This window comes from Meles meles, chromosome 18 (genome assembly GCF_922984935.1).
Source record: "Meles meles chromosome 18, mMelMel3.1 paternal haplotype, whole genome shotgun sequence".
Taxonomy (NCBI): domain Eukaryota; kingdom Metazoa; phylum Chordata; class Mammalia; order Carnivora; family Mustelidae; genus Meles; species Meles meles.
This window is the reverse complement of record NC_060083.1, coordinates 42,374,259-42,494,779: the sequence shown is the minus strand read 5'-3', so window position 1 is coordinate 42,494,779 and position 120,521 is coordinate 42,374,259. Positions and strand designations below refer to the sequence as shown.

At 53.2% G+C, this 120,521-nt stretch overlaps 6 protein-coding genes, 1 long non-coding RNA gene and 1 other non-coding gene across 14 annotated transcripts; 4 read left to right on the top strand and 4 right to left on the bottom strand.

The window, feature by feature from the left end:
* Positions 1–14,850: 14,850 nt before the first annotated feature.
* On the top strand, positions 14,851–24,742 carry NR1D1 (nuclear receptor subfamily 1 group D member 1). The gene is made up of 8 exons (XM_045985742.1): positions 14,851–15,477; positions 18,210–18,545; positions 18,741–18,829; positions 18,933–19,077; positions 19,446–20,089; positions 20,400–20,585; positions 21,150–21,360; positions 22,068–24,742. The coding sequence occupies exons 1-8, from the start codon at positions 15,447–15,449 to the stop codon at positions 22,265–22,267; spliced, it is 1,842 nt and encodes a 613-aa protein (XP_045841698.1). The 5' UTR covers positions 14,851–15,446; the 3' UTR covers positions 22,268–24,742.
* A 464-nt stretch (positions 24,743–25,206) lies between these two features.
* On the bottom strand, positions 25,207–46,151 carry THRA (thyroid hormone receptor alpha). The gene is made up of 9 exons (XM_045985743.1): positions 45,945–46,151; positions 35,024–35,386; positions 32,551–32,618; positions 31,846–31,946; positions 29,615–29,762; positions 28,764–28,969; positions 27,646–27,792; positions 26,788–27,046; positions 25,207–26,174 (listed from the first exon to the last, which is right to left on the bottom strand). The coding sequence occupies exons 2-9, from the start codon at positions 35,074–35,076 to the stop codon at positions 25,924–25,926; spliced, it is 1,233 nt and encodes a 410-aa protein (XP_045841699.1). The 5' UTR covers positions 35,077–35,386; positions 45,945–46,151; the 3' UTR covers positions 25,207–25,923.
* Positions 45,596–76,107, top strand: MED24 (mediator complex subunit 24). Of its 7 annotated transcripts, none has more exons than XM_045985737.1 (27): positions 45,596–45,762; positions 54,215–54,380; positions 54,469–54,551; positions 62,140–62,178; positions 62,519–62,592; positions 62,948–63,180; positions 63,326–63,382; positions 64,820–64,931; positions 65,089–65,239; positions 65,551–65,664; positions 66,210–66,257; positions 66,657–66,739; positions 67,005–67,091; positions 67,543–67,654; positions 68,138–68,280; positions 68,965–69,002; positions 69,442–69,524; positions 69,858–70,048; positions 70,153–70,252; positions 70,570–70,745; positions 72,639–72,903; positions 73,149–73,330; positions 73,487–73,577; positions 73,906–74,005; positions 74,894–74,974; positions 75,307–75,455; positions 75,603–76,107. In XM_045985737.1, exons 2-27 carry the CDS (start codon positions 54,251–54,253, stop codon positions 75,717–75,719), a joined length of 3,039 nt encoding a protein of 1,012 aa, XP_045841693.1. In that variant the 5' UTR covers positions 45,596–45,762; positions 54,215–54,250; the 3' UTR covers positions 75,720–76,107. The 7 variants fall into 7 exon arrangements, with proteins under 7 accessions (XP_045841693.1, XP_045841691.1, XP_045841695.1 ...); XM_045985735.1 differs by having other exon boundaries at positions 54,195–54,380; XM_045985739.1 differs by having other exon boundaries at positions 45,597–45,762; positions 54,195–54,380; positions 69,858–70,036.
* LOC123930381 lies at positions 69,261–69,364 on the top strand. The gene has a single exon (XR_006816092.1). It is a non-coding gene; the product is annotated as a small nucleolar RNA SNORD124 (small nucleolar RNA).
* Positions 76,108–78,362: 2,255 nt separating the features above from the next.
* Positions 78,363–79,910, bottom strand: CSF3 (colony stimulating factor 3). Its single transcript, XM_045986633.1, has 5 exons — positions 79,886–79,910; positions 79,625–79,779; positions 79,136–79,243; positions 78,863–79,009; positions 78,363–78,527 (listed from the first exon to the last, which is right to left on the bottom strand). Exons 1-5 carry the CDS (start codon positions 79,896–79,898, stop codon positions 78,363–78,365), a joined length of 588 nt encoding a protein of 195 aa, XP_045842589.1. The 5' UTR covers positions 79,899–79,910.
* Positions 79,911–85,090: 5,180 nt separating this feature from the next.
* On the bottom strand, positions 85,091–98,227 carry PSMD3 (proteasome 26S subunit, non-ATPase 3). The gene is made up of 12 exons (XM_045986157.1): positions 97,833–98,227; positions 94,743–94,933; positions 93,354–93,491; positions 91,455–91,591; positions 90,574–90,764; positions 90,310–90,413; positions 87,700–87,814; positions 87,476–87,595; positions 87,244–87,347; positions 86,829–86,984; positions 85,755–85,805; positions 85,091–85,549 (listed from the first exon to the last, which is right to left on the bottom strand). Exons 1-12 carry the CDS (start codon positions 98,056–98,058, stop codon positions 85,472–85,474), a joined length of 1,611 nt encoding a protein of 536 aa, XP_045842113.1. The 5' UTR covers positions 98,059–98,227; the 3' UTR covers positions 85,091–85,471.
* A 366-nt stretch (positions 98,228–98,593) lies between these two features.
* Positions 98,594–104,084, top strand: LOC123929674. Its single transcript, XR_006815948.1, has 3 exons — positions 98,594–98,732; positions 99,813–99,948; positions 103,729–104,084. It is a non-coding gene; the product is annotated as an uncharacterized LOC123929674 (long non-coding RNA).
* On the bottom strand, positions 100,904–112,575 carry GSDMA (gasdermin A). Its single transcript, XM_045985623.1, has 11 exons — positions 112,362–112,575; positions 112,001–112,181; positions 107,500–107,665; positions 106,555–106,651; positions 106,009–106,056; positions 105,580–105,603; positions 104,830–104,853; positions 104,078–104,232; positions 103,492–103,606; positions 102,172–102,245; positions 100,904–101,488 (listed from the first exon to the last, which is right to left on the bottom strand). Exons 1-11 carry the CDS (start codon positions 112,573–112,575, stop codon positions 101,246–101,248), a joined length of 1,341 nt encoding a protein of 446 aa, XP_045841579.1. The 3' UTR covers positions 100,904–101,245.
* Between the last annotated feature and the right edge of the window lie 7,946 nt (positions 112,576–120,521).

The following is a 120,521-nucleotide window of genomic DNA, read 5'->3' as shown; positions in this document are numbered from 1 at the left end:
AGAGTTGGACACTCAAACCAACTGTGCCACGAAGTGCCCCTTGACTTTTTTTTTTTTTTAAAGTAATCTCTGGGGGCACCTGGGTGGCTCAGTGTGTTAAGCCACTGCCTTCGGCTCAGGTCATGATCTCAGGGTCCTGGGATCGAGCCCCACATTGGGTTCTCTACTCAGCGGGGAGCCTGCATCCCCCTCTCTCTCTGCCTGCCTCTCTACTTGTGATCTCTCTCTCTCTCTCTGTCAAATAAATAAATAAAAAAAACAAAAACAAAAACAAAACAAAACAAAAAACCTTAAAGTAATCTCTGCACCCAACATGGAACTTGAACTCATAACCCTGAGAGGTCAAGAGTTGCTTACTCCACCTACTGGGCTAGCCAGGTGCCCCTTGGCCAATCTATTCTTAAAGGGCCAGACAGTAAATACTTTAGGCTTTGACAGCCATAGTGTCTCTTGCACTATTCAACTCTGCTATTGTAGTGCAAGACAAAATATAAATGAAAGTGGCTTATGATGAGTGTTTCGTTTTTTAAGTAGCCTCCATGCTGGCCATAGAGCCCAACTTGGGGCTTGAACTCATGATCCTGAGATCAAGACCTGAGCTGAGAGCAAGAATCAGGTGCTTACTGACTAAGCCACCCAGGTGTTCCATGATGAGTGTTAATCTAAGATGCCAGGGCTGTGCAGCTATAGAGGGAAAGACTGGGAGACTCACTGGTTACAAACAAAGGCTCTGGCATGAGATTGCAAGCAACAATCATAGTTCCACCATTCCAAAGAATTTTATTTAGGGACACTGAAATTTGAATTTCACAAAATTTTCATGTGTCATGATATGTTTTAGATTTTTCAAATATTTAAATATTCTTTTTTTTTAAAGATTTTATTTATTTATTTGACAGAGAGAGAGATCACAAGTAGGCAGAGAGGCAAGCAGAGAAAGAGAGGGAAGCAGGGGGCGCCTGGGTGGCTCAGCGGGTTAAAGCCTCTGCATTCGGCTCAGGTCATGATCCCAGGGTCCTGGGATCAAGCCCCGCATCGGGCTCTCTGCTTGGCTGGGAGCCTGCTTCCTCCTCTCTCTCTCTCTCTGCCTGCCTCTCTGCCTACTTGTAATCTCTATCTTTCAAAAAGTAAATCTTTAGAAAGAAAAAAAAAAAAGGGAAGCAGACTCCCCGCTCAAGCAGAGAGCCCAATGCGGGGCTCAATCCCAGGACCCTGAGATCATGACCTGAGCCGAAGGCAGAGGCTTAACCCACTGAGCCACCCAGGCGCCCCTATTTAAATATTCTTACCTTAGGGGCACCTGGCTAACTCAGTCAGTAGAGCATGTGACTCTTGGTCTTGGGGTCATGAGTTCAAACCCTGCAGTAGACGTAGAGCTTACTTTAAAAGATAACAATTTTTTTTAAAAATCTAGCTTATTCTTGTGGCAAATACAAAAAAAAAAAAAAAAAGGCATTGGGCTGGATTTGGCACTAATTTTTGGTCTAGAGACCAACAGACCAAACTAGAACCAATCTACAACAACAAAGAACACTATATGGGACCCATGTAAATCAATACAGGATGGCTTAGAACAGTTATTTTTTTTTTAAGATTTTATTTATTTGGCAGACAGAGACCATAAGTAGGCAGAGAGGCAGGCAGAGAGAGAGGGGGAAGCAGGCTCCCTGCTGAGCAGAGAACAGCAGGCGGGGCTGGATTCCAGGACCCTGAGACCATGACCTGAGCCTAAGGCAGAGGCTTAACCCACTGAGTCACCCAGGCACCCTTAGAACAGTTATTTATTCTGAGATTACATGATCCCTATATTGTGTGTGTTAAAATTTACTTTCTTTTGGGAAATGAGGGTGATAGTAAAATAGCAATTGGTGGTAGTAGTTTTTTAATGTCCTTACTTGGCAGTATAGAACGCTGGCAATTCTACATCAGTCCCCACATTTTTTTTTTTTCTGGAAATTTTACAGCTCTGAAATCCAAAGTCTAAGATTTCAGTACTCCAGACTAAGTAAACATGCTTTTCTCCCCCAAAGCCAAAAGGCTGGAATTTTTGGATATGAAGGTCTGATCTTCTTGATTTCAAGCCACAGGATAAGATAGATAACCTACCAGAAAACTGAGCCCTGGGAAAAGAAGCTCTTCTAAGAAGGGAAGAGAATTTGTGCTTCCAAACCATTAGGTTTTTAAACTGTGGTAATCCCTGAACTAAGGCACGTAAGGATATCAAAGAGTAAAGACATAGAGGGAGAAAGTGAAGCTGCTGCCTGTGAAGGCACCTAGGAAAACCTTAGGGCCCATAAAGCAAGTACCTAAATAGTCCTCTGCCTATTTTATCTTTAATGGGATAATGACCATTCCCTTTTGCCCTCTGGCTAAGGGTATGGATGGAGTTAAAGCCAACACTATCACTACTCCATGATTTAGGAGGGCTAGGATGGTGAGAATTCCCCTTCTATGACCTACGTTCTTTGAAGAGAGTGCCTGTGGTGTGCTAAGAGCAAGCCCCTTTACCTGTCTGGGTCTTGATTTTCCTAGACCAAAAAGAAAATTGAAGAGCATCTCTAAGGCCCCTTCCATCTTAAAGACTGTATGAACCTGTGTTTTCCTGCTAACTGTGGGGCAGAGGTGGTAAAAGAGGCTTGTTTTGGCTTCTCCCCAAGGAGAGAGGATTCATCTGGGCGGCTTCCTGAGGCTCTTGGAAAGGTAAATAAAGACTGGGATTGTGTGGCTGGCATTAGCCCAGCCCCACATGGCCCCGAAATGAGACCAAGGAAGAAAGGCCACCTTTCCTTTCTCCGGGAGTATGGGGAATGGGGAACCAGCATGGAGCCACGGAGGTTTCCGGCTCCGACGCCAGATACAGCTCAGAGCTCTTTCTGGCAGAAACCCTGCCCTGCGTTCCTGGCCTCCGCGAGCAAGAAGTTCGTGTGCTGCTCCTCTTTTCCCCACCGCAGGGGCCTCTCCGAGGGCAGGACACACCCGCTCTGCCTCTTTTTTTTTTTTTTTTTTTTTTTTTTTTTGCTTAATAAAATCACAACTCAAATTTGGGCATTTCTCTCCTATTGCCAGCCCCGCCAAAACTTTCAGCGGACTCCGCCCACTCCACGTGGACCTCCCTTCCCTGTCCCAGCAACCCCCGCGAGAACCGCCCCCCAAAAAACACGTGACCAATTGTTGTGTTTCCTTCCTGGGGCTCCCTTTTCTCTGGCACCAACGACTGAACAAAAGTGCCCCCTTCAGGGTGAATGTGGGGCAGCAGGCTGGGAGAAGAGGAAAGTTGATTGAGGTGTGCAGTGCAATATGGGAACGTGGATGTGTCTACTTAAAATGATTTCACGCCTTATAGCTCCCTGGCTAATAACATTAAGGATCCCACAAAATAAAAGATGAGGCTAATTCCAGAGAAGGGACATCGTCAAAGAAAACGACTTTGGGGGTGGAGTTGGGTGCCGTTTCAATCCCTCACTGCACAGTTGGTTACCTCTACTCCAACTCCCATTTCCCCTAGAGTTCTTCATTGTTGTTGGCAGAGCTCTCTGAAATCCTCAGATACCAGACAAGCACCAAGGGTATTTGAATTACCGTCTGGATAATGGGAATATGGCCTCTCCTAGAGTTGCTTCGTGGCTCCTTCATCACGTTCCCTTCCCCAACAACACTGGAAGCAGTTCTCCCTCAATGGGCTGGTATTCCTCGACAGCTGACATAAATTATTTCCAAAGCGGAGTTTCTTCTTTCAGCGTTAAGGACATCTGTCCTGGATGAGAAGAGCACAGCGGATTATGTTGGAGGGAAAGGTGGGCAGGACAGCAAAATTAGTCCAGTGGGAAGTCTTGATGCAGGAACAAGAGGACTAACCTGGAAAAGCTAGAAATACAGGTCAAATGAAACCAAACAGGAAACCGGTTTTCCTCGGAAAAAATTCTGACCTAGCTTTGTCCATTCCTCCCCACTCCTTTCCCACACATGAGTTGTGAGGTTGAGAGATTGGATAGGGAATTGGGGTGATGGAAGGCATATGGTTGGGAAATGACTAGGGTGAAGGGTTACACCAGGCAGTGTTTAGAGAAGGGTAGGGAAGGGTAAATTTAAAACCAGAATTATCACAGAGCCATTTGTCCCTCAAAGGCATAGAGGTCATGAATAGGAGTCCAAGAACTACAGGTCCTGGGGCCCAAAGAGGGGGACCTTATGGTAGCCACGTAGCTGGTTCTCCTGGGGGCATGTTAAGCAATGTATAGGAGGGAATGGGAGGAGTCCGTGGGCACGTATTTTCAAGGGAAACATCCGAGAAGCGAGTAAGCTAGAACGTTAGAGACTAGGGACACTTGCTCTCCTATAACTCAGCATCTGTCAGCGCTCCCATTACCAGGTGCTATTTCTAGAGTCCTGGGCCTAGTGGAGGAAAAGGGAGGGGCCCTGGTAGAAAGACAGTGGGAGACCCGTTGGGCTCCTCCCCCAGCCTAGCTGCAGTTCCAGAGTTTCGCCACTCCGGGGCTCCCGAGCTCAACCACAGCCCCATTAGAGTAACGGAGGAAGAGAGAATCTCCTGATGGTGTGCGACGTCAGTGACAACCCTGAGCAGAGAGGTGACCTGGAGGTCATCTTCTCTGAAGCTGCAGACCCTTCACATGGCCTTTGGGAAGGCATCCAGCCACGACCCTCCTGTCTAAAAGGGACCTGTGGCACTGGGAGCCAGCTCCCCATCTCTCACCCTCACCCTCCTCTCTGTGGTCATTTCCTCCCCCGCATGTTTCCTTCCCCTGTCCCCAAACACGGGGTGGGAGCACCACCACCACTCCCCCCACCCAGCCCCCAGCCTGTCAGAGTCCTGAGGAATGTTCTCACCCTGGATGGGTGCCAGGCTGTAGACTTCCTGGGCTTTGGGGGTGGGGCTTGGCGGAGGGGAAGCCCTTTGGAGAGGAAAGCTATCCAGTCCTGCACTGCCTGCATGCTCTCCCCGTCGTGAGCTCGCTCGCTCGCGCTCTCTCTCTCCCCTAAGTAAAAGGCTCATCTATCATTCTCTGTCACCACCACCTAATTTCCTCACCCTACAATAGCATTTCCTTGCCAGGGCAAAACATCCCCAATCTGGAGACAGTGAACATCCTAAATACTGTGGTTTATAGTGAGAGAGAGGGAAAACACCTATTTCAGAACCTACCTTCCTGTTTCAGAAGCCTGTAGCTGCAAGGAGAGGTTCAGCTGCCAGGGTCCTGAGGTAAGGGGTAATTCGGTTGCAGGGCTTCTTCTGGATCCTCCTCAGAACCTCAGGTGTAAGGAAGTACGTGGGTCTCCATATTGTAAAGCTTGGGAGTGGATTTCAACATATCTGACCACCTCTACTCAGCCTTCCTATCCCTGAAATAAATCAGCTGAAATCTGAATTCACTGGTCCACATCAAACCCAGGAAATCTTTCCAGCCCCTGCAGACTGGGGTGGGTTCAGCAAGAATGGGGAGAAGGCAGAAACCACCACCAAATCTAGTAGAGAGAGACCAGGCCTGTCAGAGACCTCTGGCTCCCATCCAAGGGGTCACTGCTCAGAAATGTTTTTTTGTATTTGAGGTTTGAACTGTCTTTTGATATTGTCCACAAATGACAAAGTGAAAACTCAGTCCGGCAGTACCCCCTGCCTGTGGTCCCTCCGTGCCACTTTTGCAGCCTCTCTCCCTGACGTCATCTGCAGACCTGTGCCAGATTCCCAAGTTCCTATCTTGAAACCTCAGCCCCCACACCCAGGGCCTAGGGGAGAGCCGATGTAGGTCACTGCGGCTGAGCCTGCAGGGCTGTCTGCTCCTTGAGCCCAGAGCCTTTCAGGCACAGAGAGGAACCCTTGCAGAGAGAAGTGAGAGAAAAGGCTCTGGGCTCTGCCCAGAGGAAAGCATATTCCTCAAAAAAATGAAGCAGGGAGAGGCCAGGAGTCAACTGGTCACAAGTGAGACAATAATGGCATCTCTGCTCCTGAGAGCCTACGTGTGATGGAAGAGAAAAGGCCAGAGGAGAGGGGCTGAGCATGGCTACCATCTCTGCTCCCCCATCCCACCCCCATGCCTCACGCTTGTTCTGTTGGCCTGTGAAAGGCCAGCATCCAGCATCCATTCCCCTAGTGGCTTTGCTTTCCAGGCTCAGGTTTCATTCTCAGGAGCCTTTGTGATTTGCCTTAGAGACCCTCTGCTTCCTCTGGTCACAGTTTCTGGGGCTCAGGAAGCTAGAATAGGCCAGAGTTGCTCCCACCCTCCCCCATTGAAAGTCTTTTCCTGCTTGTTATCTGTTAAACTCATTTTGCCTGGGGTACTTCCAACCCTCTGGGACCTCATTTCTTTTCTTGGCTCTCCCTACCCATCTCTGGGATCCCCAGGAGGGTGTGTGCGCGTGTGCACATATGTACGTGGTGCTCATATTCTCTTAGTTATGCACAGGGAGTCAGGGACCTACGGCTCTAACTAGCTTGGGGTTCTCATGGTCACCAAAAATAGACAAGGGACCAGTTTCTACCTCCAGCCTCAGAACAATGTAAGCCACAATCAACTGTCTTTTTTTTTTTTCTTCAAAGTTTGGGTTTTGTTTTTGTTTTTGTTTTTGAGAGAGAGTGCACAAGCCAGGAGGAGAGGGAGAAGCAGACTCCCCACTGAGCAGGGAGCCCAATGCAGAGCTCAATCCCAGGACCATGGGATCATGACCTGAGCTGAAGGCAGATGCTCAACTGACTGAGCCAACCAGGCACCCCGCCTCCCCCCGCCCAATCAACTGTTCTAGTAAGAGTCTCAGTTACAGAACGAAAAGTAGGTATGACGGAGAAAGGATAAATAATAACGACCCTAACCTTCACTTCCTTTATTCTTCCCCAATACCTTCCCCTCCCCTTTCAGATCTCCCTCATCCTCCCACTATTTATTTGCTCTCACTTCCAGAATCCTTGCATATGGTAGGCACCCAATAAATGCTTTCTACACTGAGTCAAACTGAATCTGTTAGTGCTCTCAGGCTAAACCTAGCTGAAGAAGCACGAAAGAGGAAACATGGACATTCTCCTGATCTGGGGCTAGACCCTGCAGGACCGACAGCTAGGGAACAAAAGCTCGGACCAGCGTGCTCCCCTCAGCATGCATCTGAATCACGGGCTGGGCTCCACTGCCGGAGCTCCTGATTCATTAGGCCTGGTCAGGGACCTGAAAATTTGTCTTTCTCATAGGTGCCCAGGTGATGCTGACCACCCTCCTAACCCCCGGGCCACCAGTGGATCCTGAGAACCACTGTGGTAGGGAAGCACAGCCCCCTACCCCAGTGCTCGCCATGGGGACCTAGCTGCTTCCAATATTATACCATGTAAGAGGAAGAAACAGGTGAGAATTGGAAGCGTGACCCCGTGCACAGCCCTCCACCCCAACGTGGATAGGGATCTAAGAAAGATAGGGCAAGGGCAGCAGAAGTCGGGGCTGGACTGATGATCTCTTCCATGTCATTTAAAATAGCCCACGGACTCCATCCTTGTTGAAAGTCACTTCCCAAAAACATGTTTTGCAGCAGCAGCAAAGGAGCACTAGGAATTTCCTGTGGCGAGGCAGCGCCAGCATCGGGAGGGGGGAGGCAGTGCGGAGCTGAGCGGAGAGCCTTCCCTTGGCTCGGGCAGGGCCACGTGCCCCACCCCCTCGCTTGCACATGTCTCCGCCACCACCGCCGCAGCAGCCCGGCTGTTTATGAGCGAGTTGTTGTGGTAGAAATGGAGCAGGCTGCACATGCCCAGGCCATGTGACCCGGGCAGCCCGCGTGAGCCTCGGCCGGCACAAACACACTGGGCCCTGTCCTCTCAGGGCCAAAGAAACTGGGGGGAAGATGGGGAAAGAGCAAAAGGGCACTAGGCTTACTTCTCCCGATCTCCAGGGTCTTTATCCTCCTTCAGTCTCCTTTTGTCTCTCCTGAACCTCGGGGAGAACAAATACCCAGGAAAGAAACATGGTTTCCGCAGGCATAGTCTCCCCCCAGGCAACCCAGTGGCGTTCACACGGCCCACAGCCCCAGGCTCACAGCCCCAGGCTCCGTAGGAACAAAGGGCCTTCCCAAGCCAAGAGCAGAGTGGCCGCCCCTAGCCCTGGACTGGAGTTGATGAGCCAACATCAGCCCGGAGCCAAGACTTGGTTTCCCTGCAGCCTGGGCTCCCCAGATCAGGCTGCCTCGTCCCCTCTTTCTAGGAAGGAGGATGCCACACAGAGAGGCAGCAAGTGCCCATTCCAGGATTAGAACAAGGAGAGTTCAGGGATTTGTGGGGTCAGGGACAAGAAACCACGGTTCTTTCTGCAGCAGTGGACAGGAAAAGGAAAGTCCCTCTGCCAGTTGGGGATAGGGAGGAGCTGAGGGCAGGGTGGGGGTGGGGGGTGGGGGGATCTGGAGGAACTTCACACTAGTACCCCGGTCCAGCTGGAGAACAAACGCTAGTGTGAAAGACAAGCTTAGGCTCTATCCCGCATGAAAGTGTCCCCTCCCATCCACCTGGCCCTCCCAGCCCCAGAAGAGTCTATCTCTCAGCACCCTAACCCCAGACCCCCACTGCAGCCCTCTGCTCTGGCCACCCCGCCACCACCCCGCCCATGACCCTGTTTCTGAGCAACAGTGCCTCTTGCTGGGATGTGAGACCGTACTGGAGTCAGGCGGACAGTAGGTTAGCAGGAACAAGCAAACAAAATGAGCACGACCCACATTTCCTCATCGCACCAAAACTTCGCAGATCCTGCATTGCAGAGCTAGCGTTTTTTTCTTTCTTTCTTTTTTTTTTTTTTAATCTCTGCTGGTCCCCTACACACGTCTGCATTTTTGCAACCAGCACAGATTTTTTTTTTTCAGGGTGCAAACTGTGCATTCTAATGAGCCAAAGCTCCTTCCTGTGGCATTGAAAATCTCTTTGGCAAATTACTTCTCCCCCCCATCTTACCCCCCCCAGTTTAGAAGAAGGGGGGGATCCCAAATTTGTGAAGTCGCATCCTCTCTCTCTCTCCTTCTCCTACCCCCCTCCCCCAAGATACTGCAGTCTTTCCGGCCCAACTCACAGCTGCAGACCAGGGGAGAGGGATGGGAGGAGGGAAAAAATGAGCTTCTTTCCTTCTTTCCATGCAGGCTGAGCTGGAGGGGTGGGGGCTGCTTTTTTTTTTTTTTTTTTTTTTCCTGGGCAGCCCACTGCACCCCTCCTTTCCCTCCTCATCCCAGCCAGTGTTTATGTAAGCCTCCCAGAAGCTCCACACAGTCCCTAACGTCTGCCCAGGCCATGGCTCCTCCGAGGTCCGTCCTGCTCACAAGGACTGTCATGAGCCCCCAGCCTCCCCAGGCAGCTACAGGGACATCTGCAGAGGCCCAAGGAATGGGGATAAGGAGAAGGTTTGACCTAGAGCTTGTGGTAAGAAGTTGGGAACAGAGACAGGCACACAGGTACCCCTTCACTCCCCACACAAATTCCCCTGCATCTCAGTCCTACAGAGGCTCAAGGACAGAAAACAGGCCTCTGCCAGACCTGGAAGACAAAACCATCAGTAGGCTCCAGCAGCAGCACAGCAAAGGTTGAACAGGATGGCCTTGGTATAGTATGTACTGGATGCCACCCCCCACCCAAGCTGGGGAGGAACCCCACGCCAAAAAGAGGGTGATCTGAGACTTAGTCTTCCACTACCAAGGACAGTCCATGCACCTCCTGGATCTGTGATGTGAATGGGATCCTGGGCTCTGAAAAAGGGACCCTCCTTCCAGTTCCCCAAAGCATCTGCTGAAGAAGCATTGACCAAGGATGGTGGATGGCTTTAGAAGGGCTGTACTTAGAGGTGCACATTGCTGAAGCAGGTACGTGGGGGCAGTGGGATGTTGTTTCCTTAGGGCTCTGAGCACAACTTTGGAGGCCTTCCCAATCTCATTGAACGAATCCATTCTTTTTCATTTTTTAAATTAAACATTTTTATTTTATTTATTTATTTTTTTTACAACATAGTGATTCAACATTTATGTATGTTACAAAAAAATCACCACAGGCACCTGGATGGCTCAGTTGGTTAAGCGACTGCCTTGTGCTCAGGTCATGATCCTGGAGTCCCAGGATCGAGTCCCAGCAGTCCGGGCAGAGCAGGGTGTCTGCTTCTCCCTCTGACCCACCCCCCTCTCAAGCTGTCTCTCTCTCTCTCACTGGTTCTCAAATAAATAAATAAAAATCTTTAAAACAAAAACAACAACAAAAAATACTCACCACGATAAGCATAGCTCCCATCTGTCACCATGTGAAGTTATATGAAACAATCTGTTCTTATTACACCTCCTGAAGGAAGCACCATGGTGCTTTAAAGGGTCCTGACCTACCTGCCCCTTCCCCTTCTTACCAGCTGTGGATCCCCAAGTCAGAGGGAGAAGAGGGTTCAGATACCTGCTTCTATGACTCACCTCTGCAGTAGTCTCTGTGAATATGTGTTTGCTGTTTGTCCCACCCTCTCCTGGCTCCCCCCCATCTCCCTTTACAACCTCATAAGGAGAATGTGTGTGGCGGGGAGGATAAGGGAAGAGAAAACGTAGGCCTGGGAAGGTGAGGTTCTTGTGGGGACAGAGGGTGCTTTAGGCCTCTCTTTTTGCTGACGTGCCACCCGTCCAAGCAGCATTATTGCTTAGGAAACACCAGGACAAGCTGGCTACTCAGACGTTTCGGTGTTTCAATCGAAGTGATCATTTTCTCCAGGACAGACAGTCTTGCTAGTGGAAATTGTTGTACCCTCAGACCTGGGGTCAGATTCCTAGCGCTGCTGTTTTCACTGTGACGCCGACAGTGGTCACTGGGGAGATAGATGGGGAAGCTTTAGCCCGTCCAAAAATCTCCTCAGATACCATCACTTTTTGAGGTGACGTCTTCTCAATCTTTAGTGCTTCACTTCAAGAATGGCTTCAAGACAAATTGACTAGCTTCTTGCCGCATCTCCGGCAAGCCAACAAACATCTCAAAGCCTCAGGTTCCCTATCTCTAAAAGAAGAATGAGGCCTGCAGCATAGTGTTGTTATGGATATTAAATGAGCTAATATATGTAAACCACTTAGCCCAGAGCCTGGCATACAGCTGGTACTTAATACATGCTTCTTAGTTCCTTTCCTCAGAGACAGGAGTAGTGAGGTGAGGATAGAATTGAAGGCAAAAGGGACTCCTGGGTGGCTCAGTTGGTTAAGTGGCTGCCTTCGGCTCAGGTCCTGATCCTAGCGTCCTGGGATCGAGTCCCATATCGGGCTCCTTGCTCGGCAGGGAGCCTGCTTCTCCCTCTGCCTCTGCCTACCTCTCTGCCTACTTGTGATCTTACTCTCTCTGTCTCTCTCTCTCTGACAAATATATAAATAAAATCTTAAAAAAAAAAAAAAAGAATTGAAGGCGAAAGCACATCCGTAGAACTTAGCCCTGGACCATGCCTCACCCTCTCTTTCTCTATCGCCCCTAAAGAACAAATCAGCTTAGACTTGGGTCCTCCTGTGGCATGTTCCTGAAATTCTCCCCAAGACATCAGTGCTTTGGGTGGATGAAGGAAAGCCAGCTGGCCCTTTAGAGAATAGAAAAAGAATCTAGAAGGGCAAGGCATGAGTCTCTCCTGGGGGAGGGGTTCCCTGATTCTGGGGCATCCCCGGGGTTTCTGACCCAGGTTTGTATCACCTGGGCAGGGAGGTTACTCCCCTGGGCAATGGTTTGCTTGGTGAGAAAGGAGGGGGAAGGGAAGGCACCTACTGAAGCCTGACCTGGTTTCCAGCAAGGACCCACCCTCAGTCAGTCAGCCAGCCCAAGATTTAGGCCACCCAGGATGTGCCCAGGGCGTTGCCCTGTTACCCAGAACAACACACAGGCAAGGAGCATAGATCCTGGACTGAACACACACATCTATGCACACTCATACCATTCACACATACTCACGCATGCAGCCTCTCACTCACACGATTGTATGTATACCCTGACTAGAATTTAGAACTCTTGTCCCGTTCCTTCCCCTGCTTTATCTGTGCTGTCCAAAGAAATCCAGGAGAATTTGAAGACATATTTAGAAACACACACACACACACACACACGATCCAACCCTGCCCTACAAGAGTGAGGTCAGTCCCCAGAATCCCAGCCTCTGAGGAATCTGAGCGTGTGTAACATGGAGCCCAGGCTGTGCCAGCTCTTGCTTTTGCAACAGCTCTTTGCTCTTTGCTCTTGGCTTTGCATCCATTCCACACGGTTCTAATCTGAGCACTGTTTATGAAGAGTCCAGTTTCTTCTTGGGCTGAAATTAGCTATAGGAGGAACGGGGTGTGTGTGTTTGTGTTTGTGTGTGTGTGTGTGTGTGTGTAGAATTGAACTGGAATGTCTAGCTGGCAGGAGAGGTGGGATGCTGTGTTGAATTGCACCTGTTGTCTTAAGGTCAAGGTTGAGGTCAAAGAGAGGCCAAAGCTAGATTCTAGCCAGGTCCCCAAAGGCCAGACTTCTCAGCCTCTTCTCCATCCTTTTGGTGGCTCTGGGTCCCATAGATCTCTGTCCTTCTGCCAGTAGCTGCTGGCAGTAGAAGGAACAGGGTGGAGAGACTAGAAGATTCTGGAACCAAAGAAGAGTCCTGCCTCTTCATTCTTCTGTATCCTTCCCTCCAATTGTAGAAAGAAGATCCCAGAGCTACCTCTTTGTCAAGAAAGAAAAAGGGGGCCCCTCAAGAAGTGCTGCAGAGGAAGGAGGGAGTAGAGGTAACCCCTCTCCCCTTCTTTGGTTCCTCCCTCCCAGCCTCCGCTTTCATACCTCACTCAGACTGCAAAACAACCCAGCTCCTTGCCAAGAATTAGGCTGACTGAATTTCGGCTCTCCCTGCCTCTGCTTCCTCTTTCCTCTCCCTGGCTGCAAACTCAGGGAGAGATTGTGGACCCTGGGCCCTTTCCCTATAGGGAAAAAGAGCAACAAGTAGAACAGGGTGGACAGAATCATGAGCAAAGAACAGAGCTGTGGGCCTCAGAGAGAGAGAGTCCAGGACAACTAAGGGAAGTGTGCTGGTGTGGGTGCTGGGGTTGATGGGGCACTAGAGGTCATGCCAAGGGCCCTGATTTTGAATCCAGCCCTGGCAGATACCTGAACCCTGGCCCTGGCTGCAAGGAAGAGCCAGGAAGAGCACAGACAGCAGGCAGTACTGGACAGAGCCACTCACCTCCCAGCATTCCCTCCAGAGCCCAGCGGGAGGGGGAGGGGAGAAGGCTGAGGTCAGAACCAAGTTTTCCTGAAAAGTCTCTTTCCTTGTTTGTCCTAGCCCCTCCCAGGTCCTCCCACGCTCTCTGGGCTACAGCTTCCCAGCTCTGGGCCAGAGGACCAGGGCAGGCCAGGGAAGAGCCCACTGTCTTCTCTCTCCTACTTTTCCTTGGGGGCGGGGGGATAAAGCTTAAGCCCAGGCTATTCTATGGAGCCCATTTTAAGGCGCACATCTCCCCGGAGTCTGAGGGTCAGTGGTCAAGCCAGCTACTCAGTAACCTTCCCCCCAGTCAACCTCACTGTCCTCTCTCAGTTTGCGTGTTACCTCACTACCCAAGTTCATCCTTCCTTGGTGCCCACATTCCTCCTTTTTCTACCTCTCTGGTGACTGTCATGTCTGGGGGCATAACCCTAGTGCTGCCCTAGGAGTTGTCTGTGAACAAGTGCGGAAGGGCTTCCTGTGCAGGAAAAACAACAACAACAAGAACAACAAAAACCCTCCAGAGAAGCACACTGGGACTGAAGAGGAGGGAAGCAGCAGCTCAGGCTCACTTGAAGAAGAGGCCCCATCTCTCCCCACGGTCCAAGTCCTCGAGCAGGAGAGACCCATTTTCACCAGGACTCTGAAGGGAGATGCTGCTATTTCTAACCCCTAGTCAGTGTTTCCCTTGCATGTCTGCCCATCTCCCTGCTGTTTAGAGTGGACATTACGGAACTAAGAATGAATGTCTCACCATGAGCCACCCACTTCTTCTAGGCCTCATTTTCCTCTTACCAAGGAAAGGATAGTGAGGAAAAGGGGCAGGGGTTAAGATGATCTGCAAGTTCCCTTCTGTGCTGATCTACCTACGTGCTGCATTCCAGCACTGGTGGTTTGGGGGATGGGGTGTCACTCTGCTCCCAGACCCCTGCCTCACCTTTGGCCCCATTACTTTAGAACCTCAAAGCACTTTCACCATAAAGTTCCCCTCCCTGGTCTTTTTAATTTCCCAGACAAAGGGAAATGACTCATCCCAATGTCACCTCGAATGAGTGGGGTGGTGTCATACAAGCAAACAGGGACTCCCTAGGGACAACCTCACCCCCATGGCAACAACTCCTTTCTCTAGGGGTGTTCTCCCTAAGGAGAGTAGAAGAGAAAAAGGGTCACGTTTCGTTTGGTCTCAGGACTTGGCCCTGCAGCAGAAATTCAGCTTAAGTTCCTGACTCTGGGGATATCTCCCTCCCCTACTTGTCATCTCTCCCTGTGTCACCAGTAACCTCAAGGCGAGGTCAGTCCTACAATCACGTGAAGCCCTCACGTTTGCAAGGTTTGCGGAAAGAGCCTGTGAGCTTTTATCTCCCAGGAAGCAGCCAAGCTTGCCAGTCCCTCCCCAGGAATTCACATGCCTCTGCCATACAGGCTTTCCAAACACGCCACCCTGACTTTTCAGTGCACCCCACCCCATTCGGCTCTTAGCTCCTCCCCGGCCCCAGCAACGGCTTTTGCAAAGCAGAAAGGAGGAAATAAACGCAATCCGCCCACTTTGCCAGTGGACTACGAATCCCGAAAGGCTTAGCGTTACGCAGGCGCAGGGAGCTCAACGTGCCTGCTGCTGGAAAAGTGTGTCACTGGGGCACGAGGCGCTCCCTGGGATCACATGGTACCTGCTCCAGTGCCGCGTGCGGCCCGGGAACCCTGGGTTGCTGGCGCCTGCGCAGAGCCCTCTGTCCCAGGGAAAAAGGCTGGGGCAAAAGGCGGCTGAGATTGGCAGAGTGAAATATTGCTGCCGAGGGAACGTAGCAGGGCACACGTCTCGCTTCTTTGCGCCTGGGTGCCCCGTTTCTCCCCATCACCTACTTACTTCCTGACTGCATCCTCTCTCCCTCTGGGACTTTTGCACCGGGAGCTCCAGATTCGCTACCCTGCAGCGCTGTGAAGCCGTCAGGCAGTGGCACCCCGTGCACTGCAGAGACCCGACCCTCCTTGCTACCTTCCAGCCAGAACTACAGCAGGCTGATTTCCCCCCTCCCCCACACTCTGCTCTTCCCATGCAAAGCAGACCTCCGTTGCCTCTGCGTCCTACCCTTCTGCAGGGCTGCAGTCCGGCCACCCCAAGACCTTGCTGCAGGGTGCCTCGGATCCTGCTTGTGATCCGCGGGGTCCATTCCCCGCCCTCAGTCACTGCCCAGGGGGCGACAGCGGCAATTGCAACCTCCAGTCTGTATCAAGGTCCAGTTTGAATGACCGCTCTCAGCTGGTGAAGACATGACGACCCTGGACTCCAACAATAACACAGGTACCGGGATCCCTTTACTATCATCGTCCTTTGTCACGGTCTCCTCACTTCCATATATACCCTAGAATAAGAGGAACTTTGTAAGGGACTGGGACTCCCTCGGCCTGGGGATTTGCTAGCATAATGGGGACCATAGGCTGGGATTTCCAAAGCGAGTTGTTCGTCCTGGGAATGCGCCCGGAAGCGCCGTACCACTTCTCAGAGTCCCAAAGCTCCTTTTACCCTGAAGGACTCGTATCCCGGGCAGGAAGTAAAGGAGAGCGGGTACGTGTGGTAAGATGCACAGTTTTGAGGGACTGGGAGCTTTGGAGCAGAGCACCAAACGCCCCTATCTTCCCCTCCCCCCTCGCCTGCAGCTGTGGCATGCCTGGTCTTCTCGGAAAGAGGACCCCCCTTCTTCCTCTTCCCCTAGTTCCTGCAGGCTCAAGGGAACCTGAGAAGCAGTGGGGCGATAGGGGCTGCAGGCGGGAGGGGCTGGGCGAATGGGTCGGATCTCACTGGGGAATCCTCAGTGACAGTAGGGAGCGGCACTTGAGGAGCCGGCTGAGTGGTGCCCTGCCCCGGGGAGGACACCCACAGCGCCCGGGAGGCCGGGAGGACTCACATGGCTGCGGAGTCGGGCCCACGTGCTGCGTTTGTTTTCATTCAGCAGAAGCCGTGGCCGCCACCCCATTGGTCGTTGCCTTCCGGCCCCGTTACATAATGAGCTCCGCCCCCCCTGGTCGCCCCGGCAACGCGTGTTCCCATCTCTCCTCCCCTCAGTTGCCCCGGCCGGGCTGGCGTTTGGGGCCCAGCCCAGGACCCAGAGGCCCAGGAGGGGCGGGGCGGGGGCGGGGCTGCTGCTCTCGATTGACGGGAAGCGGAGAGGGCGGAGCCTCGAGTTCCGGGGTTCCTCGTTGGGGAGCCACGTGCAGGAGGCACACGTGGAGTGGGGACGTGAGGCCGGCTGAGGGCCCGGCTCCCGCCCCGCCCCGCCAAGATCTGGGTGAAGCTGGGCTGACTCACCGCCCCCGCGCCTGCCTCCTTTTCCTGTCCGCCTGCCTGGGGCCCCCTTCTCCCCATCCCCGAAGCAGAGTAAGATGGAGCCATCCCTGACCTCTCGTGGCCTCAAGTTTACACTCCTCAATGGTACCTCACATCTAGCCACCCTTCTCGTTCCTTCCTCTTTATTCTGTTTGCACCTACTTCACTTTACTGCCTTTGGACTCAGCTTCTCCACGTTCTAAATTCTTACTTACTGTTCCTGGAGTATCTTTCCTTAGTCCTGCAGACACTGTCTTACTCCCCACCCCCACCAAGCAAGCAGCAGTTTGTCACAAGGACTTCCCCAGAATGGCTACATCTCAGAATCATAAGTGAAGCTTTCATCTTTTTTTTTTTTTTTTTTCCACAGAAAGGAAAACGGAGACCCAGAGAGGGGAGTTCATTTCCTCTAGGTCACAAATCAAGTTGCTTGTGATAGATCTAAACCTAGAACTGGACACTTTTAGGCATGTCCCTCACTTCCAGGTTAGGATTATCTTTGGATGAAGGTCTTACTCCCCTTTGGGGGATGGGTGAACTAGGTCATGTTCATTTACCACCAGATAATATCCCATCCCCATCCCCCACCTCAACCCTGAAACTGTAGGAGCTGATCTGTTGTGCAACTATTTTACTGGGAACTGGGTTCACCCTGACCAACCTTGAGCTATTTTAAGGTTGCCCTGCCCAGCTCAGTGTGTGTCAGTGGGTGAGCAAGACATGTGCCTCTGGATACCCGGTGACATGGCTTGTGTCAGCTCACACGTGTCCTAGGATCCTCCCTTCTTCCACCCCGCCTGTGGCAGGCCAATCTCAGTGCTTGGTATAGGAGTGGCGGGCAGGTCACCTTTTCTCCTGCTTTTACCATGGGAACACAGCCACCTGGCTGGCAATGTAACCAGAGGGCCAAAGTCCCTGAATGGCCAGAGAGCCAAGGTCATTGTCACCAGGCTGAGAGATCTAGAAGGGGATTTCCAAAGTCCTAGGCTGGACAATTTGTTTTTCGTGTCCACCTCCTGTAATGTGCACTGCTAAGTCTTTCCTGGACTCAGGAGGGAGAATCTGTTCTGCTCTTGCTCTTGGAGGCCAGGGGAACCAGCCTGGGCAGGTTCAATACCTTATCTTCGGAGAATATGTCTTCCAGTTTTGGGGGGGATGTAACTGGTTTACTCTTGTAAGAACGCTACTCTCCTCAGTGTTGGCTCGCTGGCCCTCCATAGCCTCATCCCTGGAATGGTCTTGGTGTTAACATTGGCAGCGGGTTTTTTTTGTGGGGGAGGGAAAACTGGGCATTCTGAATGGGTCTCAACAGCTCATCCCATCCTCTGGTCTGCCGCTGACGACTAAATCATTAGCTGCTGTCAGTATTCCCAGGGAAGGCATTTGAGGCCAGGCGTGGGGAGCGGTGCATATGTGACATGCCTGCAGAGGTCCTGCCTCTAGGGAGAGTCCTCACACCCAAGGCAGAAACTGAACGTACCCTGCAAAGGGGCTTGGGATGTTGGTGGGCCATGTCATGTCTGGTGTGTGTTGGGAAGTTGCTCAGTGCGGCTCTTCCTGGGACTCCCAAGATTCAGGGTTCCACATGGTTAACTTCTGAGCATCCAGCAGTGTCCGGGGGAGGCAGGTGGGGGGAATGAGCGGAGTGGTGCCCTGGGACCAAAGGTGTATGGCGGCTGACACCCTCTTCCCTCATGTTCTCCTGCCAGGTGGTGTCATCACCTACATTGGCTCCAGCGGCTCCTCCCCAAGCCGCACCAGCCCTGAGTCTCTCTACAGTGACAGCTCCAATGGCAGCTTCCAGTCCCTGGCGCAAGGCTGCCCTGCCTACTTCCCACCGTCACCCACGGGCTCCCTCACCCAGGACCCAGCTCGCTCCTTTGGGAGCGTTCCACCCAGCCTGAGTGATGACAGCTCCCCTTCTTCATCTTCCTCCTCATCGTCCTCCTCTTCCTTCTATAATGGGAGCCCCCCCGGGGGTCTACAAGTGGCCCTGGAAGATAGCAGCCGCGTGTCCCCCAGCAAGAGCACCAGCAACATCACCAGTGCGTAAATTGCCAGCTGATTCGGGGAAAGGCGGCCAGGCCTAGGTGGGGCCTTGGGGCCCCCATGACACGGTTCTTCCCAGGGCCTTCCCTGGCCTCAGGGATTTCTCCTAGAGTCGCACCAACTGCCGTCCTGCCCATCTGGGGCTGCTCAGATGGCCCTGCCACTCACCCACCGCCTCTCTCTTCCCGCAGAGCTGAACGGCATGGTGCTCCTGTGTAAAGTGTGTGGGGACGTCGCCTCGGGCTTCCACTATGGTGTGCATGCCTGTGAGGGCTGCAAGGTGAGGCAGGGGGTCAGGGCGGAGGCGGGGTGACCTCAGTCCTCTGGACACAGACGCCTGGCCTGGATGGACGTGCTCTCTATAGCTGCCCCTGTCCTTCCAGGGCTTCTTCCGTCGGAGCATCCAGCAGAACATCCAGTACAAAAGGTGTCTGAAGAATGAAAACTGCTCCATTGTCCGCATCAATCGCAACCGCTGCCAGCAGTGTCGTTTCAAGAAGTGTCTCTCTGTGGGCATGTCTCGAGATGGTAAGACAGCGCCACAGGCATCCCCGCCACACGCCCCCCTCCCTTCCTTCCACCCAAGTTTCTGAGCGAATCCTTCCCTTTAAAAAAAAAAGTCCCAACGGAGACACGTCATCTTGTGTCTCCTTTGCGTAGGGGACGCCTGTCTTTTTTGTCCTCTTGGATAAACACGCTTCTTTCCTATTAGCTCCTCTGGCCACCTCCTAGGGCAATCCCTACTTGGAAAACCCCCCTCAGCGGGCATGGCCTCAGTTCTGGTTTTGAGGTGGAACCCCAGGCCTTCAGGGCCTTGCCCTTTGGGGAGGAAGGAAGGAAGAGAAGCTCGTGAGTGTGTCTGAGAACTTCCTGACGCTGCTCTCATCCTGTCACAGCTGTGCGTTTTGGGCGCATCCCCAAACGAGAGAAGCAGCGGATGCTTGCCGAGATGCAGAGCGCCATGAACTTGGCCAACAACCAGTTGAGCAGCCAGGGCCCGTTGGAAACCTCACCCGCCCAGCATCCGACCCCGGGCCCCCTGGGCCCCTCACCGCCTCCCGCTCCGGCCCCCTCACCCTTGGTGGGCTTCTCCCAGTTCCCACAACAGCTGACGCCTCCCCGGTCCCCAAGTCCTGAGCCCACAGTGGAGGATGTGATATCCCAGGTGGCCCGGGCCCACCGAGAAATCTTCACCTATGCCCATGACAAGCTGGGCACCTCACCAGGCAACTTCAATGCCAACCATGCATCAGGCAGCCCTCCGGCCACCACCCCACACTGCTGGGATAGTCAGGGCTGCCCCCCTGTCCCCACTGACAACAATATCATGGCTGCTCAGCGTCATAACGAGGCCCTGAACAGTTTACGCCAGGCTTCCTCCTCCTACCCTCCCGCCTGGCCCCCTGGCCCTGCCCACCACAGCTGCCAGCAGCCCAACAGCAACGGGCACCGTCTCTGCCCCACCCATGTGTACCCAGCCCCAGAAGGCGAAGCACCTGCCAACAGTCCACGGCAGGGCAACTCCAAGAACGTTCTGCTGGTGAGGGCACTGGGGGTGAGGTGGGCAGGGGGCCTGGGAGACTGGATTTAGCGGAAGGCAGCTGGGTGTGCCTGGACGCTAATGCGGGAATATCTTCATGCCAAGGGAGGATGCTCAGCCCCGCAGTAAGGGCTCTGCCTGCCAATCCCTGATCACCTGACACCTGATTGCTACTTTACCTCAAATACCCATCATTCGGGACCACAGCCCCTAACCCAGGCCAAAACTGGGGTCCAGCCCTGCTGGCGGGGGGAGCCCATCTGAGTCAGCCTGGTTGATATTCGCCTCCCCACATCCCTTCCTTCTCCAGGCATGTCCCATGAACATGTACCCACACGGACGCAGTGGGAGAACCGTGCAAGAGATCTGGGAGGATTTCTCCATGAGCTTCACACCTGCTGTGCGGGAGGTGGTAGAGTTTGCCAAGCACATCCCTGGCTTCCGTGATCTTTCTCAGCACGACCAGGTCACCTTGCTTAAGGCTGGCACCTTTGAGGTGAGTGACCCTTTATACTCTCTGCTCTTGACCTTGGGAAGGATCCAGCAGAAGGACTTGGTGTCTGGGATGGGCAGCGGCTCTGAAAGGCTTTGGAACCCCGCTATCTCTGTCCTGGCAGACTCTGACTGCCGGAGGGGGCAGAATCCCTCCCCATCCTGCCTTGGGATGGCTGGGTCTCCTGTCATCTCAGCTGGGGTCTAAGCACATCCCATTACCTTAAAAGAACACCTCAGGGCACACTGCTAACCCCTACCCCCCTTCCAGGCATGAGCAAATTCACTTTGGTGAACTTTTGTGACCTTGCCCGAGGTCATGGGGAGTGACAAAGCTAAGACTCAGATCCAGGCCTGCTGGATTCCAAAGCCGGGGTGATGTTCCCCATCCCTCCATCTCTCCCCCACCCCCACCCCACTGCGCATTCAGAAACCACGCTCGCTTTTTCCTGAGTGAGCTAAGGCAGCACCAGTTAAACCCTCTGGAAAACTTCAGGGGCAATTTGGCAGGTGATCCCCACCCCACCCCACCCGAGGATGACTGTCCCCTGTCCCCCCTCACTTCTAGGTGTTGATGGTGCGCTTTGCATCACTGTTCAACGTGAAGGACCAGACAGTGATGTTCCTCAGCCGCACCACCTATAGCCTGCAGGAACTCGGAGCCATGGGCATGGGCGACCTGCTCAGTGCCATGTTTGACTTCAGCGAGAAACTCAACTCCCTGGCGCTTACCGAGGAGGAGCTGGGCCTCTTCACCGCGGTGGTGCTCGTCTCTGCGGGTAGGTCAAGCTCTCGCCTGAGCCTGACCCCGGGGAGGAGGCGGACGCAGTTCAATTCAACACACCTTTTATGGAGTACCTACGCTATGCCAGGCCCTGCACCGGGCACTGGGGATACAGACATGATTCAGACACAGTCTAGCTGGGGAGACAGACTCATGCCCGACTAATTATAAAACAGTGAGATAAGTGTCACAGTAGAAGCATGAACCAAGGGCTTTGGAAGCACAGACAACTATTTCTGCCTGGGGGAGCTGGGGAAGGAGGTGACACTTGAGTGGGGCCTCACAGGACAAGTAAGATATCGCCAGGCAGAGAGGGGGAAGGGCAGCCCAGGCAGAGGGAACTACAGAGCGAAAAGCAAGGGAGCCTGGACGCCGTGTGGCCTGTTCAGGGAAGGAGAGTGGCCTTGTGGGATGGGAGGTGACCAGCCCTGCTGAGCCCACACTCCCAAGCTTTCAGCCACCTCCTGCTCTTGGGGGCAGAGGCCTGGGAGGAGGAGTTGCGCTCCCCTCCTCCTCCTTCCCCGTGGGCCCTCTGAGGGGCTTCAGGGAGAGGCTGCACCGGCAGCGGCACCGGCAGCGGCCGCGTCCTCCTCCTTCTCCTCCTCCTCGGAGACCTCCTCGGAGACCTCCTCGCAGGCCTCCTCCGGTTCCTCCTCAGAGGAGCTCAGGGAGCCCGCCTCACTGCTGTCGTCTTCCCCACAGACCGCTCGGGCATGGAGAATTCCGCTTCGGTGGAGCAGCTCCAGGAGACGCTGCTGCGGGCTCTTCGGGCTCTGGTGCTGAAGAACCGGCCCTCGGAGACTTCCCGCTTCACCAAGCTGCTGCTCAAGCTGCCGGACCTGCGGACCCTGAACAACATGCATTCCGAGAAGCTGCTGTCCTTCCGGGTGGACGCCCAGTGACCCGCCCGGCCGGCCTTCTGCCGCTGCCCCCTTGTACAGAATCGAACTCTGCACTTCTCTCTCCTTTACGAGACGAAAAGGAAAAGCAAACCAGAATCTTATTTATATTGTTATAAAATATTCCAAGATGAGCCTCTGGCCCCCCGAGCCTTCTTGTAAATAACTGCCTCCCTCCCCCATCACTGACCCTCCCATCCTCCCCTATTTAAATCACTCTCCCACCCCTCCCTTATTCTCTAGCCCCCCCATTTGTTCTATTCCTGTCTCAAATCCAATAGTTCACAGCTGAGCTGGCTTCTGTGATGTGTGCTCGTTTGGGGCGGGGTGGGGGGGTGGAGTGGAAATATTGCCAAGGCTGGGGCACACCTCTCCATCTGGTCAGTTTGTGGGGTGGGTACTCTGCCAGCAGATGGGAGGATACAGGGAAACAGCACACAAGTCTAGGGGGGGTGCCCAAGGGGGTTATTTTCATCATATATTTATTACATAAATATATAGTAAAATAGACGAGCAACAATTACCATAAAAATATCTTTCTTTAAAATCCTGACCCAAAACACAACGGGGTGAAAAATCGCACGTAACAGACATACTGATTGTCAACGTGGGGCAGGAGTAGGAGCCCCCCAAGTCACCCCTACCGGTCTCCCCCCCTCCTCCCTGGGGAAGGGGACCTACCTCCTTCCCTGTTTCTGGCCACAACCCCCCTCCCCCCACCCCAGCACCAGCTTCTCATACATTCAGTAGCGCCTCCAGGGACGTGCCCCCTCCCCCCACCCAGGAGTTCCTGGGGCAGGAATTACTGTCCCCCTTATGGACGGTGTCTGTGTCACACGCCCTGCCCTCTCCCAGCCCTGTAGACCCGCCACCAGGGGAAGGGGTAGGGGCTCCTCCACCCCCACCCTCCCCAAGGCTGAGCAGGGAGGAGGCTGGATGAGGTATGTGTGTTCTGAGTGATGGGGGGGATACTGAGATGGAGAGGTGGGTGGTGGGCACGGGGGAGTGGTCATGGCTCTGGCACCCCCTTGTCCTGGCCTGGCCCATTCCCAGCAGTCCCTCCTCCCACCAATACTGCACCTGCTGCCCCACCCCGCCTGCCCTAGTGCCCTGGGCCAATACTGGGGGAGGCATGCTGAGCACCCACATCAAGGCCATCCCCCTCATTAGCACCAATGGCCCCCAGGAGAGGGCCCTGTCCCCCACTTCCAAAGCAGGGACTGGGACAGCTGCCTCTCTAGAGCAGGTGCGTGGCGCTCCTGAGTCCCCTGGCTCCTGCCCCACCACGTGTACTTGCTCACACATTCACGCAGAGAAACACACACATACGCCCCACGTCACCTAGAGTGAGGGGGGAGGGGTCAGAGATGGGGGGAGGAGTAGGGGATCACAGCTCATATGATTGGGGCCGGGGGAGGGAGGGATTCCCAAGTGCCAGGAAGAGGCCAAGCCCCTTCAAGGCCTTTTCTCCACCATGTCCATGGCTGAGAATGCGGATGGGGGGGGCAGGGTGGAGGTGGGGATGGAAGGATGGGGAGACAGCAGACAGGTCAGGAATTCCACTGGGCCCCTAGGGGTGATGTACCCCCAGAGAAGGGCACAAGAGGGCTTACCCATGGGACTGGAGTAATACAGGAATCAGTACCCCAGGAGAGAGAGAGGATAGAGACAGACAAAGACAGCAGGGGCAGCCCACGAGCCCAAGGAGGGGCAGGGCAGGCACATGCACAGGTGACAGCAGATACCCTTCCAGGCCCTCCACCCCCGTCAGAACACCTGGACAGCAGGGGCAGGACACGCCCTGATGGGCAGCGTAGCATTGCCTTCCCGTGTGTGTGTGTGTGTGTGTGTGTGTGTGTGTGTGTGTGTAGGGGGCTGTGGCAGGCTGAGGGTCAGGGTGGGGTGGCAGGTTCCCCACTGCTTAAGACATTTTTGCCCCAATAGTGCAAAGCGCAGGAAGCCCTGGCACCCTCCCCCCTGCCCCTGCCCCATTCCCCATGGCTTCCGGGGGCATCTGTGTCCACCCATCCATCCCTGCCGACATGCAGCCCTGAGCCCAGGGCCCTCTGGTCTGCTCTGTCCCTCCCCGCCCTCCTCCCCCCACCCATGGAAGGGCTACCTCCTCCCTCCCTCTCTCTCCTGTGGAGTGGGCAGTGGGCAATCGCCAAAAGGAAGAGGAGGAGGGCAGCTCACCCAAGTGCAGACCAACAGAGCACTCCTCCCCAGGAGGGTGGGAGGTGGCTCAAGCCAAAGTCCCTGAATTAGAGAAAAGAAGAGGGGAAAGGGGTCCTAGGGGCAGAGGGGCGGCTGGCCTAAAGAGCTTCAAAGAAAAAAGGAGGAGCACCAACCGCCCCCTCCCCTGGGGCCCCAACTAAGTGCCATTTGTCTAGGCACCCCCATTCTGGTGCCTGCCTGCCCAGAGTCTGGGTTAGTGCATTGAGTGGGAGTGGGGAAGGAAGAGGGCAGAGGTTAGAGAGAGCCCAGAAGACAGATGGGGACAGGGTCCTAAGGGGGTGGAGGCTCTGGGAGAAGCTCACGCACACGCCCCCCACCGCCCCCCCAGGGCAGCAGCATCTGGATTGTAGCTAATACTGCAGGTATGAGGAGGGCAGGAGGGGAGCCACAGTTCTTCCTGTGTGGGTGCCAAGGTGTGGAAGGGGTGGGGGGGCAGGGACAGGCCCCTGGGACTGGGCACTTGAAAGGGGAGCTGTGTGGGCAGCAGGGCAGGCTGGTGAGGGGCCGGCTGGCATCCAGCATGAGAGGTAGATGGAACTCAGCGGGCACGAGTGGCAGAGAGCAGAGGGGGGACTGGGCAGGGGGTGCCAAAGGGGCACAGAGGGAGGGGCAAGGCAAGGAGGGATGGCCAGGACCCTGTTGTGTTAACTCACAGCTCTGATCGGCAGCCCTACCCTCGGGGACCTGGTATGGGGGGCAGTTCTCTCTGATTTGGGGGGGAGGAGGGGCAGCTCTCAAAGTGCTTAGGGGTGGGAGGGGGCCAGCCTTGGTTAATAACTTAATATCATCTCTCTCTCTCTCTATCAGTCGCTCACTCTTTTTTTTTTCTTTTTCTCTCTGTCTAGTTTTTCTTCATTTATCTTCTCCCCTTGCCTGGTTTCCAAAGTGCAGTTAGAATGACTAATTTTTAACCTCCAGTGGGGGAGGAGCCAAGCCAAGCCTTTCTTTGCACCCAGGCGTCTGGGGAAGCAGAGAGGCCCTTAGCCTGGAGGGGGAACCTCGGTCAAGGAACTGGGCAGGGGGGTGGGGGGGCTCTCTCTTGTGTGTGTGTAGGGGCTGAGTTGAGGGACATCTTCCCCCACCCCACATTCCTCCATCCCCTACGGTCAAGATGGCTTGTCCCCTCTTAGTTCTCCCTCCCTTCCCCTACCTTCTTAGAGGACGGGGTCCTGGGAACTGTAGGATACGGTCCCCCGGCCTCCCACACTGTCCTTTTCATAGCAAGTTCATGTATTTGCCCTGTCCCAGGGCTGGAGGTTCTGAGGAGGGATGGGCAGTGCGGGGGTGTGTGTGGGAGCTGAATCTATCCAAGGATGAGAGGAAGGAGAGAAGAGGGGTGGGGGGCCTCCCTCAGCCCCCAGCTCTGCCCCTTCTCTCCAGGCTCCTCCCCACCAGCTCCGCACACCCTCTGGCCGCCTGAGGCTTTAGACTTCCTGATCCTCAAAGACCTCCAGGAAGAGTGGGGGGAACAGTTCGGTGGGGCACTCGACTTTCATGTGGAGGAAGCGGCTGGCGTGGCAGGCCCCGATCATGCGGAGGTCAGTCACCTTCATCAGCAGCTTGGGCCAGAAGTGCGGAATGTTGTGTTTGCGGTGGTTGACGTAGTGCTCGAACGCCAGCAGGTACGCCTCCTGACTCTTCTCGATCTTGTCCACACACAGCAGGCCCGAGCGGTCTGCAGGAGAGGAGGCGCGTGAGGGTGAGCGAGCGAAGGGAGGCAGAGGCAGAGGGGCTCGGGCGGGGAAAGCAAGGGGAACACAGCGCAATGCAGGCACAGGAGCAAGGGCAGGGCAGGAGACTGGGGTGCTGGGGGTTTGGAGAGGTAAAGGGACTGAGAGGGGGAAGAGCGGGGGAAACCTGGAGACAGGGCACGACTAGGGGGGCAAAGAGAAGGTTTGGTGGGAAGAGAGGAAGAGGGGCTGAGAGAGGGGACGGAGGACAGAGGAGGGATGGGGGACAGAAGCTACCTGGCAGGTAGGGGAACAAAGGCAAATGTGGGCAACAGAGAGCAGATGGGGGGTGGTGAGAGAAAGAATGGGGTGAAGATGGGACAAGGAGCAGAGGGGGCATGGGGACGCAACAGATGGGCCTGGACATCAGAACCAAGGAGGGGATGGGTGACAGAGCAGGGGTTAGGGGGGGCAGAGAATGGGCCTGGTGACGGAGGTAAGCATGGAGGACAGAGAAAGACTGTAGGATTCAGGGAAGAGGAGAGTGACAGGCCCAGGGCCCAGCCAAGCTCTGGGCCCCTGGAAGCTTCTGAGCCCTCCCGGCCAGAAGGCAGGTACCTGTTGACATTAGCAGCACAGCCTGCAGCAGAGCCACTTCCGTATCATCCAGGTTAAAGGCAGAGAGTGACTTGCCCAGTTCAAAGATGGCGTCAGAGACCACGCCCAGGCCGCCATTCTTGAGCTGCTCCCGCTTGACGGCCATCTCCCCGCTCAGCGTCAGGGTGTCGCTCTCGGGGTCATAGCGGACAGCCGCCCGCAGGGACATGATCTCCATGCAGCACCCCTTCAGGAGGATGATCTGGTCTTCGCAAGGCAGCTGCGGAGCGGCAGGGCCACAGGAACACTCAGCATGCCCCCCACCCCCAGCATCTCTTGTTGAGTGTCCTCTGGGAGCTGTGAGGTCACCACTGGCCTCAGCCAGGACAGTGTACTCCAAACAGCTAACCCTGCTCTGGGCCACGGGCATGCCCCATGTCATTAAACCTCACAATTATGCCTCTGAGTTAGCTCCCATCATTATGTCCAGCCCCACTGCAGAGGGGGAAAGTGAGGTGTGCAGTTAGGTAGCATGGCCAAGGTCACAGCCAGGAGGACAGCCGGGGCCCAGAGTTAGTGCTCTTTGAAATGAGAACGTTCAAGCTGCTGGAGCCAGAGTGGCTATGTAGGTGTGGGGTGGGGAGAAGGGCAGGAAGGGGTTGGGGAGACTGGGCACTTGGAACCCCTTAGTTCCTTAGGCATTGGTCAGCCGTGTGTGTGTGCGCCCGTGTGCCGGATGTGTGTTCACTGTGTGTTGACCAGGAATTGTTCCCTGTCCAGGGAACCTCAGATGAGCATGTGCAGACACCGGGGGATCCAGGGAGCAGCCCCAGGTTCCCCTCCAGTGTGGCACCATGCCTCTTCCCATCTGCCACTCACCTCGGAGAACATGGGCAGTTTTTTGGCAAAGTCCACCACACGGGTGATGGCCGGGGTGATGATCTTGGTAAACTCGCTGAAGGCCTCTAGGTCCACCTTGTCTCCATCCGGCATGGAGACGATGGGTGACTGGCCGATGTCATCCGGCTGAAGGATGAGACAGGGGTCAGCTGGGGCTGCAGCCCCCTTTCAACCTCTCGCTGAGGCTCCCTGCCCACCAGGGGGAGCTCCAAGGCAGGTTGGGGAAGTGGGGCTACTAGTACTCTGGACGGCTGTGTCCTGGGCCTAAGGCTTCTCCTTCACCTTGGGGCAGAGAACAGATCAGAGCCAGAGCTCCAAGCTGGCTAATAATAACAATGATCATAACAGTAGTAGAAGTAATATCATAATAATAGAAGCTATGGTTATTGAATATTTAATAGCTAGGCACAAGGCGACTTGTTTTATATATCTCATTTAACCTTACGAGGAGGATGTTCTACTTACCACCATTTGACAGATGAGGAAACTGAGGCATAGGGCAGCTAAGTAATAAGCCCAATGTCACACAACTAGTAAGTGATAGAACCAGGATCAGAACCTAGGCAGTCTGACTCCTGACCATTATATACACACATGTGCTTGGTCTTGGAGCCTGTGCTCTTGCCAGTCTACTGTTCCACCCACTGGCACACTCCCCCAGGAAGCAGACACCAGTTCTCTGCCTTCACTTGCCATATACAACCAACCATCCATCTCTACCCCAGCTGACCATCCACTTAGCACTCAATTTTGCCTAACACAATGCCTGGCACCCATCAGGTGCCCCCAAGTGCTGTTACATAACTGTCCTCACCCTCTCCTCCCAGTCACTGTGGGCAGGAAAAAGAAGAGAGGTGGCCCCTGCTCTCTGGAAATTCAATGAGGAAGGCCCAGCTCTGTATTCCTGGAGCCTCCAGTCAGATGGAACAGGCAGCAACCCACACACAGGAGCATGATTCAGGATCGCCAAGTTGTAGAGAGCATTAGCTTCAGATCGGATTAAACTGAGAAGGCTTCCTGAAGGAGGCAAGGCTCTGAGCTCACTTTGCCTCCTGGGCACTTGACTGCTACCCTCCCTGAGGCCCCTCTCTCCTTACCAGGAATTTCCGCCTCTGCTTCCAGTGGCTGCCCTGGGCATTCGTGCTGCGATGGGCCTCTGTGGCAACATGGATCAGGTCCCACTCTTCAGGAGTGGGCTCTGGTCGCTGCTGCAGGGAGCGGATCATCTCCTCCTTCCGTCGCCGCTCCCGGTTCTGCTCGATCAGCTTGCGCTTGGCCACCCGCTTAGAGTCATCTAGAACCACTGTCAACGGCAAAGAGACACGATGCCCTTTGCATGGCACCCTCCACGGCCTGCACCGAAACCACTCTTCCCAATGTACAAGTTGGGAGACGGAAGGCCGGAAAGATTAAGTGACTTCCCAAATCACCTAGATGTTGGGGGGCACAACTTGTGCCCCTCAACTTCTGGATCAGGATAATCAGCTGGGACTATGTCAACTCCAATTTCAGCTGATCTGGATGACTATCACGTCCTGGGCTAAAGGGTGACGACAGCAGTGGTTACTAGAAGACCCTGCTACCCCCAATCCCTAGCAGATCCAAGTTGCCTTCTTTCACCCAGAAGTGAGGTACCTTCTCTTACAGTCAACAACACTGTGCTAGGCTGGGGTACTCAGGACTTCTTTCTGCCCAACAACTCTAAGGCCCTGGTGTGCAGAAGGGCAGGTGGGCACTGGGACCCATGTGTAGGGCTCCTAGAGGGATCTTCTGTTTCCTCTTCCCCTGGGGGTAAGGGCAGCAGGGACTAAATTCCACCATCCGCCTGACCTGGATTGTCACTCTGCCTTTCTAGGTGCGGGCCCTGAAGATCCCCTGGCAGGAAGCAGTCATACCCGCACTCTCCCACCCGCAGCCGCCTGGCTCAACCTGCCCCCCATCCCCTTACAGTCCATGGCCATGCCCACGGCGATGCACTTCTTGAAACGACACAGCTGGCACTGGTTGCGGGTGATCTTGTCGATGACACAGCAGCTGTCATATTTGCAGGAGTAGGTGGGATGGAGGTTCTTCTGGATTGTGCGGCGAAAGAAGCCCTGGGGTGGAGGGAGAGGGAGCATGGAGTGATCGGGACCTCCCCTTCTCTGACCGACCATGCAGTTCACTGGGGCGTAGGGGATGAGTGAGGGAAGCTGGCCTCCTCCTGATACCAGCAAGCCCAGGATCCCTTGGCTGGGCCAAAGGACCTTAGAAATATGTACCCTCAGCTCTTAGGCTGCAGAGGGGCAGGGGTGCATGGGTGGTGGTGGTGGCAGGAGTAAGATGAGGACCACAGTGCAGAGTCATGAGCCTGGGATGGTGTCAGGTGCTAGGACGCCTGAAGGAAGAGCAGCTCTGGAAGTCCAACAGATACCTCATTTTCCATCTTGCCAAACAACCCGGAAAATGAAACTACTCCTCCCTGAAACTGTCCTTATACATGCTGTCTGCTGCTCACACAGGTGGAATTCTTGAAACAGGGGGTGTAAAAAAAATTCAGGAAACGGCATTGTGTATGGATACTAGTAGCTTTAAAAGAAACTGTTTAAGTCTAGACATCGGGTTTCATCTTTGCTTTAAAGGAAAAACCTCAAGAATCAAGATGGCAGGGGCGCCTGGGTGGCTCAGTGGGTTAAAGCCTCTGCCTTCAGCTCAGGTATTGATCCCAGGGTCCTGGGATCGAGCCCCGCATCGGGCTCTCTGCTCAGCAGGGAGCCTGCTTCTCCCTCTCGCTGCCTGCCTCTCTGCCTACTTGCGATCTCTGTCAAATAAATAAATAAAATCTTTAAAAAAAAAAAGAATCAAGAGGGCAGGAACAATACCAAGAGCTAATACGTGCTGACCACTCACTATGGGGCACATATAAGCCTCTTTTTTTCTCTCTTTTGTTTTGGTGCATCATCACATTCGATGCTGTGTCAGCCCCTTGAGGTAGGAACCCATTTTGACACTAGGAATCTGAAGTTTGGAGAGATTAAGCGATCTGCACAAAGGGGCAGGAGAGCCAGAATGACCCGAGTGAGGTACAGGCCAAAGGTCCAAGCTCACTGATTCTACAGGGTATTGAAATCATTTAATGCACTTACGAAAAATACCAACTCCCGGGTTTCACTCTAGACCTGCAGCATCAGACTCTGGGGGGCGGAGCATTTCTGTCTTTCTGGGCTGCTCCTCTGGAACTCAGCTGTCGTGGAGAGTGAGGGCCCTTGTTCTATGTTACACCTGCTTGCACTGCCTCCAGGAACCCTGCTGTGGGACCCTAAATCCCTGGGGCTCTTGGTGAGGTTGATACTGAGAGAGAGAGGAACCTGAAGCCTTCACATATTTTTAAATACTTTTGTTTCTTGGAATGTCTTACATTTTCACGAGGTGATGATCCTGGAAAACCCTCGCAGGTTAAGATGAACAAAGTGAGACCTAATTAAGGCTCCCCAAGCCCGTGACCTTGTCCCATCTGCCCAGGGGCAGCTGGGCATCCTCTCCTGCTCTGGGCCCCACCATGCCCCCCCCCCCCCCCAAGCACTGGTTCTCCCTCTTCTAGGTGCAGGGGAAGCAACTGGGAACCTGTTTCAAGGCAGAGTCCACAAAGGCTTCACCACGAAAAGTTCTGAATGAGCAGGGTGGGAACGGGGCCCAAGGCTCAGCACCGAACTAGCACTGCCACTGGCCCCTGAACCACATTTTGAAAAACAATGCTTGTTTCTAGCGTGCCTTTCTCTCGTAGGCTGTGAGCAGCTAGAGGGCAGAGTGCATACTACATCCCTCACACCTGATACACCAAATGGATGGACGATAGCTGGGGTCTACTGAGAGTTTCTGATGTGCCTGGCATTGTTTTAAATACTCGATATGAATTAGCTCATTTTAATTCTCCCAACAGCTCTGTGAAGTAGGTAGCAAGATTATCCCCATTTTACAGATGAAGAAACTGAGGCCTGGAGAAATTAGGTATCTTATGTATGAGTGGCAGAGCAGAGACTGTGAATGAACAAATGGATGAAAGAGAGCAATGGTGGTGCAACAGGTGGGCTTCAGGTGACATGTTTAGAGGGCTGTCCTTGCCGGGTGTGGAGGGCCTTAAGGCGGGTGAGATGGGGGGCTTAGGTGGTGGGGGAGGGGCAGGAGCTGGCTGGTCCATACCTTGCAGCCCTCACAAGTGATGCAGCGGTAGTGATAACCGGTTGCCTTGTCCCCACACACGACACACTGCTCGTCTTTGTCCAGGTAACTAGGGATATACCCTGGGAGGGAGGAAGGGAGGCAGGCAGGCAGGCATGGCTTGGGCCCCCAGCAGAGAGGCTTCTACACTTTCTTCATCCCCCAGCTTTTCCTTCCTGGCCCATCCCCTAGCCCAGCCTCCTTGACGGGGTTTTGTGTCCAGGTAGAATCCTGGAGACAAGTCAGAGGTCACCTTGTCCATCCCCTTCCCTAAGAACATAGAGAATCCCAATTCTTCCAACTGCCCATTCAAGGATTTTCTCCTGCTGCATCTGAGGGGTGGGGAATGTAGGAGAAGGAGAAGAAAGTGTCAGCAGCTCATCTCAGGGGAATACAGTTCCTTGGCCCTTTAGCCCGGACCCCGATCTAGGGGCACGGGGCGGGGGTACCTCAGGCAAGGGGGTTAGCGGAGAAGGGAAGACGCCCTTCTTGACCTGATCCATCTTCAAAGGCTGGGGCATGCCCTTATCACCCCTCTCACCTCCAGACAAGTCCGTCCCAAGCCCTCTAGGAGGTTCTCCCCAAGGGACACAGGAGCTGCTGGTCCACGCCCAGGCCCCGAAAGATCCCAGGGCTGGTTTGATAGGATTGAGGGTGGGGAAGGAGGGAACACACAGCCAGGCTCACCTGACATGCTGGTTTTCAGGGAACATTGGCCGTTCTTTCTTTTTCGCTTTCCATCTGGTGACCTGGCACTGGATGGGGGCAAAGTGGGCAGAATCACAGAGCAGTCTTCGGGCAGCCCCCTTCTCATCCAATAGCTTTACATAATCCCCCAAGCCCGATTCCCTCCATCTTGTGTCCTCATCCTACCTCTACCCCTAGGTCAGCTGACAACACTGACGAGGGTCCAGCTATCTACAAGCTTTGGGGAAAGAGATAAAGGGCTTGGCTGGGACACAGGCATGTTCTAGGGCCCAAATGCGCACACACACACGCATGCATTTAAGAACCTTAAACACCCACAATCTACAACAAATCCACATGGTTAAGCCTTCAATACAGGACACTTAATGCAAAAAGAATCTTCAGGACATGCTTAGAGCTATAGAACCTTTAGAGCACACACAGATACCTAACATAAGACCAGTGCATGTGAAGAACCACACAGCCTTCAAAATAAACCTAAGCAGAGTAAATAAACACCAGAATCTATGTATCCATGAAACTCTCAGGGCATTCTCAAGTGCTTTACATGACCTCTAGATAGGCCATGCATTACACAACCCCCTGGACAGACTCCTACCAATACCACCTCTCCCCCCAGGAAACACGTTGCCTGATTTCCTGGTCATGAATAACCACAGTGATTGAAAACATAGAGTGCCGAGCCACTAGAGCCTGGAACCTGGAATATGAGAGTAAGAAGACATTGCCAGCGGCACCCTGTTCGTGGCCTCCACTTAGCAGAGCAACAAACCAGAGGTCCACCTGCACCTGGTGAGGCTGCACCTTGGCGTCAGAGCCAGGACAAGCCCTCTGAGCCCCTCCATGCAAGGTGTTAGCACCCCTCAGCCACTGCACATATATGTCACCAGCTTCTGCCCATACGTGTTACATAACCTCAGCACACACAGGTTACATAAGCCTCTACATGCGTGCACGGATTGTATAACCTCCCACACCCACCCTGCGTGTGCCATGTTGCAGGGCTCCGCCCCCTGGAGCCTGATGCGGCTCCCAACACACTGACACAGTGACCTTGGTCAGGGTCACAGTCCGGGACAAGTCTGCGCTGGGGGACCCTGGGGATTACCCCTGTCTGATTTCTACAACCGCTGGAGACTCAGCTCTCCCTCCTGCCACCAGCAGGAGTGGGTATGGGAGAACTCCAGGCCGTCTAGCCGCACCCCCCTCCACCTCCCGCTGAGCTGGCGGTTTTCAGCAGTGACGACTCACAGCCTCTGGGTGCAGTTCCAGGGACAGCCACAAGGTGGCGCAGGGATTTGGGGGAGGGGAGGATGATGGGGGAGGGCATGAAGCTCTGGGGGACCAGGAACCTGCATTCCCGCTTCTCTCTGAATTAGGAGCAGACTCGCCCAGACTCACAGAAGTCTGGGGGGCAAGAGGGGTACAGAAGGCTGCAAGTGAGAGCCATGCAGTGACAGGCCAGATCTTTTTCAGAGGCCCCTGGGTTTGGGGAGGCCTTTGAGGAGGATACCTGGGGTGCCCTACCCAAGTGCCAGCTTCATCCACTTCCTCCATCCCTCTGGGGACCTAGACTTGAGCCCCAAGGCTTTGCCTGGCCAAGCCTCTGACCTCTTGGCTCAAGATCTGGTCTCCAAGGCAATGGCCACACTCCTCCCCAGAGCATCCCCACCCCCACCCTCTCCCTGGCCATAGGCACAGGCTGTACCCAGCTCTTGGGGCTTCATGCCAACTGGGACAGAGCTCTGTGCCACTTGGGGCCGATGGGGGAAGCAGAGACCCTCTGGGCTCCTCAAGAGCCACGCAGCTCCCAGGTAACGCATCCCTAGTTGTGTGTGCAGGGCTGAGTCCTCCTCCACGTGTGAGTAAACCCTTCAGAGCTGGCATTCACTTCCACTTCCTGGGAGGAGCGCCATGGCAGTGCCTGCTCTTGCTCATGAACAAGGAAGAGCTTGTGGGGCTCCCAAAAGGTGCCGAATATAAGCATGGGCTGGGACCAACAGTCACGGGTGCGTGTGCCCTAAATGTCATGTCCCAGGCACCAGGGCTTCTGGACCACACACTGGTCTGGTAGGCAGAGGGGGAAAACGGCAAGACTGCCTGCTTTCCACATGCTCAGGTGAGGGGGGCTGAGGGACGCTGGGAGGGCATGCCTGGTTTCCCAGCACTGTCAAGAGACGAGCCACGTGCCTGCCGCCTGTAATTGGTCTTTGTCACCTCCCCCCTCCGAAACGGACATCTCTCAATCCAAGTGCCTAATTCCCTGCCACATGTGGCCATGACCTCATCTCCTGGGCAAAGGTAGGCGGTAGGCTTGCTGGTTTCATACCCATCCCTCCAGAGGTGCCCAAAAGGCCCAAGCTCAGCTCTCATTTGCCCAGCCAGGTGATGAGCCAAGTGATGGGCACGTCATGCCCAGGAATTTGCACAACCCGGCTGCCGGACCCATTACCTGTTCTCCTCTGGGTCTGACCCACACTCCACCTTGCTTGGCTTCTGTTCCATTCACTTCAATTCCATCCAGGATGCCCTCCAGCACGCCAAGAGACTGGGGTGGGCACAACGGCCCCCCCGGCACACCCACAGGCCACCCACCCCCTGCCACCCAGGTCCTAGGGCACGGCACCCATGGTGCCCGCCTCAGCACTTGGCCTTTCACACCATGCCCTGTGCCCCAAGGGGGGCGGGCGGTGAGAGCAGCCAGGGAGTGGCAGGTGGTAGGGCTGAGGGCAAGGTGGATCCGAGGCGGGATTGGGGGGGGGGGGTGTCTCGGACTGGGAGAGTAGCTTTAGAGTCTTGTCCTGTCCAGAAGTCCCTGCAAAGACAGGAGAGAGGTGGGGATAAGGCAGCGCCGTGGTGGGAGTGCACAGATAGGATTCCTTTGGTGGCAATAGTTTGGGTTCTTGGGGGCTTCTAACAAGATGGTGGCGGGCATGGAGGGCAAGCATGGAGAGGGGATTAGCACAACCTGTCAGATCAACAGGTGCAGCAGGCAAGACTGGAGCCCCCGGGGCGCCTGAGTGGCTCAGTGGGTTAAGCCGCTGCCTTTGGCTCAGGTCATGATCTCAGGGTCCTGAGATCAAGCCCCGCATCGGGCTCTCTGCTCAGCAGGGAGCCTGCTTCCCTCTCTCTCTCTCTCTGCCTGCCTCTCTATCTACTTGTGATCTCTCTCTGTCAAATAAATAAATAAAATATTTAAAAAAAAAAAAAAAAAAAAAGACTGGAGCCCCCAACCTGGAAAGGTCTGGAGGAAAAGAATGAGGAAATCATGTACCAGGTCATGAATGTCAACCCTGACATTCAGTCAAGGGTCTGGCCCTTGATAAGTGTCCATTAATCGTTGGCTGTTTTCACTAGCCCTCTAGCAGAGTTTTTGTAAGACGTTTTGGTATTATAGGGCAAGAGGGGACCCAAGATGAGCAGTTTCCAGCACACACGTGAGGGGTACCTGAGAAGGAAGGGTGGGGCTTGGGGGCGGCACGCAGGGCTCCAGAATGCCCACCTGAGTGCCTTCATGGAGACAGGGGCTAGAAACAGTGGGGAGCCGGCCTCCCCCTGCTGCTGACCAGATTATGACTCCCCAGTCCCAGCCCTTCTCCCCACCCCTGGCGGAGGAGGGAGGACTCCAGAACTTCCTGTATAAGGTCCCAAATCACACTTCCCAGTCTGAGGGCCAGACTTCCCAGTTGGTTTGGCTGGGCTGCCGCCCACCGGGACAGCAAGGGAAAGGGAGAAGGAAACTACCATGACACCTGAATGAGTAACTGAAGCGGGCATCAGAACCCCAGAGATGAAGATCCAGGCTCCGACAGCTGAGTCGCTCATTTCCATTCACACAGCTAGCAAGCTGGTGGCTCAGGGAGTAGACCCTCATGGCCTGTCTCGGAGGCCAGTCTCGGCCCCCTCGCTGCTGTCCAGGATAGGGTCAGCCCCGGCCCACCCTCCCCTCCCCGCTGCCCCTCTGACCACAGGCTACAGACTGGCGGCGTACGGCTGGCACACACTGGCAGGTGTGGGCCTGGGAGAGGGGGACAAAGGGTGATGTTCCCCACACACAGTCTCCATCACGTGACTGCTGTACCAGAGACCTTGCCCCTGGGGCCCCCCCGCCCCACCCCCAGGAACTGATAAGGAGCCAGGGTGGGAGCAGAGACAGAGATAAGTCAGGTCATTGGGCAGGGCAGGGCAACAGGACAGGGCCTCTGCACCCAGGCGAGCCCCCACCATGAGGAACCTGGCGGGAGTGCAGGAAGGCGGCTCGCGCGGTGCCCCTGCTACCCCTTTAGACCAGGACTGGGCACCGGGGGCTGGACAAGAGACTGGGGTAGGTGGGGGGGCAACGAGCGGGGAGCCTTAGCCCAGGGAGCCGTCAAGAAAGTAGGTCAAGTTTTTCTTGGCTTGTGAAGAAATTCCTGTTATAAATTTATAATGGCGTAGCCAGCCCTAAGGGGTGGAGGTAGGGGGAGGAGAGGGAGTGGGTGGGGATGCCCAGGGACTGGGCACTGGGGCCTGCCGCACTTAGCCAGGGCACTGAGGGGTAGGGGCCAGGGAAGTCGTGGGGGCTGGGCTGGACAATCGAGGGCTATTTTCTGTTGCCTCTGTTTCCCTGTCTATCTGCGCCCAGAGAGGCTTCCTTTAGTCTGTCTGTCTGCATCTGAATGTCTCTGTCTCTCTGGGTCTGGGTGTCTCCCTGTCTCCCCCCGGAGGCTGTGCCTCGGTGCTTGGCACACCCTGGCCGCGGTGCTGCCCCCGCCTGTCTCCTGCCCACCTGGCACACTGCCACCACTTGTTTACAGAAGCTGGAAAAATCCACTCGCCAGCCGGAGGCCCAAGTGCCCCCAGGGATGGGAGGAGGCGAGCACAGGAGTGGGCATGCTGAGAGAGGGGCAGCCCTGGGGAGTGGGCCCTGGGGGCAGGCAAAGAGGGCCAGGGTACATGGGCACCGGTATGAGCCACTGGGGGCCGGGCCAGGCAGGGCACACCAGCAGCAGCCACATGGCCAGGGCAGCTCCTGCCCCAGGGCCATTGCCCTAGAGGACCCCCTCCTCCTGCACCCTGCCGCTGCCAGTTGCTACAGGGCACACCTGGGGGAGCGCCAACCTAAGCCACCATGTTTATTTTCCCTTCCCCCTCCCCGGCCCAGCCTTAACTCCAAATGTGTCTGGGCACTGCCAAAGGCTTGCACATGCCTGCTGGGGGGAGGGGCGCACTCCCTCTCTGCTCCACCTCTGTGCCCAGCTGAATGGTGCCCCGGTGCCCATTGGTGCAACCAGGCCATCCTGACCCCTGGCAATGGGCAGAGGAGCCAGGTGCTGCCCTCGTGCTCGGGGCACCCTCACGTGGCACTAAGCAAGAGCCTGGAGACCCCTGCGGACCTTTGGTCTCTAGGCCTATACCTGGGCCTCTGAGGCCACACAGAGCAAGTGGAAGGCCCAGCACCCAGGGAGGTGTAGATCCTGTGAGCCTATGTTAGGGGTGGGCAGGAGAAGGGCAGTGGGGGAGGGGGGAAGGTGAGGTAGGGATGCCCACCCCAAAGGGCCGCCTTTCTGCCCACTTCCTGGAGTCCAGCTTACTTCCCCATGCTCCCTTCTGGTGCATGCCAGAAGGGGTGCAGGCTCAGCCTGAAGGTGGAGAGGTGGAGCTACGGGGTTCTGAGACTAGACTGGACAGCGGGATGGCAAAACCCACCTGTCGGGTGGGCTGGCCACCCACTCCCTCTTTGTCAGATAAGAGCTGTTGGGTGGCAGAATGGGCAAGGTGCCCACAGAGGGAGAAGCATTTCATTAAGCTTAAGTGCTTCTGCGACTGGGCGGGGGGAGGACAGAGACAAGAAGCCAATGCGGCATCCGTGGGCACTATGCCAGGTTCCCACTGCTAGACTGCCCCACTCCGCTGTCCTGCAGGCCCAAGGGGACTTTCTGCCCCCAGAATCTAGCCCCAAATTCTACACACACTACTCTGAGTGTCTGCTCTTGGCTTTTGGCCCCATCTGTCTGGGGCCCCTGGACCTTGTCCTTAATGCTCTAAAGAAAGCTCAGCCCTCCTCCTTGCCAACCACAGAGGAAAAGACGTACACTTATAGAGGGGGCCCAAGAAAAGTGGAGAAAGAGGAGGAGGAGGAGAGGGGCAAAGGGGATGGTGGAGGAAGAGGGGGAGAAAGATGAGGAGGGGCAAGAACAAAGAGATGGGCAGGGATGGGGGGGTAGAGCTGGGATGACAATGAAGTAGAGGGAAAGGCAGCCAGGAGATGGGGGATGGGGGACAGAAGGGGTGAGGTAGGGAGGAGAGACAAATGAAGGAGAGGGGAGACAAAGAGAGAAAGGTAACAAAGAAAGATGGGTGGGGGGTGCTTCACGCCCCGCCTAAGTCCCACCCCATGGAGGCTGGGGGAGGGGGAGCAGAAATGGTTTCCACGGTGACAGCTGGTTCTTGGTGGCCTGGCATGTGGGCTATTAATAGTGCTGTGGGTAGGTTCACGCCTCCCTTTCCCCTTCCCCTTTGCTTGATGCTAGGCTGGGGGGGGGATATCCCCCCCCATAACCTGGCTTTAGGGCCCTGGCTCCACACCACGGGCACCAACAAGGGTGATGCTGGGGGGCCCAGGTGTACACTGTAGCCCAAATACACACAGGGGCACACACATGCAAACAGGCATCTGTGTGCACACTGGCGCCAGGGCCCACGCGTGCTCCCACGGGTGGCTGCAAACACCAACAGCCCCTGGGAGCCTGGTGAGAGTGAAGCCTACAGCACAATACCGGCCTCGAGGGGTAGGTCCCCTGCTCTGGGCCAGGACCTCCTTCTCCTTTCCCAGGCCACCCCATTCTATTCTCAGGTAGGGACTGAGTAGGACGGCCCCACCCAACTCACTGTTATCCCGGTGCCAGGAAAGAAGGGAGTGAAGGTGGGAAGGAAGGTACTATTTGGCAGGTATGAGATGGCAGAGGAATACACAGACGCAGCACCAGCTTGGCAAGCAGGAGGGAGAAGAGGGAGACAGCACTTCTTGGTGGGGCCCCCAGTGAGATGGGATTCTGGAGCTTAAGGGCAGTGACCCTTAGGTCTGATCTCCTGGCTCACCAAGGGGCCTTGGAGGCTAGAGGATGGGAGATGGGGGTGGGGGATATGACATGGGGGCGAATGGTTACTTAAACAAAAGATCCTCTCCCCCCAAAGAATATAACAGGAAACTCTCCCCTGCAGATCAGAGACAGAAAGACATAAACAGCAGCCTTGACTTGGGCCAGATGCCCAGTATTAACATCAAAGACTGGAAAGACTGTGCATCCCACCCACCCCCCCCCAACCCCATAACCTTAACCACCTGCTGCTCTCCTCTCCCTCTTCCCATCCCAGGCCAGCTCGTCACCATCAAGGTGGGTGTCCAGGTCCAAAGGTCAGCTCCATCCCCCACGCCCACGCTCAAGAGCTCAGCCCCTTCCCTGCCAACCCACAGAACTTCTTGCTTCTGCCCCAGTTCCCCTCAGGAACGAAAGCAGGAGATCCAAGTAGCCAAGAAGGCAGCTAGGAGCACCCCCAAGCTGGGCATGGCCCATTTTCCCCACCCTCCCCCCTGCAGCCAGCCCGGGTAGGGTAATCGGAGCTGGGAGCTAGGGCAGCTGAACGCTGGAGGCATGAATGTCACGGGGCCAAGGCACTCGCTGCAGATGGCACCATGGGCACAGGGCTTGGGGTCCTCCCTTCCCTGCTCCCTTCTTCCCAGGAGACCAGAGAGAGGAGTTGTCTGCAAGCCCTGGGGAGCATCGCGGAGGAGGGAAGGGAATGGTAGAGGCAAAAAGAAAGGCAGGGATGTTTCTCCCAGGCACCCCAGGGACGCGGGAGTTAGCCCCCACCCAAGCCGAACTGGCAGAGGCAGAGAGAGGGGGCGGGGAGAGGGAGAGAGAGGGAGGGAGAGTGGACGAGGGAGAGAGGGAGGGAGGGAGTGGGAGGGAGGAAGGGAGAGGGGGAGAGAGACGGCGCGCGAGTGCTGGAGAAGAGGGAGAGGGGGAGGGAGGGAATGGGGAGAGAGAGATTGAAAATTGTGTGTGTGAGAGAGAGAGAGAGTACGTGTGCGCGCGCGCGGAAGAGACAGCAGGAGAGGGCGAGAGAGAGAGAGCGCGAGGGAGAGTGAGCGAGCGCGCGCGCGCGCGCTCCAGCAAGTAAATGCAGCTGAGTCTCGGCACACACACGGACACGTGCAGACACACACACTCACTCCGCATGCGCAGAGCCGCTGGCTCCCGGTGCCAGGTTCCAGCAGATATTCAGAGCCCTCCTCAGCCCACACATGTATAAAACACGCACACATGGATGCGCGCACAACACACCCACTCACTGATGTGTACAAAAATGCCGATAGCCACCAATAGCCGATAGCCTTGCTCCGCGTTCCCTATCCCCCGCCCACGCTCCTGGGTAAAAGAGAAAATGAAACAGCTCAGAAACAGACTCTGGGAGTCAAGCTCTTGTCTTTTCCTTAGAAGAGGAAGACAGGAGGAAGAAGGGGAGGTGGGCTGGGGCTGCTCTTTGCCACTGCTGGGGGTGAGGCTGTGCCTTTGCCCCTAACCTTTAACCCCAGCCCCTAGTTCCCAGACTTAGGGCTCATCCTCAAAGTAGGGGAGCAACCATAGCATTTCCTGGGCACCAGAAAGTTCCACCTTGCTTTCCTTGTCTACCCAGAGGACTTCTGACCCCTCCCTCTGGACCACCTCATACAAAGGCATACAAGGAGGTCCCCTTTGTTACCCCAACCTTGGCCTGCCAGGGAGAAGAGCAGACAACTCCGAATGCCTGAAAATCATGTTGCAACCCACCCCCCACCCCACACCGGGCATCAGCACACACCAGCCCCAGATGCCTCTGAGAGAGATTGGGAACAGTCTCTGGTTCCAGGGGGTCATGTGGATCCCCACCCTGGAGCATGCCAGGCCCTGGAAGAACAGGAGGATCCACAGGCATTGCTTATCACGCCTGGCCACGACCCGGATTGAACACACGTGTCAGGCCACATTATGTTATTTACTCTCAACTTAGAGTGAGGTGGGCATCACTGTCTCCAGATGAGGAAAACCCAGGCCAAAATCAGCAACCAGTGAATGGCAAAAACCCAGTCTCCAGCTCCCAGCCAGTGCTCTTTCCACTATAGGCATGCTTGCCTCCCTCCCCAAGAGGCACAATTCCCCTTTGCAACCGTGAGAACTTGAGTTAAAACTAGCTTCCCACTCCCGAGGCTCCCCAGTGGCCCACCACAGGCCATCCCTCCACTGTTCTTGCTGCACCTTGAAGGGGAGAGGCTGAAGAAAAGGGATTTGGGGGAGAGAGGAGTTTTACCACCAGACTCACAGGGTTAGAGAGGCCACCCAGGAGAGACCCTGGCCCTCAAGGTGCCACACCCACCCATTGGTCCTTACTCAGTGCCCTTCATACCACCACTCCCCCTCAGTGCAGGGATGGGGAATTTGTTATCTATCGCCCAGGACTAGGTCCTGGGTGACCGACTGATGGTAGGCGTCTGGGATGCTGGGTCCCTGGCAGACAAGTAGGGTGCTGTACTCTACACGGCAAGAGGCAGGAGGGTTCCAGGTTGCAAACACTTGTAGGGAGAGGGATGTGACAGGAAGGGTGAGGAGGCTGGAGATTAGGGACCCACTGTCTTCCCCAACCCCCATCCCATTCCTGGGACATCTGGAGATCCAATTCTCTGCCCAGCTTCTCCAAGAAATCCAGGGGACCCCAGGCCCACAGGCTTCCTCCGTGTAACAGCTAACATTCGGTGCTTCTTATGCAGGAAGCAGTTGTAAAAGCAGCTTATATATTCTAACTCCTCTAATCCTCAAAAAACTGAATGAGATATTCTCATCCTCAATTTACTGATAAGGCAAGGGAGAGGTTCAATCGATGGCCCAGTGTTATACAAGCAGCAAGTGGTAGAGCTGGGATTCAAACCCAGGCACGGCAGCTCAAAAAAAAACAAAAAAACAAAAAAAAAAACCCCTCTTAACTGTGAGAGTGTATTATCTGCTAAAAGAACCATACCTTGTTCTTTGACCCAGCTATGTCTCCCCTGTGAATGAGCCCCAATTTCCCCTCTGTAGCAGCCTATGTATTATCTAGGGTAGAATCAGTACCAAATGCCTCCTCATCCAAACAAGTCACGGCTAGCCGGGAGCATGAGAAATGCTGGATGGCCCCCTGGGCTCTGGGCCCCCTGCCCCACTACCTTCTGCTCAAATTCCCACTCTGGGCTGGAGCCTACACTCAGGAGACAGGGCCTCACTCAACCTCCCACATAATCTGGGCAGCTGTACCTCTAGAACCCAGCTCTGGAGGCTTGGGCAGAGGGCACAGCTGTTGGGCATCACTGAGGTGGACCTCAGCTGCCAGGGGTGTGGAGAAAGGCCATTGTGAGTTCTGCCGCTGACCCTGCTCAGTGGCGCCCTGCCAACTCCCGCTATTGCCCATGGGGGCGACTATTTTCCAGTGGGTCAGCGCGGTGGGGAGGCTCCTTGCGGGCTTGCTTAGGAGCTAGCTGGCTGTAGCCCCCAGACCCAGGGCTTCTACCCAGCTGGGGTGCCACCCCAAGAGGTCAGCATGAGCAGTTGCCTGAGCCCCCCCAGTCCCTTCCCCGTTCTCGGCCCCCAAAACTTGCTGCTGCAGCTGAGCGGATGTCCTGAGCAGCCAGCTGAGCCCCCCACCCCTCCCACCCCAACCTCTTGTTGACCCCAGAGGCAGGGCAGGCAGACCAAGGGGCGGGGTGTGAGTATTAACAACTGGAAAAGTATGAAGCTCATCACTGCCAGTTCCCAGCTCTGAGAAAGGAGGCTGTGGCAGAGACTGGAGACAAGAGCAGGGGTAGACAGGGGCAGCGGCCCGGGGGAAGAGTTCCAGACTGTCAGAGAAACGAGGAGAGAGACAATCAGACACAGCAAGACAGAGCAAAAGGGAGACAGCGTTAGAGAGAAATTCCAAGTCAAAAATACACATCACTCACCCAGACACTCACCAGCATACGGCCTCCTAAGGAAGGCTTCCAAGTTTAGACAGGAGGGCAGAGGTGGGAAAAGGGGCCAGACTCATGGTGGGAGGCAGGCACTCCTCTGGGAGGGGGCAAGTCAATGGCCCCCGGGAAAGGCAAAGGACCCACAGGAGCACCTAGATCCTGCGTCTGCTTTCAAGGTGTCTAGAGGGGCCCCTCCCTAGGAGCTGGCTCTCCCCAACTCCCCACCCCCACCCCCCAGCAGCTAGGATAATCTCAGCTGCTGGAAGTCACTGGACATTGCTTCAGCCCCATGACTCGGCCCTCTGGAACCCCCCTGCCCCTGCTCTCTTTGCTCTTGTTTCTCTGTCCCTCAAAAAAAAAAAAAAAAAAAAAGAAAGAAAAAAAAAAGAAAAAGAAGGCTGAGCCTAGAGGAAGACAGGAGGAAGCTTGAGAGAAAAAAATCTACAACTGTGTGTGCATCTAGGGGTGTGCCTGAATGTATAGCCACAGTGTGCACATCTAGGGATGTCTGGACACAGTTGTTGGTGTGGACCTGTGACTGCATGGACCTGAGCCTTGTGAATGCCTTCTGTACCTGAGTCCCTGGGACTGTGTGCAAATGAGTACACCTGTGTCTGGAATTCCCAGTCAATCAATTAACATTTACAGGGCACTTCCTGTGCTAGGCTCTGGGTGGGATCCAGAGCTCTTGGAGTGATTCTCCCAGGTCTCAAGGAGCTCACCATCAAGGAGGGGGGCAGGGGATGACAAGCCGATAGAGCCTGAGAGACTGAGAATATCATGAAGGCATGTTTTGCACCACTATGCACTAAAGTCTTTTCACGGAGATGAATTTGATTTTCCTCGGAGTAGAGGTTTTGTTGTACACAGAACCTTGGAGATCCATAGTATGAGTCCAGGAAAATACTTGTTGCTAAGTTGTGTATACATGTGTTGATGTGTAACTGCATTTGCGTTTGACGGAGTGACAGTCACTGTCAAGGCAGGCAATGATGCCTGTGTGACTGGGCTCATGCTAGCACGTGTGTGCCTGTGAGTGACAGAGTCTTTTGTAATGTGCGACTGTGTGCAATTGCTCTGTGTTCATGCATGCGTTCGATAGTGACTTTTCCTGTGTGGGTAACAGCGACTCCTCCTTGCCCGTGCCTGACAGCATCTCCGTGTGACCCTGTGCGTGGGTATGTGCATGGATTGGTCTCCTTGCTCTTGGTCTCCCGTGGGTGTGTCCCACCCCTTTGAGCTCCCCCTGTGCAGCAGCAGCCTGCCTCTTCCCTTGTCCCCATGTGGGTGTGTCCAACAGCTCCTGTCCTTGAGTCTGCCTGGGTGTCCCTGGGTGTGCATGGATGTGGCTGTATGTGTGGGAATATCTCTGTCTGCATGTCACATTTTGCTTCCCCTCCCTCATCGGGGACAACAGCCCCCTTCATCTCTTCCCCTTCCTGGGGCCAGAGCCAGCATTGAGGGGCAGGCTCCTATCCCACCAGCTTTCCTTCTGCGACCTCCACCCCTGTAAATGGTGGCCCTCTCCATTGGCCTTATCATCCCTGCCCCCCACCGCAGGCCTTTCTTTCACACCGGACAAGGGAGGGCCCCAGGCACTGAAGGGGCACCAGAGACACGTTGCAAACGGAGGGAAACAAGGGGGGGGCACACCATACAGGTCCCTTCCTCCCTCTCTTCCCCAACCGCACCAGCTTGCAACTCTCTCGATCATCTAGGGACCCTCACATACACTCACACACACTCCCTCCCCTCCAAGACGCGTTTTTTGCAATTAGGAGTGTTGCAACCAGAGAACCATGCTCAACTGGGGAGGCGGGTAGAATGGTGGGGGGACACTTCCCTCTCCACGGGCCAGTGCAAGCCCACCCCCCCCCACCCCCCTCATACAACCCTCCGCAGCTGGAGGCGGCTTTGCAAAGGCCACTCGGCCTCGGCCTCTGCCTCTGCCTCTGCCTCTGCCTCGGAGGCTAGGGGTGGGGGGTGGGGGGGGCAGGCCTCCGGCGCACCGTAAACAAACCGCGGCGGGCGGGGAAGCTCCGGCGGCCGGCTGCGGGGCCGGGCCCGGGAGTGCGCAGCAGACGAGCCGGACAGAGGCCGGGCGGGCCCTCGAGGGGGAGGCCCGGACGCCATCTCTGCCGGCGAACCCCGGGGCCCACCGACCTCCTAGCAACACCTCCCTTCCTCAGGGCGTAAGTTGCGAGCTCCCGGACTGTGACAGGGTGACCGGGGAGCCGGGAAAAGCAGAGGCTGGCAGCGGGTACCCCCGGGCGCCCCCCAGCCCGCCAGGGAGCTGGACCTAGAGCCCCACGGCTTTGCATAATCAATCGCGATGCATTTGCATATTAATGCCCCCTCGCTCCCTCCCCCTTACCTCGGCGTGGCGCGCTGGACAGGGCTGGGCAGCGACGCGGGGTCTCAGCGCCCCGTGCCGGGGGCGTCCATGGGGGGCCGGTGGGGCCCGGGCCGCCCGCCTCCAGCGCCCGGGTGTGAGTGCGAGTGAGCGCGGGGGGGGGGGGCGGGGGGCGAGTGTGGCGGCCCCGCGGCTCCTCCGGCAGAGGCGGCGGCCGCTCTTGGCTCCTCCCTCCCCCGCCCCGCTCCGGCTGGGGCTCGGGCTCGGCGCGCCCGGCCGGCTCGCGGCTGCTCCCTGCAGGCCGCCTTGCCGCCGCCGCCGCCGGCCCCCGCCCCTCGCCCCCCGCCCCCCGCCGCGCCCCGGGACCCCCGCCAGCCGCCCGGCCGCCCCTCGGCCGCCGCTGCCCCCGCCCCGCTCTCCCGCCCCACTCCAGGCGCCGCCGGCAGGAGGGGTGCTCTGTGACATATTTTTTAAAAGATAGCTTTGGCTTGCTGGAAGAATTGGAGGTTTTTGGGTTTGCACCATGGGGATGGAGAAGGGAGTATCAACGGGCCGTCTGTGCCTTGTAAGTCGGCGAGAAAGTCTAATTACCAAACCCTAAGGAGCTTTAGCGTTTGTTTCCGAGTTCGGGGCCCTTCTTCGCCAGTAACTCACTGTGTGACCTTGAGCAAATCACCACCGGACAGAGCTTCCCCAACCTTAAAATGTGAGGGTGGGCAAGTGACCTCTGGGGTCCTTTTTACCTCAATCATCCCACGTTTTTAATCCCTTTGGAAGGTTTACTCCCCTTACCTCCCTTCCCCTCTCATTTCTAACATTATTACCTGATCCACTGCCTCTCTTTCAAATGTCACCCTCTTCCAATGTAGGCTTTCTAGTCACTCGCACCAGTTATTTCCTCAACAATCTGTTCCCTTTGGAGAGCTGGGGAGGGGGCAAAGCTTGCTCCTACTGCCTCACCTCTCACTTTGCAGTGGTAATACTTCCTCCTGTGCTTGCCCCCACCAAAATCCAAATGGTACTGGGGCCAGTCTCTGGAGGAGGGCAGGCTGCATAAAAATGGATCTCCTTCCCCAAAGGAGAGGCCCTGCCAGCCCCACCCCCCATGTGCACACACACACACACACACACACACACACACACACCTGCATTCATGGACATAAAACCATCTCAGTGACGCCAGAGCCCCTTTCATCTCGGGATCTCCCAGCGCCAGGCAGAACCCTAATTACCCCAGCACCCCCCTGGCCCCGCCGGTTCCCCCACTGTCATTAGCCCAGTTTTACCAGCGGGGGCCACAGCCTTTCCTTGGCTCCCAGGGCGGGGCCGTCTCCAAAGTCTGCTCTTGGGGTGGTGTGTGTGTGTGTGTGTGTTAAGGGGAACTGCTCTACCAATTGCCTGGTTTATCTGGGCAGAATCACTTGCTATGTGTGGGGTTCTAAGTCTGTCTGAGTAGGGCTGCCCTTGCTCATGTCCTCATCTCTGTTGGAGACACTTCTCTTGGGGTGGGGGTGGGGTGGGTGGAGCACTATCGGGGTCTGCAACGCACAGGGGAGGGGAAGGTGCCTCTCCTGGGACCCCCTGGGAATCATGGGGATAACAAGTGTGGCTGGGATGAAACCTGCGGGCTGCAGAGTGGGTGGTGATGAGGGGTATGCAGTGGGAGAAGGGAGCCTGCAGTGCGCAGTGGCAGCTGCACTGGGGATTTGAGGCTACCGTGCACAGAGTCAGCATGCATTCAGTGAACCTGTGGGTTCAGCCTGGGCTTGCAGTGGACATGCAACAGCGGCAGTGTGGGGCGGAAGGCTGCATCGTGGAGAGTCAGGGCAGTGTGCAGTGCGAGGTGCCCTGAGGCTGGCTGTCTGCCAGTCAATGCTATGTCTCCGTGCTCATGTTTGTCTGATACCCCGGGGGAGCAAGGCTGTGATGGGCAGTGCTTAGGGTGCGTGCTCTACCTTGGATAGGAATAGTCTCTTGGGGTTGCACTGCCCAGGGAATTGAGCTAGAAGCCCCATGCATGGGTTACCTTTATGAGATGAGCTACATTTATACTCTGCATCCATCAGGCAGAACCAGGAGGCCATGGGGAAGTCTAGCACTAATCTGGATCAGGATAGGGTGACGCAGTCCAGAGGGGAACAAAAAAGTGCTATGGGTTTGTCTCCCTTCCACTCCAGCTTCCTCCACGTTTGTTTCTCTGACAAAAGGCCCTAAAGATATCTGGTGAGGGAGACTTTTTGAAATCCTAGACCCAAAGCCATAGAAAATGAAGTCCCTCCTGATCTACCTCCCCCCCACCCCACCAGGGGCAGAGTGGGGCACCTGGAACTCAAAAATAAGAGTTTACCACTCCCATCTTCTCCTTACCTCTCTGCCTCGGCTCCCAATATGGACTAGTAACAGACCTGGGCAAGGGCAAAGTGAAGGGCACACGGCCTCTAAAGCAGGCATACAGCCAGATGCTGGGATCCAGCCCAGGTCTGGGCTTATAGCCCCTGCCTGGTGTTGCATCAGCCCCCTTTCTGCCCCACTCATCCTGCCTACCCCCATTTCTTGAAGCTTCTAGCTCCTCTGAGAGTCATTTCAGCCCCAGCTTCTGTTGTGTCCTTGCCAGGAAACCCCCACTCAGGCTGTCTCCTCCCATCCCCCCCACCTCTGCTTCAGGGCTGAATCCCTGGGGAGAGCGGGGTGGGGGTGGGGCACAAGTGAGAATGGATAGATACCCTCCAAGGGGATCTGCCTGATGGTCCCCTCCCTCTCAGATTTTGGTTGCCAAGGAGGCAGCAGGAACAGCCTGTTCTCTGGGCTCCCATCGGAGCAGCTATGTCTGGGCCCCGCCCTCTCTCCCTTCCTCCTTCCTTCCCAGACTGTTGCTAGGAAGCACCCCAAGATTTCTCAGGGTCCCACCCCTAGAAACCAGGGGATCCAGATATCTTTCTGAAGAGCTTCCCCCAAAGCCTAGAAGCTAAGACCCCACACAGCATCCTCCACCCCTGCCAAGAAGCCACAAAGAGTTGGGGAGGGGGTGAAAACAGGGGACAGGCCCTCTCCCAGCCTGCCCTGGAATTACTTCGTGGCCTGGGCCTCCGTAATCCCACCCCTCCCCCATCTGGAGCTCCTGGGCTCTGGGTGATGTCAGCAAGTGATGAAGTACCCAGCAGATACCCCCTGACTCTGCAGACACAGCCCCACTTATTGAGGAGTTCTGGAAAGACAGCAGGGGAAACCAGCTAAGAAAAGCTAGACCTCAGGTGTTTCTCCCCCTCAGTGATCTTTCAATCAAGAAAAGGTAGTGGAAATGGAGAAAAGAAAGGGTGGACAGTTTATGGGAGTTGGGGATCCGTTGGCTGGCAGATGAGAGACTGGGAAATTCACCAACAATAGACCTGCTGAGGGTAAATGGGCCACTTAATGTCCCCCTCCCGATCTTCTTTGTCCCATCAGGTGCCCTGGGTGTGGCCAGAGGTGTGACAGAGGGCCAGGGAGGGGACTCAGGCCTGGCTGAACCTTGCTCTTGGTAACTGAGGGATGAAGTGGGAAAAGAAGCTGACACCTTCTCCGGGTTTCCGGGTTGCCTTTCAGGGGTTCTTCTACTTTTATTCATTCTTTTGATACCTTTTTTTTTTTTAAGCATTTAATATGTGCCAGATATTGGACCCCCTAAATTTTCCAGCTTTTGGTTTCACACTTTTTTTCCCCCAAAGATTTTATTTATTTATTTAACAGACAGAGATCACAAGTAGTCAGAGAGGCAGGCAGAGAGAGAGGGGGAAGCAGGCTCCCGGCGGAGCAGAGATCCTGATGCGGGGCTTGAGCTGAAGGCGGAGGCTCAACCCACTGAGCCACCCGGATGTCCCTGGTTTCACACTCTTGCATAGAGCTTCCTCATCCTGCCTTTACCAGGAGAGAGGGGAGGAGGGTAGGGGCAGAGTGTCCTTTACCATAGAGTTTGAGCCTTACCAGAATGCAGCCCTTCCCCCTCCAATGAAAGGAGATGGGACAAGCTGGTATGGAGGCCAAGAGTGTAGAGTGGTTCTCAGGGCCTGGAAGGAGGGGTGGTGCAAAGGAAATGGCGGGCTGGCTTCCTTTCCCTGCCACTGTCCAGGCCTGGGGATCACAGGACGTCTCTTCTCTGAACTGGGAGTGTGGAGAGGGAAAGCATCCTTCAGGGAGTTGAAGAGGAAACTACCGTCAGTTCAAATCTGCCTTTCATTGTCCTGGCTGGCTTCTCTCTGGACCTCTGTGGGGCAGTGGGAAGATAGACATGGGGAACTGTGGGAGATCCAGGAACTGTCCTGAGGTGGGTCCACATTGTAGGCTTCTCCCCTCCCCTCCCCCACCCCCCCAGAGAGATAGAAAGTGGGGATTTTGATGTGGGACTTGTCGGGGAAGGGGACTGGTTTGGAACCAGCTGGGTATGAGTGTGTGGGAACAAGTCTTTCTCTGTGCACCTGCTGCCAATTAACTCCCCAGAGTGGGGGGACCCAGGCAAGCATCCAAAGAAAATTTTCCAGCTAGGGGAGGGGAATGACTCAGTTTCCCTGTGTAGAGAAGGGATGCTGAAACCCTTTGTGCCTTGTACACTTACCAAGCATTTCAGTGTTTCTGGGTCTAGACTCGTGCCACTTTTCCTTACACCTTTTTCTAGCCCTGATAAGGAATGTCCCTATCCCTTTGGGTGCCTAAAGGCCCTATTCCCCACAGCCCCTTACCCCACCCCAAGCCCCCCCCCCCCCCCCCCCCCCGCTGGCCTACCAGCTCCTTTCCTGCCACTGCTCCAAGGTTGCCATGTCATTCCTCCCGGGTGGCTTCCATCTGCCCCACTTTTCCAGGCAGACCCCTTTACCCCTGCAAGACCAGTCAACAAGATGAAGAGGTTGGGGCTTGGAACTAAGGGAGCAGAGGTGGAAGCTCAGCCTTTATCAGTGCTGAGGGAGAAGAACAAAAGAAAGTGGGGTCAGAAGGGCATTTGAGAGGGGCTGTGTGGAAGGACAGTTTCTTTTCTATCCAGGGGGGATGCTGGTACCTCTTCTCTTACCCACAGGAGGATTTTCAGAGAGTCCCATCCTTGAGGACAGAGGATCCAGCCAAGGAGCCAGTGGGTCCTGGGAAGCTAAAGTGGTGAAGAGGTGGTGTATGGAAAGGCTGTCTCTGATATTGACAGACCAGAGAGGCAGGACAAAGTAGAGAAATTGAAGATGGCCCATGTCCAGAGCTAAGGGAGTCCTCATAGTCCCTTAGGAGTCCAGTCCTTGGGGGGAACTCTGCCAAGTCTAGAAAGGGAGCTGCTGGTAAGAGGTAGGGGGACAGGGAAGGCAGATGGCCTGACTACAAACGCCGCCTCCCTGCCACTGTGAAGTGGGAAGGAGGTACCCCTCCATCCCCCAGAGATCTGCCAGGCTTTCTGCCAGAGAGGGATGGTTTAAGCTCAGAATATCACTATCCTCAGGGCCCAGATATTCCCACAAATGTACCAACACCCACTAACTCAGTCAGGAGCAGTCCCAAAGTTGACAGCTTCTCTCTAAGAGGGACAGTTTGGGCTATGAGGGATGGGAAAGGAGCTATAGGATCCAGGGATGGCTCAAAGGAGGGGGTGCTGGGGTGCTGTCACCAGAAAGGAATGGGTGGAGGGGACAGACAAAGTCAGAGTTGGGGCCTGGGAGAAGGAAGGCCAGGTACATTGCAGAAGAACAGGGTTTGTGGTTGTCTCAAGGGCAAGTGAGTGTGGGATTTGTGGTTGTCTCAAATGTGGCTCGGGACAGGTTGGAAGTTAAGTGTGAGAAGACTAGGTTCTCCCTCCTTCCTGCTTTGGAAGTTTGGCTCCACATATCTGGCAGCTGTTTTGCAGAAATGCTATTTCCCAGTGATGTCACTTAGGTAGGCACAAAGGGGAGCAGAATGGAGGCAGTGAGGCTGGGTACATGGGGAGGGAGAAGGCCATAGGCAGTAATGACCTCAGAGCGTTATGATCTGGTCCTCCTTCAGCTGCACTCTACCCCTGAGAATAGGGGTCCTTGTCTCCCTGTTGTGATTTTGCTCCCATACCCAGAATCCTGTTATTCTCTGCCCCAAGGGCCTACAAGTTTGCCTCTAGAGTCTGAGTGCGCTGTGCTTCCAGAGTCACCCCCTGATGACTGATTTTGGGAAATTGTGGCCAAAGAATGGTTGCTGGAGAATAGGGATGGAACTCGGCCTCAAGGACTGGGATATCAGCCTTAGAGTATGGGATGGGGGAGCTGAAAGTAGGGGGTGGCAGAATGCTGGCTGTGGCCTCCATGTTTACTCTTGTCCTTGGTTATAAATGTTAGGGATGATCTGTCCCCAGGACAGGGCAGGGATAAGGGCCATATATAGAGAAGGCTCAGACATTGGAGCCAGAGGTGATTAGCATGCGCTTCCGAGCTTCTCACTGAAGGGGGAAAAGAAGGGTAATGTCTAAAGCCCTGAATATAATTATGCATGATTTTGTTCCCTAGGATAAGCAAGACATTGTATTGTTTTTAATAAACTTAGAAAAAAAGGGTAGTTTTAGACTTATAGGAAAAGATTTGAACATAGTAGGGGCTCCATACATATCATAGCCAATTTTTCCTTTTATTAGCCTCTTACATTAGTATGGTATTTTTTAAAAAAAAAACATTTATTTATTTATTTGACAGATAGAGATCACAAGTAGGCAGAGAGGCAGGCAGAGAGAGTGGGGGAAGCAGGCTTCCTGTCAAGCAGAGAGCCCGATGCCGGGATCGATCCCAGGACCCCAAGATCACAACCGGAGCCAAAGGCAGAGGCGTCAACCCACTGAGCCACCCAGGTGCCCCAGTATGGTATTTTTAACAGCTAATGAACTAATATTGATATGTTACTATTAACTAATGTCTATGCTTTACTCATAGTCCTTAAGTTTTCACCCAGTGTTCTTTTTTTTTTTTTTTTAGATTTTTATTTATTTATTTATTTGACAGAGAGAGAGATCACAAGTAGGCAGAGAGGCAGGCAGAGAGAGAGGAGGAAGCAGGCTTCCTGCAGAGCAGAGAGCCCGATGTGGGGCTCGATCCCAGGACCCTGAGATCATGACCTGAGCCGAAGGCAGCGGCTTAATCCACTGAGCCACCCAGGCGCCCCTTCACCCAGTGTTCTTCTGTTCCAGGATGACATCCAGGATGCCAAGTTATATTTAATAATTATGTCTCTTTAAGCCCTCTTGGCTATGACAGTTTCTTAGATTCTCCTTATTTTTGATAACCTTAACCTCAGTTTCCTCTTTACTTCTCCCCATATTCAAGCAGTATGCAGGGCCAGGAGATTCTGGGAGGACTGCCAAAATTGGGGGTTAAATGGTGATGTGTCAAGCCCCAATGTCATCTCTGGAATACAGGTGTGGAAATAAGGATTCTGGTACACCCAGGGGTGTAAGAGCACCCCTCCCCCCCCCAAAAAAAAAGTCTAGAAAGAGGAAGACGTATTGCTGAACGAACGCCACACCCCTGCTGTGCATAGTAACTAGCGTGTAAAGGAAGGGTGTCAGAATATCATTTAAATGCCTGGTCAATAGTGACGTCTTTGGGCGACGCTTGCTTGAGAACGGTCTTTCAAGATCTCTCCGCTCCCTTCGCCCCGAGTCTCTGATGCTTCAGTTTATACATGTCCTTCTCTAAAGCAGAGAAACAATGTGGGCTGGATAGCTTAGTCCCTCAGCGCCCTCGCTAGTCCTGTCCAAGGAACTACAATTCCCAGAAGACATCGCGGAGCGACCTATCTCTTGCTGCATTATTATTGGCTCATGATTTTTACTCCCAGCCAATGGAAGTTAAGCTCTTTGATAAGTGCTAAAATGGCGATATCTAGGATGTAGGACTAGCTTGTACGGTAGGCTTGAAATTGGGGAGGTGGTGGATGAAAAGGAAATAGGGAATTATACTTTCAAGGTTGGGGTAGGTGGAAGAACTAGAGAAAAAAACTCTGGATTTGGGGTGGTAGGGTCTGAGGGACGCAGCCAGAGCTAAGGGCGTAATTAGGCAGTCGAAATAGGCTTAACCCCTTGCCATCCTCTTTCTTCACTCATTAAGCCCCTTGGACACCCTTTTCTTAGTGCTCCAGTTGAAGAAAGGATGATTCAGGAGGAAGGAACCTGACAGAATCTCTTCCTTATCCTCTTTCCCATTTTTTCTTTCTAATTCCTCTGCCTCCCTTAAATCTCCCTATATCCATTTCATTCAGCTCGGCCCTCCCCAGTTCTTTAATTCAGAATCCCCTCTCTCCGTCTCTTAGCTCAGTTTCTTCCACCGCAGAGCTGACCGCCACCGGCCCCTTCTCAGAGTGAAATCATGAAGGTAGTGAACTTGAAGCAAGCCATTTTGCAAGCCTGGAAGGAGCGATGGAGTGACTACCAGTGGGCAATCAACATGAAGAAATTCTTTCCCAAAGGAGCAACCTGGGACATTCTCAACCTAGCAGGTCTCAACTGAAGTAGGAAGGAAGGATGGGAGGGCTAAACCCAGAAAAGCTATAACCACTCAGTCTTGCTTTGTTATTCCCCTTGCAGAAGCACTACTGGAGCAGGCCATGATTGGACCTTCCCCCAATCCTCTCATCCTGTCCTACCTGAAGTATGCCATTAGTTCCCAGGTAAACTTCCCCATCTATTCCAGAGAGTGAGGATTTCAAGGTAAAAGACTTGGAGTACACTTGTCAGTTTACACTTTCTAGGTGAATTTGTTTGAACACAGCACTTCTCTGAGCCTCAGTTGTCTTGCGAAAATAATAATACTTCATTGGTTGTGATGAATGTTATATTAACTTATATATTCATGAATGCATCAGTGGTGTAGGCTCTGGGGATATAGCTGTGAACAAGACCTGATCCCAGTGCACAAGGAATTTAGTGGGAAATAACAGACATGAAAATAAGCAATCAGTCACAGGATGGGTTTATGATGTAGGGTAAGACAGTGTTAGGAGAGTATGTGAGAGAGGCATGGAATTCAGTCAGCAATCAGGGAAGGCTTTCTGGAGAAAGTGTTGTTTAAACTAAGAACTTATTGTTAATAGGAATTAGCCAGGCAGATTGGGGAAAAGCAGAAAGAAAAGCATATGTAGGGGTGCCTGGGTGGCTCAGTGGGTTAGGCCGCTGCCTTCGGCTCAGGTCATGATCTCAGGGTCCTGGGATCGAGCCCTGCATTGGGCTCTCTGCTCAGCAGTGAGCCTGCTTCCCTCTCTCTCTCTCTCTGCCTGCCTCTCTGTCTACTTGTGATCTCTCTCTGTCAAATAAATAAATAAAATCTTAAAAAAAGAAAAGAAAAGAAAAGAAAAGCATATGTAAAGTCTGGGAGGCAAAAATCGCATGTTGTTTAGGAACCGAAAATTTGTATGGCTAGAGCAGTAGTTTTGGTCTCAGCATCCTTTTATGCTCTTAAAAACTATTGAGACTCCCACAAAGCTTTTGTTTATATGTATTTCATGTGTCCATATTTACCATTTTAGAAATGAAAACTGAGAAATGTAAAAAATATTTATGAACTTATTTAAAAGTAACAAAAAGTAAAGTCTATTAAATAAAGCCTGTTATATTACATGCTAATATAAATAGCCTTTTAATGAAAACCATATTTTCCAAAACAAAAAAGCTAGTGAGGAAAGTGGCATTGTTTTACGTTTTTGCTAATCTCTTTAATGGTTTAATAGAAGACAGCTGAATTCTCCTATCTGCTTCTGCATTCAGTTGTTGCAGTAGGTTATTTTGGCTGAATTATATGAAGAAAAACCTGTCCTCAGACATCAGATATTTAGTTTGAAAAGGGCAGAGATTTTTTTTTTTAAGATTTTATTTATTTAGGGGCGCCTGAGTGGCTCAGTGGGTTAGGCCTCTGTGGGAAGCCTACTTCCCTTCCTCTCTCTGCCTACTTGTGATCTCTGTCAAATAAATAAATAAAATCTTTTTAAAAAACCCAAAAACTTAGAGCATTAAAAAAAAAAGATTTTATTTATTTATTTGACAGACAGAGATCACAAGTAGACAGAGAGGCAGGCAGAGAGAGAGGAAGGGAAGCAGGCTCCCTGTTGAGCAGAGAGTCCGATGTGGGGCTCAATCTCAGGACCCTGAGATCATGACCTGAGGTGGTCAGAGGCTTTAACCCACTGAGCCACCCAGGCGCCCCAGGGGCAGAGAATGTTAATAAGCTTTTCAGATAACTGAATATTCATTGACACACTAAATTCAAGGGGTGATGTGAAACCATATCAATGAACTTAAAAAAAAGTTAATTAATTGATTTTTAAGTAAGCTCCACATCCAACATGGGGCTTGAACTCACGACCCTGAGATCAGGAGTCACGTGCTCTACCAACTGAGCTAGCCAGGCTCCACTCAATGAACTTCTTATACTCTGTTACATTAAAATCCATTGGTCTCTTTCTTACACCTTGTACAGATCTTTTACTCATGCATAATTTTGTAATGTCATGAATTGGTCATGTGGAACATATCTGTTACTGAGTTACACAGATATTCCAATTGTTGACACATTTAATTATATGATTCACATGTCATGGAGCCTCTGGGACATTCCACATACTGTTGTGGGAGAATGAGAGTAGAAAAGGCAAATCAGGGATGCCTGGGTGGCTCAGTTGGTTAAGCCACTGTCTTCGGCTCAGGTCATGATCTCAGGGTCCTGGGATCGAGCCCCGCATCAGGCTCTCTGCTCAGTGGGGAGCCTGCTTCCTCCTCTCTCTCTCTGCCTGCCTCTCTGCCTACTTGTGATCTCTGTCTGTCAAATAAATAAATAAAATCTTAAAATAAAGAAGATTCTTTATAAAGAAATAAAAAAATGAGTTGGAGGTGAGACAGAAGGTAGGGAGACCATTTCGCCAGGCATATGTATATTTTTATTTATTTTTAATTTTTTGCTGCACTTATTTTTTTTAAAGATTTTATTACTTATTTGACAGACAGAGATCACAAGTAGGCAGAGAGGCAGACAGAGAGAGGAGGGGGAAGCAGGCTCCCCACTGAGCAGAGAGCCTGATGAGGGGCTCCATCCCAGGACCCTGAGATCATGACCTGAGCCAAAGGCAGAGGCTTTAACCTGCTGAGCCACCCAGGCACCCCAGCATATGTATATTTTTAAAGTTTATTTATTTATTTAAGTATCCCTACACCATCCTGGGGCTCAAACTCATGACTCTGAGATGAAGAGTCACATGCTCTTCTACTGAGCCAGCCTCGAGCCCCAGGCTCTTTTTTTTCTTCTTCTTTTTTTGCCAAGGATCAGATAGTAAATACTTTCCACTTTGCAGGCCATGTGGTCTCTGTCACCATTATTCTGTCATTATAGTTTGAAAGCAGATATAGATAGTATATAAGTAAATGGACATGCCTGTGTTCTGATGAAACTTTATTATTTTTTTTAAAGATTTTATTTGGGAGATTGAAAGTGAGTGAGAGAGAGAGAGGAGCAGGGGGAGGGAAGAAGGAGAGGGAGAAGCAGACTGCTTGCTAAGGAAGGAGCCCAACATGGGCCTCAGTCCTAGGACCAGAATCATGACCTGAGCGGAAGGCAGATGCTTAACTGACTGAGCCACCCAGGCGTCCCCCGATGAAAGTTTACTTACAAAAAAGATAATGGGTCCAGTTTGGCTTGTGAGCCATGGTTTTCCAACCCCTGATTTAGGCTGTTGCAGTAATTCAGGTAAAAGATGATATTAGCACAAGCACAGGAAGTGGCAGCAAAGAAGAAGATGAATTCAAGAGCCATTCAGGAGGTGGCAAATGAGAGGGTTTGGCGATTACCAGGATGAGGGACATAAGAGAGAGGATGAGATCATGGCTGATGGGATCATAAGGACACAGTAGGAGAAGAGTAGGGCCATTGTTAGAGTTGGGGTACAGCTGATGGGTGGAGAGGACATTGATTTTGGCTGTTTTTTTTTTTTTTTTAAAGATTTATTTATTTATTTGAGAGAGTGAGCAATCATGGTGGGGAAGAGCAGAGAGAGAGGGAGAGAAAGTTCCAAACTGACTCCACACTCAGCGTGGAGCCTGACGCAGGGCTCAATCTCATAACTGAGATTGTGATCTGAGCTGAAACCAAGAGTCAGACACTCAACCAGCTGCACCACCCAGGTGCCCCTGGCCTTTTTTTTTCTTTTAAATAGTTTTCCTTTTTTTTAAAAAAACATGTATTTTAAAGATTTATTTATTTTAGAGGGAGAGCTAGAACACGAGCAGAGGGAGGGGCAGAGGAAAAGTAGAGAGAGAATCTCAAGCAGACTCCCAGCTCAGCGTGGAGCCCAATGAGGGCCTGATCCCATGGCCATGAGATCATGATCTGAGCTGAAATCAAGAGTCGGACACACAACCAACTGAGCCACCCAGGCACCCCTGATTTTGGCCTTATTAAATAAGGTGCCTGTGTGAGCTACCAAAAAGAAGATACTCGGTAGGCAGTTGAACATACATGTCCGGAACTTAGAAGAAGAGGCCTAGACTGGCACTGTTAATTTCAGAATTGTCAACTGCAGATGGTAATTGAAGCTGTGGGCGTGGACGAGAGTGCCCAGAGAGGATGGCAAGTGAGCAAAAAAAAAGTGACCCAAGCCAAATCCCCAAGGAACCAGTCACAAGTAGGGAACACACTCAGGAAAAGGATTCCTCATACAAGTCTGCAATGAAGAGGGCTTTGAGGCGGGAAGAAGAGTGAGAGAGTGGTATCGAGAGTAGCCAAGGGAGGAGAGGAACGAAGAATACGGAAGTGTTTCCTGGTGTTGTGTGCTGCGGAGAAGTCCAAGAGATCAGAACTGAGAAGTACCAGTGGGGCTTAACAAGCAGTTTGTTGATGAGCTTCCTGAGGAGATGCCTGCAGGGGTAGGGACACAAGTGACTGGAGTGGGCAGAGTTGTGAACAGAAGGCAGGGATGTAGAGACGAGTGCTCAGAACGCATGTCTCTGAGAGTAGCAGAGAGAGTGTGGTGGTTCATTGGAAATGGGGGGGGGGGGTCTGCGGGAAGTTATTTTGAAGATAGAAGAATCTCAAGATGTGTAAACACCGATGGGAAGGCAAGAGAGAGAGAGCAAGGCGGAAGTAACAGAAATAAATGTCCATGGGGGAGCTTCCATACTTGTAAAGTGCTATGCAGAATTAGGCACTGCTTCTTCCTTCAGAGTTAAGAGGTTCTTCGGTTCATTGCTGTGCACGTGAAGGGCACTTAGGAGTAGTTGGGGGTGTAGAATCGAGCAGAGGAGAGGAGGGAGCCCCAGGTCGGTCTGGGCTAGCCAGGTGTGCAGTGGGCCCCACAGGGTCTCTAACCTCAGGGGCTGATGGTGGCTGAGAACTCCTACGTTGATAGATATATTAAGCATGAAATAGGCTCAATCCTGCTGTGAGAAACAGTTCAAAGAGTTCACCGAAAGGATTTTTAGGTCTCAAGAGTAGCCGTGCTTTATTGATGCTGTTAGCACAAACTTACGGACGAAATTCTGAATTTGGAGACCATAAATACATTAGAACATACAGTGTCCCTCAGAACATACAGAATTGGGGTGGGGGGCGGTTCTCTTGTAGTTTGGGGTCAGTTTCAGTAGGAACATCCAGCTCCCCCTTCAGGTTGGTATCCAACAAGGTTCAGTTCCCTGCCAAGCTCTTGCTATGGGGACATCAGTTATAAATAAACAAACACTCTGCCTGGAACGTTATGGTCATCCTGCCCAGGCAGGCTCCCAACTTTCTGATCACCATCAGACACCAGCTATGGCTTCACAGAACATCTTACTGAGAGCGGCGCTGAACACTAATTGTGTATTTAAGTCCTGTGTGTGTTTTGTTCTTGTTTGTTCAAGGATGGTAGTTAAAGGTGTCTGAACAGAGAGCGCTCTGTTCACATGATGGAGAAAGTGTACACAGAAGGCATTGCCATGCATGTGAAATTCACCATACTAAGGCCATTGAGACTGACTTCACTTTCTCCTTAAATTTTTGGAAATCTCTATTCCTCTAGGGAAGACAACCCACGAGGCTGGTGATTTTCCCGACAGTTTCTATCATTGTATTCTGCTTTTTTATTTTGGTGTATTTTGCCACTGATGCTGAGTATATAAATGTAACTACTTTCTAAAGTATTATTCCTATTTTATCAGCATGCTGTAGCTATTTTTTAAAAAGTGTAACAGAAGACTTTCCGTAAGTTTTATTTCATTCAGGACACATTAGTTATTTCTTTTGAACTACGTCTCCATTCTTACAATAGTGATGAGTAGGTTTTACTAATAGAGATTTATTTTATTTATTTATTTTTAAAGATGTTATTAATTTATTTGACAGAGAGAGAGAGCACTAGTAGGCAGAGAAGCAGGCAGAGAGAGAAGGGGAAGCAGGCTCCCTGCTGAGGAGAGAGCCTGATGTGGGGCTTGATCCCAGGACCCCGAGATCATGACCTGAGCTGAAGGCAGAGGCTTAACCCACTAAGCCACCCAGGCACCCCTATTTTTTATTTGTTAAAAGATTTTATTTATTCATTTGACAGACAGAGATCATAAGTAGGCAGAAAAGCCGGCAGAGAGAGAGAGGCAGAAGCAGGCTCCCCGCTAAGCAGAGAGCCCAATGCAGAGCTCAATCCCAGGACTCTGGGATCATGACTTGAGCTGAAGGCAGAGGCTTTAACCCACTGAGCCACCCAGGTGCCCCTAGGGATTTATTTTTTAATTAATTAATTTATATTTTAAAAGATTTTATTTATTTATTTGACAGAGATCACAAGTAGGCAGAGAGGCAGGCAGAGAGAGAAGAGGAAGCAGGCTCCCCGCTGAGCAGAGAGCCTGATGTGGGGCTCGATCCCAGGACCCTGGGATCATGACCTGAGCCGAAGGCAGAGGCTTTAACCCACTGAGCCACCCAGGCACCCCAAGATTTATTTTTAAATTACAATTTTTTCAGAATGCTAGTTCTGAGAATTCATCAATCCAAAGCAATAAAGATTTACTGAAGACTTACTATGTGCTAGGCCCAGGCTAGGTTCTAGAGAAACAGATATAAATTCACCTCTATTTCTGTTCTCAGGGAGCTCGCAGTTCAGGTAGGATTTCGCTTAGTCAAATAACCTTGGAAAGTATTGCTTACTTTGCCTCCATTTATCTTAGAGATTCTTATTGTATACATTCGTATTATGATTTAGAGATACACTATAGTAAAGAAAACTATTTTACGGTTTCTCAAAATTCATATCACACAGAAGCTCTGTGTGTGTGTGTGTGTGTAAGACTTTGTAATATCTTGGGGAATCTTCAGAATACCGTCACGCAGTAGAAGTTGCTACAATCACAGAAATGCTCCATATCTTGCCGGCCAGTCCAGTCACCACGAGCCACATGTACCTGTTGAGCACTGGTGATGTGGCTAATCTGACTAAGGAACTGCACTTTCAATTTTATTTAATTTAAATTTAAACAGCCACATGTGGCTAATGGCTTCCCTATCGAACAGTGCAACCTTGGAAGCTACTTCGAGAAATGCTGATCCAGGATGTGTCTTTCCTTACTCATTCTACAGACATTCTCAGCAAGTCCACTGTGGTCACTGAGTAAAAGCATCCTTGTCCTCAAGGAGCTCCTAGTTTGGTGGGGGCAATAGGCACCCACTGTGGGATAATGGGTATAAGGGGGTTACTTGGAGCTCACGGGGGAGAATTTTAGCTTTGGGTGGGGGGTTGGGATTGATCAGAGAAGGTGTCCTGGAGGAGTCCTGGAGAATAAGTCCTAGAGAACCAGTTAAGAGTGTGTAGAATGAAATTCCCTATTTCAGGGTCTAGGTGCTACCTGTTCATTGCAGGGAAATGTTTGTTGATCTCCATTTCTTGTCCAAATAAAAGTATCCTTTATAGAACTTGTAGGAGTAAAATAACATAACATCATTCCTGTCCGTTCTGCCTACTAGCAGTCACTTGAACCTTGTATATAGCGGACAATTAGTGGCCTGTGAACACGGAACTTGGCACCTTTGAATGCCCACCCTCATCTTCTCAGTGGGTGTATGCTGATGATGTCATTTACGGTGAATCTGCTAGAAGCGGGAATAGGGACAGGGCCTCTCTTTCGGTGGGTTGAGGAAGGCCTCTTGAAGGAGTTGATGTTTTTGAGAGCTGCAGAAACTTTAATAAGTGTCGGTATTCGATCCTGTCAACTGTGTGACCGAGTCTGAACTTCGTCTTTCTTCTTTCCCTCTAGATGGTGTCCTACTCCTCTGTCCTCACAGCTATCAGTAAGGTATGACCACAGCCACTCACCAGCTAGGTGGAGGGCAGGAGGCGGAGAGATGGTAGTCCCAGATGGGACCCCGCCTCCTTGACTGCTCTGTGCGAGCTCAGACTGGACTGGCAGCACATGGTGCCTCTAGCTGCCATTGCCGCGTTCCATTGGAGGGAGGGGGATCCGGGGAAGTGGGGGCTGGCAATTAGGAGCCGCTTTCTGATGTTGAAAGAATGCTGAGTCTGAAACCTGAGGTTGGAGGATAGAGGAGCAGGCATCCTGAATATGCCATCTGCCTCATGTGTGAGACTAGGGTTGACTGGGATGTTCTGTAGCACTGTTGCTGTTCTTTCCACAGTTTGATGACTTTTCCCGGGACTTGTGTGTCCAGGCTTTGCTGGATATCATGGACATGTTTTGTGACCGACTGAGGTAACGGCCGGGCTCAGAATCTTCCAGCATTATCTTAATGTCAGGGAGAAGTTCCTAGCCCATAGACCGACACCAGCTTGATGGGGTCCCGCACTTCTTCCCACTTGCCCATCCGCACCCACCCATCCTGCTCCTTTTCTACTTAGTGCCCTAGGACAAAAGGCCTTTTCTTTCTTTGGAGCGGCTCATTTGAAATCTTGTCCAGTGGAAGCCAACAGGGCTGTCTTCCCTAGAACTTTGCTAGCTTCCCAGCTCTCTTCCCTAGTAGGGGTGTGCCAGGCACTCTGGGGAACATTGGTGTGGGTCATATTTCAGCCTTTGGAGCCAAGACAGATTTTGCATCCTTTCCCGGTAGCTGTCATGGCAAAGCCGAGGAGTGCATCGGGCTGTGCCGGGCCCTTCTCAGCGCCCTCCACTGGCTGCTTCGCTGCACTGCAGCCTCTGCGGAGCGGCTCCGGGAGGGGCTGGAGGCTGGCGCTCCAGCCGCAGGGGAGAAGCAGCTTGCCATGTGCCTGCTGCGCCTGGAGAAGACCCTCAGCAGCACCAAGAACCGGGCCCTGCTCCACATCGCCAAACTAGAGGAGGCCTGTATGTCCCCTTGGTTCCCCTGAGCCCCACCTGCCACTGTTCCCATAGCTGGTTCTTTAATTGAGAGGGGAGAGGCAGGATGCCATCCCACTTCTTTCCAGGAGGATCTGAAATCATCCCACTTCCTTTTTTTTCTCCCCATAAGCATTGCATACATCCCAGGGACTTGGGCAGGGTGGCACCCGAGCCAATCAACCAACAGGTATTTACTGAGCATTATTGTATGCCCAGCACTGTGCCAGGTGCTGGGGGCGGGGGGTGGGGGGCTACCAAAGGAGCATGTGGCAGGGTCCCTGCCCTCGACAAGCATACATGCTAGTGGGGAGCAAGGCCAGTATGTAATATACATGGAAGAAATTAGAGGACGAGAGAAGCACACCATCCGTCCTTGTGTTTGTCTCCACACTACTCATCTGAAAGCACATGACTTGTGTTCGAGTGTTGCCTAACATGGCCCTTTAACACGGTACCTGTCTGCTCTCAGGCCTGTTGGATCATGCGTCTCTTGACTCAAGTGCAGATGTGAAATAATGGAACCCTCCAGAGCCTGAGAGGAGACAGATCACCTGGTGGGAGGGGAGACTTTGGTGTTTCTGGATGTGGGGCCCAAGGCCACAGTCTTGTAGTGGCTTGAGACCACCTAAGGATCTCTGATTCTCCAATAACAAGAATGCTAGAATGGGTCACACCCAGGTCTTCAGGACCTGTTTAGAGAATTTATTATTAGGATTCATATATTTGTTGGTTCTCAAAGTATGTTTTGTTGCCCGTCAGAAAGTCCAGAGAGATGACCCCTCCATGAAAACGGGCTGTGTTGACAGTGTCTTACCTATCTTGAGCCCTTGACAAATGCTTAGTGGCTTGAAAAGGAAATGAATATTTAACTTAATTTTAATGGATCTCAGGTCTTATCTTTTTGTTTCCCCATGCCACATGGAGGCTAATGGGCTAGTTGGTGCCAGTATCCATCATTTGACCCTCTGGAGTTGTAACTAGGACAAGTGACACATAATTAAGTGTGAATTAATGCGGTATAGACCATGAGCTCAAGCATTTGGGAGGAGAGGTCAGTGGGTTGGACCAGCTGGGTGAGCTGGGTGAGGATCTGGGCTTGAACAAAGGCTTGAGGAGAGTGAGTTTGAGGGTGGTGATTAGCCAGGCGGGGGCACCTGCAGAGGGTCTGGGTGGTGAGAGCAGAGGACGAGGCAGGATGAGGCAGTGGGGAGCTGAGGAGGCTGGTTAGGGATCTAGCCCAACGGCAGTAGAAAGTGGGGCCCACTTGCAAGGGTGGCCACTCCTGATGTGATTTGGGGCCACCTCCTTTTCCAGCCACTGGACCTCCACTGTGCCTCTCTCTAGCACTGCCTATGTTAGGCTGTACCTAGGCTCTCAGTTCGGCCGTGTGCATCCCCCGCTAGAAGGCAGGCCTCTGGGGTTGGTTTCTAGGGTCTTCACTATTGGTGCTCACCCCCCTTCTAGAAACAGTGCATGCTGCCCTCAGGCCCCTGGCCTCCATGTCATCCTCAGGGGAAGCCTCCATATGTGGTTTTGAGGGCCCGGGGGGGGGCCAAAGTTGAGCTCAGGGCCAGTGTCTTCCTCTCCTCTGTTTCCCATCGTGGGTCTGCCTTTCCTCCACCAGCCTCCTGGACTGCCATTGAGCATTCTCTCTTGAAGCTTGGGGAGATCCTGGCCAGTCTCAGCAACCCCCAGCTCCGGAGCCAGGCTGAGCAGTGTGGCACGCTCATTAGGAGGTACCGGACTTCCAGGCTCATCGGGGTGGAGGGAGAGAGGAAAGGCCCTGGGTGTGGGTGGGGAGTTGTGGCCCCTGGCCTCCACCCCTCTGCTCTCACCTGCCCTCCACCTCTTTCTGGCTCCCTACACTGTGCCCTGTATATCTGTTCCCTTCAGCATCCCCACGATGCTGGCTGTACACTCGGAGCAGCTACACAAGACGGGCTACCCCACAGTCCACGCGGTGGTCCTGCTCGAGGGCACCATGAACCTGACAGGCGAGACACAGCCCCTGGTGGAACAGCTGATGATGGTGAAGCGCATGCAGGTGGGCAGCCCAGAGCTGCTGCTCTGTCCACGTGGTGGGCTGGCCACGTGGGGCTGTGGGGAGGAGTCTTCTGGTACTTACTAGGAGAAAGGGGGTTTCTCCTGACTCACGGTGGAAAGCGGATCCCTGTCGTGCATGGTGCTGGCATTTCACATGTCATCCCTGCTCCTCACCCTGGAGTGGGTCAGCACCTGTCCTGCATGGCCTCTGAGCTGGCCTGACCAGCCCCGACCTTGCCCCCACCCTGGGGCCTTCAGAAGATGAAGGGGGATGGGCGCCCTCTTAGGGTTCACTCTTGCATCATCCCACAGCATATTCCCACCCCACTTTTTGTCCTGGAAATCTGGAAGGCTTGCTTCGTGGGGCTCATCGAGTCTCCCGAGGGTACAGAGGAGCTCAAGTGGACAGCTTTCACCTTCCTCAAGGTACCTGGGACGGGGGAGCAACAGAGCGCCCAGTCTAGAAATGGTTCTCAGGAAAAGCAGCGACATCCAGGATCTTTGTCCTGCATTTCTCCCCACTGGCATTATCCGCCACCTGCCAGGTCCCCCAGCGCAAGTTCCCACCGAGTCTTTTCTCTGAAAGTCCCAGGGCTATATTTAGCTGACTTGGCAGGCGCCTGCCATCTCTGAGCACACAGGTGCCGTTTAGCTCTATCATCAGCCAGACTGGCGCAGGGCACTTATGGGCCAAGAGAAGTGGCCCCGGTCCTTGAATCAGGGTTCCCAGGGTTTATGGCGATTGCTTGTGGAACCAGCAGAAGTGAGGGGTCCCTGTAACCTGTAGGCATCGGGCACCGGACACTTGGAGGCCTGCCAGCTTTCTGATTTGGCCCTCAGAGTGCTTTCCTTTCTGGGGTGGAAGGGTTCCTGTATCTCTGCTTGGAGCAGGGAGATGGAGGGGATGCGTCAGTTCTGGGGGAAAGAGAAGAAATCGATCTTCCTGTTTCTTCTCTTGCCTCATTCTCTAGATCCCACAGGTGCTGGTGAAGTTAAAGAAATACTGTCACGGGGACAAGGTAAGTTGAAGAAATGAGATGGGCGTGGGAGTTGGTGAATCCTTCTTTCCACAAGGGCACGGGAGAAACGGTCAAGGGAAGGGTCCGACTGTGTCCTTGCACCCGGGGGTAGGCTGGAGGCATGAGCGTGTCTGAGCATCTGCGTGCGTCCACACGCGCCCCTGCTCTCCACATGGAGGCGGCCCGGCCACACGCGATGTGAGGTGCCCCAGGTGCCCAGGGCCGGCGTAGAGCACTGGTCCTCTACACTCCTCCCCATCCTGTCACTGCAAGCCAGTGGTGGCTGTGACCAGCTTGTCGCGCTTTGTATCCAGCGGGGTGTCCCCATGAGCCTGAATCACAAGCTGTGGGTGGAGCGGAGGGCCTAGAAGCCAGATGGCAGCTCCTGGCTCTTCGCAGGACTTTACCGAGGACGTCAGCTGTGCTTTCGAGTTCCTGCTGAAGCTCACACCCTTGCTGGACAAAGCTGACCAGCGCTGCAAGTACGACTCCCCTGCTCACCCGCTCCTACTGGAAGGTGCTCTGGGCTCTGCCCCTGCTTCTCTGTGCTAGATGGTCCTCAGCAGACGGGCACCTGGTTCAATCCCCTTGGCAGGGGCAGGAGGCAGCAGCCCGTCTCCCATCCCTCAGGCACTCAGAGCATTCTTCGTCCTGAAGGAGGGAGGACACCAGGCAGGGGCCTATTGTTCCACCCCTCAGGAATCCCTGCCGTGTGCCCCGACCCCTCATTATCTTTTTCCCTCACAGCTGTGACTGTACAAAATTCCTACTCCAAGAATGTAGCAAGCAGGGGCTTCTGTCTGAAGCCAGTGTGACCAACCTCATGGCCAAGCGGTAAGCGTGAGCTCCCTCGGGCTGGCTGAGGCGCCACTTGCCCTCCTTCCCTCACGTCCCGTGTGGACCGCTGGGTGCCTTCCCCCCTGTCCAGGTGCCTGGGGCCATGCCTAGGGTTACCAGGAACAGCAGACACTGGTTTCTGCCCACCAGGGTTCTGCACCCTTGGGTGCTACACTTGAATTCCCACCCTCTTTTGTGAGCAAAGTAAAAATCCTAAATCTTCTTTTAATCTCAAGTGGACTTTCAAAATTGAGGTAATGATCCGTGACAGACTGAAGCAGTTGGAACAGTGGGTGTGCTTTCATAAACATCACCCCAACCCCAGAGGTTCTCCTGTGTGCCCCACCGTCCCTCCCTGGCCTCTGCTTCTGGAGCCAGACCAGGGAGCACGTCAGGAACTAATCTCTGTGTCTTTTCCCTTCTCTTGGCCAACGGCTCGTGGCCACAGCGCAGCAGACCGGGAGCATGCACCCCAGCTGAAATCAGGAGAAAATGCCAACATCCAGCCCAATCCTGGGCTCATCCTCCGGGCAGAGCCCACTGTCACAAATATCCTCAAGGTGTGTGTGCCCTTCCCTTGCCTCCAGGCTCATCTCTTCCTTTTTTCCTCTTTTTGGCTCTACTTTTAGAGAAATAAACCGAGGCCATAGAGCTCTCTGTCTTCTGGCTTTTGTATGTAGTTACTTTGGAAGTAGAGAAACAGACAAGGCAGGGAAGCCACCATTGAAAAATCCTATTTGTTGAGCATTACTTGGAAGGCAGGCCCTGTGGTAGGGCCTTTCACCTGCTCCCACAGTGGCAGTGGAGACTCTCACTCCCCACCCTCACTGCCGCGAGCTCAGTTTAGTTGAGAAGGATGGATCAGAGAGCGAGGATAGATTTGGGGAATGGTTTTCCAGACTGGAGTCAGAAAGATGTAGAACGGATTGCAGGTTATGGTATGCCATTTAATGGAGACGTGCAGAGAGGGAAGCTGCAGTTAGGCTGTATCTGGGGAGGTCTTCAGTTGTTCTTCAGGACTTGATTTCCTGTCGTGTCCCCAGACGATGGATGCAGACCACTCCAAGTCCCCAGAGGGCCTGCTAGGAGTCCTGGGCCACATGCTGTCCGGGAAGAGTCTGGATCTGCTGCTGGCCGCTGCTGCCGCCACTGGGAAACTTAAATCCTTCGCCCGGAAATTCATCAAGTAAGGAAGTCTGAGCCCTGGCCAGGGTCAGGGAGGCAGGCCTGAAGGAGGAGGTAGCAGAATAGGGGCAAGGCACTGGGGTCTGGGTCTCCCTGGAGATGCCCAGAGCAAGCCAGAGGATCCCACTTGGAGACCCTGGGGGAAGGGCCAGCTCCCTGGATGTCAAGCCCTTTTTTCTTTGCAGCTGAGCATGAAGTGGAGGTGTTTGATGAGATGACATTGAATGGTGGGTGTGGAGGGATTTGGGTGCGCCCAGTTGTTAATAAGGGGCTCTCAAACACTGTTGACTTTTTTGTTTGACCTGGAATTTGATATATAGAACTTTGTTCCATCCAGTGAGCCATTCTCTGGGCCTTGGAATGTACATATATATTTTTTAAGATTTTAAAGTAATATCTACACCCATCATGGGGCTCAAACTCATAGCCCTGAGATCAAGAGTAACATACTCTACTGACCGAGCTAGCCAGGCGCCGTGCCTTGGAAATGTTTAAAAACAGTGTTCTTTAAAAAACAAACAAACAAACAAAACAAAACCCAAAAAACAATAGTGTTCTTTTCTGTGTAGCGGTGGTGTTCTTTTTAAGTTTAACCCCTAATTCAGACTCTAGTGACTGCCTTTCTGGACAGGTATAGCCCCCTGACCCCCTGCCCTGCTAACTGTGACTTCTTTTCCTCCCCCAGTTTGAATGAATTCACTACGCACGGCAATGAAGAACTCGGTAAGTCAGCTCTGTGCACCCCCAGACTCAGCGCTGTGGGAGGGGTGGTGGGGGGAGAGAACAGGGGAGGGCAGAAGGGCCATTGCTTCTCCTGGGGAGGCTGTTTTCTCCCTCGAGCAATGACTGACTGAAGCTTTTGGGGAGCCTTGAAAGAGGTGAATGCTGGGAAAAGGATTCTTCCAAAACCACCTCTGTCTTTTGCCCTCCCCCTTTATGATTTGGTTGGCTACTGGGAAGAAGGAGGGTATCAGGAGTCTTTGATTCCAAGGAAGGGATGATGTTCTAACTGAGACTCAAGAAAAGGATTCTGAGCTTCAGAGCTTTGAAGGAGCCACTTGGTCACTGACCTTCCTTGAGGCAAATCTTGATCCCCTCCTGATTCAGACCCGGCTCTGGGCCCTGTTTGGGGCTGTGGGGTCAGCCTTCTTGTTCTCCGTAGCCAAAGCAGCCTCCGTTCGTGCCTTGCTCTTCGACATCTCCTTCCTCATGTTGTGCCACGTTGCTCAGACCTATGGTTCAGAGGTGAGTGAGAGGAGACCATTCAGGGTTAGGGGTACCAGGATTAGGGGTGGGAAGAATGGGAGGAAATGACCAATAACTTGATGCACACACCCCCACCCCCACCCTGGTCTCCCAAGCTGCTTAGTCTGGCTGTAGAACGCAGGTGCCCCCACCGCTGGCAGGTCCATGGGTGCCCCATGGGTCACATCCACACTCACCACTAGGTGGCAGCATACCCCCCGTCTTTCTCCCTTTGACCAGTTTGTCTTCCGTCTTCAAGCTGGAAAGTAAAGGCAGTGGCACAGGAGACTGAGGCACAGAGCACTGGCTGCCGACGCTCCCTTCCTTTCCTAGGTGATTCTGTCCGAGTCCAGCACAGGAGCGCAGGTGCCCTTCTTTGAGACGTGGATGCAGACTTGCATGCCCGAGGAGGGCAAAATCCTGAACCCTGACCACCCCTGCTTCTGGCCTGACTCCACCAAGGTGGAGTCCTTGGTGGCCTTGCTCAACAACTCCTCGGAGATGAAGCTGGTGTCAGTGGCTGGGTACCCGCTCCAAAGGTGGCGGTGGGGGGCAGGCCAAGACCCTCTCCCTCAGCCCATCCCACACTCCCCCATGGTGATTTTTCTCCCACCCCACCCCCTCGTAGGCAGATGAAGTGGCACGAAGCCTGTCTCAGCATTTCAGCAGCCATCTTGGAGATCCTCAATGCCTGGGAGAATGGGGTACTGGCCTTCGAGTCCATCCAGGTAGCCCCACCTTTCCAGCAGCCTTCTCTCTTCCCGGGGACACAGAGCCAGTGTTTGATAGCTTGGTACACTTTATAAGAACAAGAAGACCCTTAAATCTAGGAGCTCATGCTTGGATGTTGATCTTCCTTGTAATCATAGGCTTAGCTACTCCCTCCCACCCAGGTAACTTGGGGAAGAGCGTATTTGTGGTAAGAAGAGGTGGGGGATGCGGTCCAGGACTCCACCTGCTAAACTTAGCTGCCCATGGAGGCCGGGAAAAGTGATGGTCAGGGAGGGGGCGATAGTGGCTTCAGTCACCCCTTCCCCTCCCCCAGAAAATCACAGATAACATCAAGGGGAAGGTGTGCAGTCTGGCAGTGTGTGCTGTGGCTTGGCTTGTGGCCCACGTGCGGATGCTGGGGCTGGATGAGCGCGAGAAGTCACTGCAGATGATCCGGCAGCTGGCGGGGCCGCTGTACAGTGAGAACACGCTGCAGTTTTACAATGAGAGGTCAGTAGCCCCGCGTGCCCTCCCTCCTGGACCGCTGTCGGTCTGCCGTGAGAAGGCAGCAGCTCCAGTAACCAATATCCCCCTCTGCTTTTAATGTCCCCAAACATGCCGCTTGCTCACTCACTCGCAGTCTCATTTCCGTGTTCACACACTGACTCGGCAGCACTGAGTGTGTGTCCCTGTGCCAGGAATGTTTAAGACCCAACACCTGCTGTGTCCCAGAAGCCCAGACCCCTAATCACTATGATTCCCGTCTTCAGAGAGCCCAAGTTCCAGAGAACTAGCTTACCAGGAGAATAGAGTGGTTGTCTTCGCTGTGGCTGGGTCTAGGCACTAGGAGCCCATCCGTAGAACCTTGACCCCGGGGCCTAACCCACACTCTTCATCTTCCTACCTGCCTCTCTTTTGTGACATTTTGCTGCCTTGGCTTTTCAGAGGCTTGGCAGACCTCCCTGGCGGCTTCATCTGTGTTGAGTTCAATGGTATTGGTTCGTTCCCCTGTCCATTAATTTTCTTTTTTAAATTCTGGTAAAAAAAAAAAAATGCATAGCATTGACTATCTTAGTTCAGTCTATAGTTCAGCAGCATGAGGTATTCGCTTCATTGTGAAACAGATCTCCAGAACTTTTTCATCTTGTAAATCTGAGACTTTGTAGCTATTAAGTAACAACTCACCCGTTTTTTTCCTCCTCCCTTAGCTTCTGGTAACCACCATTCTACTTTCTGCTTTTGTGAATTTGACTGCTTTAGGTAGCCCGTGCAAGTGGAATCCTATAGTGTTTGTCTTGCTGTGCCTGGTGTGTTTCACTTCGCATGATGTTCCCCGGGTTCATCCATGTCGTAACCTGGGTCAGAATCCCCTTCAGAATAATACTCCGTTGTACATATGCGCCACATGATCCATTCCTCGGTGGATGGACACTTGGGTGGTTTCTTCCTCTTGGCTGCTGTGAATAGTGCTGCCATGCAGTGGGCATGAGCGACCAGCGAGCTAGGCCAGAGGATGCACTGGGTAGCCATCAAGGTGCCTTAGAGGGGAGAAGGGGACCATCGTGCTGAGAGATGGTTGGAGAGGGTCCGTGAGGCTGTGACTTTTTCCTCACCTCCTTCTCCCTTCTTCCCTCAAATCCTTCTTCCCACAAGTAATGGAGGGTTGCCTATGACAGAACCCGTGCTAAGCTCCCTGACTCCTCCCGGGGTGAGGAATAGTGGGGAATCTGTGGGTACTCGTGCAGGTGGAAAAAGCGGTGCTGAAAGTCACAGCAGCTTTCCCAGAGCCACCCCGCGTTCCAGGAACAGTGAGCACTCACACCCGGATCTGAGTGCTAACTCAGTCAAAGACTGCTCGTGAGAAAATTCCTGGATATACGCTTCTATTTGCTCAGCTATCAAAGGCCGGGAAGAGTCTTGTGGGGCAGCCCTTGGGCCCCTGTCCTGGAAGTAACAGTTTACTTTGGGAGGAGGCCAGGGCTGGGCGGCGACCCCCCCCCTCCACCCCCAGCACTCAGCCCAGAGGGAAGTGATTATATTTATTTATGTCCAGGGATTGGCAGGGCTCAGGTCTGGAGGGGGGATGGGGGGAAGTTGGAGACAGTGAGAGAGAAAATAGGAACATATTGTTGGAATAACTTAGGGGAGGAGAGCAAACTGCTTCCCCGGCTTAGGCTTTGTGCCCAGCAGGTGAGAGGCCTGCCAGAAGCAGGACTGGTAGGGTCAGGTCTGCTAGGGTCTTGTAACTTCCTTTTGTTTCCTCCCTCTGCGAAGAACAGGGTTAATTCCCCAGGAATATTTCCGTAACTCAAGTCCTGGGAAAGGTCTGACCTGGGTGTTTGCTGCACTCTTGAACCTGGTGTGGCCTGAACTCAAACATCAGGTCCTCTCCCCATCCCCTAGGGTAGTGATCATGAGCTCGATCCTGGAGCACATGTGTGCGGACGTGCTACAGCAGACGGCCACCCAGATCAAGTTCCCATCCACGGGTGTGGACACAATGCCCTACTGGAACCTGTTGCCCCCCAAGCGACCCATCAAGGAGGTGCTGACGGACATATTCGCCAAGGTGCTGGAGAAGGGGTGGGTGGACAGCCGCTCCATCCACATCTTTGACACCCTGCTGCACATGGGAGGCGTCTACTGGTTCTGCAACAACCTGATTAAGGTACCTGGGGGCCAGACCCCCACCCGTACCCAGGCTGAGGGAGTGGGTCTCCTCAGACTCAGGGAGACAACCGAGAAAATACCCCTAGCCTGGTCCACGGGGCTCGGTCTCAGGGCTCCTGGACTCTGAGGGGAGCCGCCTGCTCCGGGAGCGCTGGCCAGAGACTGTTCAGAGTGAGGGATGGAGCCCCCGGAAGCCTGTGGCGGGAGCCCTCAGCTCCTGAATCACCCTGCCCTGCCGTCCAGGAGCTGCTGAAGGAGACGCGGAAGGAGCACACGCTGCGGGCGGTGGAGCTGCTCTACTCTATCTTCTGTCTGGACATGCAGCAGGTGACCCTGGTCCTGCTGGGCCACATCCTGCCGGGGCTGCTCACCGATTCCTCCAAGTGGCACAGCCTCATGGACCCCCCCGGCACCGCGCTGGCCAAGTAGGGTTCTCTCGGAGCCTCGGGTCCCCACGGCACACGGCTGGCTGCCCCTCACCTCGGGCCACCCAGGGAGGCTGGGCTGTGGGGACGCCCTGTCAGCCAGGGCCTCTCTGGGGCCCTCTGACTTTACCCTCTTTCTCTGGAACCCTTTGCCAGGCTAGCCGTCTGGTGTGCGCTGAGTTCCTATTCCTCCCATAAGGGACAGGCGTCCTCCCGCCAAAAGAAGAGACACCGTGAAGACATTGAGGTAGGGGACCCCTCCGTTCACTTGTTCATGTGCTCAGCAGACATTTTCTGGGGCTTTTGGGGTCAGAGACTCCTTCCCAGGCAGCGGCCCTGCCCCTGGATGGCTGTGTTGGGGCTCCCCTGGCCAAGCGTCTCCAGGGGTGACTGTGTGAGAGGGTCTCTCACTGGGGTTGTGGGTGGGCGGGGGAAGTTGGGCTTACTGGAGATGCCGGCTGAGGCCTGTGGGGAGCCGACTCTTCCTCACTCCCGTCTGAGCTCCAGCTCTCCTCCCTGATAATGGGAGATTTGGGGGCCCAGGGGTAGGTAATAGTGACTCTCTTGCTCTCCAGGATTATATCAGTCTCTTCCCCTTGGACGACATGCAGCCCTCAAAGCTGATGCGACTGCTGAGCTCCAATGAGGAAGATGCCAACATCCTTTCGAGTCCCAGTGAGCATACAGACTGGGCTGGGTGGGCTCCTCCTTTCCCGGGAACTCACTCCCGCCTGGGAGAGCTGCTTGGTATAGAACCTGGCCGCCGGCATCTTTGCTGGTTGGAGAGAGTGTGCTGGGAGTTTGTCCCGTTTCCCCCCCGCCCCCGCCACACACACTGCTGCTCTGTTTTCTGCCTGCGGAGAGACTAGAGAGGTTGCTGGGGACCTCCCCCCAAAGACTGAAGCTCTTCCATCCAGACCGCAGCCCAACCCCAGACACACCATTGTCCCTTCCCTCCCCTTTACTCACCACAAGTGAGTTCACTACCTCAGGCACAGTCTGTGCCTTTGACTCACCAGCTCTGGCCTTCCTTCCCCTGAAACAGGCCCTGAGGCTGGGGGCTGGAACTGCTCCCCACTCTTCCTGCTTGAAGAGCACCTCTGAGTCCCCTTGCTGTCATTACCTCTCCCTGCCAAGGACTTCTTCTGTGGCATTTAATTTTTCCTGTTTCCAGAAATTTCTCTTGAGTCTAGAAGTTTCTCTAAGGCCTTTTAGGCTTTAAGGTGCCAACTGTGCAGTTGAGTAGAGGAGAGATGCTATGTCTGGCACCCACAGACCTTATGACCTTTGGCTGATTACTCAGCAAATCTGAGTCTCGGTTTCTTTGTCCGTGAAGTTGGGGTGTGAGGGTTGTGTGGCCTGATCTGTGTGTAGCCTGCGGATTGGCGCCTGGCAGTGCTCACCAAGTGTTCTCTCTCATCTCCCACTGAGATCTCTGTGACTCTGGATCCGGGACCTTCCCTGGGTTGACCCTCCACACCTGATGGGTGAGGGCGTCCCCTGGGAAGGGGGTTTTGAAGGTAGGGGACCTTTGCCTCAGGATCCCTCCGCTTGACCCCACAGCCGACCGCTCCATGAGCAGCTCCCTGTCAGCCTCCCAGCTGCACACGGTTAACATGAGAGACCCACTGAACCGAGTCCTGGGTGAGTCCCCCACTGCCCTCCGGCTCGGGGGGGCTGAGGCCTTGCCAGCCGGAGGAGGACCTCCTGGTGCCCCTTCACCCGTTAGTGTCCCTGTCTCGTTCCTCCATCTCTCCAGCCACTTTCCTGTCGCCCCCAGGCTCCAGTTGGGTCCCTCTCCCCACCCCTGCTTGCTTTCCTTTCACACTTCCTCTTTTTGACACCCCCCCCCCCATTTGAGGGCACTCTAAGGGCTTCTTTCTTTTCGCTTTTTGGTGCCACCACCTCCCAGCCTAACGTCTTCTCAGACCCTTCTCACAGAGTGCTCCCTCTCCCCCTGTTCTGCTTCTGCGCAGCCAACCTCTTCCTGCTCATCTCGTCCATCCTGGGCTCGCGGACCGCCGGCCCGCACACTCAGTTTGTGCAGTGGTTCATGGAGGAGTGTGTGGATTGCCTGGAGCAGGGCAGCCGAGGCAGCATCCTGCAGTTCATGCCCTTCACCACCGTGAGTGCTTCGCCCCCAGGCTCAGGTGGGGGGGGCGGCAGGTCTTAGCCGAGCCTGGGGGCGGGGGGCAGCCCTCAGAGTAGGAGGGCCTCCTTCCTCCCAGGACCAGGCAGCCCCTGCAAGCGGCCATTTGTCTGTCTGCGGCAGGTATCAGAACTGGTGAAGGTGTCAGCCATGTCCAGCCCCAAGGTGGTTCTGGCCATCACGGACCTCAGTCTGTCCCTGGGCCGCCAGGTGGCTGCCAAGGCCATTGCTGCACTCTGACAGACCGGGACGTGGCCGCAGGGGCCGCGTGGGGGACCACAGCCCCAGGCGCCTCACGAGGGAACAGTGAGGAAAGATGAGACAGCATTGCTCATATCCACGTGATGTAAGAGCCCTATGTCATTTCCAGATCATTCCCCTATCCTGACATCTGACCTCTAAGACGTCTCCCAGTTTCTTTCATAATTTCCTCTGCCCGCTGCCAGCACCTAAGGACTGTGTGCAGCCTGGCTGTTAGCCCGGGGCCCTCAGCACCCCACACCCCTCCCCCTTCCGACAGTAGATGTACCTCTGGGAACTTTGCAGGTGCAGAGTGTGTATATTTATATTTCTGTAACACATGCGGGAAGTTTCTCTCAGCTCATTTGTAAATAAAGATCTTTGTGGGTCCCTGTGTGAGTCCCAAGTGGTGTCAGTGCCCGAGTCCCATGGAGGCAAGGAACATCTTCTCTTTGGAAGCCCGTGTGCTTGGCTGAGGAAGAGGCTTGGTCCTGTGGCTGAGGAGGGCCGGGCTCAGGTTCCTGAGTCTGTCCACTCAGCAGGGAAAGCGCTTCCCCTCAGACCCGCATCAGGCAGTAAGGGCTCAACGCGCGCCGCCTACCCCCACACCCTGAAGTCAGACTCCGAGAAGGGAGAGGTTTTGGCGAAAGGCCCTGCTGGTGCTGGGGTAGGGTGTCCTGTCCTTCTGATGCTCTCCCACTAGACCCAGAGCCTGACTGGCCCAATGACCTGTCTCTCTCCAGAAGAGGACTGGGTGATATGGGGCAGGATCGGTTTAACCCTTGCTTGTCTTCACACATCTCCAAGCCCCAGCTTCTTCAGAACCATGCGGCCGGGGGCGGGGGCACGCTCTCAGCCACGCAACTGGGGATTCTGATCCTCTTAGCCAGACCTTCCTCTCTAAGGAGCCAGATGGAGGGGGGAAGTGGGAGGGCCTGAGGAGCCCAGGGGAAGCCTTGAGATAGATGTTGGACTGGGGACCAGCGGGCCATCGGGACTTTCCCGGGTCTGGTGGAGGCACCCTGGAGCTACAGGTGCGTCTTAGGCTGAGGACACGGAGAGGAGTACTTCCGGCCTGTGGTGTGAAGCAGCCCTCCACGCTCTGCTTCTCTCTCACCCGCACCGGCCTTGGGAGCTCAGGCCCTGCCCCTGAGGCCCAGAGCAGCGGGAGAGCGGGGGCTGGCCCGAGGTTGCTGTTGCTCCCCGCCCGATCAGAGGCAGAGCTTGAGGGAGACAAGTGCAGGGATGGGAATTTGAGTGCTGACCTAAGTTGGCATCTTGAACTCAGCTCCTGATCTGTAAAGGGCACTTCTCATTCTATCTCCGTGGGCAAGTGTGAGTGCGGATGGGCTGGAGTTTATGGGAAATGGCAGATATTAAATCCTCCTTGCTTCGGTGTCTGTCTGCGTCTGGACTCCTAAGACCCCCCGCCCCCACCCCCAACCCCACATTCTCCTCTCCCAGTATGGTGGCCCATCCGCCTCCATCTTCCCACTAGGCTGCGTCTCGGTGAGGGTAGGGACCTCGCCTGCCTTGTCCCCTTCGGCGTCCCTAGCACTTAACCCAGTGCCTGCAGAGTAGGTACAAGAGAGACCCGGGCTAAGGGCGTGAGTGTTGATGAACTAGAGGACTGCCCCCTTCCTCCCTGCACCTCCTCTTTCCGCCCCTCTGGCCTCATTCACCATTCCACTCCCTGCTCCCCCACCCCTGGCTGGGCACCAGCTGGACTCAAGAAGGAGGAAAGGCATTTATTGGAGACAAACAAGATATTTTATTATCAGAGTTTGGCTACAGTGAGAAAGTGGGGGCAGAGGTGGAGGGTGAGGAGCTGAGCATTCCTCTCACATACCCCATCATAACCTCCCACCTCTTCCCCTCAACACTCCCAGTCCCACCACCCCCTCCAGCAAGGCCAGTACAGGAGCCTCTGCCCAGCCCTTGAAGGGTCAGAATCCTGACCCTGGTGAGGGTGGAGCAGGTGTCAGGAGCCTGTCATTGTCGCTCTAGGGCATCCAGAAAGCTGAGGAACGGCAGCGATGCCCAGGTTCCCCATACAGGAAGGCAAAATATTACTGAAAACATCTTAAAAACTAGATTCCCCAGCAAATTCGTGGGACCCCAGGGTCAAACCTCCCTGCTCTGGCCACCTCCTGCGGGACCTAATGCCCCTGGGGAAGGGGACAGACAGGAGGAGAAGCAAGACCTGGCCCACCGGGCATGTGCAAGCCCAGCTGGTGAGGCCAGAGCGAGGGGGGACCCAGGAGGGGAACACTGCTGTTTAAATATTAAACAGGGTTTTCTTGTCTCCCACATAGGAGACTTCCTGATGCTCCCAGGGGTCTTAAGGTGGGTACCCTTGGGGTAAGGAGTTCACTGGGGTTCTTCCCAGTGCCCACCGCAGAGCCAGGCCAGGGAGCAGTCACAGGAGTCAATACGTGGTATTTACCTAGCTACCTCCCAGTCCAGGGGACAGGAAGACAGGGGCTTTTCTCCCTGCTACAAGCAGGAGGACAGAACTCAGAGACAGCAGGAAGGACCCAAGAGTCCGGGACTCCTTCCTGCTTTTTCTTGTCTTTAAATATTAGATTTAAATAAGCATAAATATTAAATAAAGATAAATACACTGGTTGGGGAGGGTTTTGCTCAGGGTTTGGCAAAGGCGCGCAGAGCACGGTAGGCCAGCTCCAGGAAGCTCTGCAGGTTGGAGGCCACCAGGACCCCTCCGGCCCGGCGCTGGAAGGCAGAGGTGAAGGCTGGCATGGCGCCCTGGGTGGGCGGCACTGGCGGGTCCACCCCCAGCTCTTCCATCTGTGTGGGGGAAGAGGAGATCAGCTGAGTGGGCATGATTAAGGAAATGCCAAGTGCTGCGGGGTGTGCAGGATCAGATCACAGGGTTGATGGGTGAATGGTGGAGGCTGGCCTTGAACCCAGGTCTACATCAGGGTCTGGTTTCCGCCCTCATCTAGGGAGAGTGGGGAAGGGCTGGCAGCAAGAGGGGCCTGGAGTGGTATCTCTCGCCTTGAGAAGCCTCCCACCCGGAGGCTGGTGACCCTAAAGAACTGGGATCCTCAGGCTTGCAGCCTGATCTCTGGGGACCAGCTCAGTCCAGGCCCCCAACCCTTGTGGCTCCCAGTGAGGCTCACCTCCCGCCAGAGGTTGATGGCGAAGTCACCGATGTCCAGCTGCAGTGTTTCCAAGGCAGGGGTGAGCTCAGGGGGTAGCCCTGTCAGAGCCTGCAGGAGGCCCTGGTAGAGGACAAGGCCGCTGTGGAGTTGACGCAGGCAGCCCGTCTGGGGGACAGAGTGGCGGAGTTAGGGGGTGCCCCCCGGGCGCTCCTTTCAAGGCCTGGAGGTCCAGAGAGACTTCCAGACCATTCTTCCCTCCCTTCCACTCCCTCTACCCCTCCGGAAACTCACCAGTTGCAGGACCTGGCTGGAGCAGCCACTCAGGGGAGGCTGGGGGATGCCCAAAGCGTGTCCAAGAAGCACCAGCTCCTCGGGGTGGCACAGCTTGTGGGTGGTGCACTGGGGACAGGAAGGGTGCTGCGTGAGGGGCACCTGATGGGGCCCGGCTGCTCCTGTTTCCGAAGTCCTCCCCGTTTCTCCAAGGTCTTCCCGTCCCTCCCAGTCCTGCCAGGCCGCTCAGCCCCACTCTGTCCTCCATGGTGATCCAGAACCTGCGCCATCCCGGCACTGTCCCTGAGACTTCCCAGCCAGCCTTCCGCGGCTCCACGCTCCTGATTCTCTTCCCCTTCCCCTGGGGTCTTTCCTTTGCCATGCCCCTCCCTGATGATGTCTTTTCGCCATTCCCTTCCCCTCCCTTCAGCCTTTCCCTCTTCCTCCCTCCCTGCAGCTCTGCCCTCTTCTTTCCTCCATGTCCCCGTCCCCTCTTCGCCTCTCACTCACCAGCCTCTCCTGCAGCACGGTGCTGTCAGCCTGCACCTTCCTCATTTGCTCTAAGCACTTGAGCAGGAAGCTCTGGGGCAGGGAGCTGGTAGGGCCCAGGGGGCCGGCTGCTCGAACCAGCCAGAGTGCCTCATACCACAGCAGCAGCTGCAGGGCTGAGAGCAGACGGGGAGGCTCAGGAGACAGGCGGTCCACTTCTACCTGGGGCCCCCCAGCCCCTCTGCCACTCCAGCCTCCCCCCACGGGGGCCAGGACACTCACCGGTCAGCTTCATGGGGCTCTGGGCAGCAGGCTCAGCAGAAGGTCTGGGTGGGTCTGCGGGCGCCGGGCTCTGGCAGGGACCAGCTGCACAGAGCCTTTATACGGGAGCCCATGAGGCCTGGGAGGAAATTACCTGGTGCCACAACTGAGGCTTAGTAATAACTTCCCAGGATTTATGCAAATTTGGTGTCCAGGACAATGCAGGGGGGGCCGGAACAAGAAGCTGTTTGCGAAAGTTTTGTGAAATTGTGGAATCCCTGCTCTTTCTTTGACGTCTGGTCCCCCTTAAATGCTCTTCCTCCCCCTCAGCCCCACCCAGGCCCGAAATTGCCCCAGGGTGTTTGATCAGAACCACTGAGGGAGGCTGGAGGCTGGTCAGCCTGACTGGATAGGAGGCCGGGATAGGAGGCCGTCCACCAAGCTGCCCCTCCCCACTTCCCTCCTGGCCAGAGGAAGGGGAGCTGCCCCCTTGCACTCTCCCTTGGGACTCCCAAACTACCTGCTCCCTAGACCCTGAATTCTGAAAGGGAAGAAGCTAGTTGCCCCCATTTCTACCCCCCAAGCTCCCGGAAGGCTGCCTTCCTGAGTCCCCTCCTGAGGGGCCAGGGGCCTGAGGTAGGGACATTGGGGTCTTGCCTCCTGTCTCCACCCCATACATTGATGGGCATTGTCCCAGGTTCCTGTCTTGAACTGGTTAGCTGGGAACTCCCCAATCCCCCCCGTGACTCATTCCTTTAAGCCCCCGGAATCCTGGCAGAAACCAGAGGAAACCGGATGTCTGTCCCAAATGAAGCAAGACCCTTGAGGCTCTGGGTCTCTTGGTTCACCTGACCTTGCCCTTCCTCCTCCTCCCAGGGTTCCCCTCCCTCCAATGGTGTCCTAGCTTGGAGCTGGGGGAGGGTCTGTGACACGTGGCTTCCCTGGCCAAGTTGACCGCCTGCCAGAGTGTGTGCGGCCCTGAGGTGGAGAAGGGCTGGGGGTGAGAAAGAAGAAACTGCAAACAGCCTCAAATCCTAGAACCGCGGGAGTCGTGGAGTCTGGTCTACACCTGGTGAACCCCAGCCAGAGAGGGATGTGCCTTGTCCAAGGTCAAGGAGAGCGGGCTCAATCCTAGGAGTTAGAGCCTGGAAATTTGCCTCAGGCTTGAGGGTTTCCTACAGGCGAGTGGGCCTGCCTAGCAATGCTTCGACCGCACCCAAGGCTGTTACTTTCCTTCCCAATTTACCTCAGCTGGAGCCAAGGAACCTACACTTTTTGATAAGGAGTGGGTGTGTCTGCCTGGGTGAGGCCATCTCTGGGGCGGGGGCGCCCCCTGGTGGCCACAGCAGGCAGGGACTTCACCTGCTGATGGGTTCTCATCTTGCCTCAGGTTCCCTGTCCCACCAGTTGGGCTGGGCGAGGGGTTGGGGGGGTGGCCACTCCACCTCACGCAGGCTGGCCACCATGCCCCGACTGAGGCCAGCTCTGTGTCCAGCTCTCCGGGAGCACAGGGGTGGGTTTAGAACTGCGGAGGACGGGAGATTCACTTTCACAAACATGTCCCTTCACCCTCTCTCAAAGAACCTCCAGAGGACTCCGCTGACCCCAGACATTGTGCTGAGCACTCTCCACACATTATTGGGTGTATGACTTCCAATGAGTCTATGAGGAAGGTACTGGAACCACTTCCCCTTTTACAGAAGATGAATCAAGAGTTGGATGCTCAACCGATGTATCCATCCAGATGCCTCCTCACCATTAAATCCCTTCATCAGTGTTTGGCCTGGCAGACCTAGACCCAGACTCTTATCAATTCACCTACAGTCCAAGTGCGTAGGATTTGGTTGAGAAAATACGTTAATTCTGACAAAGGTGGCGAGGATGGTGAGAGGACTCAGGATCAGAATTTGAAGAAAACAGGCTGTTCTGACTGGGGGAGTGAAGGAAGGGCTTGTTGCCTGGTCTCAAGGGCTGGAAGCGGGACAGGGAGCGCAAGCCACAGCCAGCGAGTTTTCATATCAACGGAAAAGAAACAGCTTTCCAGCGGTCAGTGTGAGAAGATGGAGTGGGCTGCTTCCAGGGGGAGTGAGCTGCCCATCCCAGGAAGCATTCTGGCCTCCATTCCATAGGGAAAGAATCCAAAAGTCAGCTGGTAATTATTGGACACCTCTTATATGTCAGGCACCTTCCATCACACTTGCGTCATTCATCCTCCAAACCGAGCGGAAGGATGTGGATCACTCCCATTAGAGACAAAGGGCAGGTCAGTGAGGCGAAGGGTCTTGCCTCGGATCACAGAAGGAGTCGGTGGCCAGGCCAGGCGGGACGGAGAGTCAGGTTTCCCCAGGCTGCACCATCCCCATTACGTTACCTTCCTGTTCGGAGAGCTGTTCCTCCCAGAGGAGGGCTTGATCCACACTTCAGCCCTATGCATGGGACGATAAAGACCAGGTAGAGAGCCAGGGCTTGTCACTAGCCAGCCCTGTTTGTCACTCAGCCAGTTTGGCTGAGCCAAACCAGAATGATCTTCTGGCAAAGGGCCTGGCTCTAGAGACCCTGGCAGTCATTCCGCCTTCCAGCTTCCTGAAGGCTTTCCCAGGTGTTTCTCAATGGCCAGAACTGGCCCGAGACTTCCCCTCACGCTTCCTGTTTTCATCTGGTACAGGACCCGGAGCATCTCTCAAAGGGTTCTGGGGGTGACTCATTTGTTGCAGACTCAGCCTGGGAGCCAAGATACGGACACCGTGTCAAGAACGGGTTTTACATTTTTAAGTTGTTGTGGGGAAGATCAAAAGGATATTTCCTAACATGTAAACATCATATGAAATTCAAACCCTAGTGTTCTTAATTTGTTTACGTATTATTTACAGCCGCTTTCAAGAAGGGCAGAGCTGAAATGAATCGTTGTGACAGACCATAAGGCTCACGAGCCTTAAAAACGTGCCATCTGGCCCTTTGAGAAAAGTTTGCACATCACATCCACTGTCCCTGCAAACAGGAGACACACAGAGCTGTCCTCTGGGGCCTTGTCTGTCAGGGCAAATCGACGCACACCAGTCAGGAAAGGGCTAAATCAATCAATGTCCACAGATCCCTCCGCCTCCGCCCCTCATGGAGTGAAAACTCCATGAGGAAAGGAATTAATTGACTTTATTTGTGCTGTTTCAAAATGCTTGGGACAGTGCTAGGAATGGTATCAACAGGACTAGATCTCAAAACCAAGATTGAGTGAAGAAAGCAAGTTACATTTATGTGCTAGATACGTCATTTAAAAGATTTTGTAAATCTTTTATGCAAAGCACTACTCTTTTGCATGACACAAGGTATAAAGACAAACTGGAGGGCTACCCACTGAATTCATTGGAGTGGCTGCCTCTGGGGAAGGTAGGGAAGGGCCTGGGAAAGGAACACGATGGCCTTCCAACTGAGCTGTGATGGTTTTTTCCGTTGAGAAAACTTGAAATCATAACTAAACGTCACCATGTATTAAACTTGGGTGGAAATACATGGGGATTTGTTAGGTTATTCTTCGTGCTTCTCTGTAGTCGTCTAATTAAACAAAACAAAAAACCAGAAGGTGGAGTGCACAGTGAACTCTGCGAGCGTAAGAAGGACACTAAGCTTCTCCAAGAAGAGAAAACCAAGCCAGTGGGAATGAATACGAGAAACTTCCAGTGAGCAGACAGAAAAATAGTCCATAGATTCAAGGTGGGCAAGAACCAGGAAATCATGGCAAATGACCCCCAATTCTCTAGACCAGGGGGACACTCTCCAATCTGTTACCAACCAAGAGAGGGTCTAAGGCACTTTGGGCCGGGTGCTGATTGTAAGATTTATAACCTTGGGGCACCTGGCTGGCTCCGTTGGTAGAGCATATGACACTTGATCTTGGGGTTGTAGACTTAGGCCCTACATTGGGTGTACAGATTACTTAAAAATCATCTTTTTTTTCCCTCTTTTTTTTAGAGAGACTGCATGTGCTCCAGCAGGAACCTGGGGTCAGGGGAGGGGGGCAGAGAGAGTGAATCTTTAGCAGGGTCCACGCCCAGTGCAGAGCCCAACACAAGGCTCAGTCTCACAATCCTGAGATCACGACCCTAGCCGAAATCAAGAATCAGATGCCCGAGTCACCCAAGCATCCCCAGAAAATCGTGTTTTTTTTTTTAAGAGTTTCATTACACTGAGAGGCTGTGACCACGGCTGGGATGGGATCAGGAACCAAAGCAAGGCCAGTCTAAAACACGCCTTTAGCGGAAATTAGGGATATTGGGGGATGAAAATCTTCAGTTGGTATGAACAGAGTGTACCTTTCCTAACAAACAAGACTTCATCGGACCCAGGGTATGAGGCATTGGGCAAAGCCCCGGCAGGACACAAACGCCTCATGCTAAGAATCTCCAAGCTAGTTAGGACTTTCACACCACCTCCTAGGAGTATTTGACCTCAAGGGAGTGTTTCAGAAGCCAGGGGGATAAATCATGGTGAGGCAGAAAGCCTGGAAGAGGTGTAGAAATTCATGGGGTGGAGAGCCAGAGCACAGCAGGAGAGGGAACACAGTTACCAGAGGCAAAAACCCCACAGGCCCCATTCAGATAACAGAGCTCTTGGCAGGAACAGCGAACACGTACAGCAAGGTACCACGGGCTGGGGGAGAGGGGGAACACACACAGCAACAATTCAATGAGCCAAGATGGGGAGCGGCACTCCTAGAGGCCAAGACTTTCAGACTTACCCAGACCCATTCCCCCCACCTCCACTCCAATCCACAGCTGGAGTAAGTGGGAGCCGTGTCCTGCCTGACCCAGCTCTGCTCTCCCATCCATTAAGGGCCAACTGGGCAAAGCCTGCTCTCCACCTCTGGAGCCCCTTCTCTCTTCTGCAGACCTCACCTGAGGGCCAGTCCCTTGCCTTTCCCTTGATCCTCTAGAGGTCTAGATTTCTAACTTCAGAGCCAAGTCAGGAGTCTAATCCTTTATTGGACAAATGTGGGGAAGGAGACTGAGGTTGAGTGACTTGCCCAATACTGGCCAGCCAGTTAGAGAGGAGACACGCCCTTCTGGCGTCAGATCAGCATCTGCTCCTCCTGCCCTTGGCTCCCCCTGCCCTTGGCTCCGTCCTCATCCACAGTCACACTGGGCTAATCCTCCCACAACTAGGAGAGAAAAATCTGGCTGTCAACGCTGCAGAGTGTGAGAGCAAAGTACAGTCACTAAATGATGCACAAAGAACTTTGGAGAACTTTTTATTGTTTAAAAATCATAATTGAAGCTTCAAAAAACATACATCCCAGCACATGTCCCAATTCCAGTCCCTGACTCCTGGGAGAGCACAGGGCTATTCCCTCCCATCCTGCTGCCCACACCACTGGCCAGGACCCTGCCCTGGGGAGGCTGCCCGCCCACCTTCCTGCCCACCGTGTGCTATGTCACTGGCTGGGGAGGGGTCCTGGGGTGAGGTGGGGGTGGCCGGCTCCCTGCACCCCTCACCCCCCGCACATGAGTCTGTGAGACATGTACGGAAAGGGGCCAGTTCCCCAGGCAGGGTACCCCAAGGGGGGAAGATAAAGAGCCAGTCCCCACTCACCCCAACCCTCCCCAGCCCCCCAGCTCAAGGGAAGCTGTCATCATCATCTTCTGCCATCTCCTTGGCGAACTCCAAGTCCTGCTGTTCTCGCTCACGCCGTTCCTGGAGCAAGAGGTGGGGTGAGGGCTGGGCTGCTGGGGACCAGCGGGGCTCTCTCACACAGTGCTTCACTCAGCCCAATCCACCCCAAGGTCAGGGACTGCCAAAGCTTCAGAGCTGCTCCAAGTCTTTCCAGAAACCGCCTCCCTCTTCCCTCTCTGGAAGAAGTTCGACTTTTCAGTTCTATCTAAAGCAGAAGGCACCTTACCTCTGCAGACTCCAAGTCCTTGTTGTATGATTTGGGAGGAAACCTCATGGCCTGAAGCACAGGAGAGAGAGAAGCAAGATGAAGAGAAGGCATGCAATTAACTCACATTTATTGTGCTCCTTCTGTGTACCAGGCACCATGACAGGAGGAAGGTTATTCGATCTCCAGTTGAGTCTACTGGGGAGCTAGGCATGTAAGTGAATTACTACACCGCGTGCTAACTGCTAAAGGAGAGAATCAGAAGACCTGGAGGTTTAAGTGACTAATGTTCCTGAACGGGCAGGAAGGGGGACTGGCAGTGAGGAGGGAAAGGAGGAAAGGAACAGACTGGTGTGGGAATGGAGGAAAAGCATTCCAGGAAGAGGTTTCCATGTGTGAAAAGGCCTGGCCTGAGCAGAGTGGGGCTAGCTGTGGGGGGGGTGGGGGTAGGTGGCGCAAGAGAGGGGGAGGAAGGAAAATCAGGGAGAGAGAGTTAGGGGAGAGGGGGAGGGAACACCAGTGGGAGGGGACCAGGTTGCAAAGGGCCTCTCATGTCTCCCTGAGCACAGCATTTACCTGATTTTAAGCAAGGCAACAACAACCCCAGTTCCTTGGGGCAAGAAGAGACCAGGAAAAATCTGACACACAGTACCAGTACCTAGGTCAGTGCCTGCCACAGGATAAGGGCTTAAGAGCCTTTTGTGGAACAAGATACCTGCCTCGCCTTCTCCACAGTTCAGGCTTCACCAAGTGCCCTGAGACAGTGACTGCATCTCATGACCTCAGCCCCAAGGCAGGCTGGGCAGGTCTTTCACTCTCAGCCTTACAGATGGAGAAATAGGCTCAGAGAAAGTGAAGGACTCTAGTCTGGAAGCAAATCTGGAACCCTTAACTCTGAATCCGCCTGGTCCTCTCTGGCAACCAGATCCTTAGAGGCAGTCAAGGGTCTTACAGGCCCACAGGCCGAGTCCTTTGTTCCCACCAGGCCCCTGCTCTGCTGTTCAGCGACTCTACAGAGATGGGTTGGAACTTGGCTCTTCTCCTCTGAGGACTCCTTGGGTACTGCCAACCACCCCTGCAGCCCCGGCTTCTCACCTTGACGGACATGTTGTGGATATCGAGGCAGAAGGAGATCCGCTGGTGGAAGGCCAGCTGGGGTTCACGGGTAGAGTAGATGTCAATCATCTCCTTGGACTGGACGTAGCCCTTCTCGTGGTTGATGCTGGCCTCAATGACACCATCCCGGATGGCCTGCAGGCCCCCAAAGGGATGCAAGGTCACCAGAAAGCCCATCTTCTAAACCTGAGAACATCCCGTCCTGTCCTTCTTCTCCTTATGCTCTCACCTGCTCACTTGCGTACAATTTCTCTCTGAAAACTGCCTGGCTTCACTCTAAGACCAGAACTCCCTGAAAAGACCACGCCACCCCCTCCTTAACCAATCTTCTCCCATTCCCGTGCCCTGAAATGCAGCAGGAGCATGGCAGCTTCAGTTCCTGAGCCAGCCCCACCTTGGCAACAATGAACTCTGCGTCCTCTGGGCTATCCAGCTGCAGCTTCTGGGCGATGTCAGCCAGGGAGATTCGGGAATAGGAGAGGCTGATCATGCGCACACCTGGGAGAGGAAGGAGCAATGGCATGGGCAGGGTGGACACAGCCCCTTCACCCACCCATGGACATCCGTCGCAGAAGCCTCATCTGGGCCCTGCTCTCCCAGTGGCCCTCCCCGACTCTGACCCACACCTGTCTTAATGACGTTGTGCCGCAGTCGGATGATTAGGGTATAGGTCCCATCTGCTTGAAACTTCTCCCCAAACTGGTCCAGGACCTGGTTGAATTTGGCTAGGTTTCCGGTCCTGACAGCTGGAGGGGGAGAGGAGTGGATCAGATGACGCAAACAGGCAAACCCACAGAGGAGGTCATGGCGTCAGGGGTCCGGCCAGCTCTGGGAGTGGGACCAGCCTTACCTTGAGTCAGAAGGAAGTAGGGCATGAGCGAGCGCTTGAGGGACGGCTGGCGGAACTGTAGTCGGTCCGGGATTTCCCCAAGCAGCAGCTCCACCACAATCAGAAGCTTGTGCACCTGGTGGTATGTGACACGGGAACACAGTGGGCAGGGAGTCCCAGCAGGTGGGAGGAGGGAAAGAAAGAGGGCTTCAGTGCACTCAGACACACAGGGAAAATGGCTCTGCGATGAGGCCCGTGCAGAGCTGTGCCTGCACCCAGAGCCAGGCACTGGGAAGAGCTGTCCCCGTGACCACACGGAGCTCTAAGTTCCACGTGCACACCACGCTGCCACAGCAACGCTCTGGAAGTTCAGGCCAGATGGGCAGGTCCCGTGGCTCTGAAACAAGGAGGAGACACGGCCCAGGGGCCTAAGGAATCTGCCGAAGATGCTGATTAGGGATGTGGACTATTACTGGAGGAAAGGAGGTGAGTGTGGAGAACTCGGCCCCTGGGCAGAGGCAGGAGCGCAGGAAGGGCCCGGGCAGAACCTTCGAGAACAGGCCATGTGGACTCCGGAACTAGCGGGGAAATCTGGCCCTTTCTTCTCCATAAAACCGTGAGGGATTTGTGCATAGTGCCTCCTGTGGACTTAGCACCAAGCGAGGAAAATTACAATGGAGGCGATGATGCCAGCGATGTAGGAGCTGCCTACGAAGCAAGACGAACAGGACCACAGGCGGCTAAACCACGTGACAGCAAGAGTCATGAGAGAAGTAAGCCGTGAAGATGGGTGGTAGGCTGGGGCACCTGGGTGGCTCAGTTGGTTAAGTGTCTGCCTCCGGCTTGGGTCATGATCCCAGGGTCCTGGGATCGAGCCCCAAATCGGACTCCTTGCTCAGCAGGGAGTCTGCTTCTCCCTCTTCCCCTTCCCCTGCTTGTACTAATAAATAAATAAATCTTAAAAGAGAAAGAAAGATGGGTGGTGGGGGACCATGCCGACACTCACCCCCACACACCTCCGATACTGCCCCGTTCCCTGGAGTGCGGGGAGACCCAGGAAAGACGCACAAGTTAACACACGCACACGCCGTCAGGATTCAGGTGAAGCAGAAAGAGAAGAATGTTTTGGTCGAGGAGACAGACTCGCCAGCGTGAGCACATGTCTCAAGAAGTTTGGAAGGCTATCATGAGGGACGTGGGGCCCGTATGGGGACGTGCTGTTTTGAATGCCAGGCCAAGTTTGGAGTTTAGAGACAGAACGTTAGTCTTCACTCACTAGCTCGGAAAGGCTGAGTGACCGAGTCCTGGGTTTCTGGTCCATACAGTGAGCGGCGGCGGCGGCTGTGTCATCATGAGCCCTGCCTGCCTCCCTCACAAGACTTGTGATACTCTCTTGGGCTGGTTGTGGGGAGCAATGGAAGCTTCCCAGGCAAGGCAGAGACAGGCCTGGAGCTCTGTTCAGCTGGGCGGGCGTGTGGAAACTGGGTTCATAAAGTGGGGAAGATGACCAGAAGTGCCAGTGGCTCAAACAAAGGCACTGGTAATACCAGAGAGGAGACAAATCCAGAAGACATGGAGGCAACTTAGTGACAGGGAGGGTGGGGTGGGGGGTGGCTCCCTCACAGTCTGCTGGCCAAAGACCTCACTCCAGCTCCCTCTGCTTCTCGCCGCCACCTGCCTCCACCACAGGGGCCCACAGCCACCGGCAGCACAGTGTGCGCTCCCCCAGAGTGCCTCTCCCCAGGGCACGACACGGTCTGTATACGGATTACCTGTATCTTTATGACTTTAACGTATGCTGCAGGTCGTAAGCAATCTAATATTCTGCACACGTACCGTGAACGTCTGAAAAGCCATTCCTTTCTGTGAAAGTCTACCCATCGTCAAAAACCAGATTAAATTATTTTTAAGATGTCTTTAATTATTTGACCAAAACCAAACCTGTCTTTCTCTGAACCTCTGAACAGACACAAACCACATCTTGACTACACGAACCTAATCATTGCACATCTCCATCTGGTTCTCTTTCAAGGGGACTAGGGGGTGGCACTCACGTTCAGGTGGGGACAGAGGTCTGTGGTTTGGAAAGGTGGGTCCAAATTCTGGCTACCAGGCTCTGCAACTTTACACAGGCCCTCAAGCCTTGCTGAGTCAATGCTGTTTACCGAGCTCACAGTGCCTAATACCAAGGTCAGCACTCAAAAAGTACGTGGTGACTGAGAGCTCTCAGGTGGCCGAGAGCTGTCTGTATCCAAATCTGTCGCCTGATGGAGATTTCCCAGGCTCCCTGGCCACAGAAAACACTGCTCCCAAATGGGCATGTGAGGGACCAGGAAAGAGCCTAGGGTTTCTCAACACAATCCAGGCCCAGGCCTGGCATGGCTATAAGGACTGCCGCAGAAAGGGGAATATTCTGAACTATCTACCAAGGAGAATAAACCACGGGAGTAAACCACGGGAGGCGCAGGGAGCATCTGCCTCGTGCGCTCTGACCAGTGCTATGCACAAAGGGACATGCGATGCAACTCCTGGATAATGAAGGTTCAGGAGGCCTTCCCGGGTCCCCACGCAAGGAAGGAGAACGAAGGCATTATCAGCTGAGCAAGCGGCGGATGGAGAACTGTTGCTCACCGTCTGCTTGAAGCCAACAGCTGTGTGCTGAGGGGCCTTGCGAAGGGCATTGGTCATTGTTCTCCGGGCCTCTGAGTACTCCAGCTGAATGGCTTTGATCCGGCCTGGGTGGGGAGGAGAGAGTGGCTCAGGAGAATGGCGTCACCCAAAGCCCCTCACAAACCAGAGCGCCAAACGGGCCCCTCGGGCACCACCGATCTTCCAGCACTCTGCGCCAGGGAGCCAGAGACCCCCTCTGGCCTGGGGGCCGCGCCCGTCGCTCACCTGTGTAGTAGAGGTACCTGGCCCACTCATTGTTGTTGGCCTGCTCGGGGAACACGGACTTGGACACCAGCTTCTCGGCCTGGTCGTACAAGCTGTAGTGCAGGTAGTTCCGCAGCAGCAGGTTGAGCAGGGTGGCCTGGCCGTCTGCGTCGTGCCGGAGCGTGGCCGTCCGGAGCCGAGCGTGCAAGAAGCTGCGTTAAGTTGAGAAAAGCACGTCAAACATCTCGAAGAACGACCCTTTGAACGGCTTTGACCTCTCTACTCTCTCAATTCCAAAACAAGTGACACAAACTGCTTTTCTGGTTATTCACTGATTCTTGAACTCTTGAGTACCCACGGTGTGACACGCTGTCCCAGGCGCACAAACAGGACGCAACTGTGCGTTCCAGTGGGCGAGACAGACAACGATCGTGACAAGTAAGCGTCGTAGGTAGCACAGCGGAAGGAGATCCGGACTATGGAGAAACCGGGGTTAAGTGCAGTGGGGAATGCAGGAGGCGAGGAGGATGGGGCTGCTTGATCAGGTAGGACCTTTCTGAAAAGGTAACGATTAAACACAGGCTGAAGGACAGAGGGAGAAGAGTACTGAAGGCAGAAGGAAGAGCCCGGAGGCCAGCATGGTGGGGCAGCCAGTCAGGGGAGCAGGGGGAAGCAGAGACTCAAAGACAGTTAGCAGGCGGCAGGCCTCACATGCTGTCACAACTTCAGCTCCTCCCTGAGGAACACAGGGAGCCACCACCAGTTTTAAGCTGAGGAGTGAAATGTTTTCCAGCCTGTCCTTCTACCCTTGACCTACCAATCAGCCCTCCCTTGAGGTGGAGTGTAGGGAAGATCCTGAGGGACAGTTCTTAACCTTGGGGTCAGACTCTGGCCCCCTGTACCTGCGCACCACATCCAGCTTGTCCAGAAACTCATAGACCCGAGCGTGATAGTAGTAACACTTCGCAGCCACAAGGTCCAGGGCCCGGCGGTTCTGAGTGCTGATCTTTTGCATCAGGTCGTCTGAGATCTTCTGTGCCTGCGGAGGCAGCCAAATGAGAATCAGGTAGGGTAGCTCCCTGTTTAACTTGAGCTCCTCCTCAAAAAGTTAAACAGGGAGCTACCCTATGAGCCAGCAACTCCCCTCTTAGGTATCAATCCAGGAGAACTGGAAATGTATGTTCACATAAAAGCTTGTACACAGGGGTGCCTGGGTGGCTCAGTGAGTTAAGCCTCTGCCTTCCGCTCAGGTCATGATCTCAGGGTCCTGGGATCGAGCCCTGCATTGGGCTCTCTGCTCAGCAGGGAGCCTGCTTCCCCCTCTCTCTCTTCCTGCTTCTCTGCCTATTTGTGATCTCTCTGTCAAATAAACAAATAAAGTCTTAAAAAAAAAAAGTTTGTACACACATGTTCACAGCAGCGCTATTCGTAACTATCTCTACAACAGAGTATTACTCATCCATAAAAAGAGCTGGAATATAGATATACACTACAACGCGGACAAACCTAGAAAACATCATGTTAAGTCAAAGAAGTCAGACACAAAAGGCCATGTGTTATGTAATTCCATTTATAGGAAATGTCCAGAATAGGAAAATCCATGAACCAGATAATGTAGATGAACAGTCGTCGCCAGAGGCTGGGGTGAGGGGAGGATGGGGAGTGATTACTAACTGTGACAGGGTTTCTTTCTGGGGTGATGAATTATTCTGGAATTAGACAGTGATGATAATTGTGCAACCTTGTGAATACGTCAAAACCCACTTAACTGTACCCTTAGTTTTTAAAAAAATGTATTTAATTTAATTTATTTTAAGTAATTTCTGTACCCGGTGTTGGGCTTGAACTCATGATCCAGAGATCAGGAGTGGATGCTCTACTGACTGAGCCAGCCAGGCGCCCCCTAACTGTATACTTTAAAGGGGGTGAATTATATCTCAAAACAAACAAAAACCAACTTGTGACAAGGCAAGGAAAAAACAAAACAGGAAATGGGGCAGAGGAAACTGTCATTTCTTTTTTTAAGACTTACTTATTGGAGAGAGCGAGCACATGGGTGGGCACATGTACACACTGAAGGGGGGTGGGGGTGGAAGGGCAGGGGGAGGGAGAGAACCTCAGGCATACCCCTGCTGAGTGTGGAGCCCAACTCAGGGCTCGATCCCACGGCTCTGAGATCATGACCTGAGCCCAAATCAAAAGTCGGATGCTTAAATGACTGAGGCGCCCAGGCGCCCTGGACCTGTCATTTCTTGAGCGTATTCTTTGGATAGTGGCTGTGACTGGCAAAGAACTTGGCCCCAGCTGGGGAGCCCGTGGCAGTGCAGTACCCACGGAGCTGTTCAGTCCTGTCATCAGAGCTGCCTCTTACTGAAATACCATGAAAGCTTACTCTATGCGGATCACTGTGCTAGTATTTTATTTAACGTCAACAGTGATGTCGTGAGTCGGGCACTGTTTTCCCCATTTGACATAAATCCAGGAGAAACTGATTTGCCTAAGGTACAGCTAGGATTTGAACTCGGGATTCTATCTCCAAATCTCCTTTTCCTAACAGAATCCACCACACTGGTACCGTGCCACAGAGAAGCACGGTGCCAGCCCCTTCTCACGGTGTCTCAACAGGATCTAAGGGGGCTTCCCTGGATGTGGGGTTCAGCACATTCCCACATGGGGGAAAGAGTCGAGGGGGACAATGAAGAACCCAGGGACTCTCTCCAATTCTTCACTAGAGACAGTTTCTCCTGCAAACCCCATGCACCGCTGGGGGCCCGTTCTTCTGGCTCACTGGTCCCGGATACCTCTTTGTAGCGCTTGCTGTTCATCAGGAAGATGACCATGAGGAGCTGCAGGTAGGCTTCCACTTCCGGCAGGAGGGGCGTTGACGCAGCTTTTCCTGTTCGGGGACGGAACTGTAAATCAGCTTCGGTATCCATGGGCTAGGAGGAGACAGGAATTACTGTGGAAAAGCTCAGTCAGATCAACTAATTAAAAATTTATTTAACACCCAGGATGTATTCACTGAGTACCTATTATATGCAAAATTCTTCTAGGTACTGGGGATATAAAAATAAAGATGGCACAGTCTCCTTCCAAAGGAAGCCAAGGAGGCTAGCAAGAGAAATAGGGGAAAAAAAAAAAAAAAAAAAAAGGCTGACAGGAGTGTAATAGACATCTTTACAGAATATAATGGTGACAGAAAGGATGATGTAAGGACCCCTCAAAGAGCCTACAATCTAAGTAGAGATTAAACTATTATACCTGGAACCACTGCAAATTTTATCAGAGAGGGTTTATTTAATAAGGTAATACAATTCTAGAGATAAAGTCAAGAATAATGAGATACAATTTTTTTTTGGTGGAAACAAAGGAAATTTGGGGGAAACTGACATATACATTGTACTTATTATCAGATCTAGTCACCAAAACTGGCATAATGTACAACAGCTCAAAAAGCAAAACATGTTGGGGGTAAATGTAGAGATATACGGGTTAAAAATTTTTTTCCAGGTGAAGACGGAAGAGGGTGGACTGTTCCCAGACAAAAAATTCATCATCATTCCACCTCAAGGGATTTTTTGAGTCTGTTCTATGAGCATACAGTCCATGGGCATACAGGGAGATGGCTGAAGGACAATGAGGTGTGAGAAGGGGTAGGACCTGGACATAAGGGGGATTTTACAGCCAGAAAGGAAAAGGAGAGGCCTCTTCTGACACGGAGTCCACTGCCAGCACCAAACGAACTTTAGCATTCACTATGTGTTAAGCACCAAATGACAGACCTCGGATGAAAATTCAACTCTACCTCCAGAACCCGTGCTCTTAACCAACATCTTATACGTCCATAGTGAGGCTTTGGAGGCAGAGAGGGGGTGGTACCTTCTCCTAGGACAATGGAGACATCACCCAACGGGAGGACAGTGTTGGTGTTGGGGAGCAGCATGAACGGAGTTTGGCTGGAAGGGTCCTGATTCCCAGCTCTTTTCCCTGACTCAGAAGAATGAAACTATAGGGCAGGATGGTTCGCTTGTTAGTGGACAAATGGGTATTAAAATGGGCTGCTTTGTTTCGCTAGTCAGCTACAGCAGATCATAAGACAGGGCTTTAGGATGGGACACAACTGTATCAAGAGGTGGGGGTGGGGGTGGTCTGAGGCCAAGCTTGTACCTTAAAGCACCTGATTCACTTACCTCTTCCAGGAAGGGTAGTAAGAAGTCTCGAGTGGCATTATTTGAGGTGAAGAAGCCATGCACAGCCTTATACAGAACATAGTGGTTGAGGCGGCGCGATGTGGAAGGCAGCATCCGCAGGGCCCTCAGCACGAATCGAGGCTCCTTGCCCGAAACTGCCTTCTCCAGCTGTTTCACATGCTCCTTGATGTCTGTGGAGGACCACAGAAGAGAGAAATGTTACTTCTAATTCTTCCTATTCTCCCACCACTCTAGGCAAGGAGTTCGAGGGAACCTCTTATAGAAGGGCAAGATGTTGTTGGTCATTTCTTTTGCCTGATACAGTTAAGCAGTACTTACAGATGCCAGTGAACCAAGAGACCAAGAAAAATAAAGCTGGGGTGGGGGAAAGGGTAGAGGGTGACAGAAGGAGTAAGAAAGGAGAAGCAACGATGAGAAACACAAACAAGACAAACGCATGGAGACTTATCAGTTCTCTAAATAGGAAAAGACTTTCTAAATGTAAACAGAGGGAGAAATCCGCCCCCTGACCCCCATGAATGACCAATTCCACTCTGCAAAAAATCATTCTGCGTAAGTGTGTAAACAAAAGAAAAATATTTTCGATAAATGGGACTATACAGCCATAATCTTATTTTATAAAGAGCTTTGCATAAATTAGGATAAGTAAAAATGAACACAAATAGACAACGCAAAAAGCAGACAGCTAACCAATATGAAAATGTATTTCACTAGCATTTGAATAACTGCAAACAGAAATGTTTTCAACTACCAAATTGGTAATACTTAAAAAATCATAACACAAAGGGGCGTCTGGGTAATGCAGCTGGTTGAGTATCTGACTCCTGGTTCCGGCTCAGGTCGTGATCTCAGGGTCCTGGGATGGAGCCCTGCGTTGGGCTCTGTGCTCAGTGTGGAGTCTGCCTAGATTCTTTCTGCCTTTCCCTCTGCCCTTCCCCTTGTGCACTTGTGCTCTCTCTAAAATAAATCATCCTTAAAAAAAATCATAACACTGCTTTCAACTATTCTATGTCTTAATATTTAAAGTTTGTGCGTTATAAAAAAATCATAACAGAGTCAGGGGTGAATAGGACATTTCTTTTGGTATAATGTAAATCAGTAGAGTTTCTCTGGACAATATGCATCCAAAACTTTAAAAACATCTGCCCTGTCAATTCAGGCATACTGAGAATCTAAAGAAATAATCATAAAGGTAGATTAAAAACTTGGGTCACAAAGATGACTGTGGCAAAACTATTTATAATGGTAAAAAACTGGAAACAACAAGTGTCCAGGAATAAGGGAACACACTGAATTGGTAGTTTCTTAGTTACCTTTGTATACTTAGCACAGACCGCCTGGGTCTGCCTAATGACATAATAATGGTAACTGCTAACACTACAGAGAGTTTACTATGGGTTCACCATGTGCTAGGCACAGTTCTAAGCACTTTAATCTTTACATCGACTCAATGAAGTAGGTAATATTACTCTCATAGACAGAGATGAGGCAACTAATTTCAGAGCTTGTATGCTCAGCCACTGTATCGGGTATTCAATAAACGTTTCTGGAATAAACTGAATGCTATGTTTATGGATATATTAGATGAAAGCACACAAAATCAGCTCTATTTAGTTATGCCTTGCTCCAAACTGTCTATATAACTTGATCTCAATTACAGGAGAGCAGCTCAAAAATTCGTAGGAAAAAAAGGTCAACCAAGGCTGATGTTATTCCCTGCTTCTTTAGACTTCTTGTATTTTCCAAAATTCCTACAATGAAACACGAACTACTTCACAACAACAACGTGAAGTGCTTTATAAGAAACGTATGTATGGGGCGCCTGGATGGCTCAGTGGGTTAAAGCCTCTCCCTTCGGCTCGGGTCATGATCCTAGGGTCCTGGGATCGAGCCCCACATCGGGCTCTCTGCTCCGCAGGGAGCCTGCTTCCTCCTCTCTCTCTGCCTGCCTTTCTGCCTAGTTGTGATTTCTGTCAAATAAATATTAAAAAAAAAAAAAAGAAACGTATGTATGTATCCAGTAGCACCTTTGCCACTGGCTATCATTATTTTAGGTAAAAGGGTCTTGATAAGATACTGAGCCCGTGGCCCAACTTTAGAGTAGGGACTGATGCAGTCAACATTACATCCTCAAAAACACCACCCAGGAGCGTAACTTTGCTTATCTCCATATATTTGAGCAAGGTTCTCCTGCAGTTAAGAGAGAAAACCCAATAAAGAGTCTTGTTCCACTCGATCCAGAGGTGGGTAAACAGCACCAGATTCACAGTGGGAAACTCTCACTCTGCCCACTCCAAATGTGGACAGGATGCTCTGAGAAAAGTGAAATGTGAACTTGGAGGAACAAGAGGGCTGTAAGAAGCTGGGAACAAGCACCTAGGAGAAAAGAAATGGGATTGGTACACAGCTTAGGTCGAAGGTGAGCGTTAGGAATTCAAACAAAGATGACATCTAAAAACTTAAAAGTCTGTAATGTGTTTAAACTCTTTAAGAACAAAAATAAAGGCCTGAAGGGAGAGAAAGAGCAATGGGATCGTTAGGGTACCTTAATTACACAAACAAGGAAGCAAGATACGGAGTACAGAGGCTTCTCTTAGAGGAGTTTGCAAGAGGTAGCTAAGACAACAGAAAACTTTTGTACAGTCTTAAAATTCAGGACCAGTATTCTGCGTCACCCTGATCCCCTTTGCACACATAAATACAAACACTAGTTTCTAGAGGGACCAATCACATACTGGGGGCGTTAGAATCAGTTCGGAGGATGTAAACAGAGTAGATCCGAGAGGACTTATAAGAGAGAGGGAGTCCACAGGCCTAGTGAGGCTTACTTCTAAATGCAACCAGGGTAAGGAGGGAGGAGGTGTGTTAAGAAAGGAGTTCAGAGCCTGGAGAGAAGGTTCATTATTGGGCCTGGGGTCAGGAGTGTCAGGGTGCTTAAGAACGGGCACTGAGAGTGATCCTAAGGAATTGGAGGGCGGTGGAAGCTGCCCTGGGGTCCCGAGGATAGGCTGCATCACCGGGGCGCTATCATGCGTGACCACGGCACGTCCCCGGCCCTGGCTCTCGTACCCTCCAAGGTGACGGTGTCCAACTCTCGCTGGGAGTGCTCAGCCGCTGCCGCCGTCCCCGCCGCTTTGCTGTCAGGCTCCCCTGATGACCCGCTACCCGCCGCCGCCTCCTCTTTCATCTCTACATCCTGGGGGGTCGGGGGCGGCGGTGGTTCTTGTTCCCCTCCGCCCGGCGGCGGCTTCGCCTTGTCCGCGCCGCGGCGCCGCGCCGAGCCCTCCTGTTTCATGGCGCCTGGGGTCGCGGCCTACTCCGGGGACCGAGACCAGGGCCTCGCGTGAATCCTCGTACCAGAGACCAAGAACCGAGACGGGCCTCCACACGAGCGCGGGCTCGCGACGGGCCGCACGATGACGGAGCAGCTGCAAACCCCTTCCCGACGCTGGGCCTTCTGGGAGACGCCAGGCCTGGCAGGCCGAAGACCGAGTCCACAGAAGGAAAAGAAATCAACAGCCGAGGTGCAGGATGGAGGCGGATCTTCTAGGAAGAAGCAGGGAGGAGCTTGTATGGGTCGGCCCCGCATTTGGAGCGCTTCAGTATTATTGTCTATGTTCCCCTGGAGTGCATTTCCGTGCGCGTCCACGAGATGTCCCCTCAGGCTCCAACGTGGGTTACATCGGAGTCCTAAGAGCGTGGAGTCACCAGCGTGGAGTGGGTAGGGCCTATCGCAGCGCAGGGCATGATGACGTCATGCATTGCCGGGCGGTTTCTGGCCACCTCTCGCTCAATCTGCGCCCATTTACACCCCCCCACCCACCCCGCGTTTGGGGTCTCGGTCGAGATTCTCGAGGCTCGTACTCAACCGCCGCCCAGTGCATCCGGCGCGAGGGAAGAAGCTGCGAAAGAGGGATTGTGAGCACCGAACTGGGGAGTAGGAGAAATCATTGGGATTCAGAGTTCCTTGTAAGAGTTTAGCAAGTGCTGAAAATAAGACATAAAATCCCCGCAGCCTGGGAGTGCGGGTGGGGGGAGAGTGCATTTGTTTACAATCACTGCACTATGAAATATACGGGTGCACTCTGTGTACCGCCCAGAGCTAGCACTCTCGGGTGCGGGGTTATTAAAAACAGCTCCAGGGGGCGCCTGGGTGGCTCAGTGGGTTAAGCCTCTGCCTTCGGCTCAGGTCATGATCTCAGGGTCCTGGGATCAAGCCCCGCATCGGGCTCCCTGCATAGCAGGGAGCCTGCATTCTCCTCTCTCTCTGCCTGCCTCTCTGCCTACTTGTGATCTCTCTGTCAAATAAATAAATAAAATCTTAAAAAAAAAAAAAAACAACCCAGTTCCAGAATGTAGTCAGCTGGAGGCTCTGCTCTGCCGCGTTTTGTGAGGCGGGAGGAAAGCGGCTGGAAGCCCCTATTGGCAGAGGCTTCAGGGAGTGCGTCGGGGCGCTTGTTTGCACTCAAACAGACACTGTAGTGAAACGGGGAGCACAGTAATAGTGTACCTGAAGAGAATCTAAGAATCCCCAGGGGAAGGAAATTGAAACAGAAATCCTGTCCACTTACTTTTCAAAGGAATCTTCCAGTGATTCTGCAGGAGGAAGATCCCTGTTCCAACTTCTTACGACGCAAAACAAAAACCCTCCCTATCTTTGAACTTTTTTCCCTTCTGTAGATGGAAGTCCAGAGTTTTAAACCAGGTCAGACCCTACAAGACGATCTAGCTCTGCCATAATGTCAGAGAGGGCAGAGAATACGCATTGACCATATTCTTTTAAAAAAGAAATTATTTATTTGACACAAAAGAGAGAGAGATCACAAGTAGGCGGGGAGGGTGGGAAGTGGGCTTACTGCTGAGCAGAGAGGTGATGTGGGGCTTGATCCTAGGACCCTGAGATCATGACCTGAGTCAAAGGCAGAGGCTTCTTTATGTTCATACAGAAAGAGGGTATTCTTTGTCTCCTCCTTGTCATATTATTGCAGCAAATAGATCCTTGCCCTGAACAACTGCTTGTTGAAGGAAAAACATTTTTTCTGGTTTTAGGGAACATGCCTGGACCAATTCCTCCCTAACTGTCTCTCTGTCCCCTTGGGCTACGGGATGGATAACAGGACTTCTGAATCATCACTGGAATAAACTCATTAAAGCCTCTTCTTCATAACACCCTATCGAACTGAAGGTGGGCGAGAAGGGTAAAGGAGGAAAACAGAAAACAGATGTGCTTTGTTGTTCATCCTTACGAAGTTACCCTTCTGGATAGTTAGGGTGTTAGCTCACCTCTTTATTAAGTGTACATCACAAGAGAAAAACAACCAGGTCAGCAGATAATTACTCAGTATGTCTTTGAGCAATGTAGTGAGGCATTGGAAGATGCCCCAGAATGGGGGAGGATGGCTTAACACAGTTTGGCAGTTGATCATGAATTTTTGTTGAGTGAGGGAACTGGAGGGAGGGGGAGAGTGGCTAAGAAAGGGGTGAGTCTGACTCCTGGGGCCAACAACCTTGGAGAAATTATTCCACCCATAAAAGTACTTTAAAAGAAATTGGTAAAAGATGTTAAAACCCAGCTTTAGACAGAGAAGGATGGTATGAATCCGCTAGTTTTATAAGATTGCGATAACCATATTTGCAGGTCCATATGGCAAGCCCATATTACTTCCTCCTACAACCACCCTGAATTGAGGGCAGCAGAAGGAAAGGTGAAATAAGATAATATCACCATTTCTTTTTAAAAGTTGGGGGCCAGGCTTATTCTTAGGTACTCTTTTATTTTTTTTTAAAGACTTATCTGCATTTTCTTTTTGATATACTTGCAAGTTGCCTTACTCTTGGGTTTGTACCACAAATAAGCCCATCCCAGTCCTTCACCCCGAGTCCAGAGGACCCTAAGCCCTCCTCTTTGAAGACAAGCTGCTTTGATGATTTTCGAACTTTAGAATCTAGATTCTACATTCCATACCTTCATAGTTCTCTGGGCTTTCCAACTGGCCCATGGACAGTATAATAGTACTCATATACATGTGATCTATATGTAGTATGACAGTGTTTATTTTTTTTTCCTTGCAGAATTTAAGAAAAACACCAAAAGACATTTCACCCAAACTGAAATAATATTTTCCATTAATTCCAGTAAATCTTGATTTGTGGAAGCATAAGGAGGGGGATTGGGATAAGAAATGAATTATTTTTGGTTTTGCTGAAATGGTTCATAGTTTTAAAAATTTGAACTTTTCCAAAAACAAAAAAATTGGAACTTTTCCACTTTTGGAGGATCAAAGCATCAACAGATGGGTTGTGGAGCTGAAAGGGTAGGGGGAGAGGTAGAGCTGGACAAGCAGATATCACTTATCTTGGGTAATCAGCTGGGGTTTCCATCACCTTCAGCCTGACAGCTCTAAAATACCCCTGGGTGTTAAGAACACAGCACAGGGAGGTTGTGAAGGCATGAGGAGGCAGGAAACGGTGGAAAAGACAAGTTAGGAGGCCTTGGTCAGCAGCTGCAGGAGGGAGAGGCCAGCGTATAGGGCACAGAGGCGGGGGAGGGTGTCTGGGTCCCACATATACTGGGGACCCGATCTCTGCACTTCGAGGCCACTCAGCCCCACGAGGGCCTCTGTGAGGGTCAGTTCCTCTTCCCCAAGGGAGGAGAGCAGGTCTGGCTGCAGGGGGAAAACACCCTCTTTATCCTGTAGGAAACTCTGTTCCATTGTGTTCTCCACCTGCAAGGAACCAAAATAGCATAAAAAGAAAGAACTGGAAACCTGTCCTCCTTTCTCCTAACTTATAAGAACCATGAAGAAGGGGGTGCCTGGGTGGCTCGGAGGGTTAAGCCTCTGCTTTCAGCTCAGGTCATGATCCCAGGGTCCTGGGATGGAGCCCCACATTGGGCTCTCTGCTCAGCAGGGAGCCTGCTTCCTCCTCTCTCTGCCTGCTTCACTGCTTACTTGTGATCTCTGGCAAACAAATACATAAAATTAAAAAAAAAAAAGAACCATGAAGAGGGGCTACCTTTCTCTTACTATAACTCCTTTCATTACGTTACAACTCCACGTGGGCCTTCTAACGACCTTGTTATGGTGGGCAGCACTTTTGTTGTTGTTGTTGTTAGCCCTTTTTTACAGGAGTGAATTGAGACAGTCTTGGCTGTGAATAAGCAAAGACAAGGTTTTCTGTCTTCTCAAGCTGAAAAACCCAGATAACTGCCCAGAAATTCACTCTTCTACTTCCAGTTGCAAAATAGCGAACAAGGGAGAACATGGAGACAAATGAGCCGTGAGTGTGGGCCCCTGCCCTACAACAGAGGCTCGCCAGGACAGTCTATTGTTAGGCTGAGTCTATATCTTTCCACGGGTTCCAGCTGACTCCCTCCCAAACTCTCTTGGCACCTGCAGTTTTCTCTCACCAGCGTTAGCTGCACGGGTAGGATCTTTTTCTCCATCGATTTTATCAGCAGCTTCTGTTGGGCTTCACTTAGCTCTGGAGATAAATAAATAAATATAAAAACGCAGTGCTGGTACAAAGGGGACTCCAGACCCCAAAGAGGTATACTTCCTCTTTTCAGTGTTAATTAATCCACACATTTATCCCAGGTTGAATGCTGCTTTATGCTAGGCACCTTTGCTAGGGGTGTCGGGTAAAAATCATACCCCTTTCACTCAGGGAACTTGCAGGCTAGCGGAGAAGCCAGGTGCCGGGACAGCTCAGGGTGTTAAGGGACCCATAGCCAAGGGGTCTACTTTGGACTTGGCACTTGAAGGTAGGCTTTTAAAGGGGACAGACATCTCAGCTTACTCCTGAAGGACCAGGGAGTTTTTCTAAGTGGGGTAATGTTTCAAGCAGAGGGAAGAAGATAATTCGGGGCAAGATGAGAAGATGTCACTTTCTGAAATTAAAGCTAACAAATTTCTATATAAAAGTGATGAGCTTAGGGATGGCTGGGTGGCTCAGTCAGTTAAGCCTCTGCCTTCAGCTCAGGTCATGATCCCAGGGTCCTAGGATCGAGCCCAGCCCCACTTCAGGCTCTCTGCTCAGTGGGGAGCCTGCTCTGCACCCCGCCCCCCACTCCTGTTCTCTCTCACCCTGCTTTCTCTCTCAAATAAATAAATAAAAATAATCTTTTTTTAAACAAGTGATGAGCTTAGCTATATATAGAAATTTTAACTATGTGATTGGTAAAACTAGGGTTACTTCCCAACCTCTATTAGCAAGGCTAGGCTACCTTCTCAGATGATCCAAGGTGCCCAGGTGAATCCTTAGGAAGGTAAACAATGTTTATTTTTATTATTTTATTTTATTAAGGCAATCTCTGTTTCCAACGTGGGGCTCAAATTCACAACCTCAAGATCAAGAGTTGCATGCTCTACCAACTAAGCCAGCCAGGCGGCCCTCTAACCAATTTCTTTTTTTTTTTTTCCATTTTATTTATTTTTTCAGCGTAACAGTATTCATTGTTTTTGCACAACACCCAGTGCTCCGTGCAAAACGTGCCCTCCCCATTACCCACCACCTGTTCCCCCAACCTCCCACCCCTGACCCTTCAAAACCCTCAGGTTGTTTTTCATAACCAATTTCTTTAAATGTAGATATAAACTACTTTAACGGTGGTATAATTTGTCTGGCATGCATGCATGCATTCATTTGTTCATTCATTCATTCATATATCTGGGTGATCCATTTCTATCCCTGAAAAGGTTCATAAATGAAAACCTTATTCTCTACTTACCTGTTAGGGCTCCGAGGAAATAGAGGATGCCACCCATAGCCTCCTTTGATACCAAGACATCTTTTGGGAGTGCCTCCAGGGTCACTTCATGTCCTTTGTCTAGAGCCCCTTCAAGCTGCAGGGAAAAGTAGGCAGCTGTTTAAAATAACACGGGTAAGGGGCCCAGCACGGTGCCTGGCACATCACAGTCCCTTGAGATGTGTTAATTCTCTCTCATTTCCTTGTTTCTTTTTCAAGGTGTCAAGTTCTGAAAAGTACGGGGCTCCTGGATTTCGTGGTCCCCGAGCCTTGAACTCTGGGAGGGAAAGGTTCCAGTCCCCTTTCTGAGGAAGGGCCCTGCTGGCCCACTGCCTACCCTCTGTCTGTCATCAGGTGCTTTGAGAGAAGCTGTCCTGTGTGCCCTTTTCCAGAGGCACGAGGAGGTCAGTGGCAGCCAGGTGGGGGTAGGGAGGACCCCTGGCCAACCTCGAGGAGGACACCCACAATTGATTCTCCTGGCCGCGACCACCTCTGTCCAGTCCGGTCCTCTGCCAGTTGAGACACCCACCCACACACACACACCAGCAACCTTCCTCTGGGACCTCACCGTGAGTTCCAGGTCCTGTAGCTCCTTTTTCTTCCCGAGAAGTTTGCTGAGGCAGGTGAGCAGGGAGCTTTGCCCTGCTTGGTTTAGCTTCTTTACCTCTTGGATCTCTCTTTGAACTTCTTCTTTTAGTGTCTTGAAGTCCTCATGTTCCTCCCCTGTTGAGACAGTGAACGTGGTAAGCCAAGCGCTCTCCATCTGGCAGCCTTCCCGTCCAGCCCCCGCAGGTCCCCGTGCTCTGTTCCCAGCCTGAGCCTGACCTCTCTTCTTGACCAGGGAACATGACTATGAAGTTTCCATGAGCCCTGACTTGAGGTGTTATGGGGGATGGTCTAGGGCAAGGAGGTGAACCAGGACCCACATTATCATCTAAGCGGACGCTTGATTCTCCCCATGTTCCCAAGCCCCATCCCACAACAGTAGACAATCAACTTTCCTTTCTCTTAGACTCCAGCTTAAAGTTGAGAAGGAAAGCCTATTTCCTCTTCTGGAGTTATTTGGCAAAGAAGAATGACTTTGGTGACTGAGTGAAGGCGAGGGTGGGTGGGTCTTAATCTAAGGGTATGGGTGGATTGAGGTTAGCTTGAATCTTGGCCTGACCCTCTAAGGGCCTGGCATCCTAAGCCTATGTCCAGGGGAATAGCTTCTGGAAGCGGCTCCAGTTGCCCAGACCTGGAACTCAGCACCTGTCTTTCCCTCTCTGCAGCCCACTGCCTCATTCCAAAGTCTTAGGAGAAACTCAGAAAATTCCTTACCAGCATCAGATGCCAGGATAACATCTGGGGGTGGGGGAGAAAGAAAAGACAAGAATGTACTCCTCCAAAACAGTAGCCATGCCCAGGAGATGAAACATTAATGGGGTTAGGAAATACATCCTGTTTCCTGGGATGTCCCAGCTCTCTTGAAGCTACACTTGCTCCATTCATGGGAGGCAGGAATGGGGCAGGAAAGAAGCTAATCCAACGTGAAAAGGGGCCCCTGCATTGACTGAGTTGGCATCACTGTGACCCAGTGACTCATCTATCCCGGATGCTGGGCAACAGAGCAGAAGGTGTGCATGGGACAGGTTACAGCTAAGGTGGCCCTCGAGGACAGAGGTCTGCGGCATCAGACCACCTGAGTGGCCTGTCTAAAGTCTTCCCCCTGCCACCAATCTTTCCTAAGCCATTGGAATTTCTGCCATGTTTTGGGGACAGTTGTTTGCTGAGACCTGCAAAGAGTCAGTCTTTCAGGGAAGAGGAGAAAAAGATTGGAGTTTTAAAATTCTGTGTCAAGGGGCACCTGGGTGGCTCAGTCGGTTAAGCATCCAACTCTTGCTTTTGACTCAGGTCCTGATCTCAGGGTCGAGGGAGGGAGCCCCGTACAGGGCTCTGTGCTCAGCTGGGAGTCTGCTTGAGAGTCTCTCTCCCTCTCCCTGCCCCTCCCGCTTCTGCTCTCTGTCTCTCTCTCTCAAATAAATACATAAATCTTAAAAAAAAAAAAAAGAAACGAGAGAAAAAACTTATGGGTGAACTTCTCCTCTGGCTTTGCTGAAGACAGAAACAATGTACATATGTCAGCATAAAACCTATTTGTGCCTTTTTATCTAGAGCGGATGTCAAGGCAGCTTTATCAGTGATCGTTATAAAAACACACGGAGATTATGTTAGCTCACTCCCTTCCCCCCAACACACACACAGTCTGGGAACACACAGTATCTCTGAGTCTTATTTCTGCTTCTGACTTCCGGTCTCTCTCAGTTTCTCTGTCTCTCTAGGGCAGTATTTATGTGCTTCTGTCTCCCTTTCCTGAAGTTGAGGGCAGATATTTTTATAAAGGGACTTGGGAAACAAAACGAGGGGCTCCTTGAAGGATTATGGCACATGGTAGTAGGAGGTGCAGGATTTTAGCAGATGATGTCAGGGTGGGGTGAAAGGGGAAGCAATTTCACTTACCTCCGGGAGGGAAGGTTTGCATGTTATCATTGCAGATATGTGGAATATCTGTAAGAGAGGCGAGATCAGGAGGACCCTTAAATGGCTGCTCACCTTCCCCTCTCTATTGTCAAGTCCGTGGGCTTCGCTAAGGGCTAGGTCCCTGTCCCCAAAGGCCCCACCAAATCCCCTGCTCCACCTCTGTTGCAGAAGGAACTCTTTTCCTCTGTAAATCCTTTCTGCCTTGCATCCTTGGGCTGGTATCTGGGTCTATTTCCTCCATGGGCTACAGACTTCTGGAGAGCAGAAGGCAGAGCTTCTTCATCTCCGTGCCCTGCCCCCCAGCTAACCCGGTGCCTAGCATGCTTGGAGGTGTTCAGGACCCGGGGGGCTCTTTCAGTCCCTCTCCAGAGCAGCCCCCCTGCAGTTCTGTCCCTGGCAGCTGGGACCACAATACAGTAACTCCAGCACTCCTTCCCTGGCTCACCACCAGAGGGGACCAGGACACCTTAGTGCTAAAGCGGATAATTCTTGTCTGGAGGGGAGAACATGCCAGTGTCTGCTCACCCCACTCATCGTTGCCTTTGACCATCAGTTGTCTCACTCGAAAGGCCAGGATGCAGCCCTTCGGGATGGTCACGGCCTCCTTGTGGTTTATGGATCCCTAGGATCAGACAGTGAAGATTTTTGAACCCTCCAAGAGTCTGAGACATGGGGTGAGGGTGGGGCACGTGGAGGGGCAGGACCGAGCACCTCTGGGGAGATAAGTTGAAAACCTTTCATTTGTGTCCCCGATTGCCTTTCCACCTAGTCTGGACTCCATGGGATACACTTTGAAGCCCTTTGGCATCATCCCTCTGATGAGGAGTATCTCCCTTCCTGGTGCAGACACAGGAAGGAACTGGACGGACCAGCTCCATCACCTGCCCGGGCATCTCCATCCCACCTGAGAGTTTCCACAGGCCCCGTTCCTTCTTCCTCTTCGCCATCTGGCCCGTGCTCGCCTCCTTCAGGAAGCCTTCCATGACTAACCCTACTCCCAGTTCCAACTCACCCCTTGAATATTTATACAAACTAGGTTTAGGTATGTGGAGCATTTCTTATCTACATCGAATCTTCCAGGCCTGTGTTCTCGGGGCTTTAAACTGTGTGTCTCCTCCGTGAGACTGAGAATGTCTCTGTCCAGCGCATCAGGAACACCATGAGTGATTGACCCATGACTATGAGTTCCCCCTTCCCTGATGGCTCCCTGTGGCCTCTGGCACAGGCCTCTGGCCACGCTGGGCACCCTTGACCAGAGAGAGGATTTGGGTCGGCTGACAGGGGCCTGAGTCTTGAAAAGCAGGAAGACGGGGTGGGTCGTTTTCAGTATCCTGGGTAGGCACTGATGGGGAAAATGAATGTGTTTAATGCAGGCTACAAGGAGAGGCTAAACATAGGGGTGTGTGTGTGTGTGTGTGTGTGTGTGTGTGTGTGTGTGAGAGAGAGAGAGAGAGAGAGAGAGAACCAAACCTGAAGTCCCAAGGGGGCGAAGAACGGGAGGGAGAAGCAGCCCTCCGCCTTGCCGACTCGCTCCAGAGTGACCTCCTGCACTGTCTCCACCACCTCCATGACCACATACAGGTTCTCCCCTCGCTCTCGCATCTCCTTCAGGAACGGGTGCTCGGCTGCCAGCTTCCTGGGGCAGGAGACACACGAAGGGATGGGTCAGAACCTCTCCCCGCCTGCCCCATCACATGCTTCTCTGTTCCTCGGCCACTCGCAGGGGCGAGGCATGGTGGCGTCAGGGAGAGGGGTGAGGACTCTGGGGTAGGAGACTGAGGCCAAAGCCCAGGTGTCAGGGCAGCCACTCTGAGTCCGGGGAGCCTCATCCATAAAATGAGGGTAATGACACCCCGCTCCAGGGATGCTGAGAGGAAAACTAGGCAATCATCTGGCATGGCTCCTGGCCTGGAAGAGGGCCCCCTGCTTGCTCCTTCCCCCTTTTCCCTCTGCCTCAGGGTGCCTTCCCCTCTCTTCCCTCCTCCTTGTTCTTAGTCCTGTTCATCTCTCCTGGGGCCCGTCTCTTAACCTCCTCTCTCTTGCTATTAACACCAGTTCCTCCTCCCGGCTTGCTGGCTTCCAGAAACATGTCCTTTGATCTTGCCACTCCCTCAAATTACCCTTCTGTTTTTTTGTTTTTTTTTTTTTCCCTTTGCTTCACTGGCAAGTATCTCAAAAGATGGGCCCATACACACCGCCTTTACTTCCTCACTGTCCACTCCTAAATTAATCATTTGGCTTCTGTTTCTACTCCTCAACTGAAATCCCAACGACCTGGCACCCGCCGTATTCACAGACCTTCCCCTCTGCACAACACCGACCCTGCCGCCCAGAGCCTCCCCGTGACTCGGTCTTCTCCTGGCTTTGGTCCCACCCGGCCACCCTGCTTCTGCTCCCAGCTTTCAGCCTTCTAATTCCTACCTGTTCTGTCTGTGCTGCCTGTGCTAGTTTCTTTGGTTGCTTAAAATTTTACATTCTCTAAGATTCTGTTCTCGGGTCTCTGCTGTCTGGACTTCCTTGAACATCCACTCCCTGTACCTCATTCCTATAGTTTCCATCTTTATATGGCCGACCACCCCACAGGGATCTTGACCTTGACTTCTCTCCTGAGCTCTGGGCCCTCATTTCCAACTGCCTTAAAATTTTTCTCCTAGAATGAGATATGATTGGGGCACCTGGGTGGCTCAGTCGATTGAGAGTCTGGCTCTTGGTTTCAGCTTGGGTTATGATCTCCGGGTTGTGGGATCGGGCCCCCGGTCAGGCTTCAGGCTCAGCGTGGGTGGGGGATGTCTGCGTGGGATTCTCTCTCTCTTCCTCACCCTTTGCCCTTCCCCCCCACTTAGTCCTTTTCTCCCTGTCTCTAAATAAATGAATAAAATCTTTAAAAAATAAAATAAAATGAGGTATAATTGACGTATATCATCATGTTAGTTTTAGATGTACAACACATGCAATGTAGTGTTGTTGACTGTGGTCACTCAGCTAATGTCTCACTGGACCCACAAACTCAAAATGTCCAGAAGGAGCTCACAGTCTTTCTCTCCAAATACTTCTAAAGTCTGTCTTCTTGTTTCTGTTCATGTCATCACTTGGGTCAAATCTCAGAGTTAATTTTTTAACGTTCTCATATATGTAATTATTTTAATAAAAGTTATATTTATTGGGGCGCCTGGGTGGCTCAGTGAGTTAAAGCCTCTGCCTTCGGCTCAGGTCATGATCGCAGGGTCCTGGGATTGAGCCCCGCATCGGGCTCTCTGCTCAGCGGGGAGCCTGCTTCCTCTCTCTCTGCCTGCTTCTCTGCCTACTTGTGATCTCTGTCTGTCAAATAAATAAATAAAATCTTTAAAAAAAAGTTATATTTATTTAAGGTATACAACATTTTTTAAAGGTTTTTTTTTTGTTTGTTTGTTTAGGTTTTTTGCTTGTTTTTTTGTTTGTTTTTTGTTTTGAGGAATCTCTATACCCAGTGCAAGGCTTGAACTCACAACCCCAAGATCAAGAGTTGCATGTTCTTCAACTGAGCCAGCCAGGCACCCCACAGAGTGTTTTGACATACCTCTACATAGAGAAATGGTTGGTACAGTTAAGCTACTGAGCACGGCTAGCTCCTCACACAGGTACCATTTTGTGCATGTGTGGTGATCGACTCTCTTAGCGAATTTCCCATGAACAGCATACAATTATTAACATAGTCATCGTGTTGGACATTGGATCTCCATCAGCATCATCTTGGACAAAGCCTTCTCCCTCACCCTGCAATCAGCCATCAAGTCCAGTCCATTCTGGTGCCCCAGGGGTGCCCCAGCCCCAAGGGCTCCTCCCTCCTTATGCTGACTGCTCTTCCCAGTTCTCGTCCTCATTTTGCATCTCTGATGGACAGTGGAATGGTGTCTTGCCTGTCTGCCTGTCCTCTAGCTGTCACACTTCCTCTGTCTGGCCAGATTAATCACCACACATATCAAAGCATCCTCAGGAGTGCCCAGGTGGCTCAGTCGTTAAGTGTCTGCCTTTGGCTCAGGTCATGATCCCAGAGTCCTGGGATCGAGCCCCACATCGGGCTCCCTGCTCAGCGGGAAGCCTGCTTCTCTCTCTCCCACTACCCCTGCTTGTGTTCCCTCTTTCGCTGAGTCTCTCTCTGTCAAATAAATAAAATCTTAAAAAAATAAAAACAGGGGTGCCTGGATGGCTCAGCAGATTAAAGCCTCTGCTTTCAGCTCAGGTCATGATCCCAGGGTTCTGGGATTGAGCCCCACATCGGGCTCTCTGCTCAGCAGGGAGCCTGCTTCCTCCTCTCTCTCTCTCTCTGCCTACTTGTGATCTCTGTCAAATGAATAACTAAAATCTTTAAAAAACCAAAAAACCAAAGCATTCTTGGGGTCCCCCTGAAGCCTACAGAATAGTTCTACATCCTTGATCAGGCACCTGGGTCCTCCATGATCTGGGCCTTAGCCTCTGCCTCCCACTTGCTCCACTCCTACTTTTTCTTTTTCTTTCTTTTTTTAAAAAATATTTTATTTATTTGACAGAGAGAAATCACAACTAGGCAGAGAGGCAGGCAGAGAGGGAGGAGGAAGCAGGGTCCCTGCAGAGCAGAGAGCCCAATGCGGGGCTCGATCCTAGGACCCTGTCATGACCTGAGCCGAAGGCAGAGGCTTTAACCCACTGAGCCACCCAGGTGCCCTCCACTCCTACTTTTTCTGCTCCTGCCAAACCAGCTCTTCATGCTCCCTAGTGGTTTTGAGATTTCTCACCCACGTGCCCTTCTAATGTCCTTCTCCCAGACCTTCATGTTCAATTTCTACTCATCTTTCAAGGCCTGGATCATGGGCTGCCTCCTCCGTGAAGTCCCCCTTCATTTCCCCAGCCAAAAGTCCCTCCAGCCTGCCACAAAACTCAGGCAAAATCCTCCTAGGCACTACCTCTCACCCTGGATTATAGTTACGTTTTACAGATTTTTTTTTTTTTTACAAGCCCTAGATTGTGAGGTTCTTGTACAAAGATATTCCAATGCACCCTGGCTCCTAGTGGGGTGTTTTGCACTCCTTTGAGGCTGTATGAATATTTAAGCGCCCCATCACTTCCATCCTGCCTCCCTTCTTTCAACCACCACTTAACTACTTAAAAGTCAGTTCCCCTGGCAAGCACCCCCATTTGAGGTGCCCAGCATCGACATGGCATCAGCCACACCCCTTGTGCCATGGGAGCAGCGTTCCCAAGGGCTGCCTGGTGTAGGTATAAGACCAGGCAGATGGCTTGATTTATGGGAGCAGAACGCTGTGCCCAAGCTTCAGTAGGGAGCAGATAAGACCTTTTCCCTTTTATAGAGTCAAGTTTAGGAAGGAACCCTAGAGATTTTCATGGAACCCCATCATTTTTCAGGAAAGAAAACTGAGGTCCTGAGAGGAGAAGTGATTTTTCCAAGGTCACACAGCAAATTAATGTGAACGTGCTCATACTTGTGTGTGTGTGTGTGTGTGTGTGTGTGAGAGAGAGGGAGGGAGAGAGGAGGAGAATGAGAGAGGGGAGTGGAACTGGAAGTAGTGGAAAGAGGTGGTTAGGAGTGGTTAGGAGATGGCCCAGATGCACCCACGGACCACAATGGTCATCTTTTTCTTTCTTTCTTTTTCTTCTTTGGAGATTTTATTTATTTATTTGACAGAGAGAGAGACAGCGAGAGAGAGAGCGTGCAAGCAGGGAAGCAGCAGGCAGAGGGAGAAGCAGACTCTCCACTGAGCAGGGAGCCTGAGGCAGGACTCGATCACAGGACCCTGGGATCATGACCTGAGCCAAAGGCAGTCACCTAATGACAGCCTCCCAGGTGCCCCCAGAATGGTCATCTTTAAGGGCTCCTCTATGATGACCCATAGGTGAAGGTCAGTGTGAGGGCCCTGCCCGTTAACTCAGGGCCCAAAGCAGCCTTTCCAAGTGCCACCCACCCATCCTGGTAGCCCCCCAGCCCTGCCACTCTTACCTCTCCTGGTGCAAGGTCTCCAGAGCCTTAGGGGCCACACTGAGTGTCTGGACCTCCAGGGTACTGCTCCTGGACAGCCCCGCAGTCCCCGTGACTTTGACTGTCTTTGGCACATCCACCTCTCCCTCCACTCGGGCATCCAGCATATTCTTAAAGCTAAAGTTCCCAGAGTCTGTCGGATCTGCAGGAGAGAGAAGATGAAAGGGGCCAGGCTGAGCAGCATCCCTCTTCCCCTGCCTCCTGGGAGAACTCGGGGCTACGTGACACCGAAGCACAACCGGGCAGAGGAGCTTTGGGTTCCCCCTCGTAAGCCAGGGCCTGGCGCCCACCCATCGGGGCCCAGCCTCGCACCGGCACTGACCTGCAGGTGAGCTGCCAGCTTCTAGAACGTCCAGGAGGGTGTAGTCAGTGCGGACATACCGGGCACCCCAGAAGAGTGTGCTCTTCCTCTTCCTCAGCACCAGGCAGAAGGGATGGAAGCGCTTGAAGTCTATGAGGCTGTCAAGGGGCGTCAGGTCCCCTCTAGGGTTTAGCTGTCTGGCCAGGGCTCGGGTGACATTTTCAAAGATGGTCATTTTCTCTGTCGAGATTGGGTTTTGGGGGGGAGACAGCAGAGTGATAAGCTGGCAGACTGGAACATGGTAAGGGCTCCGGCCGAGAGAGATCAACCTGGCTTTGGGGGGAGGGGGTGCCTTTAAACGTGCCAGGACTCTAGGAATGTCGGAGCTGAGAGCAATGCAAGGAGCCTCTGCTTTGTGAGGAGGAAAAACAGCTGAGAAAGCTGAGGCAACTTGTCCAATGTCACACAGCTGTGTAGAGAAGCCAGGCCCTCCCCGTCAAGGGCGCTTTGTGCACGGCTCATTCATGTCCCTCACGGACTTGGAGCCAGGCTGGGGTGTTTCACGCGTGAGGGAAGTCAGGCTTCTCCCATGCTGCTCTGCCCAGCTTCTCTTCCCCCAGAGATCCCTGACGGCCGGCACCGGGGAGTCCGGGGAGGCCAGCAGCCCCCACTGGTGCCGAGGGCCTGAGGAGGCAGACACGGTTCGCCTGCCGCCGTTGCCCCTTCTTTGGGTGGAGGTCAGTTCCCTTGTGCTCACCCCCTGGCTCCTGGCTCGGAGCAGACCCGCTTCCTGCCAGGGGCCGCCCAGTACACTCAGGCATTTCAATCGTTGCCTTGGCTCCCTCTGCTTCTAGTACACTCCCTCCCAATCTAAGGAATCCCTATTCGTCCCTCAAAGATTCAATCTGGGTCACCTCTTTTGTGGCTCCCTTCTCCCTTCCCTTCAGGCAGCTAGTGACTCTATCCTGTGTCCCCAGACCACTTTGTACGCGCCCTTCCTAAACACCTGCAACCTGACGTTGTTCGTGTTGTTATGATCTGTTCTCCTGGCTCTCGCCCACTCGACTGTGGCCTCCCAGAGGGCAGGAAATGAATCTTAGTCATCTAGGCAGCGTCGGCACCGAGCACAGCACCTGGTGCAGGCCTGGAGCCTGGCAGATGTGCGTGGAAAGAATGAATGAGGAGAAGAATGAATGAACGTGGCTCTGGGAGACATATACTGGGGTGCGAGGGCCCTGGAGAATGTGGGGTCTGCAAGAGCCTGAACTTCAGACCTTCAGGTCCCGGCCTTGGAGGTTCAAGTTCAGGTTCTTTGGCTGGGTGGCTGGCTGGCCCAGCCGTGGGTGGGAGAGGACGCACCAGCTAGCCTGGAACTGCCCTCACTGCCCCCATGGGCCCCTCACAGAGTCAGAGAAGCGGGAGGCACACGTAGGTGCACGGCCACCTGCCAATCACATGGGCTCCAAGGTGCCTTTTTCACCCCTCATTCCCGGGTGGGCCGGGATGGGACAGGACAACCTCCAGGGGCCAGTCAGATGCCCGTGGGAAGGGATCCGAAAACTTCTGTCTCTTCCTTACCAGAGAGAGGCTCCCAGGACCACTTCTCACTTCTCCCCGCAAAGCTTATGAAGCTAAGTTCTCCCCTGGGCTCTAGGGGACTCCTAGGCCCTTCCCTTCCCACCCATGCTCTCATTCATCCCTAGAACTCCCCCACCTTCCCTGCTGTCATCGAGCTCTTACCAGACAGCCGTTTCAGGTCCTGTCCAGCAGCCGGATCGGGGATAAGAGCCCAGGACTCGCTCAGTCTGCAGGTTGAGGGAGCTACTGTCCCTCTCCAGCATGGGCGACAGCTTTATGCCTCTCTGGAGGCAAGGATGTAGGCTTCCAGGGACCCCGCCTGCCCCGGTGACCCCACCCCTCTCCTGCTCTACTTCCAGGAGAACAGCATCAACCTGTTCCACATGTGCCCTGCCCCAGGCCCTGGGCCCTGGCCTCCTGAGGGCTGCGGGGGCGGGGAGCTGCCTGGCAGGTGCCAGCGTGGGTGGACGGAGCCAGACCAGAGACAGGTGGCCACTGAGTCTTGGCTGGGTGGGTTGAGAGGAGAGGAAGGAAGGCACCTTTGGGAGAGAGGCCACGGAGAGGCAGTGGGAGGTGTGTGCGTCTGTACGTGGACATGTGCTGAGGGAAGGCATCTCCATTCTGTCACCATCATGGTCATTGGGAAGCATCTTGGATTCATAATGAGGCCTTGTGGGCGTGATCAGGGGGCAAGAAATCCTGGAGTCCACAGATTCCAGCCGAAAGCAGAGTGGCTGGAAAGTTGTCCTCCATCTTTCTGCTGGTCTGTCTGCACATCACTCCCTCCCGCCCTTTGTTTTAGCTACAAAGATGTGTCAGTGGCACCGCTAGGCGCCTATGTCGGTGTAGGCAGAGACGGAGACAGACCAAGTGGTTTTCCGGTGTGTCGTGTTCAGCACGTCGGCTCGTCCTGCAGTGTTGTACCCACACAGACACGCAGAGGCAGAGAGGAGTGAGTGGCAAGGCTAGAGGCCACATCTGCCTTGGGAGCTGTTCTGAAGTCTGCGTCCGACAGGAATATTTTTTTTTCTTTCAAACATTTTATTTATTTATTTGACAGAGAGATTACAAGTAGGCAGAGAGGCAGGCAGAGAGAGAGGGGGAAGCAGACTCCCCGCGGAGCAGAGAGCCCGATGCAGGGCCCGATCCCAGGACCCTGAGACGGTGACCCCAGCCGAAGGCAGAGGTCCAACCCACTGAGCCACCCAGGTGCTCCCTGATAGGAATTTTAAAGGAGACTTTATGCACCTGGTCAGGTTTCTAGATGACAAATCAAGATAGGTCCAAGAAAGACTCCTATAGTGTTGGGATATGTATCAACAATATCCCAACATATCAGACAACTGAGTCTGTTTTCACACTCTAACTTGGAGGTTCTTCTCATATACCACTCATCGAAAAAGAAATGCAGACTTGAAAACTGTGAAGAGGGACGCCTGGGTGGCTCAGCTGGTTAAGCGTCCGACTCTTGATTTTGACTCAGGTCATGATCTCGGGGTGGTAAGATCCAGCTGGGCATGGAGCCTGCTTAGGATTTTCCCCTCCCCCTGCCCTCTCCCTACTCCATTGTCTCTCTTTTTCCATCTTTTTAGACGAGATCGGGCACGTTCAGGGTGTTATGGCCGTAGACTTCATCTTTTTAAAAGATTTTATTTACTTATTTGAGACAGAGTGAGCAAGAGAGAGCACAAACTGGGGGAGAGGCAGGGGGAGAGGGAAAAGCAGACTCCCCGCTGGACAGGGAGCCTAATGCGGGACTTGATCCCAGGATCCTGGGATCATGACCTGAGCTAAAGGCAGAAGCTCAACTGACTGAGCCACCCAGGCACCCCTCTCTCTCTATTTCTGAAAAAGAAAACCATGAGATGAAGAGAAGTTAGATCTTTACTGGAGGTTTTCTTGAGGGGCTGGTGGTGAATGCCAAGATCAGACCACCCCACGCTCAGCAAAACTCCTTAAAAACCAAATTATACCTCTGTCTCCAAAGTATCATTCAATATGACAGATGCTCTCAAATCTCTCTTCTCTGTGTCATAAAACAAAACCTCCTGGGTCTCTGGTTCCTGCCCCCATCTTTTGGCTCAGCTTCCTTCCTATCCCCCAGGCCCTTCTTGTGTGACTATCTAGTAGTTCCTCCTTCAATAGCTCCAACCAAGGGCTTGGATGTGTGGGAAGGCTGTCATTAGTCACTCGGTCCCTGTCACATGGGCGCATGTATGCAGAAATCGGTGTATGTGCTATATTCGTTCCATCTCTACTTGTCTCTTCCTTTCTGTATCTCTTAATCAGTGCTTTGATGTGATGCCACTGTCATCGAGCATGTCGTCCTGGGCTGTGCGGTCTCTCATCCTTTAATCAGCTCCAGAGAAGGGCCCCACTCCCCAACCTCCCTCTGGCCCACCATTGTCTCAGTGAGACTTTTGGGAGTTTCCCGCTGGTGTCTACCCTCTTTCCACTGGCTGCAGGCCAAAGTTTCCAGCCCAGGTCACCCTCCAAAGACCTGGAGACTGGTGATTTGGAGAAGCCCCATGTGTATCTGTTGTCTTTGTGGACCTCAAAAGTCCATTTAGCCAGCTTTCTTGCTTCTGACCCGAAAGTTTTGCTCCTTTCATTTCTCTCATCCTCCTTCATTCACTCTGGACTCTACCAGGCCTGTACTCGTTCTCTTTGTGCCACCCTATCCCACCTCTGTCCCATTGCACCATCCTGCAAGTGGCCTAATGACGTTCCAAGAAGACGGCTTGGAGGGTTCAAGGCAAAGAAGAAATAAGGGTTTGCGGGATCAGCCAAGTTGAAGATCTTGTGCTTTTGGAATAAAAATATCCATGTCAGCCTTGTCCCTGTGCTGCTCCTCCCACCCATCCAGGATACCCTGTCTTTTTGTTACTTCTCCTGTCCCCCTTCCTCGTAGTCTTAGGGATAGGCCAGAGAATCCCTTCAGAGTTCAGAGGCTCCTTCTCCCAGCAGTCTTGGTTTGCCATCAGGGGAATCTGGGATATAATTTAAATTGTGCTGGAAGAGATTTAATTTAGACTAATTCGTAAGAACTCTTTGGGTGGATGGATTAAAAGTGCCTCATTGAAAACAGGAGGCTGGGTGGTGTGTGGTGCTGTTGTAGGCAGCTGGCTCTGCTCTCTATCTCCCTCTGGTGGTCACTCCGGGAGGTAATGCGATAGTCATTTCTAATGTGGGCACTAAGCTTGTGATTTGTTGCTAGAAAATGGGGATCAGGGAAGGGAGCTGATCTAGGGGAGGAAGCCATCTGTTCTCTTGGAACCTGACTGTCTCTCTGACCCATAGAGTGCACTGCAAACGCAAACATTGGGACAGGCTGTTATTTCCTTATCCATTTTCCTTTTACTATTGTTAATTTTCTCTGTAGGAAGGGGCCAAAGAGGATAGAAAGGGAATAGGCTAGTGGAGTTCAGAAGGGTGTAAGGTACTGATCCTGGCAAGAAAGGGAATAGGCTAGTGGAGTTCAGAAGGGTGTAAGGTACTGATCCTGGCAAGAAGGGGAAACAGCTGGCACAGACATACTGTCAGACCTTCTCTGAGTAAAAACCGACTAGGGAGGAAGATGGGCTGGAGTGGAAGCGTGACTGTCGGATTTGGGGCAGGAAGAACACGTCCCAGCGGCATCGCAGTTTATATTGCCTACTGGAGGTTGGAAGTTTTGGGGTGCAGATTGCAGATTGTGAGCTATACTTCTATAAATTCTCCTTTCTGAACAAAATAAAACCCCCAGAATCCTTTAGTTTCCTTTCTTTTAAGATTTATTTATTTATTAGAGAGAGAGCGAGAGAGCGAGCGAGCGAGAGAGAGAGAGCGCACGTGCAGAGGGAAGAGGCAGAGGGAAAGGGAGAAGCAGGCTCCCTGCTGAGCAGAGACTTGATCCCAGGACTTCAAGATCATGACCTGAGCCGAAGGCAGACGCTTAACCGACTGAGACACCCAGGTGACCCCCACAGAATCCTTTCTTATTCCCTAAAATACTTGGAGATTTCTTCCCAAATTCCCAAATCAGCTTTGGAGCCCAGAGACCTCCGAACTCCTGGCTGCGTAGACAAGTCTTGCGACAACTTGTTCAACTCAAAGTCATGCTGAAGAACTAAAGAAGCGTGTCAAACTTTGAGGTGTCAGCCCTCGCTGTCCCCAAACCCCCACTGCCAATGCCTCTACCCACGAACAGCCACGAGGCTGTTATAGGCAAGGAGTCCACAGCCAGTTCCAGCCCAAATCCAGATGCCTCCTCTGTCAGCTGATCCCCCCCCAAGAACCCCAGCTCTTCCTGAACCCCTGGAGATGCAGCTGGAGCAGGTGTTGGAGCTCCTGTCCACTTCATGGTCGATGAAAGAGAAGCCCTCCTCCTCAGCTATGATTGTTAGGCCCCTCCTGATGGGACAGAGCCCCTAGATCCTTGTAAAAGATACTGGGTCCCAGATGGAGCCTTTGTAGGTCTGCCTCCAAGAGAACTTGGAGCCAAAGTGCCTCTCATTTCACCAGCAACCTTGGGTCTATGCAACACCCACTCTGCTTTCCCTTGTCCTGGTCAGGGAAAGCCAGGTGTTCTTGGCATGCACCTGAAGGTTGGAGGGGGTGGCGGAGGGGTGGCAGAGGGGGCACAGAGTGATGACAAGATGTTGCGCTTCCTGGTATAGAGGGGTCCATCCCTTGGTATGCCAAGGCTGCAGAATCCTACCAGGGCCTGGGTCACCTTCAGCTTTGATCTGAAAGTCCCTGAGCAGCTTGAAGTGAAGACAGAAGAGCCTTACCTCCCGCTAGATGAAATTCTAGTCCAGGGAGGTCTCCATCTGCACAATAGAGAATAAATACCTTGGGATGATTTGAATTTGGGAAAGCCCCAGTCTCAGAGGTGGTCTGCAGTAAAATTTTAAATTTCTGCCCCTGACCCCACCCTTGACCTCCTCTGCCCATTAGTGCCAGAGTTGAGAGGAAATGGACACAGATTAAGAGTCTGGAGACCTGAATTCCATAGAGAGCTCCGCTAGGAGCCTGCTGTGTGGTCCTGGAGAAATACCTTTCTTTCTCTTGGCCGGCGACATCATCTGTGACTGATGGGCTGGAACTGCATGAGCTCTTGCATCCCTTCTAGTTGTCAGCCCTCACACCTGTCCTGCAACCCCCAGGCCTCTCACCTGCTCCGTCAGGAAGGAACTCTTTCTGCACCAACACAGCTGGCAGAATAAAATTCTTAATAATGTTAGGCAAGAACTCCTGTAGTTTTCATTTTGCACAGAGACGTGTAAATTACGTTGCAGGTCTGGCTTGGTACCATTTGGTCTAAGCCAGGAGACCTGTCAGTCCCATCAGGGAGGGACCCAACCCTGCTCCAGACCTTCACCAGGCACCTTACCTACCTTAGTAGGTAGACCATGTACCCAGCCAGTATGGGGTTGGGTTTACTAGAAATCTCATGCAGTCATTCAGAGGACTGAGTCCCCAGCCCTGCCCCTTGGATCCCCAGAATCTCTGGTTCACTAAGATCCAGGGGCCCATCCACCTGCCAGAGTATGGGAAGTGATCAGCTAGGTACTTCTGCAGTTGGAGACAGGAAAATCCCTGAGGGGAAGTGTTCTCCCGGTTCAGAGAGAAGACGCCTTCAGAGTAGACCCCAGGGTCTCGCCTAGCTTAAAGAAGCCTCCCTCCAGTGCGCTGAGGTCTCCCTAGAGCAGCAGGCTTTTCACCCCCATCTGCCCTTAGCGCGCCCCAGCTGCCTTTAGCCCCGTCGGCCACCGAGCCCCGCCTCTGCCCTACAAGCCCCGCCCCTCCCCGTCATCTCCACCCGGGTTCCACCCCCGGATCTCGGAGTCTGGCCCCACCACTCTAGCCCGGAGCAGATCTCCCTTACCACCCCGCCCCCAGCCTGAGAAAGTCCGCTCGCCCCGCCCCGGCCCGGACCAGACCCGGACCCGGCCCGGACCCGCCCCCGCGCCTCCGCCCCGCCCCTGCGGGGTCCCCTCTCCAGCAGCACCACGCCGTGGCTGGGCGGCCGTTGTCCCCGGGTCAGGCCTTTCAGCGCCAGCGGCTACTCCTCCACGCTCTTCCTCCCCCGCGACCTGCAGCGCTTGAAACTCCGTGTGCTCTCGGCTCAGGCCCAGACTGGGAGCAGGATAGTGGTGACCAGGACCCCACTCCACCGGCTTGGACCCGACTTCACTCAGCGGGTCCCCCACCCCCAGCCACAGAGGCCCCCTTCTGGGTCTTGGCGTCCTGTGCCCTCCCTCAGGTACCCTTCTCCAGGGGAAGATGATCAGGGCAGGTCTGGTCTGGGGGTGTCCGGGAGCTCAGCTCCTTAGTTTTCCAGTGGGCACTGAGGAACCTGGGGGGGGGGGGGGCAAAGGGACACCTCTTGTCACCATGAGTGGCTGTGATAGAGGAGCAGGAGAGCCCCACGGGTGGTTGGGGAACAGCTGAAGACAGGGGAACTGGGCAGAGGTTGGAGCTGGGAGGGAAAGCCTCATCTTTGTATCTGGCACATAGTAGTAACTCAATAAATGTCGAATGAATGAATGGGCTTATGGTGGCATCTCTTTTGGCAGCTTGGGGCCTCACTCTGCTTGGTTTTCTGCCTTCCTGGTTTGG

Coding starts and splice junctions, on each gene's coding strand:
- MED24 (XM_045985737.1), top strand. CDS start 54,251: ATGAAGGTAGTGAACTTGAAGCAAGCCATTTTGCAAGCCTGGAAGGAG. Junction 67,655..68,137: donor CTGTCACAAATATCCTCAAG/GTGTGTGTGCCC, acceptor TCGTGTCCCCAG/ACGATGGATGCAGACCACTC. Junction 70,049..70,152: donor AAGCTGGTGTCAGTGGCTGG/GTACCCGCTCCA, acceptor ACCCCCTCGTAG/GCAGATGAAGTGGCACGAAG.
- NR1D1 (XM_045985742.1), top strand. CDS start 15,447: ATGACGACCCTGGACTCCAACAATAACACAG. Junction 18,546..18,740: donor GAGCACCAGCAACATCACCA/GTGCGTAAATTG, acceptor CTCTTCCCGCAG/AGCTGAACGGCATGGTGCTC. Junction 21,361..22,067: donor GGTGGTGCTCGTCTCTGCGG/GTAGGTCAAGCT, acceptor TCTTCCCCACAG/ACCGCTCGGGCATGGAGAAT.
- CSF3 (XM_045986633.1), bottom strand. Junction 79,244..79,624: donor CCGTGCTGCAGGAGAGGCTG/GTGAGTGAGAGG, acceptor TCCTGTCCCCAG/TGCACCACCCACAAGCTGTG. Junction 78,528..78,862: donor CCATCAACCTCTGGCGGGAG/GTGAGCCTCACT, acceptor TCCCCCACACAG/ATGGAAGAGCTGGGGGTGGA.
- THRA (XM_045985743.1), bottom strand. CDS start 35,076: ATGGAACAGAAGCCAAGCAAGGTGGAGTGTGGGTCAGACCCAGAGGAG. Junction 32,619..35,023: donor TCAGACCCAGAGGAGAACAG/GTAATGGGTCCG, acceptor GCCCCCATCCAG/TGCCAGGTCACCAGATGGAA. Junction 29,763..31,845: donor TCACTTGTGAGGGCTGCAAG/GTATGGACCAGC, acceptor CCTCCACCCCAG/GGCTTCTTTCGCCGCACAAT.
- GSDMA (XM_045985623.1), bottom strand. CDS start 112,575: ATGACCATCTTTGAAAATGTCACCCGAGCCCTGGCCAGACAGCTAAAC. Junction 107,666..112,000: donor GAGACCTTGCACCAGGAGAG/GTAAGAGTGGCA, acceptor CTCCTGCCCCAG/GAAGCTGGCAGCCGAGCACC. Junction 106,652..107,499: donor TCGCCCCCTTGGGACTTCAG/GTTTGGTTCTCT, acceptor GTCTGATCCTAG/GGATCCATAAACCACAAGGA.
- PSMD3 (XM_045986157.1), bottom strand. CDS start 98,058: ATGAAACAGGAGGGCTCGGCGCGGCGCCGCGGCGCGGACAAGGCGAAG. Junction 93,492..94,742: donor TACTACCCTTCCTGGAAGAG/GTAAGTGAATCA, acceptor GTCTCCTCCTAG/CCCATGGATACCGAAGCTGA. Junction 86,985..87,243: donor CAGAGTTCATTGTTGCCAAG/GTGGGGCTGGCT, acceptor GGGGGCCTGCAG/GCCATCCGGGATGGTGTCAT.